Source organism: Bicyclus anynana, chromosome 1 (assembly GCF_947172395.1).
Source record: "Bicyclus anynana chromosome 1, ilBicAnyn1.1, whole genome shotgun sequence".
Classification (NCBI taxonomy): domain Eukaryota; kingdom Metazoa; phylum Arthropoda; class Insecta; order Lepidoptera; family Nymphalidae; genus Bicyclus; species Bicyclus anynana.
In genome coordinates, this window is record NC_069083.1 from 9,390,481 (window position 1) to 9,512,376 (window position 121,896).

A 121,896-nucleotide genomic window follows, 5' to 3' on the forward strand; every position below is an offset into this window, starting at 1 on the left:
GCTAATTTATAAAGATTAAAAAAAATGTAACGCTACCGTTTTGTAATTGTTCTGGAATATAAATATTTTTGTCGTTCATTAAAAGAAAACATTTAGCATCATACATACATATATTATAAATGCTACATACTTATATTATAAATATAAATGCTAAATTACGTTTATTTGTTTTAAATTAGATAAACCGAGATATTAAGTACATCCTAGAAATGAAACAGCTTTTTTTTAAAGTTTCCGCTCAGAACTTTAAAAAAAAGCTGATATCAAGCGGGTTGCAGGGAGCCGCTGGATGCTGGCGGCTCGAGATCGTTGTGCTTGGAGGTCCATGCAAGAGGCCTATGTCCGGCAGTGGACGTCTATCGGCTGATAAGGTATCATATTTATTATTAATTATAGTAAAAATTTAATTTATGAAAGTACTTGAGACTTCAAAACTTTATAAAAGTACATAGTTTGTTTTCAAAAACTTGGAATAAACATTTAATTAAATACCATTTCAAGAATTCACTTGAATGCACATCTATGTTGAGCTATCATATTTATTTAAATTAATTGTAAAATTAATTTAAAGTTCCTGAAGAGCATATGGATTTCATGCGAAACTCTAAAAATAGAAAGTTTATAGCATCTTGAAGTTGCTACGAGTTGTTGTTACATTAATGTAAGTTGTTTATGGAAGTAAAAGCTTTTATAAGGTTGCACTAGCATGCGCTGAGAGGAAAATTATATAGAAAATAACATAATTTATACGATGATAAAATATTTATTCGGATAGCGAGCCAAGAAATGTAGCCAATGTAACTGAACAACGTATTTAAGAGCGAGTGAGGGTCTTAATCGGAATCTATCGGTCAGCTTAAAGTAATTCTGTGCTCCCTAAGGAGCTTAACCAGTATTTACAATGGCCGGGTCAGTGTGCAAACGTTATTGTCCATTTTTGTAAATTGCAATTTTTCCTGTCTACTGTAAACATGAGTTATGAGTAGACAAACAATACCTAAATATCAAAAATCTAGAGCCGTGATAGCCCAGTGGATAATGATGATGTCCTCGGCCTTCGTATTGGAGGGCGTAGGTTCGAATCTAGTTGGGGGCATGCACCCCCAAATTTCAGTTGTGTGCATTTTAAGAAATTAAGTTTCACGTGTCTCAAACGGTGAAGGAAAAACATTGTGAGGAAACCTGCATACCTAAGAATTTTCTTAGTTTTCTTCTTCTAGTGTGTGAAGTCTGCCAATACGCATCGGGACTCGTACTCAACAGTAAGCCGAAATAGGATAAATGGCCGCGTGGTGTCTGCTAATTAGTAATAAAATAGATAGGAATTTTATCCTACCTATTTATTATATCTTCTATTTTATGAATGTGTTATTAGTATGTAAAGTACATGTAGTTTATTTATTATTGCACTATCCGTATTCTTTAACTTGAATGTTAGAATGCGGGTTGTCTGGAGGAGATATCGTTTTTAGTGATAAGACTGCCTTGGAGCGTATTTCTTGATTAACATTGTAGTTTTGTTACGACAATAAAGATATATTTAAGATATATTTATCTATTTATCTATTTACATTTACTTCATTTATAATACAGCATGAGTTAAGAAATCATTATATTACAAGTACCTACAGTATATTAAATTATATATTTAAGTACATTACAAGAACTCGTGCCTACAATATTTTCAAGTAGGTGGTAGTCCATTAGCTAAGCCTGTGACGTCGGCTCGTACTGTAAGCGGATCAGAGAATTGGTTTATGTATCGGATAAGGTGCGAAAATGAAATAAGTACAAGTTCATACGAAACTTAATGGATCTTATTTACGATGTAGTATCAGATCGATTTGTTAAGAACAAAGCAGGACATTTTTTATAATAAGTTATGTATTACCATTATTGTAGTATACAATAAATAAAAAAATACTAACTTAATAAAATATAAGGTATTTTAGAATACATCTCGTAAAATGAATATTTTACGAGAACAACGGCCTATAACATATTGAAATTAGACAGCTACACAAGATATAATGCACAAATATGTGTACAAACACAATTAGTGCATTATCTATTCCTATTCTCCATGCCCTCAATCTCTTAGCCGCTAAGAGAATAAGGTAAGTGATGATACAATCTAAGATGGAAGCGGGCTAACTTGTTAGGAGGAGGATGAAAATGTACACCCCTATCGGTTTCTACACGACATCGTACCGGAACGCTAAATCGCTTGGCGGTACGTCTTTGTCGGTAGGGTGGTAACTAGCCACGGCCGAAGCCTCCCACCAGCCAGACCTAGACCAATTAAGAAAACCTCAATCGGCCCAGCCGGGGATCGAACCCAGGACCTCCGTCTTGTAAATCCACCGCGCATACCACTGCGCCACTTAGGCCGTCTAAAACTCTGAATCTATCACAATACCTTCTACCTTCATACTTACTTTGCTATATGAGCTACGGAGGAGTATATACTGATACAACCGAATCCCTAACTCCAGAGAGTTATTGAGTTTTTTTTCTGCCATAACCTGGGACTCAAATCCTGGACCTACTTATCACTAGCCGAACTTACTAAGCACCGGATCCACGAGCCAGCTTAATATGGTTATGCTTCTTTCTACATCTGAGTACTAAGTAATATATTTTTGATTTCTTTTTATTATTTATTATTATTGTTAAGTTCCGTTTGTCAAAGTACTTTTTTTAATATTTTAAGAATCCTAAAAGAATTATCGAAGTCTACCCTTGTGTCATCCTTCATCAAGATTAATGACCTTTCCTTATGAAGGCAACAAGCTCTGAAATTATTTTTATATCTTTATACCTATCTTCTTTCTTAAATAAGTGCAGTTGAAATTATGGAAAAATAATAATGGTTTTAACGATACTGGCATATGAATTAATACTCGTACGAATATAATAAAAAAATCTACCCTTAAAATTCGTTTAGCCATTTAGATAGTAGTAACTAACTCCAACAACATTAATAGCTAGCTTTGTCACGAGGTTACCACTCCCGCAAAACTATTGATTGAATAATTGCCTTCTGTTATAAAGCCTCAATTACCTAGGGTTTTTCACAGTATCTGCCTCCATATTATGAATATTAAATTTGGAAAAATATTATGTAATAGCTTTTTAATATGCACAGACAACGATTTTATACTATTAGATGTTACGTGCCTACAAAATCACTGCAATAAGTGATCCGACAACATAAAAACATTATACATATAGTTATGTATAAATAGTTTTTACACTTTCTAAACACAACTCGACATTGTAGACTATTTACGTATTTGTTGTTGTTTAAATTTGGTTAACATGCGACTAAATGAAAGTAAGACAATTAGCCACCTTTATTCGCCTCAGTTTCGACGCGCTAATGACATATCTAATAGTTTAAAATCTTTGTGCGTAGGTATTAATTAGATACTATAAGTGAAGTAATTCACTTTACAAAATAGAGTTGAAGCATGACACGCAACCTGGTCTGATTAATTCGCCAGTCACCGAAGTCCACACTGCACGTATATAGGCTGAGAGCTTGCGATAGCCAGACATATTTCATTTTAAGATGGCTTAAATTCCGCCAGCCTTTGTTCTTATCAAAGGTAACTACGGTAGTCGATTATGGAGTTTGGATTTGGTAGCTATGAAAGGTAGTAAGTTGCAAGTCTGGCCTATTCATCAGTTTGGTTTTTATTAAAATAAACACATATACTCGTACATATGTATAATGTCAACGTTAGTGAATTAGCCTGCAGATCCTCAATTGTGTATAAACGTATTTTTTTATGTTTTCTACAGGATATCATGAGAAATCATGTCTCCAGTTGACAGACCGTTAGCTTCGTCGCAACCTTTCGTTAGATATTTTTAAAGTTTTCTTTAAAAAAATTATCGGTATTTTTCAAAGGGTTGCCGCGAAGCTCAATAACTAGCGACTGGGGACATGAATCCCTGCGACTCGCTTGATGTCGTAAGTCCATCTGGTGGGGAGTTCACCAATACGGCGCTTTCTAGTAAGGGTTGCCATTCCAGCACTTTGGTACCCCAACGTCCATCGGTTTTTCAAACTATGTGCCCCGCCTATTACCACTTCAGCTTCGCGACTCCTTGAGCTATGTCGGTGACTTTGATTCTTCTACGGATCTCCTCTTTCTCATAATATGCCGAAATTATATAATACTTGAAACTGTCTTCCAAGGCCACCACTGTCAACTTCATAATTAGCTGATGTAGCCGAACCGTACCGTAGTATAGGCTTACAAACATTCATTCAGCCATCCTAAAATGAAGTAGATCTGACGATAGCAGGCTCTCGGTCCAATACGCAATGCTTACAAAAACGGTGTCATTTGTTAAAGGGTTCCTAAAACGATGTCATTAAGGTTTACTTCGGCTTGCTCAGTCCCTGAGGGAGTTGATTATACAAGCTTTTATATTAAATTAACTTTGCAGTGCTACCTATTGCTGTAACAATAAATATAATGGTTATGACTTCGTATACAACATTTGAATGTAATTAAAAATGTTATTATACAAGAATAATGAATGAAATTTGAGATACCAACATGTAGATACCTTACTATACTAATATTATGAACGCGAAAGTTTGTACGGGTGTTTGTTTGTATGTTTGTTACTCTTTAACTACAACTGAAGCGACGTGGCTGAAATTTAGGATGGAAATAGTTTTTACTCTGGATTAACACATAGGCTACTTTTTATCCCGGAAAAATCCATGGTTCCCGCGGGATTTGTGAAAAACTGGATTCCACGCGGACGATGTCGCGAGCGTCCGCTATTTGTAGAATATTTTATAGTGTAAAGGTTTAAATACATATAATTATAATTTTTACGGCCTCCGTGGCGCAGTGGTATGCGCGGTGGATTTACAAGACAGAGGTCCTGGGTTCGATCCCCAACTGGGCCAATTGAGGTTTTGTTAATTGGTCCATGTCTGGCTGGTGGGAGGATTCGGCTAGTTACCGACAAATACCGTCAAGCGATTTAGCGTTCCAGTACGATTTCGTGTAGAAACCGAAAGGACTGCGGATTTCATCCTATTCCTAACAAGTTAGCCCGCTTCCATCTTAGATTGCATCATCACTTACCAACAGGTGAGATTGTAGTCAAGGGCTAATTTGTAGAAAACAAAAATATACTATTACACCCTAAAGTTTAATCAACAATTATTCAATCTGTATGTTATCTTGAGTGAAAGTGCTAAGGAAATTGTAAAAAATCGAATGTAAATATAAGCAATCCGGAAATACGAAATCGCCTACAATACGTCGATATTATTCAATGTACCGCAGCCTCAGGTTATTTGTTGACTGGAAAAAATTTATTACCTTTACCCTAACGGGTGTATCACGTTCCACAAACAATTTATCTATCAATCGATATTTTGAACGAATTGCACGAACTCAAATAGAATAATCAAAGATAACTTACATTTATTTACGGACTTTACAAAACAACATTTTTATGTTGAAAATTGATTTTGATGATTGAGGGATCCCTCAACAACACTCCATATTAAATGACACGAAGAAATGACGTCATCGCTTTAAGAGATCGTTAGATTGGTATGGACGTTCATACAAAGTTACAAATATCTTTGTTATTTGTGTGTTTATATTTATACTTCAAATAATGAAATATGTGACATGGAATGTAAGGAAGCTAAAAATGTATGAATTTTCATCTATCTACGATAAAATATTTTTAATTGATTTTGAAATTTTATAATCGTATTTATTTTGTAAACATCAAGGAAATATTTATTTTTTATTGATTAATAAATATTAACCTTATTATAAGAGCCGTGATAACCCAGTGGATATGACTTCTGCCGGTTGATTTCGGAGAGTGTGGGTTAGAATCCGGTCCGGGCCATGCATCTCCAACTTTTCAGTTGTGTGCATTTTAAGAAATTAAATATCACGTGTCTCAAACGGTGAAGGAAAAACATCAGAGAATTTTCTTAATTCTCTGCGTGTGTGAAGTTTGTCAATCCGCATCTCTCGTTCTGATAAGATTGAATGACTCAAGCTCAGCAGTGAGCCGAATATGGGTTGATAATGATGATGAACCTTATTTACCCTAATGTCTCATAAAAATTAATGGCAAATATTCAAACAAACCATTCAATATTGTCATGTTTGTAAACAAACTACAATGGCTAAAATTTCTAAAAATATCTGAGGTGCGATGGTGTCTAGTGATACAATGGGTGTGACCCACCGATAAGGGTTGTGAGGCTCTGTTTACGTCATTGTGTAAAAGTTAAACAAAGTAAAAAGACCTTTTTAGACCTTTGCTTCCCTCATTGTGTTAAGAATCCTTTGTTTAAACTGAAATGAATAAGAGAGGGTGGTTTAACATCGGTAGATACTTCAAGTAGATATAGGGTTGCGTTTAAATTTTGATTTTCAGAAATAGGTAACATTATTGGTATTTTAATACAGCTTCAGAATAATCTTCTCGTAATTAATGTCGTTTTACTGTTGAATATTAATGACTATAATATAGGTATATTCTGAAGTACTAAACCTATTTTACAATACTTAAACGTTCTAACCAAAAATTCCTTTTATGTCATAATGATTCGATCACAAATTTTATGAACATAATAAAGTTGGAATTCTGAACTTCTGAAGCACGGTGTTTCAGAAGTCCAGAAGCCACAATTATGCTCCAAATAAGGCTGGACCAATTTTTCTCATAAAAAGCACATCTGTTAAAACAAAAATACCTATCAAGGAAAATCATTTTCTCATATTTATATACGAATTTTTCTCATTGCATACAAGTCAAGAGCTGTGATAGCCCAGTGGATATGACCTCTACCTCCGATTCCGGAGGGTGTGGGTTCGAATCCGGTCCGGGGCATGCACCTCCAACTTTTCAGTTGAGTGCATTTTAAGAAATTAAATATCACGTGTCTCAATCGGTGAAGAAAAACATCGTGAGGAAACCTGCATACCAGAGAATTATCTTAATTCTCTGCGTGTGTGAAGTCTGCCAATCCGCATTGGACCAGCGTGGTGGACTATTGGCCTAACCCCTCTCATTCTGAGAGGAGACTCGAGCTCAGCAGTGAGCCGAATATGGGTTGATGACGAATACAAGTCAATGTTCTGCATACGACAAATTCCTCGTATATGAACGGGGTCTTCCAGTCTATAATAAATCTAAATAAGGTAAAAAAGGCACTAAAAAGGTTCTCATGCGAAAAATCCCTGCGACGAAAACAGTAAAGACACCAGTTTCCTTCCCCATAAAAACCACATATAACCACAAAACGAAGTCTGTCCAGGCAGCTATATAAAATTAGACATCACATGAAAAGTTAACGAAAATGCTGGAATCTAATAAAGTTAAGTGGGTTTCAGCCACTAGAAAACAATCTCACAAAGGACGCTCGTAGTACGGCTGCCGGTCACGTGACTCGTGCAACTTGAGAACTCAGACGAACCCTGCGTGCCTTCACTGCACTCGCCCCCGTCTCGTTACTTCGTTACTCTTTATGTCTGCGTTGTATTCGCTTGTTAGGGTAAATGCTATTGAAATAACAATATTTAAAAAAAAAACGTTCGATTTGCTACGAATAGAAAAACATTTATTGTTCAAAATCTGGAGGAAACAAAACTGACGCCTCTTATTATGTTGTTACTTTTTAAGAGTGAAGTTCAACATAGCTCAACGAGTTGCGAAGCTGAAGTGGCAATGGGCGGGGCACATAGTTCAAAAGAGCCGATGGACGTTGGGGTCCCAGGGTCAAGCGAGTCGCAGGGATTCGCTGGATGCAGGTGGCTCAGTATCGTGATGTTTGGAAGTCCCTACAAAAGGCCTATGTCCTGCAGTGCACGTCCATCGGCTGATATGATGAAGAGTGAAGATCTTGGTGAACAATTTTCCCCAAATTGTTTTAAGCAAGCAGACAAGTAGCTGCAACGTTACGTAAAAATATATCAATATTTTTTTTTGCCCGTGGATATGAATGGATGTGAATTTTGCGCCAAAAACTTTACAACGAATCTGTGAGTATGTCTGCTCGAAATATTTTATTTGAATTCCATTGACTAGTCGAAAATTCAATTTAAAAAATGAATGTAATGTTAGACTGAGGGAAAACGGACTTGATGGCCTTTTCAGTGATAGGCCATAACGGACAGACAGAATCTGAATGATTTTTACACCACTCGAAGAATATCAATCGAACACGAGTGTTTTTACTCAAGAAGGCGTGTAGATGAATCTAATCACATCAGACAAAACATACATACAGCCGAACGTAGAACCTCCTCCTTTTTGGAAGTCGGTTAAAAATAGAAGAAAGAAAGCAATAAGTAAGAAATACGTCTCTTACAGGCTTTCCCTGATGACAGAAACTTTAGAAAAAGAAAGACGGACGGTGCGATATCTTTATCTTAAAATAAAAAAAATAAATATCTAAAAATACTAAAAATATATAAAAATATATGTGCTCAAATACAAAAAGAAAATACATATAATACTAAATATATTATATCATAAAGGCAATATTTCAATTTAATAATAAAATCAATACCTATATCTCATATCTCAGGAAGAACTAAGCGGTATCGTTTGTCAATCGAATAAAAATCGATTGTGTTGGCTAAGCAATATTGAATTGGGTATCAGTCTCAGGCCGGACAACTCAACTAGGAGAGTAATGGATCTATTAATGTTCCGGCCTCTCCATATCTCAGACATCATCTCTCTGTTGAATTTCTCATCCAATGATGGAATAAGTATTTGCACCTAGTACTTTCTACATAAGTATTATTATGCGTATTGTAATGATAATAATGAATCTCAGTAAAAAAATCGATAAAATAAATCGTGGATCAGTAAATTCAAATTCGTTTATTTAAAGTAAACTTAGTTTACAATAAATTTTTAAACGTAAAGTTCGACTATTGATACTCTAACACCGGTTTAAAAAGCCGGTATAATGATTTAATCGCATTTCTGACGCGAGAATCTTAATTAGATATGTATAATATTGGTATAACGCAAAATGTGCACAACAAAAACAGTAAAAGGACTAATACGTTAAAAGTTTTGAGACTAAGCTTATAAATGAGGCAAAATCTCTCATGGGGAGAAGCTGCCATAGACGGCTTTGAAATAACTTTCAATAAGCTAGCAACGCGTGGCTGGTCGCGATCGTCGAGCTTATTTATAAAGCCTTATTCAATATTCTTAAATCCAAAATTCTAATATCAAGAGTGCTTTAAGATGTTTGTATAAATATAATTTACTTTAAATCAAAAATACCTGCTTCGAGAATTTTATTTGTACCTAACTAGGTATAATTTTATCCCATGCTTTGCAGAATAAGCCGTGGCTTTAAGGAATGAATGTGTTTTATACAGTGTGAGTTTATAACCCCAAAGTTTTATATTTGCTTTAGTTATATTATGTAGCATGTTAATACTTATTTTGGCTTTATTTAGGTTTACATTTGTTCAGATTTTGTCGGTACGTGGTGCATTACCGTGATGTTACCTGTATAAAGGTGCCAACTAAAAAAAGTGGCCCATCGATTCTCTTTCTACGGTCGCTAACGTTTCGAAAACTAGAAAGATGTATGGGAATGGCATTTGCTATCGACAGATTACGTGATCAAGATCATTTTGTCTCTGTGTTCTGATCTGGAGGGCATGTTCAATGGCACACGAAATCATTGTAATCCACAGTTGATAACATAACTTTGGTAAATAGTTATAACTTAGTTGGTATCATATTTTTTATTTAATAATACAAAATTTCGGAGGATATATTTAGACATTTTCCCTTGAGCACATAAAATGCGGCCAAGAATTCCCTCAACACCTCGTAACGTCAATTATGTACGTGAGTCTCGATAATTTATTCTGATATAATAAACTCTGAAGTTCACTGGGACAGGTAAGAGATACTTGTAGTTGGGTAAGGTTTGTTAGGGTCTTGTGTGTTATAGTGTTTCATTATTAGACTAGCAGATGCCGCATTTGTTTCTGTTCCCATCGGAATACAAAGATAATATATAGCTTTCCTCTATAAATAGGCTATCTAACACATGATGATATCAGTACAGTACAGTACAGTAACAGTAGTGTACATGTTGATATCAGCTATTTCAGTAATAAAAACACAGGCTATGCTTATTTTAAGGCTAGATACTATGCTTATTATGGATGTGTGTATTGTCCAAATATATTAATTTATCATCAGAATAAATAAGTAGCACTTAAGATGATCGTTTGAGCAAGTACATAAAATTAACCCTCATGCACATTTAAGTTACGTAACGTAATACGTCTCGAGTTAACGATTTGTCACTGATTACAATGGCTCCGGTCCAAATTCCCAACACGTAACTTTCATTCAAGGCGAAGACTTCAACGGAATAGCAAAATAAAATACTTTAACACTACCATAATAAATAATACTTAGAAGTTCGTAAAAAGAGGCTCAATTCTTAAGTAGGGAATCGGGCGAAGGGTGGGAATTGGGAGCTATTTTTATGGCGAAAGGGTGTGAGCAATTTTTAGGGAGCGTTTATAAAAAACTGAATATTTGTTGTACGTCACCTCACTTTTACATTTCCTATTCATATACTAGTTGTGCTTCGCGGTTTCATCGTGTTGATCCCGTTCCAATATGAATATACGAATAATAATAACCTATACTAATAAAGAATTTCGATGGCTCAATACAGAAGCAAGCTTCTCTCCTTATAGGAGAGAGGTTATGGAGAATTTTATTTTTTAAATTTATTATCATAACTTAAAACTAGCCTTACAGGTACAACCTAATTCTCTAGATTAGCACTTTATTTAACAAAACTTATGTAACTAAATATATACATTTAATGATTAATACTACTTGCTATAACAAATAAACCACTCAGCAATCCTTGTGAGTTCACTCCGAGTAAAAGAGAATATGTCGATTTTTGAGAATATCCCACAACGCTGCTAAAATGCGGGTTGGTTGGCTTAGGAGGATAATGTTAAAACTCTTTTACGATCACTATCAGATGTTAATGATGAATGATGAATGATGATGAATGAACACCTGGAAGCGACGGCTTAACGTTCTCTCCAAGGCAGGACGGCGTAACAATTTTTACTGATAGTTTTTAGAAGAAATAAAAGCTCAGTATTTTATAGCACGACCCAGGGCTTTGTAATCGTAAGCCACATAGGCTAACCACTGAATGAACGAGGCAGTCCCAAAACAAAAAAAAACCCAATTACGAAAAACATATTTCTGAAATAATTTGTTTGGTAGACATAATAAACCCCCTGTCTGCGTAGATTAACCCGGAGACTATGTGAATCATATGATTTTGTAAGCCGTATCTCGACCGGAGGGCAGATAAATCTCAGTAGAGGGAGCGAGGGTTGGAACGCCTCGCATCGTAGCAAAGGGTGAGCGAATAATTAGTGTTGTTGTATTGTACCCTTAATCCTTTTTTCTTGTATTTAGAAGCTTTCAAAAGTTCGACTAACATTCTTAATGGACAACGTTGTTTGCCACTACAATTTCGAAAAGCCCCTACTAGGTAACTACGAGTTTAAGTAAGTATTAGTATGGATGATTGTTGATTTTTTATGATGTTACAGATATCATATCGTTTATTAAACTTTCTACTTCATGAAAATTTGATTAATTTAGCTATACCTACTAATAATGAAATTGTCGAATTCTGAAATTCTTTACATTGAAGACATGTATTTTGAAATTCTTTGTTGGAGGGCATAATAATATAATCGATACTGAAGCCAAAACCGAACCTCATGCTAAAACTACTTAATGGTTTAGATAAATACGATAAGGTTAGATATACGATACTTTTTGTCGCGAAAATAAAATCAGAAGGGGTTGAAATAGGGGTGGAAAGTTTATATCGATTTTTACGTGAAGTCGCGGGCGTCTGCTAGTTAATAATACTTACTATAGTTAGTTTTAGCGGACTCAGAGGAGATTACAAAAATAATAAAACTAATGTCGAACAAAGGTTATGATTCACTACATTTATCAGGATAACTTAATTAACAAATCAATCTGTAACCAAAATAAGACCCTAGAATGGCAGAGAATGACCTTGAGTGAAGTAACGCACTTGTGAACGTTGTGTGTAGGGTTAAAGGCGCCTTTGACTGTTAACAAACACTCCCCTTTTCCACTCAAGTCACTTTTCAACTCAAGTCATTCGTAAATTCGTTATGAATCATCACTGGTTTCAAATATTTATAATCATTTTATACTTTTTAAATAAAAAATATGAATTGTACTGAGGTCGGTATCAAATAAAATCTTGTTTGCAGATCCCGGAAATTAAATGGAAAAGTTTGCCCGATAAATTGTTGTCATATTTTTAAATCTGTAGGTAACATATATGTCTGCAGTGTAAACTATAGAAGTTATGTGAAAACATGATCTCGTGTAAAGATACATCAAAACTAAGTACTTAACTATTTTCCCGTATAAATGAACCCTTTACACTTACATGGCAAGGTGTGGTAATGGTTAGGGTGTCACGCAAGGGCAGGAATGGCGTTTATTATCACGTACCCATTGAAACAGGAGCGACTACTTGTGTCAAGATGAATGCAATCCTGGATAAATACATTAATAACAAACAGGGAAATTGTTGTGGTTTCTCTCTTGGTTTCCATTTCAAATGTGCTTAAGGTGCTAAGTATCTCGTGCTCCTGGGTTCGAGTCCTGGGGCTGTGAAAAACTGAGATTTATGTTTTCGTAGGAATTCTTAGTAAAATTTCAATTTCTCGGCCTGGAAGTTGGGAAGTTAGTCGGTGGGGAAGTTGGTCGGTCTCGGTCACTATCATAAACATCTGATGATTAGAATCGTTAAAACATCAACATTGTCTCCCTAAGCCCAGTGGCGTGCACAAGGATTTTAAATAGAATATGCAGTAATTTACAAATCGTACAAAATAGAGAATTCCATACTCAATCTAGGTTCATAATGAGCCCTTAGGGTATGCAATCCATTTTTGCATCTATGAAGTGCACGCCACTGCTTAAGCCAGCCAATCTGCATTGGAGTAGCGTGGTGGGTTTAAGCTTCATATCCTTGCTTCTGTGATGATGGAGGCCTGGCCATGAAGTGGCGTTAAAATAGGCTGAGGATGAAAAATGATGACTCATCACTTAGGTTTGTTCTTCTACAGCTACTCGTTAGATGCTTTATTAAGCCTGTTTGACTAATATTATAAGGAATATTCACTTGTATATAATATAAAACGTGGTAGATACAATAAAGAATTATTGTATAACTAGCGGACGCCCGCGACTTCGTCCGCGTGAAATTCAGTTTTTCACAAATCCTTCGGGAACCATGGATTTTTCCGGGATAAAAAGTAGCCTATGTGTTAATCCTGAGTAAAATCCATTTCCTTTCCAAATTTTAGCTAAATCGGTTCAGTAGTTGCGCTGTTAGAGTAACAAACATCCAAACATCCATAACAACTTTCGCGTTTATAATATTATTATGATGGTAGGTACAATTAAGAATTACTGTATAATTCTACATAGGTACAAAGGATTTCTATAAGAATTTCAATTTAAATGTAACTTTGATGTTCTGTCATGATTTTCATAATTTTTTACCCGGAAAATTGAGAAGTCGTCAGAATTATCGAAAGCCTGAATCCACGCGAATAAAATTGTTAGTAGTGTAAAATTCATATAAACGTTTATTGTCGGGTTTTGTCTACTTTGATTTTTTTTATATTTTTTCTAGTTGTGAAGTAATACGCACCTTCGCTATACTGGCGTAGATCAAAGTCGAGATATATATCATTAACCATACAAAACACATTTTAATTGGTCGTGTTATTCTGAAATTGTGAAATTCATAACACGTTGCCGTATTGTTGTTTCCGCGTGCAAAGTCAAACAACATTTCTCCTGCAACACCGCTAATCAACCGCTTGTTAAAGGCATAAACATAAATTACGTAGTATGTCTACGTATTCGGGTTTAATTACGTTAACAAAAGGTTGTTCCTACAAGGTATAATCATCATTCAACCCATATTCGGCTCTCTCCTGAGCTCGAGTCTACTCTCAGAATGAGAGAGGTTAGGCCAATAGCCCACCACGCCGGTCAAATGTGGATTGGCAGAAATCACACACGCAGATAATTAAGAAAATTCTCTGTTATGCTATTTATCTTCACGATGTTATTTCTTCATCGTTTGAGACATGTAATATTTAATTTTCTTAAAATGCACACATCACATCGAGGGTTCCAAACGCCGTTAGCCGTGTGTATGAGAAAAGAATCTTTTGAGCGTATCCTCGAATCCGGTCCGGGGCATGCACCTCAAACTTTTAAGTTTTGTGAAGAAGATTAAGAAATTAAATATCACGTGTCTCAAACGGTAAAGGAAAACATCGTAAGGAAAACTACATACCAGAGAATTTTCTTAATTCTCTGCGTGTGTGAAGCCTGCCAATCCGCATTGGGCCAGCGTGGTGTACTATTGGCCTAACCCCTCTCATTCTGAGACTAGGCTCGAGCTCAGCAGTGAGCCGAATATGGGTTAATAACGAAAAGTTTGTAAGTTTGTGAGGTTGTAGGAAGTGATCTCTGGATGTGCTGAACCGGTGATTTTGAAATAATTTTAGTTATACACATTCTTTGTAAATATCATGGGCTATATTTTATCAAACGCGAGTCTAGAATAAAAGATAAGTTGAAGTTAATATAGCCTCAATAGCTCAACGGTAAGAGCGGTCGGACTCATCACCGAGGGGTGGTAGTTCCGATCCCCGCCCCGTAGGTCTATTGTCGTACCCACTCCTATCACAGTCTTTCTCGACTAATTGGAGGGGAATGGGAATATTGGTCATGATTTAAAAAAAAAGATATGGAAAACATTCTTTTTTAAAAATTAATTATGATTTAGAAGAAAAAAAACAGTCTCAGTTTGCTACGTTTCAAACCGGATTGTGAAAATTATTTCAAACAATAGAAAGTTGGTAAAGCAGGCCAAAAAATAGATACCTATTGTTAAATTAAAATTGACAGTAAAGTATTTTATGAGGGACACAAAGGGCCGTTGGATAATTGGATTAAAATTTTAGCACTCGTTGCGGCTGTGAATATTGATTTTTGATTTGCCTCTCAATTCGAGAGCGCCTCTTATTTAAAAGTAAAACGTTTGTAAAAATATATTATATTTCTCAGTTCACTCGACCCGATTTAAGTTAACAAATTGTAGTAGTATACACCTATGATTCAGCCTATGACACAGTTTTTTAAAGATATTAGGAACTTTTTTAAATATCACCATAGCAACCTTAACACCACTCCTGCACGACCCGAGGTCGGCATTTTCATTCTGTATTTCTGTGTCCAAGCCTAGACACGCTTATACAAATAATCGTAGAAATATTAGAATTTATATAATATAAATAAATTTAATTTTTGGTAGTCATGCCAAAAGGCAAACGTAAACATAAACGTGATGATAAATATGAAGAAATTAATATAAAAAAATACGGAAAATCGAGGCAAGACTTCCAGGTAAGTTCGTCTGATACTTAATTATTTGTGATTTAAGAGAAAATAAGTTCAAGGTATTAATATTAATTATACGCTCTATACTAGTTGACGTGGCAATGGGCGGGGCACATAGTTCGAAGAGCCGGACGTTGGGATCCCAAAGTGCTGGAATGGCGACCCGCACTAGTAAGTGCAATGTTGGTCGACCCCCCACCAGGTGGGCTGACGACATCAAGCGAGTCGCAGGGATTCGGTGGATGCAGGTGGCTCAGTATCGTGATGTTTGGAAGTCCCTACAAAAGGCCTATGTCCTGCAGTGGACGTCCATCGGCTGATATGATGATGATGACGATACGCTCTTATTAGTCAAGTCCATTCAGGGTATACCGAAATTGAGTCAGTTTATGTAAACTCGGGTTTTGTTCTGAAAAACATTATTTTCCGAAGAGTGTAGCTCGGTCCTTGATGTGTGATAAAAATTCTCAAAGTACTAGTAGTAGTACTCAGAAATGACGAGATCATATTATAAGCTTCAGAGTAATAGACGTAGCTGAACGAGCTATATAGAGAGGTGGAGAGATAACAAAAACGTGCATTGAATATAAAAGTTCGATGTAAGTTTAGACATAAAGTAGTTCTTTTTTATTAAAAGGCATTCCAAAAACTGAGGATAGCAAAATCGGAGAATACAGTTTGGTGTTGCAACTACTTATTTGTTATCTACATTTTTTTATTTTTTTTTATTCTTTTTATTTTATATCTACATGCAGCTAAAGAACTAAGAGCCGTGATAGCTCAATGGATATGACCTCTGCCTCCAATTCCGGAGGGTGTGGGTTCGAATCCAATCCGGGGCATGCATCTCCAACTTTTCAGCATTTTAAGAAATTAAAATATCACGCGTCTCAAACGGTGAAGGAAAAACATCGTGAGGAAACCTGCATACCAGAGAATTTTCATAATAGCCTACCTGTGTGAAGTCTGCCAATCTGCATTGAGCCAGCGTGGTGGACTATTGGCCTAACTCCTCTCATTCTGAGAGAAAGAAAGAAAGAAAGAAAGAAAATATATTTTATTACTCCATTATGCCACACATCACAATTATTTAAGAATAATACCCTGCGATATGTGGCATAACCTAGAAAAAGGTCCTAGCTCAGCATATTGCTGTATGCTCCCCATAAATAAAGAACATACAGCGCTGATTTTCAGCTAGGACCCAGTTCTAAGTGCCACCACGAAAACAGGCAACATAAACCTATATTAAAAGCAAAACCAAATTAAAACTTATAACTAGTTTAAAAAATATAAAAAAAGAACAAAAAGAAAAATTATATAACATTAAATTACCTACAGTATTAAAACCAACAATCAAATTTATTCCCAAGTTTAAATTCACCTACTATACTATTATTATTATTATATTTACTTACTATAACTACATAATAAATAATAAAGAAAAAGAATATTTATATAGAAATGTAATATGAATGAATAATTACTAAATTTGTACATTATTAAATATAATATTGATTACACATATAAGTTACACATAGTATAATATATAAATATTTGCTATAAGAAAGAAAACTCCGCCACATGATGCTGGAATTCCATCTGTTTGTCGAGGAGAAATCGGTTCAATAATTTTTTAAATTTAAATTTAGACTTGAATTTTTTTATTGGTGGGGGAATATTATTCCAGCATTTAGTAGCGGAGTATGTAAATGACCCTCTAAACGCGGCAGTACGGTGAGAGAGGAGAGTTTAGCTGAGCAGTGAGCCGAATATGGGTTGATAATGATGACGCAGCTAAAGAATCTAAGCATGCATTATTTAGCTTGAGAATTCTGAAGCTATTGTGCAACGGCGGGTTCTGTTTTGAGGTCGTGTTAATTCCTCCGTTCCACGGTCCACGACAAAATGTTCGCCTTATTTTGTCAAAAGAATATTACCAGTGTCTTCGACCACAAATAAAATTGAAATACGGAGTGCGGCCTTTTCATCCAATTTAACGAGAATTTTAGTTATGCTGGGAATGGAATCTTTTAAAGATTGAACCTAACAATAATATACCTCTATTTTTAATTAAATAAATGAAAGTAAAAATTAAAAAGACCCCTCTAATTAGAGTCCGACTCCGAAGGCAAAAATGGCCGGTAAGCTATTGATGCTTCGAATTTAAAAGGAATCTAGAAAATGGGGTTAAGCCTAAAAATAGAAATATTTTTATATATTTTTTATACAAAAATCCTCATTAAATTTTCTTAGTTTAAGCATTATTTATTTCATTATTTTGTTGTATTTATATACTAATATCATAAAGCTGAAGATTTGTTTGTTTGTTTGATTGATCGCTAATCTCAGGAACTACTGGTCCGATTTGAAAAAAATCTTTCAGTGTTAGACAGCCCATCTAGCGAGGAAGGCTATATATTTTCCCCGTATTCATACGGGAACGGGAACCACGCGGGTGAAACCGCGCGGCGTCAGCTAGTTTCAATATAACCCTACAACAATATAGGCATAAAGTTTCTCCATTCCCACAATACTGAATTAATATAGTTGTAGTCAAGGCGGTACGGTGTTAGAGGCAGCGGTAGGTATCCGTCCCTCTATTCGCTCACGTTTTGAATGTCATTGTCAGGGTGCTAATTGCTCACGATTGTGCCAGACGCAATACCTCACACATTTGCATTCACAATGAAGCTGTTCTATATAAAACCTCTTTATTAACTGAAACCTTCAAAGTACATCAAAGTCAGACAATTGAAATAACTTTAAAGTTGTTGATCGTATATGTGTCTACGTGATTTAGGTAGGTATTTATGTTGGTATGTGTCAAGAATTTAAAATACGTATCATTATCATCATTATCAGCCGATGGACGTCCACAGCAGGACATAAGCCTCTTGTATGGCCAATACGCCCTCCGGAATCGGAGGCAGTGGTATTATCCACTGGGCTATCACGGCTCCCAAAGCTGCTAGGTGTCATAAATTAGCATGGTGGTAGTACTTCCCAACAAGAGTTCTATCACAAGAATCTCTACTAATCTAGTGTAGGTTAACTATGGTGAATCAGTCAGTTATATTTCTACAACAATATACCTAAAGAAGTTGGGGTCCCAAAGTGCTGGAATGGCGACCCCGCACTAGTAAGCGCAGTGTTGGCCGACCCCCCACCAGGTGGACTGACGACATCAAGCGAGTCGCAGGGATTCGCTGGATGCAGGTGGCTCAGTATCGTGATGTTTGGAAGTCCTTACAAAAGGCCTATGTCCTGCAGTGGACGTCCATCGGCTGATATGATGATGATGATGATGATACCTAAAGATGTTATAGTTCACGGCGTCTTGCAATTCTGTAAAATGGTTAAGGAGCAACGAGGGTTTTGAACTTCCAGAGAACATTCCGCAAAGTACGAGTATATGCTGATAAGCATGCAACGTTGCGTCTGTGCCTCAGGCTAAGTGAATATCCATTATACACACACATATATATTATTATAGCCTATAGAACTGTACAGTTCTATAGGTACAGATCTGAAGGGGTACCTTTACAGTTCTATAGGCTATAATAACACCTAATATAGATCCTATTGCAGTATTGCCAATGGGTTGGAAAATTGGTGGCACGTTAATCCGTCGGTTCCGAAGATTATCATTAATATCTGTTATTGATGATCGTTAAAGAATTTTAACTATTATCACCCTAAGTCTGCCAACATTGGATCAACATGGTGGAGATCTAAGCCTCATATCCCTTCCAGTAAGAAGGGAGGCATGGTCTTCTAATGAACAATTAAAAAGGCCGATAATGTTGATTCAAAAATTTTTCCGATAGTCGTTTCAGTATATTGTCTATTAGTTTAAAGCTTCGACAAACACTTTTAGAATCTTTCACTTGTGTGGAGAAACAAGTAGACAGGTGAATAAGGCATTAAAAAGCCTCACAACATAGTGTTTTGTATTTTATAAGCATTGTTACAAATAAACGTGTATGTAAATAAATAAATGATAGAAATAGATTCTGTAGCAAACGATCGTAAGCAGGAAAGGTAGACGCCGGTCTAATAGGGTTGGCCACACTCTGCAGCTTCGAATTATTAATTCCACCCAGTTGACTCCGAATGTCGAGTTGCCTGAACTCGAAAGCATAACTTCTCGTATTCACATTACTTTAAATTCTCCCAACCCTTAGCCACGCTCGCTACGTCACGTAGTATCATTTACAGTGTACATTTATTTCTTGTTTAAGTTAAACGTTTTGCCTTTTCACTTGAGGGGAATTGCACTTCAAACACTAACTTGTTAAAAAAAATTCGCGTAGGTACATATTTGCACCGTTTAAAGATAAGTAAACACTTTATTAAGTAAAAGCACAATTTTAATAAACAGGAACGTAAATTTTCCTTCAATTGATGTAACAGTATGCAAGTAACATTTGTAACCAACTGTTAGTTTAAAGACATACACTCGAATTGAGAAACTCCTTCTTTTCTGAAATCGGTTAATGAGATTCTTACCTCTGCGATTAATGATTTTATACTATTAGAAATGTTACGTGCTTACAAAATCACTACAAAAAGTGAAAGTGAAAGAATTTTGTGTTATATTTACGTATATACCTATATAAATTTTCCACTTCCTGAATAACTCGGCAATGAAAACTGTTTTATATCTATAGTACTTAAAAAAAAAACTTATAGTAGTATATAGTACTTAAAAAAAAAAAGTCTTATTATTAACTGTTAATGACTATTATTAACGATACTTTGGCTAGGAGTATTTGAGGCAATCTAATCGCATTTATCTTTGACGTACTAACACTTTTCATCCAATAAACAGATAGGTGAAGGTCGTTTCTACTCGTAATACTTATCTTAGACTATTAGGAAGGTGGATAATAAATACCTATCGAAGTGCAGAACATTTTCATTGGAAATAGTACTTGTAGATACACTCGCTTGATCGTGTTTTTGAAGACCGGAGTATGAATGTATTATCCCGCGTGAATGCGCATCGTTTCCGCTAGATATTACATTTGCTTTGATAAGGTGTATTGATGAGTCGTTCAAAGAGAACTCCATTTCTGTTTTATTATTACCAGGCAAATTGCTTCTAACAGAGGAAACGCTGCAGCAAATATGATTTAGCGACGAGCTGTATCAAAGGCTAATTGCTCTTCGCTAGGAATGTTATCTTATATGAGCATTTACAATCATGTATGAGTTGTAATAACCTAAGATGTCTGTATTTTTAACCGACTTCCAAAAAGGAGGAGGTTCTACGTTCGGCTGTATGTATGTTTTTTTTTTTAATTAATAATTAAAAGGCTTCAGAATGCTATTTATCTTCTAGTAGCTCCTTTTCGGAATAAAATTACATAAGTTATTAAACTATAGTAGATACCTAGTCATAATCTATCTACTGTTTACTTTAGACATAAGTTACCATTATGTCGTCTACTTCGCTAAATAGTAATAAGTAGTTTATGTAGTACTAGCGGACGCCCGCGACTTCGACCGCGTGAAAGTTGATGTAAGCTTTCAACTACCTAACCTACCTTACCCTACCCTAAGCCTAACCTACTCTACCCTAAGCCTACCTTACCCTACCCTACCTCTACCCTATCAAATAAGGCTGCACACGCGACGGAAGCTTAAAAAAATGGAGTAACTTCTCCCGTTTTACCAACATTTCCCTTCACTGGTCCGCTAGTATTGATTGTAGCGTGATGAAAAGTATACTATAACCTGCCCAGGAGTATGAAGAATAACTGTGCCAAGTTTCGTTAAAATCGTCGAGTATTTTTGTTTCTATAACGAACATACTGACAGACAGACAGACAAACATAAATTTTACTGATTGCATTTTTGGCATCACTATCTAACATCTTGGTTTTCGGAAGAGACTTTCGGAGAATGACGGCCTCCGTGGCGCAGTGGTATGCGCGGTGGATTTACAAGACGGAGGTCCTGGGTTCGATCCCCGGCTGGGCAGATTGAGATTTTCTTAATTTGTCTAGGTCTGGCTGGTGGGAGGCTTCGGCGTGGCTAGTTACCACCCTACCGGCAAAAACGTACCGCCAAGCGATTTAGCGTTCCGGTACGATGCCGTGTAGAAACCGAAAGGGGTGTGGATTTTCATCCTCCTCCTAACAAGTTAGCCCGCTTCCATCTTAGACTGCATCATCACTTACCATCAGGTGAGATTGTAGTCAAGGGCTAACTTGCAAATAAATAAATAAAAATAATAAGAGATTCATTACAATACAATACATTCGTGGAGCAGTTTAATTGAAGATGTTGCTGAATTTTGACGACTTTTTTTTGGTGAAGTATACTTAACTTAGGTAATTCAAAATTAGTTTACTTTCGTTTAATGGCGAACTTTAGCCATAGCTTTAGATACTAGGTTACGTAGGTTGCTGAAATCTTACCTTTACTTTTCTTCTGTAATAAACATTGTTTTGTTGTAGAATAAAATCATAAAATAAGAAACATCGAAACATTAATATTTACGATGTTAACTATTAACTATATCTTCATATTATGATAAAGCTATAGGTATGTTTAATAAAAAGAAATACCTGAAAGGGCTGAAATAATACGTAGGAGGTATCTACCTAAAGTTCAAATGGAATTTTTAGAAATCTCTCTAAAGACTGGAAAAACTGAATGAATATTCGACGAATTTTTGGTATTCCAGCTTTTATTAACGTTGGAGTAAGGCTATAGATAAAAAAATAGATGTCTGATATTTCATTAGAAATGGGACCGGCGTTTTTTTGGTAATAGATAAACATAAAGGAAAAGTTTGTAGAATTAAATTGCTTTTCCAAGGAGTACTTTTTTTTTATTAAGTCGTGCCTAGATAGATGTCATAGAATAAAATATTTAGAATCTTGTAGGCAGGTAGTCAAACGTAAAAATTAGAAATAGTACAAAAAGCTCTTTTACAACCTTTTATTAAGCTTAATATTCTATTTTTGTCAATATGTACATACCTAATCAGTCTTGCAAATTAGATTACACTTAAATTAGGTTCTTCCTCTAAACTTATTAATTTGAAAATTGGCATTCTTTTTCAGTTCTCAAAAACAGTTTTCTATAAATTATAGAAATAATTGTAGGCTCAGTCAGTGTATGATACATTTTGATTTAACTATAATTGTTAAAATATATTTCTGCGTCTATTGAAATAAATTAATAAACTATGGAATCGATGAAGTACCTTATCTTACAAAAATTTCTAAACGTGCCTAGTGTGAGAACATAAAACTCAGAGATAGAACTACGAGTATCTACTATTACTAGTAAAATTATATTTTATTGCTTATGAATAAAATTTTAAACACCACTGAATAAAAACGTTTTCATTTCACCGCCTTGTTTATGAACACAGTTTCAATATGGCTGACCATAAACCGATATACGGGATCAAAATGTAATTTCACTTTCCCATTTAGTACGTAGGTACGTTGCTTTGTTTCGTCGCTCTCTGATTTTACGCCTTTCAATTAACGTGTAATCATACACGCCCGGCAACCCTTTCATTGGACACTAGTAATGAGTTTTCACCCTTCGTCGGACGTTGGACATCGGCAGACAAGCTCGCACCTTATTTGGTCGTTTTGCCGGCACCGACAAACTGGGCACGAGCGACGTTTATTCAGTAAAGGTGGTTTTATTCCCCGGCATTATGCATGTAGCAGGCATGCAATTTGCATGTTGCTAATGGGTAGCGTTGCGAGCGAGTTGCAAAAACGCATTCTATCTGTGCAATATCCGAATTAATATCGACGTTATAGCTGTCGTTTAGTTTGTGCATTGAAATATAGTAAGAATATTATATGGGAAGTCAGAATATGACATTTCATTAGTCAAGAATTTGCATCAATTTAATGCCGATCGTCTATCAAGTGTCTATAGCATGGCATATTCTTTCGTAACACTCCCGATAGTCCGCGAGGGCGTGCAGCAATGAATGAAAACCCCACGACTGATGCACTTCACTTCCACGATTTCACACGCGCGCAGTCTTTCCCCGTCGCCCGCTAATCATGGGAGTGTCGTCAACTAACTTGCCGACCGTCTTTATGAAGTGCTTGTATTGAATACCGAGCACGTAAGGAATTCCATGATCAACACATAAAATATAGAGCGTCGCGAGGGGCTCAACAGCACCAAATAGCTTTTCATCTTACTAACTATCTTACTATAATAATCTTACTAAGCAAGCACAAAATGATTGGGAAATTGTAGTTTAAATAAATAATAAAGACATGAAAAGCGCAATGTTGGTCGACCAGGTGTACTGACGGCATCAAGCGAGTCGCAGGGAATTCCCTGGTCGACCAACAGGAAATCGCTGAATGCAGGCGGCTCAGGATCTTGGTGTGTAAGTTCATTCAAAAGCCCTAAGTCCTGCAGTGGACGTCCGTCGGCTATTTTAATGATGATAACTTAAGAGTAGGTACGAAAGATATAGGTTAGATCAGTTTACATAAAAAAACTCTAGGACGTATTTATCCGTGTGAAGTATCCACCACTCTATAAACCGCACCTAAGCAAAGCGAAAGTTTCCCCTAGCTCTACCAGCCCATCCTCATTAGTGAAAACGGCGCACCCTCGGATTCGATATCTGAGACAGAGTAACTTAATTATTACCGAAGCTACGGCCTTTGTTGGGTACCCGATAATCACTTTAGATATTAGAACATTTAATGCGTTTGATAAATTATTATAGATACTTAGTTAAGTACGCGTTGACACAATCTTGTATTTTTGTCTAATCTATATAAAGCTGAAGAAGATTCTTTAAATTTGATGGCACTAATCTCAGGAGCCGTGGGTTCGAATTGAAAAATTCCTTTCTTGTTATATAGTATTTGCGTTGTTGCAACGACTTGCGGTACAGATGGCTTCAGTGTGCTCGTGGCGTTCGAGCCGTCCACATCTCTTGTTGTGTAATTTTTTATGGGTTACTTCGGATAGCCAGGGAGAGTGACTTGTGTGGAAAAGGCGAGTGTTAGATATCTGTCAAAGGCGCCTTTAACATACACACATCGTTCACAAGTGCGTGACTTCACTCAAGGTCATTCTCTGCCATTCTAGGGTCTCATTTTGGTTACAGTTTGATTTGTTAATTAAGTTGTCCTGACAAATGTTGTGAATCATAACCTTAGTTCGACATTAGTTTTCTTATTTTTGTAATCTTTTTTGAGTCTGCTGAAAAGACAATTAAATAACTGATGAGGGTATTGGTAACCCCACAGTTGTAAATTGAAAGCAGGCAACATTTACGTTTTCGATTCTGTTGTGATATATTCTCTTAAAGTACGATTTTTCAATTAACTAATACCTAAGGGAAGTAGTAAATTTAATAAAAAAAATAATTATTTAATACTATATCCGACCGCAATTTTCCTTGGCAATGTGGGATTGAAGCCCAGAACACCTTTGGCCTTGATTCTAGAGGTAAAAGAGCTTAGATTAAAACTTTGATCAATAAAACATTTTATTCAAAAAAATGTTTGGTTTGGTTTGGTTAAACGTCCGATTTCGTATTTTTTATAACTACCGTTAGGCCTTCGTTTATTTTTATATTGAGAAATTGTTGCCTGCGGTCTTCTACCTATAAAAATATTCCCGTTTTTTGGTTACTAGACCTATTTACTTTATTTTATTGATCAAACGCAAATATTATCGTGATGCATGATGCATATGAGTATGTGGCCCGGCTATGTACCTACTTTCCTTATTAGATTGGAAGCTTAAACCCATCATGCTGCGATAATGTGGACTCTCAGTTTTAGGGCGATAATGTTCAACTATCACAATCAGACATTACCATCGATTTAACGTGCTCCCAGAGGTAAAGAGTGAGCGGTGGATGTTACACCCAACTCAATAGACGCTTTGAGAATTTATTGGAAATATTTATCACACGCACGCACGTTATCAACCCATAATCAGCTCACTGCTGAGCTCAAGTTTCCTCTTAAAACGAGAGGGGTTAGGCCAATAGTCCACGTCGGCCCAATGCGGATTGGCAAACGTCACACATGCAGAGAATTAGGAAAATTTTCTGGTATGCAGGTTTCCTCAAAACGTTTTCCTTCACCGTTTGAAACACGTGATATATTTCTTAAAATGCACACAACTGAAAAAATTGGAGGTGCATGCCCCGGACCGTATTCGAACCCACACCCTCCAGAATCGGAGGCAGATATCATACCTACTGAGCTATCACAGCTCTAGTCGAAGTCGCACATGGAAGTAAACATGGTGTAAGTATTTTATATTCCTAGAATTGACGTAAAAGATCTGAACCTGATTTTCTTGTAGTACCTACCTATCTCTCTCATTTTATGTAAAACTCGTACATCATTAGGTACATTCTAAATTGCTATGAAACTTTCCCAGATAGTGCAGGTATCAAAATGTAGGTACCTAAACTTAAAAGCTTAATCTTATACTCTGGTCACTTGGATCAGGAAAAGGTTGTTAATATGTAGGCTTTTCTAGCTAAGTAAAAATCGGCAATATGCATAATAATTCTGTCATGGTTAGGTTCGCTTACTTAAAACTTATAATCTTCAAGCCAAGAGTTATTTGAATGTCTCTCGCAATTTAAAAAGCTGTCAAACACTTTTTATGAAACAAATTTCGCACCCCATTCTTATCCCCAGGGACGGGAAAATCCCTTCAAATTCTCGACAGTTGCGAAAGGAGAATTAAATTAAGAACAGTTTTCAATATTATTATTTTTTTATTATGAACAAGAAGAATAATTCTGAAAAAATACATGTGTTGCAAATAGTTTTAAATAATCGGGTTATTGTAGAGTATGGAAAAATGCATTCATCAGTCTTTTCAATGTATAAATTGACCGACTTTCATATTTCTTTCTCTTATGATATACGTATATGTTAAAAATAGTGTATACAATTTTCTGAAAAACATCCCCTTCAGTTCAGGGTGATTACAAAGCAATCGTTATCTTACTAAGTTACGTTGACTACGCGATGTGAACAATTTCAGATTGGCCGATTTCAATAGAATAGGAATGATGACAGTTTTTTAAGTTGTATATAAATTAGGATTATGCTAATAATAAAGCAATTTTGTAAAAGTAACAGGATATCTGCAATCATTACTTTCGGCGCTACAGGGATTTAAAGGGTCATATTATTTGTAACGTTGCCACGGATCCCTGAAAAACGCCACATACAAAATGGCACGAATTAATGACGTCGTTAATCATAATGATCGTTAGATTCGTATAGACGTTCAAACAAAATTACAAATATCTATATGATGTTTGTGCGTTTATGTTTATACTTCATGGTATTGAAAAATGACACATATTAAATGTGCAGCTACAAAATTTTTATAATCTTATTTATTTTGGAAACATCCACACAACCTTTGTTTTTTAACTTATTAATTAGTTAATATTGACCTTATTTAGCCGAATGTCACATATAAATCAATATATTCTAATCTAGTCATCATCCCCATTGATACAGTGCGTGGCATAGGTAAGTTATACCTACCTACTACAGTCAGTTGCAATTTCATATTAAGAGCATCTCACCGCTCTATTACTGCTATGTCCACTGGAATATGTACAACTAGTTACGACTGATCAGCTATCCAATAAAGTCATGATTAAGATAACTTCGATCGTCTTTTTCTCTGAAGGCTTCGGAGGACCGCAAATGGGTTGGAGTCCAGCCCGAGGGCTAGTGGGTTGTGTAAGGACCAAAGTCCTTCTGACGGTATCTAATCTTGAAATTCATACGTTTATTTCAAACAATCTTAGTTTATAAGTACTTTTAAAACATCAAGTTTGTTTGACTCTACCACTGGTTCAGAAGGCAGGTTTTGATAAGAGCATTGGCTAAGGGAGGTAGGTACTAAAGGGCCAATGGGTGTATGGTCTGTGAAATTGGTTTTGATGCCCAATGACCATGGTTGGAATCCAAGTTCAGGTACTTATAATGTTAAGTTATCTATGATGTGGGTACGTGGGAAATAGCGGTGACCTAATCTTCGCCGACAAAGACGTCGTGAATTAGGCATGAAATTTCGATAAATTCACTCGAAATGAGTCTCTACGTATTTCTTGTGAAATACAGCGCAACTACCAATAATATGTTTTAATAAAGATTATTGGAAATTAATCTGCCAATCAAAAATCGCAATCACACGCAGTCTTATGGTAAGCGTCCACAGATCCATCGTACGTATCGGACGCATCGCATTGTAGTATTATTTGTATAGAAAGTCAAAGTCATACAAGTGCGCATCGTACGGATTTTATCAACCGTAAAATTAAAAATCCGTTACTTGCGATGCGTCCAATACATACGTTGCAGGTGTGTGGACGCCTACGTTTAGGACGAATTTAATTTAAACAATTAAATATTATATATTTTATTTCACGAGAATATTAATTATGTCATGTACAATGAGTATTTTGACGTTGTTTAAAACCTAAACTACATAACAATTTTATATACATAATACACACTAACTTAAGATATTACAATACGATACATTAATAGTTAAGGAAAATATATCAGCTAGTAATACCCGTCATCAAGTAAGATAAATAAATCCATAATATGAAGATATTGTATTACACAGTTCCTGCTGCTTATTGAAATTCGATACTTGGTAACGCACACCATCACCAACTGAGTTTAATGTACTGATAGCCTGCTACAGTCAGACATACCACATTTTATAAAAGCTGATACTTTGTTATAGCCTATGCTCCTAGTATAGGTTAAGTAGCCGAAGGGTCTTTGACTCATATCAAATTTAATATAAACAGTATTAATTTCACATAGTACATGGAATAAGAGTCCGAAAGATATTCGATATTAATTAATAAAACTTAAGGATTTCATAAAAAACTTAATCTAAAAATCATGTTTTTTTCAAATTTTCCAAAAGCCAAAAACGCTGTCGTCTATTTTGTGCCACCTTAATGTTACTTGATGTACTAAATGTCAATTTAAAAAAGTGTCAAGTAGCCTATTACGGAGTTTGGGCTGTGGGCTACTCGTAAATGTCTGGCGACTGGGGACATGAATTTATGATAGACGGTAGAAATTATCAAAAAAATACGTTTTATGATTTTCTAACTGTTCAAGTATATTAATAAAAAATGTCATTCTATACTTGGCAATTTTTTCAAGTATAGCAATAAAAAATTACGAATTTAATTATTACGAAATAAACGTATTTTTTGATCTGGAGTCTGGACCCTTAAAACCTAAAACTTAACCCTTAAACTACCTTCCAAAGGCAATAATACATACCAGGTAGGATCAAGTTGACAAACTTTCAACCTTTATTAAACGAGGTATATCTGACTCTCGCAGGCTCGTCCTATAAATATTACCTTTTTCATAACAACTTCAATAACGTTAAATTAAAAAGATCTCCGCAAACAGAGATCATCCGAAACAAAGCGATGTTTACACAGCCGTTATTTTGTAAACAAAAAATACAATTTTTATAACAAAAGATTAGTCGAAGCTATTCAGAGAAAGAGAAATTACTTCGCATTTCTTTTAAAAAGTTTAATGTCTGGATGTAAGCTCGCGGCTTCATCGCCTATTCGAAAAACATTTGATAAAAGAAAAACACAAAGCTCATATAATATTTATGACGGTAATTTGGTGACCTTAATGGCTCTCTCTTTTGATAACGAATACTTAGCTATTGTTTTTTTTTGTACAAAATGTGTTTGGAACGTTTATAAGACAGACAGTTTACTTAACATAGCAATTATAAACCGATTATTTACATAATATACAATTTTTATTAACTGTTATTAGCAGTAGGACATTATGTATATTGTGAATACAGTTTGTGAGTTTGACAATAAAATTACGATCTTTACCTACGTAAAAGTAATAATGTAAACTTTTCACATGTGTTTTACTTTTAGTAAGCGGTGTCGTGTAAAGAGATAGTAACTTTATTAAGGCGGTTAACGTCGAGAGCAATTTGCTGGAAGAATAGCTTGTATTATAGCTCGGTGCTCATCTCGGCGGGCCCCGGAGGTTTGTCGTTACTAGACGCGTGAAACATTGAATCCGCGCTACTGGAAGGGGCTGCCACTGAATTCAATTGCTCTGTAACCTGTGCGAGAAACAACACATAAAACATATGTAAAACTGAAAATAATTTAACATGACATTTATTAACAACACAATAAATTAATTACACAGATTAACACAATAGACAAATCAATAAACGGTTAGTCAAAATGTTAGATGTTAATTATCCTTAACCACGGCTACCATAGAATTCGTAATAGCGAGACAATAGAAGTCGTGTCCACGCGTGATCTTGTCGCCTCACATATCGCAGGTGACAATATACACTTCAATTCAAAAGACGCGTAATTCATGGAATCGACTTTCAATTACATTGCGTATTACTTACGATATCATCTGGAATGCGCCATTATTATATAAAGAAATGTATATCGCACACTGCGTTATAGTCAACTATGCTTAGTTACATAACAAAGCGGAAACACTGTGTTGTGTTCCTTGCTAGAACCGTCGGCGACACTAGTCTTTAAAATTACGAGTGTAACACGCCACTTCTATTGCCTTGTTATTAAGTCTTCTATTGCCACTATCCAATAAAACCCATGCACATTGCACATACAAAAAGTAAACAAATACAAACGAAAACGGTGCCTCCGCGAGCAACCGGGAGGGGTAACAAACCAGCGTGCAGCTATGCATTCGGCTATATGTTGCGACATAAATTGCTGAAACCTCCGTGCGACTTTTACTTACTGCGTGCTTTCTATGAGAGGTTTTAGAATAATGTCGAGGGTGTTGTCGTGTCGCGCGTGCGATGGGTGCAGTCGCGCGTGCGTTCGCGCCACGTTCGAGTTGTAGTCGCGCGACTCCCGCGTCGGTCGCGCGTATCGCCGCGCCAGCGACCCGCTCTCGCCGACCATTATGTTGTTGTTGCTAGCATGTCTCTGTGTGTCCCAATCACATACGCTCGTCAAACTACCAGTGCACACCTTGATATACTATAAACCATAGATTATAATTATGCAATATAAGAAAACCCAAAGAAACAAGGGTAAAAATTAAGCAAAATTCTATAGTGATGATCTCTGTTGTGTCTGAGTTGAACAGTTTATGCCATAAGTTACAAGTGAGAGGGGAAAAAGGGAAGATATACATTTCAATGAAATCATTTAAGAATTTGTTTTAATTTAGGATATATCTATCTCAAATTTTGAAAAAAATAGGAAAGGTACTGTATGATGGTACAGCATAAACTAGAAGCCCTTTTTCTAAGCATAGATACGAGTATATGCACAAGATAATATATCACAAGATGCGAGACGCACACCACAGATATTCGCACTACTCGTATGTCAATACAAAAATTCGACAGTTTTTCATACAAAAAAAATTAGAATAATTGCAATATCAATGACATAGCCTGCTTCAAATACCTACCCAAAAATGTCGACCAATTCTTCAGCTATGATAAAAGTACCACAGTTCTGAATCTAATAAAATAACGGGCTGTGTAGTTTTGTTGCTTTTCGCTTAATAATATGATGGTACACTATATTTTTATATAAGTCGTAGTCGCATTGGAAAACAAAATCATTGACCTACATCGTTAGCTCATAATTAAGAAATGATATCGATCGCAGTCGAATTTTTGTAATGAGATACTTAAAATACGGCCCGCCATAATATGTAGGCGATTTTATAAGATCAATCAATATATTTATTATATTTTATATGTAGGCATAAGTGTAGTCAGTTTATTAGAGAAACTAGCCTACAAAAGATGAGATTACAGTATATATTTAAAATGTAAAATGTACCACATTTCGAATACAAATTTTATTTCCTTCACTTCAGGTACGGCAAGGCTGAATGCAAAGGAGGTATATTCAATATAGCCTGTACATGTTAATCTTTAGCGTCCCAGAAACTGGAGCTGCAGATTATTTCAACAGCCCTTGTAAATAATGGTACAGATTTTACTGTATGTTTTATGTAAATAAAATGTAATACTTTCTATAGCGGAGAGATTAACTTCTTTTATATTTTGACAGCACTAGCTTTAACTCTCTCAGAATACTTAGTAGGGTCTGTCAGACCCACCCACGTGAACGCAACCGTCTACAGTAGCATGAACTATGAACCGGTGTATGGCTTCGAACGTGACTTTGCATCTAAAGAAAATGTTAATGAGGAGATGGTTTTTTTTATATTAAACTACTTGTAAATTGCCTAGCCTTTTTTAAAGTTTAATTAAAAATTTCAATGAGTTTAGCTATATATATAAATAAATATTATTTATATATTTTTAAATTGTTTTTATAATATTTAAAGAAAAGTTATCACATTGAAAATTCGGGTCTGACAGACCCACCAGATATAACACGGAACTTAGTTTCAGGCATGAAATAGTAAACATTACAATTCACATTTCAATACAAATTATCTTGTACATTATATATCTATCGACTAATATCGAGTACCTAGTTATGATACCGATGATTGACAAAATAAGGTTCTGATTAACTGGTTTTTCTTTTTAATTTAATTTAGTTTCTTTATTTTCGTTTGGACCTTTAAATTACAAGGGCCGTTGGATCGCGGAAGTATGTTAGGAAGCAAAGCGCAGACTCACGAAAAGGGAAAAGCCAGAGTCCGCGGGACCCGGGTAGTAGCAGCGCGGCGCGAGGTCGCGCGGGCGGCGCGCGGTGGCGCTGTCGCTGGCCACTGACAACAGCGAGCGCTGCGAGCCCGACGGCACGACCCGGCGGCCGGGTGCCGCGGGGGGCCGCCGCGTCAGCGCCGCCGGGCCGCCCGCGCCGTACCCCGCGACCCCGCCCGCCCGCCACTGCCTACTCACTGGCACTTGCGAACCGCCTGCGCCGCACTTTGCGCTGTCACTCGACCTGGATAATTTTCAGTCAAGTTCAGACACAGTCAAACGTCGAACCGATTACTTTTTAATATTTAGCAAAATTAAGGTTGATTTACATGGTATTAAAAAGAAAGTACTTTGCTTAGACCATGTGGAAAGATTGACTACCTACATTATATAAAGCTGATGAGTAAGGTACCATTTACAAAATGTGGAAGAAATATAAAAGAAAATAATACATAATGTAATGGTCTGGGCTTTGCTACAAAAGTACTATTCTCGGAGTAAGTATGCGTGATCTAACTAGAAATAACAAGATCTGTAGCAGATCTAAAGATACGATACGAAGAGATCAGCATTTTCTAAAGTCCGTACAGAAGGTTTATGTCCAAGCTGCTGATCAAATGATGATGATGAGATGCTCAATAAAATATTAAGTATTTTACCTCTCGGAAGAATAGGCGTAATCCTGATCAGCACCCAGCCCAGAGTCTGTATGCTCATGCGACACTCGCGCGCTGCCCGAGATCAGTTCGCCACTCGAACTGTTACTGTTACTGTTTGTCACGGGACTGTACGGGTTGTTGTTGTGTAACGCCGGTGTCACTGTGCTTTTATATCCGTTGTTCATGAGGAAATCGTCGCCTGTTCTCCCGACGGTTTCGTCGAAGCTTGGGTAAACCCGCCTAAAAGACGATCACAAAATGTATAAGTGATAAAAGCTTGTTAATAATAATTATAGCTTGACCAGAAATATAAATGAATTGGGGGACGCAGCTAGTATTTTTTGTAGTAGACACAAAAGGCAACAGACAACAGATTAGCGTATTGTTGTAAGTCTAAGTATATACGATTTAGTTAACTCTTAAGTCATAATACAACACTGAACCATTTTTCACCGATATATTTTTAGCTAACTGGCTACTTATTGCAACAACTTGAAGCTATAATTTCGTGCTAAAAATACTTTTATTCTTTCTTCTAATTCATCATTATGACACAAACTATCGAATTACCTTGTCTCGTACACGCATAATTTGTTATCTTTTTTGAGTAAAGCATTTATTTAGGATGGGTGGATGATTCTATCGGTCTATTCTTCTCTGTCCATGTTTTAGTCATATGTGTAATAAAAGCAATTAGTTATAGCAAGGTTCTAAGTTTTTCTGGTCAGGCTTATTATCAATGACTTCGATATTTATGAATTTCACACATACAGAATTTTACATATTAAATGGTATTCAAAAACATGATTGTTTATTTTCCCCATACCTGCCATGTTTCTCATTGGTCCGATGCGTACTCAGAATGCTTGAGTTCGATCTGAGAGAACCTTGATTGTGGTTGTCGTGATCACTTTTGTGCGATGAGGTACTCTTCTCTCGTCTAGAAAGTGATCCGTGATCGTTTCTAAGGAACATAATTGGTCATAAAAAACAGTGTAATATTGTACAAATGTGCTTATTCTAAAACTAAATATCAATAACATGCTTATATTGTGATACTTTATTTCGATTTGATTCGATTCACTTTTAATGCTTAATTTAAGTCGACTGTAAATCATCTTCAGACGTTGAATCGATAATATTTGATTGCACAGTCAGTCACAATTTTTGTATTCTATAACAATGAATATACTCTTATCATACTGATCTACCTACACTATACAAATAGATTTTAGCAGAAACTCACACCAATAGGTACATAAAAGACATGACGCAAAGTAAGCACTAGCGTAAACTGGTCAATCTAAAGAAAACAATTTTACAAAAACAACAATTTTAGCTTACACTTAATCAAAAAATAACGTCTTTTATGTTAAGTAAATAACCAAATAACAAATTAAACTTTCATGTCACGTACTGTCTATGTTTTGATGACGTCCTGAGCTTGGTATGCCGCGCGTGGCTGGTCTGAACAACGGTGTACGGTATTTCTTTGAGCTGCTCCTCGGTCATTCCTGTAGTGTCGACTAAAGAGAATTCGAGGTGTTGCTTCAATTCACTCGGCAGCCATTTTTTTTCATTCGGCGAACGTGACCGTGACCTGGATAATAACAGTTGTACAAACTTTTGACATACAATTTTTACTAAAAAATGTGTGACTATAGTAAAACTGCCTAAAAATCAAGAATAAATTTAGTAGAATTTTTTGTAGTTAATTAGTTCTTTTTCCCCCCTTGGGATATATAAAAATTACACGGCGCGCTTGGTGGGTCTGTCAGACCCTTAAACAAAATCGCATATAATTCACTGTTAAAAAGGCAATTATGACGGTTTTCATTATTTTAATTCTTGTTTTAAAATGATGTAATAACAATACTGAGCTTAACTGTTTTAGCAAAATTTGTTAAATAGTTGAAAAACCTCGAATAATAATCGGTAATCAAAATTAAGGATCCGTGGAACATTTTTACAATTATTGATTACTATCAAGTCAGTTTCAGTTTTCCGTGATTACACTTAGGTTTAAATCTACAATATAAAACTTTCACGAATAGAGATAGAGAATTAGTTATTTTGTAGTGAAGGAAAAACTTTTGTACTGATGAATTTGAAGAAAAGAAAAAATAGCAAGTTTATACCGATGCTTTTTATGTCTCCGGGGTCTATGGGACGATCGATGCGTTCCAGTCTCCGGCTCCATTTGCGAACGTCGGACATTCGCTACCTGCATTACAGAATCATGTCTTTACAAAAGAAAAATAAACTCCTCGCCGTAGTCTACAGGAGTTGGAACAAGAAAGACATTATATTTATTTTATTCAATGGAAGCACTTACTTGCACGCCTCCGCCAACCGACGTTTGCCTTAATACCTCCTTCCATTGTGACTCGGAGTCGACTAGCTCGTACTCCCTGAAATATTCAAGTCATTAGCGGAAGATATTAATACCATAGACGATATCAATTAAGTTTTAGTTACACTTCAATAAATGACCAAACTTTTGATACGTCTGCAAAAGTTAAATTGCGTTTCTTTCATTTGCAATTCAGGTTATGTATTTGACTAAATTGTAATGTGAAATTTCCGATATTTCGACGTCAAGGTTTAAAAAAAAATACAGTTACATAACAATTTACAGCATGCAATTTTAAAGAGAAAGCTGTTTCTAGATTTGTTTTCACATTTCTGTATGCTCAGCTCAGCTCAAGAATCAATAAATAAAATAATACAGTCAGTAATAATATCTACTAAAATTACTCCACTCGTATATTTTTGTATGAAATGTATTTGACACCAAAGTGAGTCAAATTCAAAAACACTCTTATTTAAGACAAATAAATCTTAAAAATGCAAAAAGAGTGAATATAAAATAAATTGATTTTTGAAAATAAATGTCGATTTTTTGCTCATTCCATACAATACTACATTTTATTTAAGCGTACTATATTTTTCGGAAAAAAAACCCCAACACGTCGGCTTGTCGAAAAAGTGTTCTTTATATAAATAAAGCAGTATATTTATATTGTGAAGGCTAACTTAGTGTCGGGTTGTGAGTCGTCCTTTTCCGAGCCCGACTCGTGCTTGTGTCGGGAGCGGTGTCGCCGATGTCTTCGTCCGGAGCGGCCTGAACCGCGGGACAGTTCGCTCTCTGCGTCCGACTGCTGCCTACGGGAGCGATGCCTGTGCCTGACAACCAGAAAGAATAAACTTAGATTGTATTAAATAAATCCTATGCTATCCGTTTCAGGGACACTATTTTTTTTTCTAACCTAACTAAACTAACAGGTATGTACAAAACGATGCCTATCTTTACAAAGAAAAAAAGTGTGGTTATACGTTGTTTTACTTGCTGTTTAATGATTGCGGGCTCCGAGTGCTGACGACGAATGCCGATGATCGAGCTTATATCACACAGTTAAGAAATGAAAATTATTAAACTATATTTATATTAAAATAAAAAAATATCTGACATTCAATCAAAATCTATGAAAACATTTCTAGGGTAACCATTTCAGGGCGACAATTCATTTTCATACAGAACTAAACTAAAATGTATGGATAGGCCTTCTAAAGCGTGTCTCTATCACTCTCCTATGGGAAAATCTCTGTGAAAATTTTCTAGTGTAAGTAATAATTTTAATGCCACAATTAATTTTCAAACGTAACTAAACTAAAACGTAGGAATGTGCGAAGGCCTATCCATACGTTTTGCTTTAGAAGTAAAACGATGCATGTGACTACTGTCTATAGATAAGCCAGAGCAAACAAAACTTTGAACATTTTAGAGGGTATAAATTCCAGTACCAAAATTAATTTCTAAGCTTTCTAGAGTGTAGTAATATAGATGTTGCTATAAAACAGTACAAATCCTTTTCTTAAGTAGATTGTATATATCCATTAAAACTTTTATACACAAAAATATCTAATTGAAATAGGGCAGGTATCTGATGAAAGCCTTGGAATTTTTGAAGAAATTATTAAATATTAAGCTTTTAAATCGCTCTAATTTATCTTCAGTTATCGCTATAACCATTGGTTGCTATTGGTTTTATTGTTTAAAATAGTTATTATTTGACCACTATGATCAGAGCCTAATTTATTTGCCGCCATGACCAGCCCTTCTGGAGAATACACTTGACAATAAATAATTATTAATATTAAGTACTGATAGCTGTGAGTTTGTGAGTCAGTGTTCCGTAATACATAAGATGTGTATATGTTTGCTTGGAGTTTCTCTGCGTGGTCGAATCAGGAATGAGGAGATCCGCAGACGAACCAAAGTCACTGACATAGCTCAGCGAGTCGCGAAGCTGAAGTGGCAATGGGCGGGCCACTTGGTTCGAAGAGCCGATGGACGTTGGGGTCCCAAGGTGCTGGAATGGCGACCCCGCACCGGAAAGCGCAGTGTTGGGCGACCCCCCACTAGGTGGACCGAGGATATCAAGCGGGTTGCAGGGAGCCGCTGGATGCTGGCGGCTCGAGATCGTTGTGCTTGGAGGTCCATGCAAGAGGCCTATGTCCAGCAGTGGACGTCTATCGGCTGATAAGGTAAGGTAAGGTACATTTGATTTCTTACTTGCGATTTGACCGTGAATCGTTGGAGCTCTGCGAGTCCACAGAGGCGGACCGGTGTCGGGGCACTGGCGGAGGCCTATTGGCGGTAGGCGACGCAGAGTAAAGGCCTCGCCGCGTGGGCGCCGAGCGGGTCGAGCGAGGAGATCCTCCGGGGCCGATCGGCGGCTCGCATGGACCTTCTCCGCTTATCCTGTGAGAAATTATACTACTAATATTATAAACGCGAAAGTTTGTATGGATGTTTGGATTGAAGCTACTAAAGCGATTTAGCTGAAATTGGGAATGGAAATAGATTTTACTCTGGGTTGACACATAGGCTACTTTTTATCTCGAAAGAATCCATGGTTTCCCGAGATTTGCGAAAACTGATGATTTTGATGATATGAATGTTTGTTACTCTTTCACGCCTCGACTACTGAACCGAATTAGCTGAAGTTTGGTATTAAGATATATTATAGCCTGGATTAACACATAGGCTACTTTTTATACTGGAAAAATCCATGGTTCCCGAGGGATTTGTGAAAACTAAATTCCACGCGGACGAAGTCGCGGGCGTCCGCTATAAAAAACGCTTAGCTTGTTATTTAATGTTTTTTTATACGTCCAACCGTTTTTAAAACGGTTGGGCGTATAAAAAAATTATTAAATAAAAAAAAAAGAGGGCAGAGGGCCCACAGTGCTTATTTGACTGGGGTAGCATTCGACTTGTGGGTTGCAATTGAGATGCATTTGAATATCTCTGTGGAGAACGAACGACCTTACAGTACCTACAAGTAATGTTTTTTTATTACATAAAAACATATATTAACACTGACTCTTACAACATACACGCTCCCTGAAATATAACACATAGCTGTCGTCATCAACCCATATTCGGCTCACTGCTGAGCTCGAGTCTCCTCTCATATTGAGAGGGGTTAGGCCAATAGTCCACCACGCTGGCCCAATGCGGATTGGCAGACTTCACACACGCAGAGAATTTAGATAATTCTCTGGTATGCAGGTTTCCTCACGATGTTTTCCTTCACCGTTTGAGACACGTGATATTTAATTTCTTAAAATGCACACAACTGGAAAATTGGAGGTGCATGCCCCGGACCGGATTCGAACCCACACCCTCCGGAATCGGAGGCAGAGGTCATATCCACTGGGCTATCACGGCTCTTATCACATAGCTGTACGACCTTATATTCCCAAATTCAACAACTATATCATTTAAACATTACAAAAAGTAAATATTGTTCTTACAATTTAATAAAACAAAAAGTTAAATATTGCTACAATGTTGTTGGCGAAATTTTGCGGTTTTCCGCAATGAAATAAAAATTCATTGCACAAATAAACATGAATGGGACTTTACAGGCGTGATAAAAAGCAACCCCCTACTTACGAATTAGGTCGGTGTACTGAGGTAGGTTGTTTCATTTCTGGAGGGCAGTCTTTTATTCTCAAGTCTTCTAACTTTGGCACTGTAAAAATAAAACAATGTTAACGTATTCAAAAAATACAAAAGTTCACCTAAAAACTTTGATAAAGATCAAAACTGTTAACTTATTCGAAAAAAGAAATAAAATTTCGCCTTATATACAAACTTAGATAAAAATAAATAGACTAAAGAAAATACAAGTACGTCACAACCTTTTTTTTTCCTTATATACCTACAAACTTAAATAAAATATAAACTTTAACAAAAATACAAGAACAACACAACTTTTTCTTCAAAATTAAATTATCATGTAAAGTAGAAACCATTTGTCTATTCATTAAATATGATTTATTTATTAAAAAATAATAAAAAGTATACGCCTGTCCCGATAAATAAACCTGCACATAGGTTATTTTTTATCCACATATTCCCAAAGGAACAGGATCTGTGCGAGACAAACTCAAACACTCAGTACATAATAACTCCGAGAAATTTTTAAAGAAAAAGTCCCGGTTTCTCCTTCTGATAAGTATCTAATTTATGAGTTTTATCATTAGTTTTGTCTTTAAATTAGGATATTACAAGTATAAAGAGGTACCTAAAGTTAGTGAGGTTATAGGGTGTTTTCTGTGGATCTACTAAATCGATTTTGAAAAATCTTTTATCAGTAGAAAGCCTGTGTCATAGCTATACTTGGCCCTTGTATTTCCACGGGAACTTTAACTACGCGTGTTACTAATTTGAGATAAGCTAAGAAAGTGACAAAACATGGTTAAAAGACACTTACCAGAAGGTGGTGAAACCGGCCATTAATACGATAAATTCAGTGGACACAAAGCTATCGATGACAAGAACCCATTATTTTTATAATAATAATGGAGGATACATCAAAGTAAGGTGTCGAGTGAAAAATAATGAAAAGTACCGTCATGTAGCGAAGTGTAGGCGTGCTGGCGCGCGAGCCGGCGCGAGGGCGTGCGGGTGAAGGCGGGCGGGGGACGGGGGCGCGCGCCCCGCCCGCTATAGGGAACACGTTGGATTTATTGTATTTGTATGCGCGTTATCAACTGAGTCGTCTGACCACAACATGGCTAAGTTGAAGGTTAACTTAGACCTTACATAGGACTTTAGGATTTGGAGCTCAGAGCATCGATAAAAATCGTTAGATGGGCCCCTCCATACTAAAGAACACACAATTTTATGTCATTACCCAAAGACGTGCACGCTCATCTTATCTTAGTACGTAACAAGCGCATGCTGTGAGTGGACGTGGACTTAAAAAAATATTTACCTACTGTTGTTTTTTATTTTAATCCTTTAATTATGCCATCGTGTTCATTTTGGAAGTGTAAAGACACAAGCCACAACATGAATAAAGAGAAATGTGTTACGAGTGTTGACGTACTCAATGTGCGAAACCAATGACAATTCCGCGACGCGTTGAGGCCCATCTAACGATCTACGATCGATGGCTTAGAGCACATGTGCGTTATCGACTGACTCGTTGGACCATAATATAAAGCTAATTTTAGGGCCTACTATAAATAAAATCAGGTCTCCCTTCATAAAGGAGAAAGGATTTGAAGCTTAGAGCCGCAGTGCTACAATACGTAGGTACTGACGGGCAGGGTGGGATAATAAATTAAACAAATTATGGTCACACGACGGTTGATAACGCGTTAATAATATAGACGTTCTACTTCGTTGGTACACTAGTTAACTTATGTGGCTTCGAAGCACGAGGTCCAGGGTTCGAATCCAGGGTCGGGCTATGATCTCCTAATTTGTGATTTGATCACGCAGAGATACTCCAAGCATATCTTGCTCTATCGCCCACCGAATGCCTCTGAGTCTTCCAATAAGCCCATAGTTAGCGACCAAGTCCCGAATTTTGTAGGTCATCACTGACAACGGTATGACTCTTGTCTTTATTATTATCGTGGAGCTTAACAAACAGCCCAGCATGAAAACGGAATTGTTGAATAAATTTTGGAAAACTCTTAGTAGTTTACTTATTTAATTTACATACGATAAGTTTGTATTTTTATCAATCCTTATAATGCATTCATATTTTATGGAAAGTTATTATCGCTATAAAAATACGTTCTGTAAATATAAATTAAGGATGCTCCTTAAATGATGTAATTTTTATTTACATACGATATGAATGTACCTGTTTCTCAGTCTTGAACCCAACGCAAATATATCAGCCGAAGCCGGCGAGGTTTGCTGCAAGCGGAAGAAGGTGTGGTGGTCGGAGCAACAACGCCACAAGTGCCGGCACGCCGCCCTCGTCGGCGACTCGAACCCGTACGTCGAAGTGTCATTCTGAAAGAAATCATCATCTTGTGCCATCCTCGAACCGAAGTTTGGCGGCTTATATGCAAAAATCTTTTACATTTTACACCGTCTAATTTGTGTCTTTGGCGACCAGTTGATGACCAGTTGACCAATTGACCAATCCATATCTTCTCATATATCAGGGTCGGCAACAAGAGGCTCACAAACCGCATGCGGCTCTTTGGATATTTTTAGATTTTTATAAGCAAGAAAGATGGAAACGGAAATTCTGTAAATTGTAATTTTGGCTCTACGAACTCGAAAGGTTGCCGATGACTGCCGACTTAGACGATGACTTAGAAGATTATTCTTATAAGTGAAAACTGCGATTCTAGAAAATGTCCACGGACGTCAAGTTATATTCGCACAATGGTATATATCAGACCAGCAAGAGCTTGTCCTCTAAATTTTGACACAAATATTTGTAGAGTTTTGGTACTGAAACTATCGTGAGTATTATCCTTAATTAAGAAATATAATGCACTTGACTATTTATTGTCGGCTTATAACTATGTAAAATTTTCCTCTTTTCTAATTAAAATAAAACTCTTTAATTTTCCTTTCTGAATTTTTCTCGAATTCTTGTAGTCTGCTAATTACTTTCAAAGTCTACCAATCATATACAAGGGGTCAAATAAAGATCTTCTAAACACGGCGTTTTAAATACAGTTGTAGTTTATGTCAGCCCAGTCTTGGATTTATAAAACGCGGTCATAGCTTGGCGAAGTCTGGCGAAAACAAATATGAAGAGCTAAACCACAAAACTGTAATTCTCTGGCTCTCACTCACTTAATTCAATTCGTAGACAGTTCAAAACTTTGCGTCTGCTAGAGTTTTCACTAATTAAAGTTACATTTCGTTGTTCATTTTAGCACCACTTGTGAGAATTTCATAAAACCCTACCAGGGACTTAACGTTTCCGCCAGAATACGCCCAACTAAAAGCCAAACCAATGAATAGAAAACTGATATATACCTATTGCAGATCTATTTCGAAAGCTTTGAAATCACTGGGCTTCGTAAACGAGCTCCTCTCTTACTGTTTTCAATTTGGAACTTTCTTGTATTGATATTTTATTAAGATAATACTACAAAATGAAGTAGAGAATACTTTTTTGCTATTCTTTTACATTCAATTATTATAAACAACACAGTAAATTATTAGTAAAGTTAGGTTATCTGCCTACTTACAAAGAAAATTAAAGAATTAATCTGATAAATAAATAACATTTAATAAAAATTGCAATTAAGTGCCACCAAATCAATTCAAAATATGGAAATATTGCAATCTATTCTTTCAAATTATAATTCTTTTACATATTATATGAAAATAAATGGACGATATATGATTATAAATAAAAAATTAGGTGAGTCTCAACTCATTGGCTTCAGGCTCGCGTGTACAATAATAAGAAAAGCAATTTTCCGACGTCTCCTTTGATCAGTGTTCATTTTGCATGAAGAATGTATTTTAAGGCAATTTCGGGACCCCTCCCCTATTTTTAAGATACTTCAAAGGCGCCCGCGTATAGCGGTATCTCCGGGCTGCGAGCGGTGGCAAGTGCTATCAGCGCGCGCCAAGAGACCGGCAAATATGACGGCTCAGTTATACCAGGCTTATCTGTAATTGCTGTCTACGAATGTCTTTTAAGAAAGCGAAGCAAGACGGACTCCATCTCGCACAACTATTCAGAGAATTCCTTATCTGCTAGAGCGATCCTCACCGGCGAACGGGGTCAAGCGTTTCACGCTTTAAACTTTCCACGAAAAGGAATATTTTGAAAATCTCTCTGGCGTAGTTGGTGTTGTTTCAATAAAATGTTTCTCGATTACGGGTAGTATTACCATTGATTATTTATGTTAGTATGGAGGACAGGTATCAATGTCAGTATAAATAAGAGGGTATTTGACGACTAGAGTTCAGTTGTTTGTTAGGCAGCGTGGACACTGTCACACTGCCAATCGCGTTAGTAATTTTGTGCAATAATGTTTGTGTTGTATTGATAATGTTTTGTGTTATAATCAAAAATTGATTAGTGTGGACATGGAGATTATGTTGGGCAGGGAAGGCGAATGTTTATGCATTCTAAAGGGATCCCTTAAACCTACTCCCAAGGTCACAAGTCCTGGGTCCTGCTCGAGGTGTTTCCTCTACCACAAAATAATGGTACAAACACTGTTGCTGCTACTACATTGTCCAATTTCCGTGGCTAGTTAGCACTACACCGGTAAGTACCGCCAAGCGATTTAGCGTTCCGGTACCGCGTAGAAACCGTCACAGGTATGGGTAAAATAAAACTTGTATCTCGTCCAAGCACGCATACTTCCAATTCAGACTGAATCGTCGATCGCAGTTAAGGTTCACAAACTTGTCATTTAAAAAAAAAAACTCTACTTACGTTTTTGTCAGCAACACGAATCATAAAATATCTCCCTTTGTAATAGAGTTTCGATACGCGCGGCCAGTAATAGGTAGCGACAGTATGTTTTCCACGTAGAAGCAACAGGCCACTTGGCGCTAGCCCCAGGAAATATTCCACGCTGTCTTCGCCCTGCATTAAATAAATCGCTTCTGTTTATTTCACAGTACACTGAAGTGTTCATTGTAAACACGGGAACATTATTAAACACTTACCAAGACCGGATGGAGATCGACTCCGTACATGTCGAGCCATTTTACTTTGTCCAAGTAGCTGAGTTCCGCTTGCGCTGGTGATATACCTCTGTAACAAACAGAATCAGTTCAAATCGCTTTTCTTAATCATCATCATCATGACAACCCACATTTGGCTTACTGTTGAGAAGTCTACTCTCAGAATGAGAAAGGTTAGGATAATAATCAATCGCGCTGGCCTAATGCGGATTGGCAGACTTCACAGTCGTAGGGAATTAAGAAAAAATTGGGATATGTAGGTTACACACACGAAGAGATTTAAGAACATTCTCGGATATGCAGGTTTCACATGTAGAGAATCTAGAACATTCTTGGATATGCAGGTTTCACACACGTAGATAATTAAGAACATTGTCTTTACAATAATTTTGTATTGATTTTATTTATAAAAAATTAAGTATGTAATTTTATTTGTCAAAAGATAGATATAAGAATTAATTAAACCGTAAGGAGTGGGGTCATTTAAATTAGAGCACTGCAGTATTTCCGGGCATGTACTGAAATACTACATCATAGAGCATAGGACTACAAACCCACCACTTTGTATTTATACGTGTTGATGGGTTTTTAAACTGTACAGCCTTTATTAAAAAAGACGAACGGGGAATAATGTCAAAGCGGCGGTCGGCTGCGAGTGGGGAAGGCTCACTCGGCGCTAAGAAGGGAGGTACACATCATTTGCATGTAATTGAAGGCTTTGTGACGAGCCACCGGCGCCGGCCACAGACTGCATCTTTGCATAGTTAAAAATTCATTCAATTAGGCGAGAAATGTGGCATTCGGGGCGTTCGGGCAAAGCAAAACTAGCTGAAACAAAAAATCGACGGTTTTATAAATAAAACCGAAGATTTTTAAGCTACGTATATGAATTTAAGCGGATATATTTATTTGGACGGATACTGATTAATTAATTATTTATTATTTACAAACACTGCCTACAAATGTCGCGGTAAACAAGCGTATAAGTACTTCTTTACCACTATTATTAATATTCTACTACTACTGTATTTTTCATAATAATCAGCCAACTTAGCAGCCTCTACAGGGCTAGATCTCTTTTCTTGTAGAAATGGAGCTTAGACCCACCACACTATAGTGTTGGTAACATAGCGTGCTAATGTTTTTGATTTTGTCACGATCACTATCGGTTGTTAATGATTGACCAGCGGGCTTATTCACTATACAAAATTGAGATTCTATGTAAAAATGTCCTCCGGTGCTTACTGGTGGATACACAGTAGGTTAATGACATTTTATTTGAATAGGTTGATAACAAAGACCAAAATAGTGAATAGGCCACCAGGACTGGTGGTCAAACATGCAGTTCTCAGAAGTACAGAAATCAAAATTTTAACTGAAAAAATCCACCTGGATGGGGTCCCATGAACTTAGGATCTCAAAGTCTGGAGCTATATATGCTAACCATTAACGAGGCAATCACTGTAATCAAACATTCTTATTTCTAATTAAGACACTGTATGTTTGTAATAAAATATCACATAACATCGCCGGAAGTTTACCGTACAACTACCTATGTGCAAAGAAAGGAAGCTCAAAGAATATTCTGAAGGAAACAAGTCTCACGTAAGCGTTCTGTGAATATCAGCCGCCCTCGCTTCCAGTTCCGGCGTCTGGTGCGCCAGCAGCCTGAACTCCGACACGTAGCTCGGCATGTGACGCCGAGGATCGTAATCACCGAGCTCCGCTGAGGCATGAAACAAACAATGTAATATAAATATCAAAGAGATAAGTTTACTTAGTACCCCGCTTTGTGACCGCTCGTTCAGGAATACTGGCATGCTTATTTACGCCAAGCAATATCGCTGTGTTTCTCTATCTGTCAAAATATAGATCCGTCTCTTGTTCCTTGCGATGATTAGCGCAGGGAATTTTAAAGGCTTTTAAATATCAAAGAGATAAGTTTTTTGACCTCGTTTTTTGACCGCTCGTCCAGGAATACTAGCTTGTTTATTTAGTAGGTAGCCCGTTTTGGGACCGCTCGTCCAGGAATACTAGCAAGTTTACTTAGTCCATACCCTGCTTTGTGACCGCTCGTCCAGGAATACTAGCATGCTTATTTACCTCGAGCAATATTGCTGTTCGTACGAGATCCGTTATTAGAAATATATACCTACCCTCATAATTTAATCAATTGTGATTAGAAATAAATGATAGATAATATTGTTATAAGTTAAAAAAAATATTGTTTTGTCACTATTTAACTAGGAAACCTGCAATAGTGCAATAGGCAATGAGTCAAGGTGAAATAAATGATGAAATAAATGGATCAATTATTTCTAATCACGATTGAATAAAAGGTGAGAGCATATATTTCTAATAACGGATCTTAGACCATGTGTTTCTCTATCTGCATGTTAAAATATAGACCCGTCTCTTGTGCTTTGAGACTATTAGCGCAGGGAATTTTTGTGCTTTTTTGTAATTTCCGATCTAGTGTTAAATGAAAATTGGCTACCCTGGAAATAATATTAATTGTTTGCTCCGCGGCAACATGCAAATATTGCGAGGTTCCTGTGTGTGACTATTTATGTTTTAGTTTTATGAGGTGTTTTGTTATAGGTTTTGCTACATCAAACCAGATCAATTGTTCTTGTAAAAAGGAAGCACTTATATAAGCGTTTATATAGATATGCAATTATGTAGACTTAAAGCGTTACATCATCGAAAAACATGAAAAACCGCTAACTTGTTAAGGCATTTATTTAAAAACATTTTTCAACAATAGTAGAGTGAGTTTTCCTCGACGTAGATAGGTAGGTTTAGGTAGTTAGGACAAACTTTGATGATCTTCTGATTGCAATAAAATATGTATCATAATATTCTTTCTGCTCACTTAAATATTAATAAGATACTTTCAACTTATATCATGAAAATAGCAAATATTTTCTCTTACTCGTACAATATCCTGTTATAAAACAGCATAAACATTTCTCAGATACGTGTAATATGTATTCAGCAGTCTTATTATAATTCCGACCCCGTCTTTAACAAATCGTAATTAATTTGGTTAAGGCGGGCGAATACGTGTCCTAAATAAATACGCAGAACGATATGTAAACGCAACTTGTAATAGAGAACTTAATGGGTAAACAAAGCCCTTTATTCTATGTAAATGTTCATAAGTTTGTTTATTATATTTGCTCGATTTGGAAGATACATCTTTACTAGTCTCTGCATAATGGTAGTAGATAAGAAGATATATGTGTATTTCTTATTCTAATCTTTATATTTTAATTTTTTACAAGTTAGCCCTTGAATACAATCTCATCTGATGGTAAGAGATGATGCAGTCTAAGACAGACATCATACTTGAACGCTAAATCGCTTGGCGGTACGTCTTTGTTGGTAGGGTGGTAACCAGCCCCGTCCTAAGCCTTCCACTAGCCAGACCTGTCCGTTGTCTGTCCCATGTCCCTGTCTGTCCCATGTCCCGTGTCCGTTGATGTATCTTGGACACGTACAAAGCGTTTTGGTTCTTCGTTCTTGATCCGCACTGCGAAGTTATGAAATGCCCTTCCATCTTCCGTTTTCCCTACCACCTACAAGATCGGTATATTCAAGTTTCACTCTTGACTAAAAGGCATCTTTTAGGCAATAGCGTTCCACCATAGGCTGCATCGTCGCTTACTGTTAAGCATGATTGCAGCCAAGCGCTCGACTATATGTATAATAATAAAAAAAAAACCTGGATAAATATAGGTAACATTCCGTAAATCAGTGAACCTACGAAGCAGTTAAAACACTTGCAAGTAGAAAAGACCAGCAATAAGTTTTGAGTAAATAATTAAGACGACGCCATGACGCTTTCTAATTACTATGTTAGGATAAATAGAATAGTAAACCAATTATCTAAGAAAATAAGCAAAGAGAAAATAAACAGAACCTCCATGTTCGGAGCGGAAAAAACTTGGAGCAGTGAGCGAAACTGACACTCGTTTCCTGTCGTATATCTTTTTTGCCCTCAGAAATCGCAACATCTGGCGCGCTAGTGGAAAACAACGCATGTATTTGTATATTATTTGTATGACTCGCTGTAATATTTTCCTCATTATAAGAAAAACAAGTCACAGTTCTATCAACGTTGACTATAGCATTAAGAATATACCTACTAAACAAAACAAGTTAACTTGTTAAATTCTTCTTAGGTCTTTACTTATAATGCCAAATACTCCGAGCTGTCTCATTGGTCCTGTAAGCTGGTTCGGCTACGGATAATCAGATCCCAGGTTCGAATTCCGGGTCAGGCCAATATAAAAAATACGTTATTGGGATTTTTCTTACAAGAAAGGAAATCATTCTGGGAGGAGTCTCGTGTGCAGTAGTGAGCCGAATATGGGTTGATAATAATAAATGATGATGATTCACCGTAAGCCAGTCAACTCGTATTGGAGCAGAGTAATAATTTAAAACTCCGTGCAATGTTAAATGATGATGTAGTTAGGTAAATAAATTTTCTACTTGACTGTTTTAGTTTATTTCTTTGTATTTTAATTAATTATTGCTCATTAATTTGTTTATATACATAGTAGGAAGAAATTCGGACCGCCGTAGACATAAATAAAGTCTTTATTTAACTTGTCTCTGAACAGCTGGCAGCTTCAAAAGAACATTCAAATTAACACAAAAATATGGCCTATGCAGCCAAATTAATCAAGTAGGTAGTTTTAAAGCTCAAATACTTTACTAATAACTATTTATTAAAAATCATTCTGTTGTTTATATTTTTTCAAGCTATGAGCGAAAACAAAAAAGATCTAGAAAAGTAGCACTTAAAATATAACTTGCAGATATTATTACACGAAAAAAAGTTGAGTAATGTGCGGTTGGAACATCAAAGCGCTTCATCAGATGGTTCCCATCAAAATATCCATCAACAGGGCGGTTTGTATTCTGCTTTCAGTCACTATTTAGGTGTGAAGGATGTGCGCAAGTACACATGGACAGGCGTATAGTATAAAACGAAAGCCTGCAAATGCCAGACCTACCTCATTTTGTCAGCTTTTTTTACATGGGGAAATCCTCCAATGACGTGCATCAGTCGTGGGTTTTTTATTCATCGTTACACGCCCCCCGGCCCGCGCGCAACATCGGGAGTGTAACGAACGAAGTTGCCAAGCTATTGATGACTGAGCCATGAGAACGTTTCGTAAACTACCGCAACCCGGCCAGCTCGTTTTATCTGCTTATATGTAAGTAGGGTAGCATTTTTTTGGCAAATTATGAAGTTTGTGTCTGTTAAAGTTTTAGAAGATCCAAACCGTCCGTCCAACTATAAACGAACGTAATATTTTTATATTGTCTTCTTTTATGGGATAGCATGAAAATACGAGGATCATGAGAAATCATGACTCTAGCTGCCTTACCTTTAACTTAGTGACAAGCTTTCGATACGGACCATTGAAATACTCACTCAAATTATTAATACAATACTTGCCACAACATCTGGCAGAGAGAAGCACCAGCAAATCTACACTTAAAGAAAAACATAAAGTTTCTAATACAAACATGTTACTACTCCATAAAAGAGTTCTTTGTTGATACTTCAAAAAAATAGTTGTAATTGTATTTCTTTTAAACTTAATGTCATTTAATTTTAACTTATATAATTTTAATTTTATTAATCAAACATTTTTATACCTATTAATGGTGAAACATTGTTACCTAATACAGAAGAACATCTTTGTATAATTATGTTTCTTGCAAATAAATGATTCTGGTTCAAAAACACAATTAAACAGATATTGGTGTTTTTCGAGAAATTGCCACAAAACTAAGTGGACATGATTTCTTATATTGAACCGGGGAAAATATAAAAAATACCCATTGTACTTCGACGGTTGAAGATCTGGAACTTACAAAATCACCACAGTCCGAATTTCATAAATGTCTACCGTATTTACCTATAGAAGGAGCATGGACTGAAAAAGTTTCAGCCTTTATTTAATGAGGTATGTCTGGCTATTGCAAGCTCTTAGTCCACAAGTACACATGGACAGGCGTATAGATCATGATGCATGGAAGCGTAAATCGAGTACTGTCAGCGTGTTGACATGGCGAGCCCAATGTAAACTCTCTTCCCAAATATATGTTTACGCGCATTAAATCTTGGGTTCCTGGTACTGTTGTATTTGTGTTTGTATTACAAACATGTTAACTAATGTGACGAATCATTGCATTAGCACATGTTCATAGGTGATGTATGGCATTGTAGACGGGCGGCATGGCTTTTGTGTATGGGTACCAAATTCAAATGAAAATTACTTTCGTATTAGTAATTAGCAGGTAGGTAAGTACTTTTAGAGCGACATTATATTTCTATTAAAGAAATTTCTAAACTCAAAGCCAAACAACATCACCTATTAATTAACCCTCGACGCAGAAAGAGGAATGCTATAAGTTTAACGTGTCAGTCTCTGTCTGTGGATCCATAGCTCCCGAACGGATGGAGCGATTTAAATTTGTTTTTTTTTTGTATAAAAGGTGACTTATGTGCGAGTGTTCTTAGACATGTTTGATGAAATTCGGTTGAGCCGTTTAAAAGTTCTGGGGGAGTGTGTGTAAAAGTGGGGAAGAATGACCGAATGTCTGCAAATACTCGAGTGGGGTCTCAAATGAGAGCGCACTGAAAGTGAATATTGATGACATGATCTAAAGTGTGATTAATAATTTCATGACCTTCCGGGGTTTTCCAAAATATTCAATTTATATTTTATTACAATCAACAATTTTGCTCAATATTATGTATTGGAAGACGTTGATTATATTAAAAGAAACTAGAAAAGAGAGATTGTTATTCGTTACTTCGTAATAGAAAATTGGCTGGCTGAGGTTTCGGCTGTGGCTAGTTACCACGGTACGATGTCGTGTAGAAACCGACAGGGGTGTGAATTTACATCCTCCTCCTAACAAGCTAGCCCGCTTCCATCCAAGACTGCATCATCACTTACCAACAGGTGAGATTGTAGTCGAGGGCTAACTTGTAAAGAATAAAAAAAAAAGATGGGTATATTCAAGTCTCACTCTCACAAAAAAAATCAATGAGTTTCGTACAATTATAAGCTACATTAACGATACAAAATAATGTAGCACAATACCATACTTGTGTACCGAAATAGAAAAATAATAGAGGATATCCGTTAGAAGGGGGACATTTTTCTAAGCGTTTTCTACCACGCTCAACAAAACCGGTACTTCAGTATAATCTCGTTCATGGTGGCCTGCTCTTATTTAGCTAACCGTCTGGGTGATTGCCCATCGCGTTGATTAATGCGAGGAGTTTTCCTTGAGCCAACTTGTTGCGAGGGACGGCCCATTGTCTACGCTCACGATACTTCCAAACAGAAAACGACTTTACTTAGACCCGTCCAGAATAGATAGCCTTAAGCAGTGACAAATAGTGTATCGTTGCTTACCCTCCGAAACAACTTTTTTATGATAAAACTTTTCGGAAAATAAGATTGTCGAAAAGTAATCGAGCGTCCTTTTTGTTTGAAGTATACAAGTAAAATCTGGCAATTTTAATATGTACTTACAATTGAAATGTTGTATCGTATAATATATAAAGCTGAAGAGTTTTTTGTTTGTTTGTTTGAACACGCTAATCTCTAGAAACTTGTCTCTCTGGTCCGATTAGAAAAATTTTTCACTGTTAGATGGCCCATTTGCCGAGGAAGGCTATATTATATTATTCCCGTATTTCTACGGGAACGGAACCACGCGGGTGAAACCGCGCGGCGTTAGCTAGTGTCGTATATTGATGAAAACGGACACAAACGGAAGATTCTAATATGATATGAATAGTGATAAGATCATAGATTTTATCTCAAAGATAATATTATGGAAACTTAATTGGGATTATTTTATTAAGTTGTCAGAACAATAGTCTTGATTCAGAATTCGGACATGGAAATGTGGACATGGTGGTGGTAGTGTGACAGTGCAAAAGTCGCCTTTTGCTTAATAAAACTATTATTATTATTATTTATTTATTTTAATATATTATAGCCAAATTAAAGCTATTTAAATAAATGTAAATAAAATGAAACTTGCCAAATATTCTGATTGACTGACTATTTTAACATTATATCTACCGATATTAATTAGAAACAATTGCCTATGTTTTCAAGCTTTGAGTTACAAATTATTTAGGACGTTTGTTATGGTATTATAATACGAGCTTCGATCATATTTAGTTAAGCCAGCATGAAAGGCCAAATATTTTCTATTATCCACAGCATAGGCGGACGACTTTCCCAGAAAAACATGAACCTAACCGACGTAATAACAATTCTATTGTTCCCGTGTACCATAATGTTACTCTTTCCGCAGCGTAATGAAAATATTTACGCAGGATATTGACTACGCCTATGGTCTAAGATCCGGCATTGGAAATTATACCCTCATCTGTAATTTATTATTGATAAGAAATAAATGATAAATAATATTTACAATGACACATTGTAATTAAAAATTGCAGCCTGACACATTTTTCATACAAAATCTCGGAAACCATGAACTAGATCAAAGGCTACTTATTACAGTTAAATTAAGCGTAAAATAAGCTTCCATTTGACGTACTAGGCTCATAAATAACTGATGAGGGGTTTATGTAACATTACTCTACCTACTGATTATATCGGGAACCCCACAGCTGCAATGTGAGGCAGGCAATCTTTTTTTAACTAGCGTTTTTTTTAAAATTATTTAATTAATAAACGCGGGAAGTTGATTAAATTGATTTAATAAAAAAAATATTTAATGCTGCAATATAAATATTCGCAATGTGTCAATGTGAATATTTTCTATCCCAAATAAATAACAGATGAGGTATATATCTCTTACGCCGGATCTTGTACTATTATGGGTTTCATTTGTCCGATGCGTGCAGTAATTTCGTACGTAGCCCGTTCCACCGTTGATATGTGTCCCCCGAGCTTCGGGGGCCTGATGTAGGCGAGATTAGATGCAAACGATGCCTCGCCGCTGATGGCTCATTTACCTCTTGAATAACGCATTGATATTATACACCGTGCCCTCATAAAATACATCTACTGAGCGCTAGGTAAATCGGTGTAGCATTTTGTAAAATGTTACGCATTTTTTCTTTTTAAGTATTATTTGTGAAAATGTTTACACTCGTTAAACGGAGAGAAAAAAAAAGTAGAAATGTGATTGATTTTTTTTAACAAATGTACAAAAAATATTTTTTTTTTAATGAAAATATTTTTTTTTAATAGAAAATTGTAAAAAATATTTTTAGCACCAAATATAATTTGCGTCTCTTTAAAATCTGAAGTTAATGAGCAGGTTTTAATATAATTTGGTTAATATCAACATAATATAACAAGACATGAAAAATGGATATGAGAAAAAGGAGAAAAGCATATATGAGGAAAATATATTATGTTCTAAATTAATAAATAAATATGGATGAGATTATTCGATAGAAATTGTAATTAGCCGTCGAAGTGGATGTTCAAAGGTGAGGAAGACATTAATTTCCTCGAGGAGCGTAAAAATAAAAATACGCAGCGAAAGATAACGACTTAATGAATATGCTTAAATCTTTCGTATAATATTTCCATTATAAATAAAGGCACAAAAAGCGAAGACTTCCATGTTTGTAAATTAAATTTTCACTTTGAAGTTATCGTTGTAAGAAAAGACCGATAGAAAGATATATTATATTTTTAGATAGGCTAGATTAGATACATTAAAGAGATTATGAAGGACGATTATGAGAATACGGGGATAGAATATAGCCTATTATACTCACAAAAAACGTGGATTTCTAGTAGTAAAAGAATTTTCAAAATCAGTACAGTAAATCCAGAGATTAGCCCCTACAATACCACAAACTTTACCTCTTTATATTTACGCGAATTTCACCGCGGCTAGTTGCCTCAACTGGTGACAGAAGGGCTGGCTCATTATTTGCGCAAAGGATCAGCCTGGCTGTCCAGCGCGGAAATGCAGCTTCTTAGCACAATTCCACGTGGGCATGATTTGTATAGTTATTAGGATAAGTTAGCTTAAGTTCCATAGTGTATTCTTTCTCAATAAAAAAAAAACGCACAAATAATAAAAAAAAATTGCGAGATCTTGTTATATTTGCTTTCTGTTGTAGCCTTGCGTTTTTTATAACGAGCAACGGCAATGGAAGTAGATTTAACAATGATTGCTCCGGCGGCGCGGCCGGAATTGAGCCAGACTCAATAGTCCACTGGACAATACGGCCAATTTAGAGCATTGAAAAAGATGTGCCTTATATTACCGCCATGTTTTGCATATTTTATGAATGTTTCTTTTAAAAGCGCCAACAATTAATAATTAAATAAAGGCGTGAGAAGAATATTAATAGAACCAGAACTTTGAAAAAATGTCATCTTCGACTTTGGTGTAAGAAGTCTTTGCACTTTTTTAGTCATCATCATCATATCAGCCGTTAGACGTCCTCTGCTTGAAATAGGCCTTTTGTTGACTTCCAAACATCACAATTCTGAGCCACCTGCATCCAACGAATATCTGCGTCTAGTTGATCTCACTTGATGTGTGTTGACCAACACTGCGATCTCTATTAAATTTTTCACTTTGAAGTTCTAGTGTCTAGTGCGGGGTCGCCATTCCAGCTCCATGGGTATTTTTAGTATAGAGAATAAACTTTACAATTGAATATATTACTAAATCAATGAGTCAACATCATTGAGCAAATTTTCATGTACTGTCATGCATGTCATACAGCTGAATTATTCACAGTATCTACCTACTACCAAGGAATGATATGCTTAAAATTTGCACGAAAATTGGTGCAATTATGGTTGGAAAACACGTAATTAACAGTAAATTCAATTTGATGTCTACGAAAACAACATAATACATAACAGAGTTAAAGCCGTGTTTTGTAATAGATAAATATGAATAATACTCACGATAGTTTAAATGCTGAAAAATATAGTAGTATCCGGAGGGCCAGGGTTCGAATCCGGTCCGGGAAATGCACCTCCAATTTTTCAGTTGTGTGCATTTTATGAAATTTTATGAAGTCACGTGTCTCAATCGGTGAAGGAAAACATCGTGAGCAAACCTGCACACCAGAGAATTTCTTAATTCTCTGCGTGTGTGAAGTCTGCCAATCCGCCAGCGTTGACTATTGTCCTAACCAATCTCTTTCTGAAAGGAGACTCGGGCTCAGCAGTGAGCCAAATATGGGTTGATAATGAAATATCTTCTACAATATTATATTGTATAGTTGAATTATGGTTAAATAACCTAGTGTTACTTCGTGGCGGGCAGTAAGGAATGAAAATTGCTCTAACAATTGCAGTGGTTCCTCAGGCAGAGGGAGTGAACAAATCAATGGACCGCAGGACAATGCGGTCATTCACTGTATTGAATGGGTTGAAAAACAGCTTTATAAAGCATCATTTTACACGTTTTCCATTTTACAGTCACCTTTTTTTACTACTTCCATAAAACCATATTTGAGTTTTTTATGATTACAATAAAATATTACAAGTACAAAAAATAACCTTTAAAACCTAAACCTTTTATGTTTTTTTTATTTATTTTCTAGTTAAAGTAACATTAAGTATGTTGGTTTTTATTTGTATAAGTAGGTACTTCTATAAATAATACACAGTAATAAACTGTACTATAATTATTTTTAAATATATCTATGATCTCATCCTCTCAGTATTATTTTGTATATTTATTTATTTATATATAAAACACGGCTAAAACTAGTTGATTATTATTCATTCACGATAGTTTAAATTATAAAAATATGGCTCCTCTATACCAAATCTCATATTGTATTTTTCCTCCTCCTCACACAAATTTTATTTTTCAACACAATGACTATGTTACCTTCTTGTAAATAGTCCAATAACAATATTATAAAAATTGGATAAACGATTTAACTTTAAAAATGTAAAAAGTCAGATAAAGCAATATATCAGCATGCATATTCCGCATTTATAACATTTTGTAGTAAGAATTATAAGTAAGCTAGCCGACGCCCGCGACTTTGTCCGCGTGGAATTTGATGTAAACTTTCAACCCCTATTTCACCGCTTTAGAATTTTAAAAATTCTTGAATTACATTATATTATGATTTATGAAAAAAAAATTAAAAGTGTAACTCTAAAAAAGGAGGAATTTTCATACAAACTTTTAACCCCTATTTCACCCCTTTCTATTTTTATTTTAGGGTCAAAAAGTACCTTATGTTTTGCTCCAAGGTCGCCGTTTAGCCGTGACAAGTAACAGATAGAGGACCGACTTATTTTCGCAGTATACTTAGATACAATCTTACAGTTGTTAGTGGTCTAACAAAGCTTTAGTATTTCCAATTAACTAATGTGCTTCATGCGTATGAAATTGAGGGTATCTAATGTTAGTTGTATGTGGCATCTGGTAATTTTCGGGCAGTGCCTTTGGCAATGAGTCAACGTACCCAGCCTCGGGCGGCTCTGGCTCTGTTACGTTTGTATTGCGTGCTCTAGAACAATTATGACACGGAATGTTGAGCAGATTGTTGCCTACATGTACACCTACACTATTTTTTATTTTCATTGTATTATAAAACACAAAAGAGCTTAACAACGAAGTGGCTCTGTGCGCAGGACTTAATGGAGCTTGCATTAATATAGTTGTACATTGCCAGTGCTTTTAACTGACTGCGTTCCAGTGCCTATTTAAAAATACAACAATGGGTTAAACGGACATTTTGAACTTAGATTGGAGGATAACATAAGTGCGAGAAAAAAGAAAAAAATAGGTTCCTTATTACGTTTTATTGTTTTGTAAATTGATGCTTCAATTATATTGTTTATGATACTCAATTACTCACTATATATAAAATAGTTTGTGTGTAAATGTGCATGAAAGTGTGTGTGTGTAAGTGTGTATGTTTGCGCTGCGGCTACTGAAGCGATTTGGGTGAAATTTGAAATAAAAATAGATTTTACTCAGTACTAACGCATAGGCTACTTCATCCCGGAAAAATCCAAAGTTCCTGCGGGATTTGTGAAAAACTGAATTCCACGCGGACGAAGTCGCCGGCGTACACTAGTAATAAAAATCTATATACGAATATTACACTTACCTAACTACTTATTTGTTCTATCTACGGACTTATAATGTTTAATTATGTCATAGTTTAGTAATTATGTCATAGTCGCGACTTCGTCCGCGTGGAATTTAATTTTTCACAAATCCCGAACCATAGATTTTTTTTCGGGAAAAAAAGTAGCCTTTGTTTTTGTAACCAGGCTATAATATATCTCAATACCAAATTTCAGCTAATTCGGTTCAGTAGTCGAGGCGTGAAAGAGTAACAAACATTCATATCATCAAAATCATCAGTTTTTGCAAATCTCGGAAAGCCATGGATTTTTTTGTGATTAAAAGTAGCCTTGTGTGTTGTGTGTTGTGTTAATCCAGTCTATTTCCATTCCGAATTTCAGTAGTAGCGGCGTTAAAGAGTAACTAACGTCCAAACATCCATACAAACGTTCGCGTTTATAATATTAGTAGGATCCGTTCTTAACCCACTACGATTTATTTAAGAAAGAACATTGGCCACGGCTAAAAAATAGAATTATTTGCGCTTATTTTGGTGCGTATAAAATTTTATCATCGCCATTTAGCGAAGCTTTTCAGACTTTGTACTTCCGCATGTTGGTAGAGCAATGACGTGAACAACGTTTTAAATGGCCCGATGTCAAAAAGGAGGAACATTTATTGCGGTCCCGAGTGAAGTGCCGCCAAATAAAAGTTGCAGAGTCAAACCCACAGTGGCGGGACGAAACGGTTTTCAGTTTGATTTGTCAAACAGTCCGTCCGGAAACATTCGAAGTTTATGAATTGCCGCTTGCAAACAAACTCCAAGTGCGCAAAAAGGTCCGCTAGCTAAACAACGTGTTCCTATAGCTGTTTTATTCATTCAGTTAAAACCAGGCTGGTTTGTTTCCAAAATATTATACCAGGTAGACTCAGAACTATGGAGCGTATATCGCCATGGAGGTTTTAATATTATCACGTCGGGGTCACCAATATCGCCATGGAGGTTTGGTATTATTATATAGATATGAAGAGGACGATGTTGATTAGTAGGTATATTTATTATTTCACTGATTGTAACAATTGTAAAAGGATATAAAATAAAAGTACTATCAAATAGATGATGTGATGTGGAATGGAGAAACGGTAAAGATGTAATGAATGGGCGAAACAATATATACACGCATGCGCGTTCGGGGGAATTCTAAATATGAAATGAATCTGGAATGTGAATGTAGATGGCCTAACCTAAAGTGGGCGAACGAAAGAGTTCGTTCGCCACACGTAGACTCGACATGCTGGCATTTTTAGTCTCTCATTTATTTATATATCCTTTTTTTTAATTTTTTACCAATGTTACTAAAAAGTACGTTATAATGAGAATAATTGTACTAATAAGGCTTTACAGTTCGTTACACTCTTGAAAGTTTGCCGCGATTCACGATAATAGTACGTACCTAATATGAACGTCATACAAGCGACAGTCACGTGCTTTACGTGCTCTCCGAAGCAAAGGGGGCTACACTATCGGCTTCCCAGCTTTACACTGTTATTTTAATATATACATAAAATTAAACCCAGGGCTCAACGTAATATGTACGAGTAATAAAGCCGAACCGGTACCCAACGAGACAACGAGCGAGTTCGACAAAGAAAAGTAGCATCGCTTATTATGTGCTCTTTACGCCTTAAAAAAAATTAAAGGCGTTTATATTTTTAATTTACAATGAAATTTATTTAATATTAATTAAACCTCATCCTCCTAGTTAGAATGACATACATCATCATCATCATCATATCAGCCGATGGACGTCCACTGCAGGACATAGGCCTTTTGTAGGGACTTCCAAACATCACGATACTGAGCCGCCTGCATCCAGCGAATCCCTGCGACTCGCTTGATGTCGTCAGTCCACCTGGTGGGGGGTCGGCCAACACTGCGCTTACTAGTGCGGGGTCGCCATTCCAGCACTTTGGGACCCCAACGTCCATCGGCTCTTCGAACTATGTGCCCCGCCCATTGCCACTTCAGCTTCGCAACTCGTTGAGCTATGTCGGTGACTTTGGTTCTTCTGCGGATCTCCTCATTTCTGATTCGATCACGCAGAGATACTCCTAACATAGCTCGTTCCATCGCCCTCTGTGTGACTCTAAGCCTTCTTATGAGGCCCATAGTTAGCGACCAAGTCTCGGAACCATAGGTCATCACTGGCAACACGCACTGTTCGAAGACTTTTGTCTTCAGGCACTGAGGAATTTCGGACGAAAAGATGTCGCGAAGCTTCCCGAATGCAGCCCAGCCGAGTTGGATTCGACGGTTCACCTCTTTCTCGAAATTGGACCTACCTAACTGGATCATATGTCCTAGGTATATGTATTCGTCTACAATTTCGAGTGCAGCGTTCTCAACTATAACTGGGTGGAGCGATACATGAGCATTACACATTATTTTTGTTTTGCCCATGTTCATTTTCAGGCCCACCTGTTGAGAAACGCTGCTGAGGTCATTGAGCATGGTACTAAGGTCATCCAGAGTCTGTGCCATGATGACTACATCATCCGCGAACCGCAGTTGAGTGATGTACTCGCCATTGATGTTGATGCCAAGTCCGCTCCAGTCCAGAAGCTTAAAGACGTCTTCCAGTGCGGCGGTAAATAGCTTCGGAGAGATCACATCTCCCTGACGCACTCCTCGCTGCAACTGGATTGGCCTCGTAGTCTGATCCTGAATACGGACTGACACAGTGGCGTTTTCGTACAAGCACTTCAACGCTTGGATATACCTGTAATCAATTCGGCATCTCTGCAATGACCTTAGCACAGCCCAGGTTTCCACCGAATCGAAGGCTTTCTCATAGTCCACAAACGCTAAGCAAAGTGGCTGGTTATACTCGTGAGTCTTCTGTATAACCTGCCGCAGCGTATGGATGTGGTCTATGGTACTAAAGCCTTTTCGGAAACCGGCTTGTTCGGGAGGCTGGAAGTCGTCAAACCTATTAGCGAGACGATTCGTAATGACTCTCGAGAACAATTTGTAAACATGGCTTAGCAGCGAGATGGGTCTGTAATTCTTCAGCAAGGTGTTGTCACCTTTTTTGAAGAACAGAACCACCACGCTCCTATGCCACGCCTCAGGCGTCGTGCCCTCGTGAATGACGGAATTGAACAATCGCTGAAGGACTTTAAGTATCGGTTTTCCACCCGCTTTCAGGAGTTCTGCTGTGATTCCGTCCTCACCTGGCGCCTTATTGTTCTTCAGGTGTTTGAGAGCCACACTAATCTCGTATAGGCTGACGTCCGGGATATCTTCGGTATAGTGTCGGGTCAACTTGGCTCTGGGGTCTTTAGCCAAATTGGCAACAGGCTGCTGAGTAGTCGTGTATAGCTGTCCATAGAACTTCTCGACCTCACTTAATAACTCGGGCTTGGAAGAAATTAGATTACCGTGTTCGGTCTTCAAACGCGTCAGCTGCCTCTGTCCAATAGACAGATCTCTGGCGAAAACTTTCGAGCCTCGATTATTTTCAATCGCATTTTTAATACGCTCGGTATTGAAATTTCGCAAGTCGCTGGTTTGCGACTTAGAGATCTGTCTACTGATTTGTCGGTATTTTGACGCATCTGCTGAAGACTGTAATCTCATTTCTTGCCTCTCTTCCATGAGTTTAAGTGTTTGGTCCGAGAACTTTTTGGTTCTTTTCGCACGGTGGGTCTTATAGAACTTAGACCCAACGGAATGGACAGTTTCCACGAACCTGTTGTTCAGATCGTCCACAGTTTCGCAATTTGCTAGGCAATCAAAGCGGTTCTGCAGTTCTAGTTGAAAGGACTCGGGGTTTTGAATATGGGCACGAGTAGGTCGGAGCGTAGACTTCACCAGTCGATACCGTTCCAGCTGAATGTTGATATTCAACGTGCCTCTAACCATTCGGTGATCGCTACCGGTTTTCACCCTATGGATCACAGAAACATCGTTGAATATTTGCCGTCTGGTAGACAAGATGAAGTCGATCTCGTTTTTCGTGGAACCATCGGGGCTCATCCAGGTCCATTTCCTGTGTGGTGGCTTCTTGAAGAAGGAGTTCATCATAAAGAGGCCCTCCTTCTCCATGAAGTCAGCCAACATTTGGCCCCTATCGTTCCGTTGCCCATATCCAAATCGTCCCACTTTCAACTCTGAACCGCTACGTTCGCCCAGCTTTGCGTTAAAATCCCCCATCACAACATTGTAATAAGAGTTTGAGGCATGTATGGCTTTAGAAATATCCTCATACAATACCTCTACCTCCTCGTCGGGATGTGTCGAGGTCGGTGCGTAAACCTGTATAACCTTCAACGAATACCGTTTGGTAATTCGGAGGACCAGGAACGCTACCCTGCTCGACACACTCTCGACTTTTACAACATTGTTCACGAGGGACTTGTGAACGATAAATCCGACACCACCCTGGGACTGTTGGTCGCCCTCCCGGTAGTAGAGCATGTTGCCGGATTCAAGGATTATCGAGCCCTCCCCCTCTCTTCGGACTTCAGACAATCCTATGATATCCCAGTGCAACTTGCTCATAACTTCTTCCAGCTCGATGACCTTTTCGTCGGACCTCAAAGTGCGTGCGTTGTATGTTGCCAGGTCTAGTCGTCGGGGTTGGCAGCGGTCCGCTGCCAACCCCGAATGACATACACAACAACATATTATTCACATTAATGTACCAGTAGATAGAAACTAATAATTTAGATACTTACGAAGCGTTTATCATCCAAATAACCATTTCCAAACAATTCATGAAGGTACTCGTATAGTCAATAAGCTATAGCTTTAATGATAAGGTCAGTATTTTGTATCTATCCAATTCTCATTAGCTATTATGCTGAGTAGGATTATGATCAGTCGGTTGTTAGCAGACCTATTAACTGAATACACATCAGCTCAGGTCCTGTAGTCAAATGGCACGTTGATTCTCTTTCTACAAACGCTAACGCTTCGAAAATTAAAAAATGTATGGGAATGACATTTACTATTGACAGGTCACGCGATCAAGTTGTCGATCGGTTCTGTCATTCCCATACATTATGATAGTTTTCGAAGCGTTAGCGTTTGTAGAAAGAGAATCGACGTGCCACTTGGCTAAGACCTCACGATAGGCGGTTACGCTTATCTAGTTATATCTATGTTAAACATATCCAGTAAGCTACTCCGCTGTCACAGCTGTTATAGGAAAATGGGCACTAAAAGCTGTGGTAAGCACTGAATACAGATACCTATCGTCTTGTCGATATAAAATAATGACTTGTATAGTACACTAGCCGCCGCCCGCGATTTCGTCCGCGTGAAACTCGATGTAAACTTTCAGCTACCCCTATCCTACCCCTACCCTACCCCTACCCCTACCCTACTCCTACCTACCCCTACCCTACTTTTCTGGTCGATTTTTTACACCTTGTGACCGAAAAACCCAAATATCTTACGGAACCCTATTTTTTTCCAAAATAAAATTTAGCCTATGTTACTTGTGGATAATGTAGCTTTCGAATGGTGAAAGAATTTTTAAAATCGGTCCAGTAGTTTTTGAGCCTATTCATTACAATCAAACAAACAAACAAACATACAAAGAAAGTTTTCCTCTTTATAATATTAGTATAGATAAATAAATCCGTTAGGGATTCAGTTCTACGTATCCCATAAAAACACTATCCTAAGTTCCAAGGAGACATAATTTATTCTTCAAAACCATTAATTCTGCTTATCCTTAAAAAAATCGGGTGCACAGACAGGCTTAATATAAAGTATTTGTTACTATTTTTCCCTATTGTTTGCATCTAATTATTCCGATTTTCATTTAAACACGTTTCGTCGGTTTTATGTAACTTATTATCAAACTTACAAGGTGTTATATTTTTGTATAGTATTACTAATTTATTAGTAGGATGATTTCAGAACAGTTAGTTAGTTCATCTTTTAAATAAGTAAATGTTAAAACGTCAAGTTAGTACCTAGAAACTAAGTAGGTGATATTTTTTTTATTAAAACTCAAAGTAACAATTTAACAAGTAAGTAAGCAAGAAACGATATTTTTCAATTAAACAGCGTACAACTAACGTTTAACTTCATAAAATCTTCATGAGTTTTCTAATGGTTTTCCTCGGAAGGCACTTCTTTTTCTACTTCCGAAGTGCTCTTTCGTGTAGTAAGTAACTTTTCAAACTTCGTTGTAAGTTAAAGTTGATGTAAGATTTTTCTATCCATTTAGTTATCTTAATAACTCTGAAGGCTAGCTGGATTTATAGGTTACTAGTAACCGCCCGCGACTTCGACCGCGAGGAAAGCACCGATAAGCTTTCACTTCCTTTTTCTTTAAAAAAATATATTTCGTCGATGTGTCGATAAATAAATTGAATTTATTATTTAGTCTCGTTAGTCCTTTTGCCTAAAATGGGTCAATATTGCTTCTAGTAGATTTTGTTGATGGTAATTTACGTGCCTGAAGTTTTTCTTACACAACAATTTGTCCATAATTTGAATAATTTAAAAAAAGAGTACAGATCTATTTTTAATATTAGTTAATAGTAGAGAATATAATTAATAACATTAAATAATCATAAATAAATCCCGACCTCTAATTTAAAAACCCAAAACATTTGTTTACGTGAATTAAAAAATATCTACACATCAAATTAAGGTCAGGCATTTTGAAGCCAGTAACTAAAATTAAAACCTATTTCCTAACGGGAAAAAATTACGAAGTTAAAATAGCTTCCACAAGCTACTCCCGCGAGGCATGAAAAAACACAGCAAAATGAAAAAAAAAAAAAAAAAAAAACAGAGCAAAACTTACACTGTAGGACGTACGCCGCGAGCTCTGCAGCTAGGTCAAAGTTGACGGGCAGCCGACCCCGCAGGACATCTTGTTTTAATTGCAGAAATAACTGGTACCTGTGTAAATCAAAATTATGGTTAGTTGCATACAAAATATTCGCGGAGTCCATTTCGAAATTGATTGTAATAAACGATGTTTTGAATGGAATTTAATAAATGCAACATGTGCCTACTATCATCGATATAAGCGTTAGATGGGCCCCTCCTTACTAACTAAAGAACGCACAATTTTATGTCATTATCCAAAGACGTGCACGCACATCTTATCTTAGTACGTAACAAGCGCATGCTGTGAATGGACGTGGATTTAAAAAAATATTTACAGTTTTTTTTTTTATTTTAACCCCCTTAATTATGTCTTCGTGTTCACTTTGGAAGTGTAAAAACACAAGCCACAACATGAATAAAAAGAACTGTGTTACGAGTGATGACGTACTCAATGTGCGAAACCAATGACAATTCCGCGACGCTTTGAGGCCCATCTAACGATCTACGATCGATGCCTACTATGCGGAGTTTTTTGTGAAAAGTAAATAATTAACTTATTTTGCTATTATTGGCAAGAACTGACGTATCCAAGCAACGGCGCCCAGTCATAATTTTATTCGCAAAGGGTATAATGTAAAGTCCACACCTGAGGATGCCCGTTCTCGGAGTGACTTGTACTATTTGCAAGGATTTTTGCTCTGATTGCAGTTACCGCTAAAATTTGTCGGTATTTTGAGAGTGCTCAAAATATTCAATTTATACCTAGATGTTTTAAATTTTGGATCTGGCTACAATTAAACATTTTATCCACTAATCAAACGTGTATCATATTAGTCATTAAAAAACATAAAGTTTAAAACTATAACCCGATTACGTAAAAAGGGGTCTAAAAAGAACGAAGCAAGAAGATATTTCCGATCGAAGCATAGGAACATAAATGGTCACGGTAGAGCCGTAGTCGCACATGCTCGGTATATAATGGGTGCGACCATGACTCTACCGTGACCATTGTGTAGTTGTTCTTCACAATTACATAATGCGTTATCAACCCATATTCGGCTCACTGCTGAGCTCGAGTCTCCTCTCAGAATGACAGAGGCCAACCACCACGCTGACCCAATGCGGATTGGCAAACTACATACACACAGAGAATAAAGAAAATTCTCTGGTATGCAGGTTTCCTCGCGATGTTTACCATCTCCGTTTGAGACATGTGATACTTAATTTCTTAAAAAGCACACAACTGAAAAGTTGGAGATGCATGCCCCGGACCGGATTCGAACCCACACCCTCCGGAATCGGAGGCAGAGGTCGTATCCACTGGGCTATCACGGCTCAATTACTTAATGCCTGTGTATTACATGTATTACATAAGGCTTATTTAAGTTATCTCAACCAAGTGCGGCGAAGTTAACCGTTGTGAAGCATAGCCCTTAAAAGGAAATTAAATATTAAAAGACCATCACAGCAAAGATTTTAAAAGATATTATTATCTACAAGTATTAAACTGCGGGTCTTTACCTAAAGGGAAAGACGGAGTTGTCCCGTCATAAGAAACGGGCGTCCTAGGGGGCCTTGTCAACACCGTAATAACGAAATTTTAATAAAACACGCCGGCATTTCAAATAGCTACGCTACAGAGACGCAATAGGGGTACATTTTATAAAAAATTCTTACAGAATTACTTCAATTTACACCGTTGTTCTAATTTTTCTAAAAGAAAAATGTTTGCTCTTTTAAATAAATCTCAAGTCCTGCCACTCGTGGCTACAGTTTTTTATTGCGAAGCGTTATTATAAATCTAAAGAAGGGTTAAGGCTTTACATAAAAATATAAAATGTTAGAACCTTCATGAGCCTTATCTCACATATTTCTGTTATATTATTATTGCTTTTATCACATTATTTTTCGTGTTCAAGTAGAGGGAAAGAAAGAAACTTTATTGGTAACCTATATAAATACTTGCTGCACGGTTTCGCCTGAGCAGATTATTTATGAGGTAAGAATAAAAACCATGTAAACCAATGCTACTCTCTATAGGTACTATATCTCTGTGCCAAATTTCATCCAAATCCGTTTAGTCGTTACGTCGTACTGGAAGTCCATTTTCGATCGATATCTCAATAACGATGAACGATAGGTAATTTTTTCAAAGTGGTGGAAAATGCACATAGGAAATCATCGTTGAGAATTGTCATATTAAAAACTCAGCTTTCTAATTTGCATTTTCTAATGTAAATGCATAACAACTGTACCTACTATTAGTTAAAAGTTATTTTAAATATTTAATTTACATGTAATTCAAGTATATTTTCAAACATAACCAAAATATAGATCTCTCTCTCCAGTCGGTCCCTCATGACTGAGGATCGTGACCACCATGGCGAGTCATCTTTTGGTATACAATGCTCCTCCATCGGGTACGGTCGCTGGTCATTTGGACGGCACTGTAAAAGGTGCGGGCTCCTGTTTCCTTGAGAAGACCCGACCGTCGGGTTGGATCATAGGGTTGGGGAGTAAGGGGTGAACGGTACTTATATCTTATCCGACCCAAATGCCAACCTCACCTGCACGCGTCAATGGTTCGTATGAATAGTTGACGACGATGCCCAACATCGTGGTGCCCCCTGCTAGATAACAGACGTTGCTCTGGCGACCGACCAATGGCGGGATACACATACTCCCAGTGGAACAACCAACTGGAAGAGGCCTCATAAGCCTTGGGTTTAAATACACCCAAAAAGCATGGTGCAGAAGGCAAGGGGAAACCACTGCACTATTTTCCCAAGAAAATCACCAATGGAAAAATATAGATAAACATCACTAATTTATGTTGTAAGAAATGAAGTATCTAATTATTTTTAATGAAAGTATGTACTACTTTTTATTCACACCCCATGTTATTAAGTGTTGTAACGCGATAGCTATGGCCCTCATTCACCGCTAGGCCTGTTTACGAGCCCACCAGGTTCGTAGAGTGTACTACGTAAGTACTAGAGTTCCTTTGTTCCTTTTACACTTTTACTCCCCCTTTATGGGCATTAAATTTTAACACCGTTATAAAAATGAGTAAAATGTTATTACGCTATTATGGTTCTATAAAATATTATACATTTATTATGTTTTTTTTTTTATTTTCGGTCACATAATACCTACCAGTAGAGCCGCGATAGCCTAGAGGATATGACCTCTGCCTCCGATTTCGGAGTGTGTTTGTTCAAATCCGTGCCGGGACATGCATCTTTAACTTTTCAGTTGTGTACATTTTATAAAATTAAATATCACGTGTCAAGCGGTGAAGGAAAAACATTGTGAGGGAACCTGCCAGAGAATTTTCTTAATTCTCTGCGTGTATGAAGTCTGCATTGGGCCAGCGTAGTGGACTATTGGCCTAAACCTTAATGGTCTAAGGCCTAAACCCTTTCGTTCTGAGAGGAGACTCAAGCTGAGCAGAATATGGGTTGATAATAATGATGATGATGATGAATACCTACTAGTATAAAAATTTAAGAATAAATTATATGTTGGGTGTTATGAAAAAATTCGTAAACGGAATTAATTGATAGTAAAAAGACAAAAGCATCCGATGCAATCATTATATAAGGAGTATCCCCTCTTTAGTACAGACTTTACATTTTATTATTTGTCGAGAGGATAAGGGACATTTTAATTAAAGGAAAAACTTCCTCTACCTGTCCTATCTTGGAGTATTTACTTTCCCAATAAATGTAAAGGAATAAAGACATACAATTGTATGGGTACCTACTTTAACAATGTCTGTGACTTTAATAAGGATCTGTAACTTAAAAAATTGGCTCCGTGCCGTCAAAAGGGGAAAATCCTTTGTGATGGAACAGGATTGTGCCCAAGTTTTCCGAGACGTTTCTTTCAGCTAAAGAAGTCTGAGTCTCTTGGGTCAGATAATCTTATCTGACATCATTATACTGCGACACTTTATTAGTATTTCGTTCCCTGTAGATGCAATTAAACAATATTAATTAATTTGCGAGACACGTTTTGTACGTCGTTTATATTTCTTACGCTGTCTGCGCCAGACTGAATATTACGTATGCGAGTCAAAACAAATACCTACTCGTGAATAGTTAGCATGAGAACAATTTTGGGATCTGTAGGTACCTACTAACTGCTGACGCAGCACTCACGGTCCGTATACGTGAGCACAGATGGTTTTTATTGTTATCTTACTGACGTACTTTTCGCGGAAACATATTTTTACATAATTCTATTAGAATATAAGAATAGTTATTTTTTTAGGAACGATATTTTCGGAAACAAAAGGAAATAAAGGAATGGGGTTGGAACAATTTTGTTATCTCAGTTCTCAGTGAGGTGGCGAGGCCATTTTTTTTTCGAAAATTATCCTATTTGCTTTTAAAAGTTATATTTGGGTAGGTACCTAAACTCTACTGCTATCTATCGAAATTTAAAACCTATAGTATTTATATATTACTTATGTATTATAATAGGAGGTGGACCGAGGATATCAAGTGGGTTGCAGGGAACTGCTGGATACTAGCGGCTCGAGACCGTATTGTTTGGAGGTCCATGCAAGAGGCCTATGTCCAGCAGTGGACGTCCATCGGCTGTTAATGATGATGATGATTTCTTATAACTGGGATGTTCTTGGTTTAAGCTCTAGCTTTTTCAAGGGTGATGAAAAAATGTATCACCAAGCGATTTAGCGTTTCGGTACGACACCAATTACCAATTTTTCTTCCTAAATAAGATTATCATTTAAGACTGCATCAGCACTTGCTCGTAACATTAGGCAGAATTGCATTTAACCATTTGCCGAATAAAAAGGTTGTGGTACAAACACAATTTACTACACCAAACTTTATGGGTTGCGAGTTTAACGTACAGGTTTATCCAATAAAACGAAAAACCGCACCACTTATATTTTACAAACAGCATTTCAAACAGCTCTTTGAGGTTACAAAATTTATTATAGCACAAACACGTCTAAGTAAAGATCTATTAATACGAGTCTTAAACGTGCTTTGATGTTTCACAAAGTTTTCAGTGATCACATTTCAGAGTTTATGCGTAATATAAATACAAATTAATAAAGTATTAATTTTCTTCTACATACATTTTTGCGAACAATTTAACTAGAATGTAAAATTTTCAACATTTAACAAACTAGTAGAAATCTTTAATTAATATTAATTGATTATGAAACACGACTAAAACTCACGTGATATAAGGTCGGAGTATGCCCGTCTAGTTTCGAACCCATACGGGGCCCATAGTCATGAGCTGGTTCTTGCAACGTGGCACGATCCAAAGATCATTTCATAATCAAATAAAATGAATAACACTCAGTATAGTTTAAATTCTGAAAAAGCTTTAATTAAGTTAAAATAAAGTATTGAACTTTTTTCACATACATTTTTGCATTAGGTATTTGAGTAAATTGTCGATGAAATTTCCATATTGTGTTATTTCCCATTGAACAAACTAATAGAAAGCTTTTACCTAAATTGTGTTTAAAATGGATTTTTTATGATGTTTTTTTAATTCGAATTATTTTTTAGCTATCGCTTTTGACCTAATTGTCTAACAAAAACTCCTAGCGTATTTAAACATTCGCGAATAATAAAATTATTCAAGAGTACTCGATTAATTTATTCCTACTTTATTCTTTCCTTTAGTTGATCAATATTTACTTTACATGACACTAATTGGCACCGCCTTCAAACCGATCAGAAGGTAGCACATAGGTGCGATGTTATTTTTTGCTTTTTCGTTTATTGGGTAGGTTATTTTTTGTGTTAGAATCGGTTGAATTTTTTTATTATGTATTTTTTAAATTAATATGTTGGTAGTATGAAAATACGCACCTAGTTATCTCTTCCAGTAACTTGCAAGGATCTGAAGCGTAGAACTTGACTCCGAAGTAGAAGGTATGAGAGTCCGAGCCGCGTAGTTGACGCCGCAGACGCTTGCCAGCGTCGAGCCAGTGCTAGAGAAAATTAAACCAAAATGTTATTAACTTAAGGCTCTATTTTAACCCTTACTATAGTCTTGGGTTAAATTTATGAACGAGTGTAAAAAACACGGCGTGTGCGTCAGCGCCTCCCGGTCCTAGGTACCATCCGAAAATACCCCAAAGCATGTTGAGAAGAAAGGACGTTATTCGCTCTCTATAACAAAGGTGAGTATTGGTGTCTGAGCAAGTCCGTGGGTAATAATAAGTAATAGTCTACGACTAATAGTCGCATAACTTTTTAAAGTTTTGTTGACTATCAATTTTACAGTATTTTTTTCAGTACAGTATATTATTAAACTGATTATAGTAAAAAAATATATTTAGGCATAATATGCTCTGACCTACATTGTAAGTAACCACTACAAGGAAACAAACCGCAACACAGCGTTTTGGGATGTTATACATCAGGGCACCATAAATATAAGAATATTCCATTTGCCCCGACCTGTAATAAATCAGGTCCCCTGTCCTCACTTACCGTTTGGTTGTCTTGGTCCACGTACCGGAGACCGAAGTATGCCGTCTCTAGCAGATCGAGATGTCTAAACACCACGTCGAGCAACGCTTGTCCGGTGCTGTTATCCTGGTAACAAGGAACTTATGTTAATTTAATTCGTCGCGTCTAGACTGAACATTTTGTTTTGATATTTTGGATAAATTATGCATAGTCTTTTAATAACAATTAGTTCCATAAACACTCGTTCGCAATGAGAGTTTTTAGATAAGCTTTAGGGATATTAAGGGAAATGGGGATATTTTGTAATTTGTGAATATATTTCATCGGTCTTTTTAATTTCAGACGTGTAAGTTATGGCAAATAGAAGTAGGTACCTACCTAACCTCATTGATGTAGAATAAGGTCTCGCTATGCTAATCTAAACTATCCCTAAAAACTATCTATCTTTAATCTCTCGGTGAGTTGCGCCGTTGAAAATTAGTTAATGAAAATAAAACAAAATGTATTTAGGTAATGTATTTCTTGACTACCTGTGCTAGTACACACAGGTTTTTGAAAATAAAGAAACATATATTAGCTTTATGAGCTTTACATATTTTTTGTGAGTACCTAACTCTCGAAATAAACTTATAAACGGTAAACGGTAGCTGCTTTCTCAAAACTTTGCATTAGAATGTGTACAAACTAAAATAAATCTACTTACAAATGGTATGCTAAAGGAGATCATTCATTTTGGGCCCTTTTTGAAAGTGCCGGCCAACGAAAAAAAATAACACGAATCGTTAGAACTAGTCATTTGGAGTAATAGTTAATATGGCATGAAAGTTGTAGGAGGGCTCTGAACCAAGTTATACAGGTTCGACTATTCGTTATTTCCATACATTTTGTCAATTTTCAAAAGTGCCCGCCAAGAAAAAAAACTGATACGTATCGTTAGAACTATCCATTTGTAGCAATAGTTACTACGTCTCAAATGTTGTAGGACTGCACTGAACCAAGTTATACAGGTTCGATGACTCGTCACTTCTATACATTTTACTGAGTTTTGTAAGTGCCCGCAAACAAAATAAATCATACGTATCGTTATAATTAGCCATTTGCAGCAATAGTTACTATGGCTTAAACATTGTAGTATAGCTTTGGATCGAGTTATACAGTTTCGATGATTCGTCCAATCCATTTATTTCATTGATTTTTTAAAGTACCATTTAACAAAAATATGGTACTTATGGTTAAAACTGCTCATTTGGAGTAATAGTTAGTATGGTACAAATGTTGCAAGATTGTTCTGAACCAAGTTATACAGGTTCGATGTCTCGTCACTTCAATGTATTTGATGGAGTTTTTTAAGTTACAAAGTAAATGCTATTTATCGTTATAACTAGCCATTTTCAGTAATAGTTACTATGGCATAAACGTTGTAGTATAGATCCGAATCAAGTTAAACTGTTTAGATGATTCGTCAAATCCATATATTTTACTGATTTTTTAAAGTACCGTTCACCTAAAATATGGTACCTAACGTTAAAACTAGTCATTAGGAGCAATAGTTGCACACGCTTCAGAAAAATTCTAGTACTGAAATAAGTTATATAACTCTCATTCATTGATTTCCGAAAAAGTTGGAAAACATAAAAGTAATAATAAAATATAGAAATAATGATTCTAAGCATTTGCACTAATTCAACATTATGGTGCAAATGTAACTAAAAATTGTGTTATTGTGCATTGAGAGAAATAAAAACGTTTTATTAAGTTCTTCAAGTAATGGTAATTTCGGTTTACATGCTTGAATAACATAACAAATACACGCACAACGGCGAATTACATGGCTAATTGCAGAAACGGTCCAGAAGGAAGAACATAACAAATAATGATGACACAGCTCTTCCACTATGATGACATTTATTTCAAATTATTAGTTAAGTATTTATCATTATTACCTATTTATTGTTCCCCATTACATTCAGATATCAACAAAAACATAAGTGACGAATCATCGAACGCAAATAAATTGGATCAGAGCAATCATACAATGTTTCTGTCATACCTACCAACTAACTGTATTGCTTAAATCGATAAAATGCATAGAAATTAAGAATGGCTCTGAGCAGGCCTACAACGTTTGTTGTACTATACTATCTATTACTCCCCGTTCCTATTACAACCAGTTCTAATGATACGTACCATTTTAATGGTTAGCACTTAAAAATCAAGAAAATATATGGATATTACAAATAGTCACACCTTTATAACTTAGATCAGAGCATTTATACAACGTGTCTGCCATACTAACTGACAAAGTATGTCTAAATGATCAGTTAAAATGATACCTGTAAGAATTTTATTGGCAGGCACCTTTAAAAATCAATAAAATGTATGGAGATGACATGCCATTTAACCTGTATAACTTGGTTTAGAGCAATCCTACAACATTCTTTTTATACTAACTATTGCCACAAATGACCAGTTAAAACGATACGTATCATTAATATTGTCGGTAGGCACTTACAAAACTCAATAAAATGCATATAAGTGACGAGACATCGAACCTTTATAACTTGGTTCAGACCAAACCTACAGCACTTGTGACATACTAAATATTACTCCAAATGGGCAGTTCTGACGATAAGTGCATATTTTTGTAAAACGGCACTTTAAAAATCAATAAAACATATGGATTTGACGAATCATCGAAACTGCATAATTGGACACAGAGCTATACTAAAATGTTTATGCCATTATAACTTTAACTATTGCTGCAAATGGCTAGTTACAACGATACGTATTATTTATATTGTAGGTGGGCACTTACAAAACTCAAAAAATATGTATAGAAGTGACGAGTCATTGAACCTGTATAACTTGATTCAGAGCAATCTTACAACATTTGTGCCATACTAACTATTGTTCCAAATGAGCAGTTCTAACGATACGTATCAGTTTTTTTTCTTAGCGGGCACTTTTGAAAATTTACAAAATGTATGGAAATAACGAATCGTCGAACCTGTATAACTTCGTTCAGAGCCACCTGACAACTTTTATGCCATATTAACTATTGCTCCAAATAGCTAATTCTAACGAGTCATGCCATTTTTTTTTGTTGGCCGGCACTTTCAAAAAGAGCCCAAAAATGTATGGAGCGTGAATGATCTCCTTTAATTGAACGAAGAATTATTTTACTGCAAGCAACAAAGTAACTAGACGTACTATGTAATAGAAAATGTATAAAGGTACGCATTCAAAGTAATTAAAATATTTTATGCGTGGATACTAAAAAAGCGGTAAGTATGCTGAATTTAAGAGTTACATAGTATTTTAAAACTATGTAGTAGTAACCCCTAGCACACGCATTGCAATTACAGCATTTAACCAAAGGCTTTTCTTTATATTTTTTACCGCAATGCTTACTGCAGTTTCAGTTTTAATGGTAGGTATAGAATTACTGCTAGAACACCTGGAAACCGGGTTTAAGGCCTAAAATCTTACCTATAAATCTAGAAAATAAACTACAAAAAGTTTTAGGTTACGAAGTAAACGCGTACGGAGATATAGGTATCAGTTATTGAGAGTTTTTGTGATTTCTGCAGATATCGTTGCATAGAATGCATTTGAAATAAATCAGAAAGAAGTTTATCTGGGTATCGAAATATAACTACTTATTTAGTGATACCGAACCGATATTTACAGTGCCTTTCAGTCTACAGATCTTTATTAATTAGTCATCATATTATTTAATTTTACTCTGATTAATTAAACATTTTTTTAGATACGATCACTTACTCAGTTCTAAATTATCTGTATCAGTGATACGCTAATATCTATTTATTAATTACACACACAAATAATTTTTATATAAGCATACTCGCAGTATAAGAAGTAGAAAGTCAGACTGAATCAAATTCAAATCGATCCCACGGCACAAACTATCTCCAATTAGCATGTCTCGACCGGGCTTTCAACAATTAGGCTGATTCGCACGCAATAGGACCAGTAAGACCAGTAGTCGATGATGAGGCATTGGCACCGTAATGAGGGATCGCATCCACTCTCACGCTTCTGCGGGAATGCTTAATCGCGTGGGCATTTTGCTTTTAAAATAGTCATCATTTAAGGAAATTGGTGCGTGCGTATTGCCTTCGGGGATTTATTTCTCGTCAGGATTTTATAATGGCGTATGGGCTTTGAAGTCGTGATAGCCCAGTGTATATGACCTCTGCCTCCGATTCCGGAGGGTATGGGTTCGAATCCGGTCCGGGGCATGCACCTCCAACTTTTCAGTTGTGTGCATTTTAAGAAATTAAATATCACGTGTTTCAAATGGTGAAGGAAAACATCGTGAGGAAACCTGCATACCAGAGAATTTTCTCAATTCTCTGCGTGTGTGAAGTCTGCCAATCCACATTGGGCCAGCTTGGTGGACTCTTGGCCTAACCCCTCTCATTCTGAGAGGAGACTCGAGCTCAGCAGTAAGCCGAATATGGGTTGATGATGATGATGATGATCATGGACTTTAATTTATACAGTAGGACAGTGTAAGATTAAGATGGATCGCTGTGTTTTTAAAGATTTCACCTTAATAATACCTAAAGTTTTGATTTGTATTCGGCAAATAAACAAATAAAATGATTTTATAACGATGGACAAACACTAATTATTATTTGTAGTACAAGGCTATACAGGTTCACCTGATGATAAGTGATTATCGACGTCGCTGGACATTTACTAAATTAGACTGCTAATACCTTGCCAAATTTTTAAGGATTTGCTTATTTTAAATATTGATTCCCTTGAATATTAAGTATTATTTTACTTACGAATTAGCTGAAATTGGGAATGGAGATAGTTTATAACCTGGATAGATATTAATATAATAACACATAGGCTACTTTTTAGTCAAGAAAAGTTAAGTTACGTTTTCACATACTTATTTTTCATGAATAACACCGCGGGGCGCAGCTAGTAATGAAATAAATATAATATGTCATCATGTTAACGTCAACTGTAGGTAATTAATTATTATTATAATCAATCGTTCCCTGCACAAACCATTGTCAACTAGTAAAACATATTAAATAACGAAAACTCATTACTGTTAATCCAACGCAATCATGGTGATTTAGGAAAACTAATTGCAATTTGGCGGCAATTCACGTACGTATTAATATTTTATACTATCACCGCAACTATTTACATTAGCATTTCGAAATCATCAACATCTAAACGCTGAATGTGTTTGCATTAACGAAAACATTTATAGCTACGAGTAGAGTTCGCTGTGGAGTGTGGGTATTTTGTGGGAAAATCGCGAAACAGTTCGCCGAGTTGAATAATAAATGATTTAATAACAGTGCCCGTTTGCTCCCAGCAGAGTGTGTTCAGCTCAAAAAATAACAAATGATTTGAAAGGCTGACAGCAATCGCAGTAGGTACGCAAGTGTACACGCAACGCGCCGCCGGGCATCCTCCCGTCTGCATCCACGGCAAACGGCTCACCGATGCCAGTATTTAATTTTCAATCTTTTTGTGCCTTATTGCACGTTAATTAAGCCCTTGGGGCTGGAGTTCATTATTTTTAGTGTGACTACGCGCGTTCAACTAAAAATAAATAGTACTTACCCACCTTATTTATAAGTTGAGTTAGCTACGCCGCTTCGCATAATTAATCTTTATGAATGGGCTTAATGCTTCTATTTGATATTAGCAATAATGGAGCTAGAGCTTTTTGTTCTAACTTAATTACGAGTACATTTAAATCTTAAACGTTAACTTTGAAAACCTTTCCTTGAGAACTCCACAAAAGACAATGGACACTTTGCCGTCAAAAACGTTTAAAAGTTTCATTGTTTGAATACCCCTGTTCAAAGTGCAAATAGCAGGCAACAAGGAAGAAAGAGATGATTGAGCACAAGGTGCATCAGTTTTGTGGCACTTGAACAAATAGTTCCTGCAATGATCTAACGATTCTTCTTAAATAAGTTACTGGAAAATTCTTCTTTTGTAATTAGGGATTAGTAGGTATGTGTCTGACTTTTCTTTTTCTTAATATTTAAGTAGATATTGCTGTACAAAATAAATATACATTCGTACAAACTTTATTAAGATTAAAATAACAAAGCGAAGTTTAAACATTGTTAAACGATAAAATGAGCGAACTTTGAAAAAAGACAAAACAATCTATACAAATATTATAAAGCTGAAAAGTTTGTTTGTTTGCTTAAACGTGCTAATCTCAGGAACTTCTGGTGTGATTTGAAAAATTCTTTCAGTGTTAGAGAGCTCATTTAACAAGGAAGGTTATTATCAATGTATTCATACGAAAACGAAAACCACGCGGGCATCAGCTACTAAGAAAATAAAATAATCATTAATGATTTGTGATACAGTAAAAGGACAGACACAAAAGTTCATTCGTTATACTTTACAGGTTATATAGTATTATTAAACAGCACAGAACATTATAATTTCAATAAATAATTTCATAAATTCAGCACCACTCTGAAATTCTGTTAAAAGCTGATGCATTGCCGAATATTTATTATGTTGTCGGTTATCGTGAAATAATATAATTTCACTCGATAAAAGCCCCATAAATAACGAATCAAAAATCTCACAAATGATGGACCACTCAAATAAATTGGTTCGCAAACATTGATAAGGTTGGTTTAATCACGCAATTTGTTATTCGCAGTAATTCCCGCTCTCAGGCGTAGAATGGTATAGTCGGAACAAATAAATCTTTATATATTAGTAATAGTCCGGGATCTGGGGAGCATTTTTACAATTGATTGCACACCACACTAGATTACAAAAAAATTGTAATTTTTTTAAGGGCAATTACATACGTTTTTATAATAAACTACCACATGAAATCACGGGAATATCTCTCAAAAAGTTCAAAGTGTTTTTTAAACGCAAGCTTTTAGGAAAGTCTTATTATAGTGTTATTGATTATATAAATGATAAAAAACTTGGTGTTAAAGTGTATTGTACGTCTGTGTGCTTAGTTTTAAAAAAGTTTGTAAAATGGTGGTAAACAATAAAAATAAACCTTGGCTGAGTTTGTTTTGAGCTCTTCTGGGACCACGGTGTTTTGGAACCATTGTAACTTTAATTTTAAGTTTTCGACTACTATTACCACAATTAGATTAAATTAAATTATGACATAATCCTGACCTTTTAAAAGTGCTTGTAAATGAAGCCTAATTTAAATAAATGAATTTTTGAATTTTGAAAAATTTTTGATTATTGAGTTAATTTTCCGAGTTAATAGTCTCAACTGTCATTCTTCTCAACTTTTATATTTATGAAAAATCTTGATTGTGGTAGCTGTAGTGGTAGGAACAAGATAGGTAACGTAACACGTAATTTGTAGGACATTGTGGCTGTTAAGATATATAACTTCACTAGTAGACGCAGCGCGGTTTCACCCGCGTGGTTTCCGTTTCCGAAGGAATACGGGGATAAAATATAGCCTATAGCCTTCCTAGATAAATGGGCTATCTAACATTTAAAGATTTTTTTTAAATCAGACCAGTAGTTCCTGAGATTAGCGAGTTCAAACAAACAAACTCTTCAGCTTTATAATATTAGTATAGATTAACTTAGCAATAGTAACAATTTTTGGTGAATTCCTTATAACTTGATAGTAATCACTTGTACAAATACTCCCCGGATCCAGGACTATAATGTGGAAGGAGAAAAGTTGTCACCGAATCCGTTTGAGACAAATGTCCCTTTGTAGATGGGGAAACTGTAAGGAAAGGACGGCGATTTATCTAAAATAACCATACAATTTAGCGACAACGTCGAACTGTCGTCGCTCCCACTTTGCGCAAATTGAACGATTCTGGTTCCATATATCTAACGAATTTGCTTGACGAGCAAGTTTATCTTCTTAAGTCAAACAAAAGTATATCTCCAAGTTTTAGGTTTGTTTACGGTTATATGACTTATGGAAGTGGAGTTGAATAATATCAGAAGCGCTTGAGGCTTCTATACTAGACTTTGCGAGTTTGGAGAATTCAAGATTAAACATAGAATTTATTATACACAAAGTAAGGATCGGCACCGTGAATAATGATAATTTATTGCAGGTTTTATATTATCAAAATTGATGTTACAATTTTTTTTAATACCTATATACTTGTGTCTTTATTGATCTATAATTTAATTTTAACTGCCATTGGTATTGAGGCTAGGTTGTTAAACTACAAATGATGTTCAGGGTTCGACTCCCGTGACATCATCATGGTGTACGTCCGTGAAAAGCTTTCCTGTTTTAAACACTTTTTTGAGATGCTAATTATCTCTCCTGTCTGATTAACATAACAGTTATTGGGATTCATGTATCAAGTACTCAAAAATTCAGTCGGGAGGTCATTATTATAGCCATCATATTTTTTGTTCGTAGGTGAGTACTTGTATACGCTATTCTTGTACCAGGTGAGTGTATTGCTGCTGTCGTGCTGTTAGTAAATTTTATTATAATATTCGCTAAATGGCGACCTCCACGACGTTAGTCCCAGTTTTGGGCACCGGGTCAAAAATGTTATTGGCACTATACTAATTTTATGATAAAGCTATTGTTATCAATGCTTGTCTTCATTTCGTGTCCTACACAATAAAGCGTACAATGCGATTGGAAGACGCGGCATGCGTAGCGCGAGCTAAAGGCGAAGTCCTACAGCAACGACCCGCCGCAAGTAACCCGCGAACCACTCTCACATTCACCACGCGGCGACAATGCCAGCCAAATAGAATTTAATATTCATAGAGTCGACGTACGATTCAGTGAATTCATCGCCCGCACCTTGGACCCGAGCCCCGCATATAAAAGACCTTCCTCGAGCCCCTGGGTGTACTTCAAATAATTCGTCTCGGAATGGCTGCACTTCAAAAGTGCGGGAATGGAAACGGAGAAAAAATCCACGCGTTGTTTCATCATAGTACCTACCTACCTACGGCGAAATTGAAAATACCGTCAGAGTCCGTCGGGACGACCGGGCAGGCTCGACTTCGGAATAAGCTTTCCATTTTCTGATATAAAACGTATTAAACAATTTATCGGAATGTGATATAACCAGTTAGCTTTGTTTATTTTTATTTCCAGCACCTTCCGGCAGTATTTTTAATTGATTTATTATTTTTTAATGAAATATAAGTGAATAAAGTGAGTCAGGTGTTTAATTTTGTCGCAGATTTATTTGAGCACTGACTATCTTTATCTTAATATTTAAATGCGAAAGGTCACATCACGATATCTCGAAAATCGCTTGACATAAACTAAGTTGAAATTTGGCAGGGAGGTAGTTCATAGGTAGTAGACGTCCACTAAGAACAGATTTTGCGAGAGGGCCGGATGAAGGAGGTTTGAGGTCGGACGAAGTCAAGGGCGTCCGCTAGCTAATATTATAAAACGGAAAGTTTGTTTGTTAGAACGCGCTCTTTGAAAGCTTAGTTTAGTAAAACATTTTTTTTGTATAGATAGCCAGACTCATGGGAAGTTACATAGGCTTTAAAAGGGGAGGAGGTAAGGGAAACTTTTTATGAAAGTCAGTTCTGTCTTCGTATGCTAGTTAACGATATTTTTTTGTGTCTTCAGTGTATTCTGTGAAATTTTCTTTATTACTTTCAATATAGAGGTTTGTACCTGTATCTCATGCAGAAGTTCTCTCTCATCGAGCAGAACCACGCGACAGGCTAGAGTGCGCGGCGTCGGGCACAGACAGTCCATCATTTTGCCGCTTTCTTGACTCCTGCAAACAAAAACCAAATGTTACTATAATTATAAATGTTTAGGTATTAAAAAGAATTAAGTTAAGGTAGTTTTACATTCAACTTTAAATTTCTTCAGCTGTCGGTCCCTGTCAATAACATTAACATAATATGATTCTGATTCTAGCCTGGCACAGCAGTAGGCCATTAAAGATAGGCTGATAATGATGACGATGGCCCATTGGTCTGTGATCAGGTACTCCAAGGCTAGATTGATTACCTCCGTGGCGCAGTGGATTTGCAAGACGGAGATCCTGGGTTTGATCCTCGGCTGGGGTATTGAGGTTTTCGTTCTCTAAGTCTGGCTGATAAGAGTCTTCAGCCAAGAGATTTAGCGTTCCAGTACGATGTCGTATAGAAACCAAGAGGGGTGTGGATTTTCATCCTACCCCTTACAAGTTAGCCTGCTTCCATCTTAGATTGCATCATCATTTTCCATTAGGTGAGATTGTAGTCAAGGGCTAAAATGTAAAGAATAAAAAAACCTTGGCTTAACTGAATCTCCTCATTCCTCTAAAAACAACTATTATGTACAACTATCGGCTACTTGAGTAATGTTGTTACCCATTTAGGATCAAATCTTTAAAATAAATAAATCTATTATGATTAAAACCTCGTTTATTATGTTACGCCCCTTCCAAATTGGAGTGTGTGTATTTCTCATAAAATACATCCAAATTCCAGGTATTTCAAAACATAGACGCAACATCGGTATTCTCCTCATAAAGGCAGAAGTTGTTTGAGGGCAATTACAGAGTTATTTGCAGCCAGACTCAATAGTAGAATCACCAAAGGGTTAGTCGTAACCAAATATATCCTCGTTAAAAGTTAGTCCGGCCCGAGCGAGTTCTACGTTCTGTTTTAACAATTTTATTTTAATTAGTAATCAGTGCTGCCATCAGCCGAATTATGAACTTTCCTAATATTTTCAAAGGTTTGAAATCAAATGTACCCTCATATTTAAAGACCATTATTCTATAGGTATATATTACACATTTTCAGAATCCAATGCTATGATTTTACAGTCCAAAACTAAGAGACAATCTTTCTATTATCTATTGTACCTAGTATACAAATATTCAAACTGTAGAATGCAGTCATAGACAAAGAGTCTATATGCAGTCCATACCAAAGAGATAATAGAATACAAATATGGCTGCCGGATTGTCAAATACTGTTTGTGTCAGCGTATAAAAGACGGACACCGAATGAGTCAGTCATAGTAAACCAGCGGGCAAAACATTACCTCTAAATATTATATAATTTAAGTTAGGGTGTTTTAAGCTTTACACGACTACCCTACATAACATACATAAAGGTACTCTGGTGAGGTTTCACTCTCAATTTGACTCAGTTAAAAAAATCATTTAGCATTTTTTTAGTTTCATAACTTTAATTTTTACACTTAGGATTTTTACCCTAAAGGGAGGTTTAATTTTTGAGCCCAAGCGAAGTGAACCCCACACAAAACAACAGATATAAACTTAAAAGTCACTAAAAACTCTACTGTCAAATAAATAAAAAGTGAGCACTTTTGAAACTCTTCTTAAACTCTATTAGAGCTCTTTTGATGGATCATTAAAACGGAACTATAATTAATTTATTCTTAATTTTTAATTTGATTGAATTTGAATTTATTATTTTTAATTTTTAATTTGTTTGATTTTGAATTTATTATTTTTAATTTATTTTGTTTGCTTAATATTCATTTTGTAATTTAAGATTTATTGTCGTAATTATTATTCCTGATTGTTTGAGAAACGAATTGGGAAACTGTAATGTTTCTCTGGGCACATGTCATGTATATAAATAAATAAATAAATAAATAAAAGCAATGCAGGTTTGTTGAATTTTTCATTATTTCATTTTATTACTGTTTAGTTCTAAACAAAAAGAAAATAGCACAGCAAAAGTCTTCACCCATGCTGTGTAAACATTATGTAAAACTTATTAAGTTATTGAATTATGTTGATCCTTTTTCACAAATAACATCATGAAAACGACTCTAGTTTCACACCTTTCAACATTTAGTGCATTTTATTTAGTGCATCAATTACTCCAAAAATCATTTTTAAAAATGCAACGTCCCTTTTGAAATTAGATTTGGTGGTATTTGTGCGCGCTACCGTCATGTAGCGAGATATTGACGGACGTTGATTGTTCGGTTCGAATTTTTATTCCGAAGTTCAAATCAACTTTTTCTCTTAATTAATGCTTACACACGAGACTTTTGGGATTGCAATTTTATTTGAACCGATTTCTTTCTAATAGTAATTACGCTTGCTAGTTTTTGGAATTCAGGATGTGATTAAAGTAAGTTAAAATATGTCCTTTTACATATAGGCATTTAATGGTGAATATAATGTTGGCAAAGTTAATTCGTTAACAATTGAAAACACTAAAAACTAAAGCAGATTTTATATGCTTAACATAATTGAATTTGGTTATTCTTAGCGCAATGATTTACGAATTATTTTGCTAAGACTGTAACCGCCGACGAACCAAAGTCACTGACATATCTCAGCGAGTCGCAAAGCTGAAGTGGCAATGGGTAGGCCACGTAGTTTTTAAGAGCCAATGGAAGTTGGGGTCCCAAGGTGCTGAAATGGCGACCCCGCACCGGAGAGCGCAGTGTTGGTTGACCCCCATACGTGGACCGAGGATATCAAGCGGGTTGCAGGGAGCCGCTGAGTGCTGGCGGCTCGAAACCGTTGTGCTTGGAGATCCATGCAAGAGGCCTATGTCCAGCAGTGGATGTCTATCGGCTAAGATAAGGTAAGGTATACATTATAAACTATCTAGATTAATACTCTAATTAACCATAGCAGCATTTTACGTTAGCAGCACACAAATATTCATTTACCACCATAGTATTTAATGTGGTAAGCTATTTATGGTGGTAAATTGTGTTTCACTTGAAATATAAAAATGTTTATTTTTTATCACGCAGAACAAACGACAAAGATGGGAACACGAACAATTAGCTCAAACGATCACAATAGAGATTAGTCTCGCGCCTACCCCGCCATGCGTGGAAAACATTTCCCCTCACTATTGTCTAATCGGAAAACAAAAACTTTGCTACTCTACGCCGCTTTTGAAGCTTATCGAACATATCTACTCGTACAACAATTTCTATACAGTTTCGGAATATTGATTTTTTTAAATGTCTGCTTTTGAATTTTCCACTATATTTTGGACCGAGAGCTAGCCAGGCATTTTAGTAAATAATATACTTTATACTTGGACGATTGAGGGTTGAAGGTTGACCCTTGAAACCTGCTACATTCCAGAGACACCCAGTCAAAACTCCACTGCCTACCATACTTACAACAGCTTTTGCTTTAGTGTTTTATATATTTTGTGGACCTATATAATATGCTGCCGACCGAAATTTCTTTATTTTCGGCTATGGTCAATCTCATTGTGAGATTAGCCAACTCAGGAGATATTACAATTATCAGGAGATATTAATTGTGCACAAGTGTGTTCTCAAGCACAGGTGCACTCTTTTTTCCCTTACCCTCAAAGTCCGATGGGACGGCAGACCGACACCACCGATGAAAGATCAGGCACAGGACCGACGACTTTAAGTGTTCTCCGATGAACCAACCCAACCAACCTAATTAATCCAATCAACCAAATTAAGAATTTTCTTGTAAGAAAAATCCCAATAAGTTATTTTTTTTGTTGGCCTGACTCAGGATTTGAAACCTGCAGCTATTGTCCGTAACTGAACCAGCTAATCAAGGGATAACTGATGCAGTTACTTACCTATAGGTATAGTAAGACCAAAGCCTCATGAACTTTCAGCCTTCCTAAATCGAGGTATGTCTGGCAATCGCAAGCTCTCAGTCTACGAGTATTTTGTTAACCAAATAGGTGCTAGAACAATACACTAGTCTTAAATAGGTACAACATATAAGGTTGTATGGAACACATATTAACGTTCGCAGCCGTATATTTATAACTAAAAGATGGGATAAAAATAAATAATTTATATATTAGTACAACAAAAAGTATTTATTTCCCAAAGAAACCAGCATAACGATCAAGTAATCCATACGATCCCGACACAGATTAGTCTTCCTTCCACGCGTGTATGAAACATTTACCCGTCAGTGCCTGATCGAGGAAAAAGATTTACGATTGACATCCTAGCTTTATGTCCCATGGAAAGCTCAATGGACATGTTTATTCGAGGTGAATGTTCAATATATTTACTTAATATTTATACGATTATATCTGTAGATTCGAGTAGATATATTTACTGAATATATCCAACTACTTTATCCTAATATACTAAATAATTAAGATATTATTTATAATGAAGAAAACTTTCCATTACTCTGCAGGTCTGCATAAGTCTGCAATGGGGATGGTGACTAGGTTTGAATATATTGATTTTTATGATACATTCGGGTAAGGTCAATGTTAACTCATTTATACATAAAAAGCAAAGATTGGCTGGATATTTGCAAAATAAATAAGATTATAAAATTTCAAAATTTATTAAAAATCTTTATTATTAGATGAAAATTCATACAGTTTTAGCTTCCTTACATTAAATGTGTACATTTTTTAATATTTGAACTATAAACATAAACGCACAAATAACAAATATATTAGTAATTTTGTTTCAACGCCCATACAAATCTAACTATGATTAATTGCCTACGACGTCATAAGTTCGTACCATTTTGTATGGGGCGTTTTTCAGGGATCCGTGTCAGCGCCAGAATCTGACCCTTTAAATTCCTATAGCTCCGAAAGTAATAATCGCAGATACCCTGTTACTTTTACAAAATTGCTTTACTATTAGCATACTCTTAATTTATATACAATTTAAAAAACTGTCATCATCCCTATCACTACAAAAAACTATACTATTTAGTGGATTAGCGATAGGACGCACCTGTCTTATCCTAATAGAGACTGATTTCAAACATATGTCTGTCGACGGAAGTTTGATAATAATCAACGTAGCATAAAAAATAACTGTAGTGCATCAAACTCTGCAATTAATGGTAAGAATCTCAACAATGATTACAGTCCCCGCTATTTTCCCACCACAGCATGATCGGAAAATAAAAAGACGTGCAATAATCATTAGGCTCTCCATTCCTGGTTTACGCTGCAGGTACGAATTCGCGCACTTGTGTGACTAATCACACGATGCTGTTACTTGCCAATTTGCCGTCTACTTGCAAAGAAAGTAAGCATTTTAGCGATGATAAACATTTTAAACATCTTACCTTTATTTGGATGTTATGCAACACAGGTAGATATTGCAGGAGACCCTGTCTGAGCTTCTTCTTCGAGCTCATATAGGCCGATATACTTTTCCTCCATTTGTTAGAAAACCTCCTTTATGATAATAATAAATATATTGAGCGGTAGGATGAAATTACGTAAAAGAAAGTTTTATTTAAAGTAGGTAACTACGCATGAACGCAATTAAAATATTTTATTTTTCTTTACCCAATAACAACTCAAAATGATGCGATCTAAAATAATACATTATGATATAAGTGCGGTAAGTTGAAAATTACAGCCGAGGGGGTATTGCAGCTCGAGCCTTGGCGAGAGCTATAGTAAGGAATCAGAGGCTGTAATTATCAGAGCGCACGTATGTCATACGTACATAACACATTTGCGAGAAAACACACTTTTAACACACTTTCTGAAAACTAATTTGCATCTTTGACTGTTTTCCATAAGATGACATTTTGATATTGAAATTGGTGAAATAAGCGATATTTTACGAGCAAATGTGTTATAAAAAAAAATGTAGCAGTCGAATGTCATGTCACTTGGTCATAAACTTGCGAGTGTGTTGTGAATATTGCAGATCTAACGTGATAGAGATGTGATTTTGCTGTGATTTTCCCTTTCTTTGTTCGGAGCATGCTCGTGGGAAATTAAAGTAAAGGAAACAATGCACCAAAAACATAGACGAGTCACGATTGTACCGTTTGAAATTTATCAGTTACGTTCCCACATGCTACACTTCCCATGAGTATCGTAGAAGCACTTAAGCAAATATGAACTCGGTCAAGAAACTAGTTAAAGAATCAATGAATGTTTTAGCTAATTATAAATCGCCAAATTGAGATCGGAAATGTTTGTCTACAAATTAAATTGAGAATGAAAGTGCCGTTTGTTAAACACCTTTCACTCTTCCAACCGCTCTTCTAACTTGTCAGTTTTTTTACCTTATTTATTCCAATAAGGGAACATTTAATTGCAATTAAAAACAGAACATTTGCATACATTATAGACGTCTCCTGATTAGTCTTTGGAGCCAGAGTATCATGGACATCAAGAGCTGCAGCAACGAGCTAGCTTGGCAAGTTCGTTGATGACACTCCCATGATATGCGGGCGACGGGGGAATGGCCTACGTGGGTGTGAAGTCGTACGCGCGTGCCAGAGGGCAGGACTACGCGGCTATAAAGCCGAGCGCGCGGGGCATCGCTACCCCCTCACAGCCCGCGCGGACCATCGGGAGTGCTACGAACGAATTTGCCAAATTTGTAGTTTGTGCAAAAAATGGTTTGGTTTACTGTTTACGGGGCGAATAATGAACGTCAAGGTTCATTTTTAGAAGGTCAACGACTCACATTTATAGTTTTTGCATAAAATGGCCAAGTTTATGGATGTTTTATTACCTATTAATACCTAACCCTCTGGCCCGATGAGATTCACTAACAAGCTCGCCTGCACATCTGGCGTATCCTTTATACTCCTAGCTTTGAGAAAGATCTCAAATTGCTTCCACTTCGTTTCCTCACGATGTTTTCCTTCACCGCTTGAGACGCGTGGTATTTAATTTCAAAAAATGCACATTACTAAAAAGTTGGAGGTGCATGCCCCGGACCGGATTTGAAACCTACGCCCTCCGAATAGAAGGCAGAAGTCATATCCACTGGGCTACCACGGCTTTTCAAGTTACAACGTTGAATAACGGTTATAGACATCCACAATAAATCTATTCAAATTAGATGTACCGCTCGGTTATTGCCATGATTTTTTTTGGGATAAGAGTAGTGTATGTGTTAATCCAGGGCATTAACTATCTTCGTTTTAAATTTCAGCCTAATCGATTTAGTAGTTACGGCGTTAACGAGTAACAAACATCCATACATCCATACAAACTTTAGGGTTTATAATATTAGTAGGATTAAAACAATTTATAATAATTATAATTTTACAATGAAGAGCATGTTTGTACATGCAGTTAAATTTGCTCTCCCTTTAGATTTGGTTTCTATTCGCTTAATGTAGCTTTTATTAAAAATTTATTAATGTTACGCAAACAATTATTAATTATTATTGATGATTTTCTCCTTTTTCATATTATTCAGATATTAAAATAATTACTAAGTAAATTACACGCCTATAAGTAGTTATATCCTACAGTACAATAGTATATCTGTAACTTTGTTTTTTTAATAATATAGGATATAACTAATAGAACAGACAGTTTCACTATGAAACTAAAAAATATAACGGTATACCTTATTTTTAGTACGTAGCTTACGTTTATTTATATGGTAAAACGGTGGGTAGGTACGCTATTTTTAATGCGCCTTTTTACGAACGCAATAGAGATGACATGCTTTAGTATCTTTCGAGATAATATAAGCTTATTTGCCACAAAGAGACATCATCCTTTTATAACCTCGCTATTTTGAGACATACTTATTCAAAAGCTTTGTTGTTTTCTGGCTCATAAATTCATAATATGTTATTTTTACTTCCGTTGTGAAACAAGGATACTTTATTGTGTGTTTCTGTGTCGCGGTCATTTTGTTTAGATATATTGCTATAAAACTGAATGGACCACAACATAAAGCAACTTGTTATACCGTAAACGAGAGTTAAAATTTCGTTTTGCTATATATTTTTTTACAGAAACGTCTTCTGTAGCTTACTTACTTATTTGTACTATTATTTTGAGAATTTACTCAGAATTTTTATTAATTTTGCGGGAGATTTTGGTCTCTCATTCTATCTATCATTAGCCAAACTCTAACATTGATTGGTAGTAAAATATTGGTTTAGTAAGATCATGTTTTGACGGCCTCCGTGGCGCAGTGGTATGCGCGGTGGATTTACAAGACGGAGGTCCTGGGTTCTATCCCCAGCTGGACCGATTAAGGTTTTCTTAATTGGTCCAGGTCTGGCTCGTGGAAGGCTACCACCCTACCGACAAAGACATACCGCCCGTGTAGAAACCCAAAGGGGCGTGGACTTTCATCCTTCTCCTATCAAGTTAGCCCGTTTTCATCTTAAGTTGCATCGTCACTTACCATTAGGTGAGATTGTAATCAAGGGCTAACTTGTAAAGAATAAAAATAAATGTTACAATAAAACATAGTAGTTGGTTGGAACAAAAAGCAAAGGTAGCGAATATACGCTTATATTCATAGAAAAAAACGAAAGGCAATGAACTATGCTAAGTGGAATTATAATAATATTATTTAGGTTAATTAATTCTAAAACCGGTAGGATTCCAATTCCTCTCTCTGACATATTCAATAAGTATATCAAAAACATTTTATTTATTTACTTTTGTCGTTATGTAAATATAACTATTTAGGGTTCCGAACGTACGTAGTACAAAAACGAAACCCTTATAATATCACTCGCGCACATTTTAATGTCTGTCTGTTTTCTCCGAATTTACTGGACCAATTCAGTTGAAATTTGGTACACATATCAATTCTTATGACCCAAATACAGGGATATGTCGTGAATAGGTAAAATTTTAATACGGGGGGCATTAATGGTCCCCCATATTAAGATGGAAAGTTGAAAAAAAAAAGATTTACAAAATTCCTGTGATCAATCATCAAATCATCTTCAACTTCATCAAAGGTCTTGTTGTGAGGATTTAAAAAAACATTTTTTTATATGATTTATGAACAAAACTGTAGGTTTTAAAAATTAAAGGATTTCTATACAAAGTTTCATCCTCTATTTCACCCCTTCTATTTTTATTTTAGGGTCAAAAAGTACCCTATATTTTGCTCCAAGGTCTCATTTACTAAAATTTATCTTGATCGGTTCAGCCGTTTAGCCGTGAACAGGTAACAGACAGACAGACAGACTTACTTTCGCATCTATAATATTAAGTATAGATACAAGTCTGGTAAAATTAAATAGTACAGTTTTCCACATGGACAAAGTGTTTAATATTCTTCCTTACAGATTCCGCGAATATAGTAAATCTCGGTCACTCAGTAACATCTGTTGTTATTCGGTTACTATACAGGTTCTGGATTTCTGATGACAATCGTTCCATCCAGTAAAACTGGGTTAGGTAATGAGAGAAAAGTAACGGTTGTGATAATTTGGCCATATCAGTTGACATGGTACACACATGGTCAGTCCAGTGCCATTTAAAGCGGCCCAAAGAAACTACAGCTGTTCGAAATTTTGTAAGCACTCAGGAATTCAATACCGGTAAATTTAAAGGCTGGTGCCATACTAATGCTTCGAACATTATTTTGCCAACAGTACACATCGTCTTTTTAAATAAAGAAATAAGAAATATTTACAATTTTACTACTCATAGATTTCAATCATATCTATACTAATATAATAAATCTGAACAGTTTGTTAGTTTTGTTTGTTTCAACGCTCAAATCTCAGGAACTACTGGCCCAATTTCAAAAATTATTTCAGTGTTAGATAGCCCATTTATCGAGGAATGCTATGTATACCTATAGAAACAGGAACCACGCATGTGAAACCGCGCGGCGTCAGTAAGTTATCAATAGAGCACTAGTAGTCACCAATGCGCTGGACTGACAAAGTAAAAACCGCTCTCCATGGTTCGCTCCAGAACTCGTACTTCCCAGGTACTTTTTTTCACATTCATAGCCCACCATACAACCTCACGAGGTACCTAAAGTAGTACCTACCTAATATACTCTTTCTCGTCAACAAATACCATATTGAGGAGTTTCTTTTGCGCTTGGTCCGTCAATTACATTTAATAAAAAAATAGCAGATAAATAAAAACTACAAAGTATCGTACAGGGAACAATTCTCGATTCGTTTAAAATTTGTTTACGAAGTTGTGTTCAGTGGTAATTGAAATTGCTCCCACAAGTGAAGTTATCTTGAGAACTACCAGCCCAAAAACATTGAAAGTAAAACATTGTGATAAATAGCCCACTTATTGATAATATTTTTATGGGATACAAATATACAGATAAAAGCCGTACATACTCGTAGTTTATAAATAAAATCACGGACACTGACGTAGTATCTAAATTGGAAACACAGAGAATGGTACCTTTGGTCTAAGATCCGGCATTAAAAATGTACCTTCGTCTGTTATTTATTACTTATAAGAAATAAACGATAGATAATATAACACATTACAAATAGGTTGGCTAGTCAAACCCATCAGGTGAGATTGTAGTCAAGAGCTAACTTGTAAAAAAAAAAACATTTTTCATACAAAATCTAGGAAACCATGAAGTAGATCAAAATAAACTTAGAACGGTTAAATTAAGCAAATTAAGCTTTCATTTGACGTATTAGACGATTAAATAGCTGCTGAGAGTATAAAAATAACATTACTCAAATGTTTACTCGTATATTTAGCACCCCACAGTTGCAGTGTGAAACCAGAACACGTAAAGTTTTCAATTCTGTTGGGTATATATATTATTTTAACTAGTGGACATTTTTTTTAATTCACCAATAAGGAAAGTTGATTAAATAAATTAAATAAATAAATAATCATTTAATACTATCAGGCCGCAATTTTAATGTGAATATAGAAAATATTATGCGTAGATTATTAATCTTTAATGCGTAGAATTTTCAAAAATCTTAATATTTGACGATGGATCAATACACCTAATATGATTGATACTTAAAATATAACCACCCTTATGTACTTAATTCGATTATCTTTTATATCAATATTGGTTCATATATTTCAAATTAAAGTTCTTTTGAAAAAAAGGATTCTTATTTAAACAATAAAATCTGTTATAAGTGTAGCTACGTTTACAGTAAAAGAAATTTTCCACGGAACTCGGAGAGATAAAATTAAGAATCGAGATCAGATTCCAATTTGGTGGCTAACGTTCTTGTAAAATTAAATAATGTAGGTAACTTATTGAATTAGAGTTTTATTCGGAGCCAGCAACAAGGGAACGAGATTAGCGTCAATCGTGTTCGTATCGAAAGGAATTACACGCAAATTTAACCTGGGGAATACGAAACAAAGTTACTGAACCATCTTGAAAATAAAATAATTTCAACGCATTTATAACAGAAGAATAAAGCAGAAGAATAATGCCTGCCTGATCAGTGATAAATTCTACTTATGTCAATTGCTCAGGGTCATCGGAATCTATACTAATCTATACTAATATTATAAAGAGGTAAAGTTTGTAAGTTTGTCACATTCTTTAAATGGGGTAATCTTCGGAACTACTGGTCCGATTTTAAAAAATTCTTTCACCAGTAGAATGCTACATTATCGGGGAGTGCTATAGGCTATATTTTATACAGATATTATATATATTAGCTGAGTTATCACAGATTTTGTCATACAGGTCGGACCGAAAATCCTCTTAAACAGACTTATTCGCATGCGCTGCCTTAACTATTGTGTAAAATTTAAATTAATGTAAAGAGACTTTATGTATCTTTAAAAGTTCTACAAAAAAGTCCGCAACACCATATATCTATCTAAATAAAAAAATAAAAATTATTTATTGATCACACAGTAACAAATTTCTAATACAATAAAAGAGTAGATCCCTGGCTCCCAAACTAGCTGTAACTGTATCTTGGGAGCCAGTGGATTCCCATTAGTGTTACTTTTTGATAATCTGTTACTTAATTAAGATAATCAGTAGTAGGCAAAACAAGAAAGGTGTATTCGTAAAACAAGATCAAACACAAATAAATAAATTTTTGTGTGGTTGTGTGTTTGTGTGTGTGTGTGTGTGTATGTGTGTGTTTGTGTGGGTGCGTGTGTGTGTGTGTGTGTGTGGGTGTGTATGCGAGTGTGTGTTTAATTAAGTATGAACGCGCTTGCTAAGAAAAGTATCCTCATGTGTTCGAGTTTAAAGAATATGTTGAACGATTAGATTTTCGACATAGTTGTAATCGCAATCAATTAACCAGTTAAATATGTACGTCTTAAAAGCATGATTACCTAATTTTCTGATACTGAGTTTATTTTTTTGTAATAAGTTATAAATACGTGGAGCAATATATAGGTATTGTTTACGAGCAAAACAGCTTGCAACTAATGGTCTAGGGCATGTATTTCTTCTAGAAGAAGTTATAGGGATTAAAGGAACCAATTCACGATGATACAAACGTAGGCTTTGACATACAAATGTCTTTCTAACACTCAGAACTTTAGCTTGTTTATATAGATCAGAAGTTGGATGGCGAAACGGCAAGGATAAACATACTTTAAGAACGGCACGTTGGGATCTCTCGATTTGTAACATATATGTTTTCGACATAGCACCCCAAACAAGAATACAGTAATTCAGTAAACAATGACATAATGCTTTATAAGTTAATAGAATGGTGTTTTTGTCTGCAACATCTCTTAAGCTTTTAAATACATAAATTAATCGACGAACACGTTTAGATAGCACACCTGCATGGACATCCCATTTCAAATTGCTATCTATATTGACACCAAGATATTTAATATTTTCTACTCTGCACAATAGCTTGCAACAACAAGAACTACCCAGCGTATTATTTGATGATCTGTTGCATGGGTATCCATGGATAGTTATATTAAAGTTAGTACTGGGAGACGTGACTTGCGTTTTACTGAAACAAATGAATTTCGTTTTATCAACATTTAATGTTAACAAGCTATCTTCAAGCCATTTAGTTAATATCGAGAGATTCACCTCTGCAGTTCGCTTAATTTCATCCCAGGACTTACCACTAACCAGTAGCACGGTATCATCAGCAAACATGAATATTTCTGACCCTGGAAATTTCATGTCACTGAGTTCATTCACATATATCAAAAATAAAATCGGACCAAGAGTGCTACCCTGTGGAACACCATATTTACAACAACTAGTAGAACTGGAAAATTGATCAACCCTTACATATTGCTGCCGATCAGTTAGGTAGTCTTGAAACCAGTCAAAAGCAACACCTCGAATTCCGACGTTTTGTAGACGAGCCAGCAGAATAGGAATAGAAACGGTATCGAAAGCCTTTTGCAGGTCAATAAATACCCCCATGCATTTCTTACTACTATCCAAATCTGCCAAAATTTTAGTGGTAAGTTTAAGCACAGCATCCTCGGTAGACTTGCCGTTCCTAAATCCAAATTGATTGCACGAAATTAATTTATTAGATTCCAGATAATAATTAAGTCGCTTACTTACGATCTTTTCTACAACTTTAGACAAGACCGGCAGCAAAGAAATAGGTCTGAAGTTTGTTGGTAGAGATTTATCACCTGATTTATGTACTGGTGTAATTATTGCCTTTTTAAATCGTACGGGGAAAGAACCTGTTTCAAAACTTAAGTTGCATAAACAGGAGATAGGATAGGCAACAGCATCTCGGAAGTACTTTAATATATTGGTCTGAATATTATCCCATCCAGCAGCACTACCTGGTTTCAGTGAGGAAATAACTACCGACACTTCATGGGGATCCGTGGGAAGCAAGACCATCGAGTGCAAAGGTGCTGTGTCCTTTATAGCTTTCATTGATAAGCTACAGTTTGATTCTTTAATTAGTGACAATGTTTTATCTGCTAAGTTTTGGCCAACTGATGTGAAGAAATCATTGACAATGTTAAGCGATTTTACAGGTGTAACGTCAATTGTTAATAATTCTTTAGGTAAAGTTCTTTTACTATCTAAATTGCAGACGTCTTTAATAACCTTCCATGTTTTTTTCGGATTACCCCGGCTATTATCAAATAGCATATATTAGCTATATATTAGCAGATATAGTATCTTTTGTGTTTTAAAAAATATTAATTTTATGTACTTTGGTTTACGTCATTATTTATACAACTAAACTTTAATCCTTATTAAAATAAATAACAATCACAAGGATATTATGGAGATTTGCCCTTTACAGTATGTTAATTAGAGGTAGGGTAGGGGTAGGGTAGAGGTACGGGTAGGATAGGGAAGTGGTAGGGTAGGGGTAGGATAGGCGTGTCTCCAAGTTACAAATTATATGAGTAATTGTAGAGGTCCTAATTTGACCAATATCTATAATTAACTCTCATCTAACAGTAATCGTTATTAATCACAATTATTACAGCATAAAGTCCTTAATATCTATATATGTCGCCATATAGTTCGATTAGTTAGCTAATTGAATGTCGGCATCTAATTAAATTACTAACCCGACTTCCCGTTGACTCCGTAAAATTGTGAATACCGATGGATTATAATCTATCTTGCGAGATTGTAAACTGTCAAAAGATTGTGAATCGCTAAATACTCCTAAGAACCAGGACTGGAGTGGCTCAGAAGCCGATGGTTAGGTTAGGTTATTTTTACGATCTTCCTTACAATCTATCGAATAACAACACATTAAATTGTAAGCAGTATGTTGCGGTTCACAATGTTTCTACAGTTTACAATCTCGCGAGATGGATTATAATCTAACGGTATTTACAAATTTACGGAGACAACATTGATGATTGATTGATACATTTATTTTATTATCATTGGTATATCAGTTTTATATACATTGTTGGTTGTAATACAATATTATATGGCATTTATTTATAGTGTCATTAAAGTACAGGCGAAGGTGCTAGCGGACGCTCCCACATGCCGTCACGTACACGCTCACGAATACTAATGCCTTCTGCCGAACGCTAAACAAAAATTATCTTTGTACTCACTTAGCGAAGAACTGGTCAACAGTAGTAGGGGTATGCAAATTCTCCTAGCGGCGTCTAACTAGTTCCGTGGTCTGTGATCTTTTGTAGAAAGTTTCTTAAGTGGTTATCATAGTCGGTTGAAACTGTACCTCAGGCGGGACATTCTCTGGCAAAATTTGAGGTAGTTTAGATAGTACTTAAATAAGATAAGATATTATAATTTGCTCGAATGTAGTTTATAAATAACTGGCAGATATTGCACGGCTTCACCCGCCTACTTCCCGTTTCCGTGGGAATACGGGGATAAAATATAGCCTTAAATACTCACAAATAACGTGGCGTAATAAAAGAATTTTTAAAATCGATTAAGTACATTACAGCTTTTTGTATTTGAACTTTAAATTTACCAAAAATAATCAATGTACAAAAACAGACTTACTGTTCTGTGGTAGAAAAGGGAAAAGAGTCCCTATATATTATTACTAGCAATAGCCCCCGACTTTGTCCGCACTTTGACCTTCTTAATCCGGCCCTATCGCAAAATACATTTTAGCGGATACCTACTAATTATAAGCTGCTTGTCCTGCCAAATTTCATCTTTGTATGTCAAACGGTTTCTTGATGAATGATCTTTCGCATATCTATATATTAAGATACTCTTTAGGAAGGAGGTACAACAACAATACTTATGTCTAAAATTAATAATCAGATTATCGTACGATTATGTGAAGGTAAAGTAAGTACAGTAAACGTTGAATTTGTATGCCGTCAATCATACACCATTACAAAACAAATGCGTTTATGAATGTCAATACTCATCGTTATGTCGTAATACTATAGTACCTGTACCGTAAGCTATTCAGTACAGTTTTACTCAACAATCACTAACTTTTTCCCTTGCCATGCCATGAAGGAAAACACCGTGAGGAAACCTGCATACCAGAGAATTTTCTTAATTCTCTGCGTGTGTGAAGTCTGCCAATCCGCAATGGGCCAGCGTGGACTATTGGCCTCACCCCTCTCATTCTGAGAGGAGATTCAAGCTCAGCAGTGAGCCGAATATGGGTTGATAATGATGAAGGGTTTTAGGAAATTTGCAAATAACTACTAAACCAGCTTAATGGGTATTTCTAGCAAAATTAACTCTTTATTGGTCTTCCGACATGTTATTATTGATACATTCGTCTATGCACAATTATAACTACCTAATGGAGAAATTGTATAGGCTTGAATAATAACAATTGAAGTCTAGAAATCACAAGCTAGCACGAATACTAATTAAAAGGAAACCATTTAATTTGATGTAAAATAATCGAGGTTCGACGTTATTATAATTTTGAATTACTAAATTGAACTAAATGGATAGGTTCCATTAATTCAAATGGGCGAGCTTGAATTGTATACGGTAATAAGTCGCACGCAACGAGATTTTACTACACAGAACCAATTAGAAGGGTTGGGAATCATTTCGCGTCTATTAAATTTACTTACTAATTATTCAAATAGATATACCACGCAGTTTCTTCAGCGTAGATTCTTTTCTTTTGAGTGATATACATACACTAATATTATAAATGCGATAGTTTGTGTGTGTGTAAGTGTGTATGTATGTTTGTTTCTCCTTTACGCTGCGGCTACTGAAGCGATGTTGCTAAAATTTAGAATGGAAATAGATTTTATTCTGGATTAACATATAGGCTACTATTCATTTTTTTTTATTTTTTTTTTATTATTCTTTACAAGTTAGCCCTTGACTACAATCTCACCTGATGGTAAGTGATGATGCAGTCTAAGATGGAAGCGGGCTAACTTGTTTGGAGGAGGATGAAAATCCACATCCTTTCGGTTTCTACACGGCATCGTACCGGAACGCTAAATCGCTTGGCGGTACGTCTTTGCCGGTAGGGTGGTAACCACGGCCGAAGCCTCCCACCAGCCAGACCTGGACAAACTAAGAAAATCTCAATCTGCCCAGCCGGGGATCGAACCCAGGACCTCCGTCTTGTATATCCATCGCGCATACCACTGCGCCACGGAGGCCGTCAAATTCATCCCGAAAAAATCCATGGTACCCGCGGGATTTGTGAAAAACTGAATTCACGCGGACGAAGTCACTAGCGTCCGCTAGTTTCTAATAAATTGTTTTACTGACTTTGCCTTGTTTTGTCTGTATGTAGGTATACGGTACTCGTAGTAGTTCTGTTTCGATTGCATCTTGTTATTTTTCTTAGTAAAAAAACTACAATGTGCAGTGGTTATTGAAACCTTGACGTTTCTGTAAACGTATATTTTTCAATAATATCGCTACAACTAAAACATAAGCAGTTGGTTTTCTAACTTTTCATCTCTAAACTTGCACACATCATAATATCATGTACCTATGAATAACTGCGATAGCGTTTAACGTAGGTAGGTGCATATTTAAAAAAAAAAATAAAAGCTCTTTACAAAAAACACCATGACGATTGAACTATTATAACGAGAAACTATTTCATTTGAATAGTTTGTAACATTTTATTGATTTGATACACCGGACGGATGCCGGACAAGTCCTTTCCGCTTCATTTATTCACACGCGTACAACTTTCACTATAACTTTTTTAATCAATATCATTATGTTATGCCTAAGTACTCGGTACACATCTATCGATACTTACCAAAAGAACATGCATGTGTCAGAAACGGGTTAAATCAGAAGCGGATTTAAAGGGCAATACACTATTATTGAATGAAAGTCTGTCAGGTCTAACAATTCCCACCAAGAATAACATTCCCACCAACAAATCCTTGAATTGCAGATAATAACCTCGAGTGAAGTTCCGGACTTGTAACCGAAGGATGTAGGGTTAAAGACGTCTTTTAAAACTAGTTAACACTCCCTTTCTCCGCTCAAGTCATTCTCCCCGCCTAAATGCCTATACCCAATTAATCCACGAAGTATTATTGAGTCAAAAATGTGGAAGGATCGAATGTTACGACAAGAATGAGCTAAGCCAGCCGAGCGGTTTACCACTACTCCCCACCTAACTTACGGAACATTTCGTACTAACTCGGCTCATGACGACACGAGCCGACCTATCGAATGACTCACTCGCGTCGACACATGCATACATAGCCAGGCTTCTAAAAGTAAGTAGGTATATACCAATGAACCTAAAATATTTTAGTGCTGCACAAAAAGCAGCATTCCTTTACAAATGATACCTAGTGTCAAATAAAAGTAAGCAATGTAGACCTTGAAATAAAGTTAACAGGTGACTTGGATACGAGTGCTCGGTTGGAAAAGAGCCAAAAAGCAGGGATAGCGAATTGCTTGCAAATGATATAACGTTGGCGACATATGTGTGTACTCCGCACAAGGTAAAACTGAGGAAAGCGCCAAAGAATTTTAAGAAAGAAATACGTTTATGAACATCGGGTCGGAAAAGAGGAATTTCAAATGAGTCAAACATAATGTATCCCTGTGTGATCTTGACCGTTTCAAGGAAGAGAACCTTTTTTGTTTTCGAAATTAGTGGGTACATTTATTATTAAGAGTAATTTCTTGAGTCTAAAATTACCGCAGGTAGCTCGCGGCGATGTTCCTCACAACAATCAGTAGAAGCGGAGATCAAACGGCCCACGTTAAGGCTTACCTTCTCTGTTGCTACCACGCCCACTATTTAAAATTTTTCGACTCGCCTGGGAATTAACTAGTTCGTTGTTTTATTTATCTTATAATGTGGTGCTCTACAAAATGTATATCAGTTGAATTATTTTACTTTGTTGGACTAAAGCGAGTTTGTAACCCTCGTAACTTTAACTTTAAGTTTTCGACCTTACTTTAACAACATGACCTGACGTTTCAAAACGAAAGTTACTTTCTATTTTGATTATTAATTTTTTTTAATTAAATTTAATAATAAAACCATTAAAAACTTTCATAACAGTAGATGAAAAGACCCAAAGTTGCATTATTTTACTACCCTAGTTTTGAATCTAGTGTAACCCCGACTAAATCCAAATTGTAATTGTTATGTCGTTTCATGTTATACACGATTAAATCATTTATGTCTGTAATTACATCGATGAACTACAAACAATTCCGTTTAAATTTAATTTTTAATACCTGTGCTATAATGATGTATGACAAGATGGTATCTTTGCTAATATAGATAAAACTAAAGATTACCACAGTGATAACTCGCTAAGGATACATTTATTTAAGTGGCTCTGACAATGTAAGCTTACAAGCCCACTTTTTTCTATTTTTTAAAGCGCCGAAGCAAAAAGACTGGTGTTATGAGTTTGACGTGTTTGTCTGTCTGTCTCTTTTCGAACTATATGCTCTGCAGATTGCTACTTCAGCTTCGCGACTCGCTATGTCAGTGACAGATAGGTACACAAAAGCATGTACCAAATTATAGCACCACAGCTCCCAAACGGATGAAGCGATTTCAGATTAGTTTGTTTTGTATGGAAGGTGACTTATGTGCGAGTGTTCTTAGATATTTTTGATGAACCCTTTAAAAGTTCTGGGGGTTGAAAGTGGGGAAGAATAACCGAATGTCTGCAAATATACTCGAGTGTAGTCTCAAATGAAAGCTCACTGAACGAGAATTTTTTTTTTTTTATTCTTTACAAGTTAGCCCTTGACTACAATCTCACCTGATGGTAAGTGATGATGCAGTCTAAGATGGAAGCGGGCTAACTTGTTAGGAGGAGGATGAAAATCCACACCCCTTTCGGTTTCGGTCGCTTGGCGGTACGTCTTTTCCGGTAGGGTAGTAACTAGCCACGGCCGAAGCCTCCCACCAGCCAGACCTGGACAAATTAAGAAAATCTCAATCTGCCCAGTCGGGGATCGAACCCAGGACCTCCGTCTTGTGAATCCACCGCGCATACCACTGCGCCACGGAGGCCGTCAATTGAATATTGACGACTTGAACGAGAGTGTAATATTAATAATAGCATGACCTTCAGGTGTTTTTCAAAATTCTCAATTTTATTTTAAGTATTCCTCTAGAAACAAGAAAATCAAATCATCATTACCTTATTATTACTTCTATTTTAATCGGTTAAAAGGAAGTTCAATATTTACAAAAGGTAAGATTATAGGTATAGAGAGCATACTCTGTGGTTACTTAGTAACAGCGTATATGGTAGGAAGCGTGCGATTCTTCGCATTTTGTGAGGTATTAATATGAGCGTTAATTAAAAAGTTGCAGTTAAATAAGGATGCTCAGCTTAGTTCGCGATCGTCGGGGTGAATATAAATGGGATTTTAATAACGAACGAACCGAATTTTACTGTATAAAATTACGACACAAATACGTGGTAACTGTAAAATAGAAATAGGACGATAACAGAATTAATTCGTTCTGAAATCTAGTAAGACTAAGATCTACTTAACATAATGACATGCAAGAAGTGTTTTAAAACTTTGATTAAAAATAAAAATTACTATTACAGGCTTACTCGATGTGTACTGTTTGCCAGCAAACAAATTAGAAATGAAGGTAGAAAAGGCATATCATTTCAAAACTTATTTAATTTAAATTTTGTATTGTTTGTTTATAAAATGTTGTTCAAAATATATATATAAGCTTGTTATAAAATGTATTTTCATTAAATTAAGAACAAGTTAAATAAAATTCTTATTAAGAGCTGTACAATGATTTATACTCTAAATTAAAATTTTTTTATATTGTTTATCTCATTTATATAAACAGTACACATTGAGTAGAGCTGTAGTATAGATAATTAATAATAATATTAATACTGCTTTTAGTTATACATAAATACAAAAGTGTGTTTATTTGTTGTCGAAACCGCGGGGAGTCTGCTAGTAAAAATTAATTAATCATCAGTTAACCCATATTCGGCTCACTGTCACGAGTCTCCTCTCAGAATGAGAGGGGTTAGGCTAATAGCACCCAATGCAGATTGGCGGACTTCACACGTAAATTGTGAAACTCTCAAGTATGCAGGTTTCCTCACAACGTTTTTCCTTCACCATTTGAGGCACGTGATATTTAATTTTATAATGAAAAGTTGGAATTGCAGGTCTCGGACAGTATTCAAACATATACGCGCTCCCAATCAAAGACACAGGTTATATCCACTAGGCTAGTGATAGTCAATGTTTTTTTTTTATTCTTTGCAAGTAAGCCCTTGACTACAATCTCACCTGATGGTAAGTGATGATGTCTAAGATGGAAGCGGGCTAACTTGTTAGGAGGAGGATGAACGAAAATGATGAATCCACACCCCTTTCGGTTTCTACACGACATCGTACCGGAACGCTAAATCGCTTGCCGGTACGTCTTTGCCGGTAGGGTGGTAACTAGCCACGGCCGAAGCCTCCCACCAGCCAGACCTGGACAAATTAAGAAAATCTCAATCTGCCCAGCCAGGGATCGAACCCAGGACCTCCGTCTTGTAAATCCACCGAGCATACCACTGCGCTACGGAGGCCGTCAAATGTGTAGATTATAGTATACTCGTATGTAGTCATGGTGTAAATTTGTTATACTGTAATAGATAGAGATATTTAATTACTACCCCCCTGCGTGCTCGTAACACGACTACCTATTCATTAATTGATAGAAACAATTAATGTCGTAGTTAACCGAGATTATAGAGGGCGCGATTTATGTACCCAAATTGTTCAATAATGTAATCCTAGCTAGGTACTTAATGTTATTAACGCAAATGTGATTTTGTTTGTTTGTTATGCATTTACGCCTGATTCACCAAAACATTGTCAGTCATCACTCATTATACATTGTCAGTCAGTTGAGGTTTGACATCAAAGCTGACCTATCGATAGCGTTATCGACTGTAGAAAGAGGATCGTTATGTAACACGGCTAGAACAACCGTAGCTTGCTTCTGAAGTCACTGTGATCCAAACTCCATGGTGGCTAACATCTTTAATAAAGAGCAAAGTCTGAAAAACTTTCAGCTTTTATAAAATTACAAAGATCTAGCTACCACTATAAGATTAGTTTTGACTAGCAAATTTTGACAGGTCTGTTTTTTTACTTTCGTATGTTTTATTTTACAATACAAGTTCATCAAGTGATACTAGAATAAAATACTCATTTCGTCTGCTTAGTTCGTGACATAGCGGTATAAAAAAATAATTAAATTACTGTTTCGTGGAATGAAACAATGTTCCGTCGTGCCTCTGTCAAATAACTCGACAATGAGGAAGTGGCTGATTTAGCAATGCGAAAAGGCAAAAACAAATAAGGAGACAAGGTCAGATGTTAGTACATAATATTGCAAAAACGTAATCCCTCCTTCTAGCATGAACTGATTTCATCATTATCAACCCATATTCGGCTCACTGCTGAGCTCGAGTCTCCTCTCAGAATGAGAGCGGTTAGGCCAATAGTCCATCACGCTGGCCCAATGCGGATTGGCAGACTTCACAAACAGAGAATTAAGAAAATTCAGGTTTCCTCACGATGTTTTCCTTCACCGTCCTTCACTGAAAAGTTGAAGGTGCATGCCCCGGACCGGATTCGAACCCACACCCCTCCGGAATCGGAGGCAGAGGCTCTCTATCCATCCACTGGGCTACCACGGATTTAGATGACAATAATAATAATTAAATCGGCAAATCGTCAGCGTTAGATGACGTTGCGATGGACCTCCTTAGGTAAGTAGGTATGCCTTTTGATTTAATAAAAAAGTAACAATTTTTTCTAGATAATTTGTTTTTAAAAAGATTACTGACCAATGATATTTAGTTTTCCCTCGAAATATTTGAATAGCGGTCTATGATTCAAACTTAGACCTCTCGAATTTGATTTCGGCTTCTAATCCTAGGAGAAACGCATAAAAATCAAAATTAAATATATTTATCACAGATCAGAATCTGAATATAAATTAACCAATAATTTTGCCGCAAAATTTTGTATACCACAATTCACCATAAATTCATTTAAATAATTGTAAGCCAACGTTCGTAAGCAACCACGTCATTCAATCAAATCTGTGTTTTTTTTTAATTATGACTAATATTCCAATTTCCCTCCAATTATTTGGAAAAGACTGTTAAGAGGGGGTACGACAATAGTCCAGCGGTCGGAGATCGAACCACCACCTCTCGGAGTTCGACCCCTTTACCACTGACCTATTGAGGCAACAAAGATCTGTTAATAGGAATATGAAGAAAAGTTAAAATCTGTTCCAGGATGTAAATGTTAAAGCAAGTACATAATAACTCACGTGTGGGGAGATGTGATGTAATCACGATTAACATATTCAAGGCGTCTCCCCACCTGTGAGTGAGCAACTAACGAAGACCCCTCAAAACTTCGCTCAGTACTTCACTCGCTTTGTGAAATAACAGCATCAGACGCGACTTAATGAAACGATCGTCGCAAATTCATCTAAACTTTCGCAACAATGAACAAAAGCAACTGGCGTCATTTCGCAGAATACGCATTGCAGTCCAAGAGTTGTTACTACTTTCTTGGTTGTCTTTCTATTATCTTTATTCCTTATTTCACACTTTATTGCGGTAAGAGTTTTATTAATATATTTTTTTCTTAATTCTTAATAACGTTGACAATACAACAAACATTCAATAAGATTTTGATGGATGTTACTGAGCCACGGTACTTGGAGTTCCCATTGACGTCGATACATACATACTATATCGATATAATTTCTATGACGATATATTTGTTTTATAATAAATAATGATTCTAATATTACGTCGTATATATTTTTATAATCATATTTGAAGCGATACTTTAGTATGCTGTTTTTTACGTATGGGTACACATAAGGCATGAAACTTGCTAAGTATCTATAATATTCAATACCTTATTATATCTTATATATTTATTGCCTCTACCATTAACTCATGTAGTCCTTACGTCAGTAATTCACCTATATTATTATTAAATGTATAATTTTCAATCAACAACAGGAGCATATGTTTGTATAACGTTACTTACTCGTAATATTTAAGTCACCAGCTCCTATAAAAAAAATATAACAATGATACCCAGTTTCCGATTATAGTACCCATGAGTCGCTCAACCCCATTACAAGAGATCAAATTAAATAACAACAAAACTTTGGGAATTCTCGCCAAGTGTAGTGTACCGTGAACTCTGTGAAGCGAATTAGGCGATATTAGTTCGATTCCTATTGGGAGTTTCTGACCGCAAACTGTAGAGACGGATCTCAATTGAGACCGAAATATTAACTGGTGCCTTGACTGCCGTTGCCCGCAAGATTGACGGGATTGGCGTCATTTGAAAGAGATATTGAAATAGGTAGTTATTTATGTCGAAGCTGCGTTATAAATTGCTCAAGTAAGCTCAAGTATTTACGTTCGTATGAAACGGATGTAAATGCACTTCTTTAATTTGCACAGCAAAAATTTGGGAATGCCGGCGTTTGTGTTTCCTGACACTTTTTTTTTATTATTCTTTACAAGTTAGCCCTTGACTACAATCTCACCTGATGGTAAGTGATGATGCAGTCTAAGATGGAAGCGGGCTAACTTGTTAGGAGGAGGATGAAAATCCACACCCCTTTCGGTTTCTACACGGCATCGTACCGCCTACCGGAACGCTAAAGCGCTTGGCGGTACTTCTTAGCCGGTAGGGTGGTAACTAGCCACGGCCGAAGAATCCCACCAGCCAGATTAAGAAAATCTCAATCTGCCCAGCCGGGGATCGAACCCAGGACCTCCGTCTTGTATATCCACATATATATATATATATATATATATATATATATATATATATATATATATATATATATATATATATATATATAATACCAGGTATTTCTTATAAGAGAGGGGATATGGACTTTAGACCTAACATTCTGCTCCTCTTCCAACTCGAAATTTATTTATTTCAAGTACCTTTGCTTAGTCTACAAGCACTTTTGAAACGTCAGCTTATGTTGTTATGAAGTGAAGTGGATAACACAAAATTAAGTTATGAGGGTTCCAAACGCGCTTTAGTCCGAAAAGAGCCAACAAACTCAACCAATACGGGCGTTATAATACAGGTAAAAAACCACTGAAAAGGTACACTTTAATATGTTTTAAAACATCTGATTCCAAATGAAATTTGCAATTTTCAGTTTATCTTTAAACCTCATTCTCCTTTCAGATACAACAATGAGGGAGACGTAACAGTAGTCCGTTCTGTTCTGGCGATTATTATTGGAACGGGAGCGCTTTGACGGCGGCGATTCAATCTGGAAATCGGAAATGGGCACCGCGCAACAAAGGCTTCATTGTGGGACCGCGACGCGCCTCCTGCCTGCGATATCATTATGTAGCATGTAGATTACTTACCGCAGGACACAGGAAACATTATGCCGTCCACGTGGGAAATACTTTTTGTACAATAATTGACGGAACAAAAACCCGCCTAGAACAGGGCAACACATCGCTAGGCACACTAACTATAGCAACACTATCGACATAGGCTTCTTGTACGGACTTCAAACACAATGTTCTCGATCCGCTAACATCCAGCGATTCCCTGCAATCCACTTGATATCCTCGATCCAGCTAGTGAGAGGTCGACCAACACTGCGAGTCACTATTTCAGAACCTTGGGAACCCAACGTCCATCGGCTCTTTGAACTATAATGCTCGCCCAGCCCATTACCACTTCAGCTTCGCGACTTGCTGTTCTATGTCAGTGTCAGATAGGTACACAAAAGCAATAGGCTAGTTGACACTTTTTTTAAATAGTTCGTTATCGTTGACCAAAAAGAATCTTTTTTTTTTGAGACGTGATTGAAAATATTAGTTTTTAAATATGTTTTTGACAATACGAGCCAAAACGCCTGTTGGCCACGACAGTCTGTATTTCAAATGTTTCATGACGTCAGTACAATAAACCCCATACAAATGGTTTGACAAAAATATTAGTTAACAATTAAGTTTTAAAAGAAATCCTTATTAATTGATAATTACTAAAATATAATAAGTACATATAGCGATAATGATCTATGAACTTTATTGTGACGAAAAAATATAATATTATAAGTAATACCTGAGCAAATATTCCTTGTCAAACATTAATAAATGTATTTTCTATCGGAGAGATAACAGGCATTTCTCTCGTAATAAAACACCGCTACATCATTATATTTTTCATCCTTTATTCAGGAGGTTCGTAAATTCTACAAACGCGATGTAACTAAAGGCGCCTTTAATCTATTTAGAATTTTTCCAAATAAAATTCTTGTTGATTCGACCGTCACGAATATAACGAACTCTTAAAATATCTTAGTGGGAAGGACAAAAGAAGCAAGAAGCATTTGAAGTGGGCGGTCCTCTGAGTGAGCCACGATTTACGAACCCTCATTGAGAGGAAGAGGCCACTTGACCCCGACCAACTTGTGGCCGCGTCTCATAAATAATGACCGCCTAGCTTTTAATAAAGATTTTGGTAAAATAAACACCATAAATAGAGTACGTACCTACCTACCATGACAGAAATTAAAGAGATGAAAATATTGATTAAGACAGGACCACATTATAACATTCATCATCACATCTTTGCCGGATTCGGCAACTGCGACTGAAATCTCTGTCAAGTCGCACAAGTGCTTCATTTGCCCTCATATGACTTACTAGCGGACTCCCATGACATCGTCCGCGTGCAATGTACTTTCAACCCCTATTTCACCACTTTACGGGTTGAATTTTAAAAATTCTTGGATCACATTATATTTCGTATTTTTTTATGATTTTTGAACAAACTTTTAAATATGTAGCTTTAAAAATAAAGGAATTTCTATACAATCTTTCAAGCCCTATTTCACCCCCTTTTTATTTTAGAGTCAAAAAGTACCATTTGTTTTGCTCCAAGGTCCCATTTACCATTATACCAAAATTCGTTTTGATCGATTCAGCTATTTAGCCGTGAAAAGGTAACAGACAAACAGACTTACTTTCGCATTTATAAGCTATTTATAAGCTATACTAGTATTATAAAGCTGAAAAGTTTGTTTGTTTGTTTGATTGATTTAACGCGCTAATCTCAGGAACTACTGGTCCGATTTGAAAAATTCTTTCAGTGTTAGATAGCCCATTTATCGAGAAATGCTATAGGCTATATATTATCGCCGTATTCTTACGGGAACGGGATCCACGCGGGTGAAACCGCGCGGCGTCAGCTAGTATTAGTATAAATTATCAACAGAGCCAGTCAGTTACGCAGGATATATTATTATAGTGTTTAAGTGCTCGCGTAAACACAGGTGCACTCCCTCGACCACACTCTCCAGAGTCCAATGGAGTAGAAAACTGCGACAATCGGAAGAAAGTGGATACCAATAAAACATTATTAACAAGTTCGCTGCGGTACGAGGTCAATTGACCGCGCACACCCACCTTCTTCAAGAGTTACGAGGTCGATGGACCTCGTACCGCACAACAAAGTTCTAGTATGAGGTCAAAAAACCTCGTACCGCACCAGAGGAAAGTACAGAAAAATCTGTGCCGCGGCGAACGTGTTAATATAATAGCGGACGCCCGTACGCGTAAAATTCTCTTTGTCATGGTTAAATCTCGCGGGAACCGTGTATTTTTTTTAGGTATAAAGAGATAAATAAAAATACGTTGCTCCATAACCTTCTCTATCTTCCCTTTAAAATCGGTTCAGCCGTTCCAGAGCTCGGACAAACAGAAAAACAGACAAAATGTTTAAAAACAGCCTGATTTTGTTTTAGAATCATGTAAACAGTTATAAACACTTAAAAATCATAGTTATTTTGAAATCACAGACAGACATTTCTATTTTATATGTATGTATATTATAAAACAAAGAATAACATTGACAATGACCTAAAAAGGATTTACTTGAAATATCTAGACAAAACAATTTAAGTTGCGCAAATCAATTTTCAAACAGTTACTTACCACCTACCCTGCTTCTTTATTGCCTTTTCAAGATTGATTTATCAAGTTTTGTTACTTTCTTCTCCCTGGGCAATAAAAACAGAAGTCGTAAAGTAAAATCGTGTTTATTAACTTTTCTAATTGGATTTTAGAAAAAAGGAATTTACTTAATAGGAATGATAAAATTTACAGAACAAGTAAAAAGTTTATTAGATCGGTTAGGGTAAGTAAATAAATACTAATACAATTTTCATATTTGAATACTTTAAACTTTTTTAAACTTAGACTTTTAGCCCTTGGGTATACCATCCATTTTATAACAGTAAGTACCTATTTTCATATTAACTTATTTGCTGGTATAGAAGGCAGGTTCTCCCTGGAAGAGCCAGCAAGTAATCTAGCGCCAGCCACACACGATCAAGTTAAGGACGCTTCTGTTATGCACACTTTGATAGATATATCGATACCATATATATCATACCCATAACCACATTAGGATATTTTTTTTACTGCCCACATCCCGAAGCATCCTGCAAACTTGACGGAAAACGATAGTAAGTGGCTTTGCTAAAGACCCAAAAGCATCCAAACATTTTTTTTATTGGATAATTTATTTATTTTTTATTATATCCCGCGGGAGCTATGAATTTTCCCGGGATATAAAATAGTCTACGTCCTGCCCCAAGGTCTAGTTTATCTCAATACCTTAATCCAAATCGGTACAGTGGTTGAGCAGTGAAAAGGTGACATACAGACAGACGGTCAGACAGACTTACTTTCGCATATATAATATTAGTACGGATAGTATTACATTCGAAACACTGTATGTTTGATATTGATTTACAATACTTATAGATGCGGTACGGTATTTTAACCAATACAAAGGAAACAAGTAAAACATGGAAAACCTTTATGTTCTTTTATCACGGGCAGATCGAACCCTAAGAAAAACAGCATTTTACCCAAAGGACATCGTCAGCAGAAAATGACGACATTTGTATTTGGCGGAGACACGTGTTACGACGAGATCTCGTGCCAAACTGGCGGAGCCACTTACTAACTTTACGACAGCCATTGCAGTTTACAAGTTCCTTGAATTACAAACAAAAAGCGTCTTTTGTACATGTGTACATCTGTACTTATAATAAATCTGTAGAGAGGTCAATTCTGTACATGAAATATATTTCGAAAATAACTATCAGGAGGTGATTAGTGATCGATACTTATACCAACAATGCAATCAGTAAAATTTTTGTCTGTATGTTCGTTATAGAAACAAAAACTAATCAACGGATTTTAACGAAACTTAATACAATTATTCTTCATACTCCTAGGCAGGTTATAGTATACTTTTCATCACGCTACGATCAACAGGAGCAGAACAGTGAAGGGAAATGTTAGGAAAACGGGAGAAGTTACTCCATTTTTTAAGCTTCCGTCGCGTGTGCAGCCTTAATGGGCAGGGTAGGGGTAGGGTAGGGTAGGGTAGGGATAGTTGAAAGTTTACATCGACTTTCACGCGGACGAAGTCGCGGGCGTCCGCTAGTCTACAATAAAAATATAGAGGAGAGATTTGTGTTTTGTATAATGTAACGAATAAACTCAAAACTACTGGACCGATTGGAAAAAATCTTTCACCAATAGAAACCTAAATTATCATGGCACATGGCAGTGGCTATTTTATTCCCGCATTCTCACGCGAACGGGAACTAGTAGGGCGTCAGCTAATAATATTATAAAGAGGTAATTGCGAGGTTGTAGGGTCTCTCTGGCTCTACAGAACCTATTAAAAAAATTTTTTTTTTAACCGACTTCCAAAAAGGAGGAGGTTCTACGTTCGGCTGTATGTATGTTTTTTTTTTTTTTTTGTATGTCCATAATTCCATCAATTATGGACCGATTTTGAAAATTCTTTTTTTACTAATAGAAAGACACGATATTTGTGAGTGTCATAGGCTATAGGTACTCTAAATAAGAAAACTATAAGATATAGACTGCTATCATTTAGGTATGTCTATATAAGTTTTCTATGTACTCGTAATAAATTATAGTATCTAGTCCATACAACCTAGTTGTTCTTGATATGTCCATCGGCTGATAATGATGATGATAATGACCTAGTCCATAGGCGACGCCCTTGTATAGTACCATGGAGCTCACAGATAGAACTACGAGTTCTTGACAGAGTCGGAAAATGGTCATACAAACTCTGACTTAACATCTAGTTTGGTCGTATTAGACTTGGTGAACCCGCTGATGCTAAGCATAGCATCGGACATACTCGTAATAGATTTTTGATTTTAAAGTACATTTTTGCAAAGATGAAATAGTTCTTAATTAGACATACCTACCTATATTTTTAGGTTTTTAACTAGCTGTATACCTACAACAGCATTGCGTGATAATTGAATTTAGAACACTTTTTGTCAACTGGTGTGAATGCAAAAAAGTACCTATTATGTAGGTAATGGCTACAAAAAAATTATGCCAATGACTATTTTAAAGGCCTTAGTTTCTTATTGGATAATACGATTATAAAAATACTTGGTATTTACTTAGCTAAGTATGTAGGCTACATAAGTAAGCTACTTATTAAGATTACTTATGTAGTAAGTATATAAATATTGACGTGTAAGCAGTTAATATTAAAAAAAGAGTTAAAGATACCTAGTAACATTTAACAGTTGCATAACTAAATAACATGTTATACGAGTAACGTTGGACTCTTAGAATTAGGATCACGGAATTTGAATGACACTTGAATAAATTCTCAGCTACCTACCTACTTAGTTATTCGTAATGGGTTCTTGTACAAAGGTTGTCGGCCACCAACAGGGTGTATCTAATATCCGAGCTTTTTCTATCAAACGTCCTGAATTTTCATTTTGAATCACAGGAACTACCTACCTACTTACTTGTAATCTAGGACACTAGTAAACTGTGTATGTAGACTACTTTGATCATTAGATAATTATCAACTCGTTGCCTGTATAAATAAGCTTTCTAAGCAAAAAGCTCAATTTAACTTAGAAATCACTCAATCACTCAATCACTCAATCACGATAGTTTTTTTTTAATTTAAACTTATTTACATTAACAGACTATTTTTACAGTCCTCCCAACTTGTGCGAGACGTGATATGGAGCTTAGACCCACCACGTTTCTCCAATACGGGTTGATGGGCAGGGTGATAAATGATAATATTAAAGTTATTTTTAACGATTCAGATATGATAATGATAATGATTAGGATCGACGTGCTCTTCTGAGCAAGGGGGTATAATTCCAACTTCCCATACCACCAGACCTCCGAGCTGAGTTTTTTTTGAAAAATTGTTAAAGAAAATAAGCTCAGCATTTCAGAGCCCAACCCAGAACTCGAACCCAGGACGTCGTCATCTAAATTTACGTAGGCAACCACTAGACCAATGAAGCAATGTACTTTTAATAAAATTATTATTAAATGTTTACAATCTGTTATGCTCATGTCGGGGATAAGTAAATAGTATCTGCTATTAACTATTTACCAAATCACAAAATATAGGAGAAAAATAATTAATTAATTATCTTGATATTATGCATATCATAAAAAAAATCACGGATAGTCTTCTCTACTCCAGTGAATTTCTATACTCATTGTCTATGATCACCAACACCAGTGACCAGTGACAGACTGGCTAATTCCCGGACAATGCGTGCAATTGTGGTTAAATTGGCACTATTAAGTACTATTGTCAAGGTGAGGTAATGTAATGTGGTTACTGGTTGCTATTGGATGAGCGGTGACATCGGCCACGGCTCCGGGCGTTCAACTCAGCCGTGCCTATTCACTACCTTGAATATCAGTGCTTGTTTTACCACACTAACTACTTCCGCTCTACTGCACGCGTAAATTGCCCCACAATCACACAAATAACACCATACAAAAAACTTTACGTGAACTTTGGCTACTTACTAGTACGTCTTAAATCCGAAACTCAATTCAACACTCTCTTCACGGGCCTTGCGAACATAGTTTATGACAATTTCGCATACGAATCGTACTTGTTAATGGAGGTGCCGGTATGTTCTTTACGCACTTTCACAACACTTTTCAAGTTGGCATCTTAACGGGAACTTATACTTTAGCCGGAATTATAGGCAGTCATAGTCAATTTCGGGTGTACAACAAGTGTTATAAACAAAAGAAATGGACACGCGAACGCGAGTTACTTTGCAGGGGCGTCATGCCACCTGCCACCGCGACGAACAAGTATGCACTGCCGGGCCGCCGGGCGCCGGCCGGCGGCTGTGGTCTCACCAAGCTCCCGCGCTCACAAACTGGGGCCCACATACCCATTACCCAATCCAAACTCTCACAAAAATGTTTATCTAAAAGGATACTATTCATTGCGGACCATATACAAACCTATTTACCTGCCCCTAACATGCCCAGCAATGTATACGCCTATAATTGTCTACATACGGAAACCCGAAATAATAAATAGCATAAGTATAAAAAGCTAGCAACTAAGGAAAGCTCGCTTTGCAAGCTCAGAGTTCGTTGAGCGCCATCTACTTTAAGCTCGGAAACTGTAGTGTTGCTCACGCCATCTAGACGAACCGATCTACACTATGTTACAAGCAGCCAATCGTAGAAAAGCTAACCAAAAGTTGTCTCTTTTCCGACACAATGCTTATATTTTTAAACAGATGGCAGAAGTATGTTTTTTATACAACATAGTTAAATGTTGGTGAAATAATATAATATGGTTTATTATTTAAACAAGGTCTATGTATTGCCGTTACTGTAATGTTGCAGTTAACTTCATTTAATATAAAAATACCTACCTACCTATTTTTACTTTGCATTTTCTTCTTAAGCCTTTTTCAAATAAAGAACTCAGAAAAACTAAAACTTTACATCGACTTTTCCATCACGCGTATATGAAATCCTTGTCTTTCTCTGCTCTCTTCTTCTTCAACCAATCAAAATCTTTGATTTTTTATTGGTTTGCTGCATTTTAGAATTTTAATGCATGAAGTAGAATGCATTTTATTCAATTTATTAAGGTTGTAAAGAAAGTTCGTAGAGACTTCATAATTTCTTGTGTTTCACAACGTTAAGTAACCGATTCGATAGAAGTTTTACTGCTCTACAAAACGGTGTTATTTGATTTTTTTGACAGCATTGTTGACAACTGCTTTTCTTCGCTTTCATTGAGGTCTACAAGTTGCCGAAGCCGCTCACGACATATGCAAAGTGTATGGAGATGGTCTTAGGCTTGTCTACAACACAAAAATGTTTTGCGAAAATCACAAATGACGACTTTTACCTCGAAAACACTCTTCTAAGCGGACGACCTTCGCAATTCAACGAGGATAGACTCAAGGCACTTTTGAAAGAAGTTGGTCGCTAAAAAGCCCGTGACTTATCTACCCGAAAAAATGGACTGCAGAGTAATGACGATTTCCAACCACCCTCAATCGATTGTGTACCCAAAATCTCGAAGCTTTGGTGCCTCACGAGCTTACTGAAATAAACAAAAAAAATCGCATTCAAATTGTGGCTCAACATCTCACTTGCCCCCGAGAAAATGTGGACATAAATGGCGCTTATTGTAACGAATCATCACTAGTGATTGGAAATGGTGTGTATAGGTACGTCAGTATGAAGCATAGAAAGAAGTGGATAATATATTCACGAGATATGCCAAAGTCCAGAGTCAAGTAAGATATGCATCCAAAAGAGGGAATGACCTCCGTTTGGTGGGACTGGGAAGGTGTTGTGCACTGGGAAATGCTCGAAAAAAAAGCCACGGTCAAGAGCTATGAGCTAAGAGCTCTACCTCATTATTATCAACCCATATTCGCATTGCTGAGCTCGAATCTCCTCTCAGAATGAGAAGGGTTAGGCCAAGAGTCCACCACGCTGGCCCAATGCGGATTGGCAGACTTCACACACGCAAAGAATTAAGAAAATTTTATGGTATGCACGTGATATTTAATTTCTTAAAATGCACACAACTGAAAAGTTGGAGGTGCATGCCCTGGACCGGATCCGAACCCACACCCTCCGGAATCGGAGGCAGAGGTCTACTGGGCTGAAAATATCTGATCGTCCATTCTGCTCCACCACAACGCCAGGCCGCATATTGCACAAGTCGTCAAAATCGCACTACGTGAAAATATTTTCGATTATGCTAGCTATTATACCAAGACCGGTAAAGACTTTATTCGCATAGAATTAATTTGTCAAACTACTGTTTCGCTACATCCATTCTCAATGCATTATTTTCCATTACATTGTTCTAACTTCCCAACTAATCGACCAGTAAAAACAGCATGAAAATCGGTTTAGTAATTCCAGACTTTATTAGAGTTTAATCCAACTCGACGGGTTAGCGTTCGGGAAACTCGGCGGCATTTTCTCGACGACGTGGCTGTAAGATGCAGGAAGCTTCTGAAAATTCGTCAAACCATCATTGATTTTGATATATGCTTTTTGGAAGATCCAACAAACATCCTGTCCAATCCTTGGTATCATCATTAACTACCTATATTCGGCTCACTGCTGAGCACGAGTCTCCTCTCAAAATGAGAGACTAATATTCCATCACACTGGTGCGGACTGGCAGACTTCACACACGTAGAGAATTAAGGAAATTCTCAGGTATGCTCACGATCTTTTTCCTTTACCACTTGAGACAAGTGATATTTAATTTCATAAAATGGACCTTAGCCCAATCTGCTTGGAATGTGACATTTGAGTGAGCCGTGATGACGTATATGTCCCTATATGTACTTTCGATTTGGAGGATGTAGGTTTGAATCCGGTCTGGGGTATATACCACGAACTTTTGAACTGTGTGCATTTTAGTACATTAAATATCACGGATCACAAACGGTGAAGGAAAAACATTGAGAGTTAACCTGAGAATTTTCTTAATTCTCACCTGAATGAAGTCTGCCAATCCGCATTAGGCTAGCGTTAGTCTAAGCCCTCTTATTCTGAAACTCGTTCTCAACAGTGAGTCTAATATAAGTTATTAATGATTAATGATGTTGTGACATTTTACATTACCTTACAACTGCAGGCATCGCAGAGGTCTGCATCCATACGTAGTCGATGTCATTTGGACACGTACAAAGCGTTTCGGTTCTTCGTTCCTGATCCGCACTGCGAAGTTATGGAATACCCTTCCAGCTTCCGTTTTTCCCACCACCTACAATATAGGTATATTCAAGTCAAAAGTTAATGGACATCTTCTAGGCAAGCGTGTTCCACCACAGGCTGCATCATCGCTTACTGTCAAGCATGATTGCAGCCAAGCACTCGCCTATATAATGTAAAAAAAATACCATAAGTTATCGGAAGTCAAGGATTTTTCAATAGATTTTTATTTTTATAGGAAGATATTACATAGTATGTGGCTATTAGTCATTTGAAATTGATATTCAGGAGAGACTACGCCAGACCGCTGTGCGGGCGGTATGAGTCATGGAGTGTGAACAAACGTGACAAAAATTTAGCATTAAGGGCGGCTCTTTATTGCATTTATAAATATTTAAATTAAGGGCGTCCAAGTATCTAATATTCTAGATAGTCTCCCGATTAAAGCAGCCTCTCGCCAAGAGAACACTAGCTTAGTAGTTTATATTCAAGCCAGGCGGCTCGTACTTGCATAGCTAAACAGGCACTGAGGTGGGATTTTAAAAATGTATCAAAAATATGATCTGTTTATCGAAAATAATGTAGCTTATTTATAATAATAGTCATAAAAATATAGAAACAAACAGATGGATAAGGAACATAATATAATTAAACGATAAAAGTTAAAATGTTCAGAGAAAATTATGATTAGAAATACAATTTTTCCCTATCCGAGGCTTGAATTTTCAAGCAAAGGCTCGTCGTCCAGGATGAGGAATCTCCTCACAATGTACGCTGTCTCAAAGTGTACCGTATTCTGTATCGACTATTGATCTAACAGCTTAAAGCAAAAGAAGTCTTAATCATAATTACCTAAAACATATCGTAATTTTTATAATATTCATTGATTATTAAACATGGGTAAACTCACGTGATACAACGTCGGAGTACGCTCGACTAGTTTGTGAGTTTGGATCATGCCGCGTTGCAAGAACCAGCTCATGATTAAGGACCCCGTATGGATTCGAAACTAGTCGGGCATACTCCGACGTTGTATCACGTGAGTTTTAGCCGTGTTTCATAATCAATTAATATGTTTTTTTTTAATATATCTAAACTATATGAGTAGCAATCATTATTGTAACATTTAATTTTAAGTAAACTAGATATCAAGTATGAATATCAGAGAATATAGGAAGTAATATGAGGATAATATAATCGTAACCCTGCACCAACAGTGCGTAATGGGACAACAATCTAACTTTCAAGATTTGATCGTATTTGTTATAGCTAAAGTTTGGCACGGAAAAGTCACTAAGAGAACACAAAGTAATCGTACAGTATTAGGTACATATATGGGCCAAAGTTATTATATTTCTTCTTTGCCTTTGCTTTTCCAATAAAGAAAAATTTGTTTTTACCAGACAATGGAAGGATTTTCTTCATTCTAGTCTTCCAAAATATGTTGTTTTAAATTGTTCACCAAAATTTTCTAATATCACTTTTCGTCATAAGTTAGATTCAGGTGTACCTAAGTTATTGTGTATTTTATACTTAACTAGCGCCCGCGACTTCGTCCGCGTAGAATTTAGTACTTTACAAATCCCGCGGGAACCACGGATTTTTACGGGATGAAAAGTAGCCTATGTGTTAATCCAGAGTAAAATCTCTATTAATTTCAAATTTTAGCCAAATGACTACGGTGGAAAGTAATGATGAGGTTTAGGTTTGAGGTAGACCTTGCCTAGAAAATGCCTTTCACTCTTTTCTTCAAATTACACAAATTATGTACCAGGGGACTGAGGGAAGGACATTCTACTTTACATAAAAACTGTTTGAATTAGAATATGTCGATTTGATGTGATAGGCACCGACTGAGTCAATAACAAAAAGATGTTATTAAACACCATGAATGAAAATCCAATGAAATTCTATACTCTTTTCTGTAAATTATTCAGAATTTTGTAGTCATTAATTTACAAAATTGTAACAAACAAAATAAACAAACACTATATTTTTATAAAATATAGCTTGATTAATTAGTAATAGTATGTTTAAAAATCAATAGGAATTTAATGACTTGTTCATGTATACCTACATGTAAATTGTGGGTATAATTTTATCATACATTCTGCATAACAGTGCAAAATGAGCCGTTGTCTTCTTCACAAGGTTTTGCGTGGTGAGCATATTACGTCACCTCAATAAGATGTGACGGAAGTGAAAACATATAAACGCAAGGAAAATATTTGGCATTGATTATTGTAAATAATTGTACCAGAAAAAATAGAGAAACCGAAACAGTTTATTAGAGAAACAGAAGCTTTCATATACCTACCTACTACCTACCTACCTTTCGACGGCCTCCGTGGCGCATTGGTAAGCGCGGTGGATTTACAAGATGGAGGTCCTGGGTTCGATCCCTGGCTGGGCAGATTGAGATTTTCTTAATTGGTCCAGCTCTGGCTGGTGGGAGGTTTCGGCCGTGGCTAATTAGCACCCTACTGGCAAAGACGTACCGCCAAGCGATTTAGCGTTCCGGTACGATGCCGTGTATAAACCCAAAGGGGTGTGGATTTTCATCTTCCTCCTAACAAGTTAGCCCGCTTCCATTTAAGACTACATCATCACTTACCAGCAGGTGAGATTGTAGTCAAGGGCTAACTTGTAAAATAATAAAAAAAAAACCATAATGCACATTAGAGCAATGTGCATTGACACATACTAGTTTATTGCTAAGACAAATGAGCCTATTAAAAGAGGTTTAGCTAAGAAGTACCTAAGGGCGCCATTCGATTCTACAAAATTCTACTATCTGAGTAGCTCGATGGTACACGTACATTGTTACCGAATAAACAAAAGTATACCAAAGAGTCTTATAGAACGTCAGAAAGTGACTCTTTAGCTTTCAAAATGTTAATTATCACACAAACTAACCGGGCAAGCATTATGAGGACAGAATAAGGCTTTTTTCGTGTGCAATAGTATTTGTGTACCTGCATTAGGTATGTACTACTTATAAAAGTTGTACTACGAACATATAATAATTATTATAATAAAATAATGTATTGCACCTTCCCGCTCTTTCTTCGCAAGTTCTCTTGTCAGGGGTTGCCTGGTAGAGATTACTTATAGTAATAAGGCCGCCTTTGCATGCTAAGTTTAATTTATGTTTTTAATGTTTCAATTTATAGTTGTATTTTTGTGTGCAATAAAGTATTTCTTCTTCTTCTTCTATAATATGCATTATTATTTTGTTTAACACTATTATAAAATAATAGAAATTTATTTAAGGGTTTACATTCACTCTTCTTTGCCTAAAAATCTACACATACTACAATCAATCAAAACTGAGTACGTGACAATGTTGTTTGTTGCTATTGCTACAGATAAGCATTAGGATACATAAACCGCAATGACAGAATGCCCTGTTTACGTAACACAGTCGTGAAACGCAAGTGTTGAGAACAATGGCTGGTCAATGTCCTTTCTGGTCCAGAAATTATTGTTGCCCTACTTACATCTTAAATGTCTCTTAGAGCCACTTTTGAAATCAAATTAATGTTGGCCTCACACGAAGACTTTTTATTGGCATAAGTATTTTTTTCCTGTGCTATCATTAACTAACCTTCAACATTAGGTCAACATCTTGTTTCTTGCTTCCATAGATCCAAAGTCTGAAGTATAATACACAATAGATAATACTATATAAGTATACTACTGTCTATCAGTGTTGGTCGACCCCCCCACCAGGTGGACTGACGACGACGACGACGACGAGTCGCAGGGATTCGCAGGGATGGCTCAGTATCGTGATGTTTGGAAGTCCCTACAAGAGGCCTATGTTCTGCAGTGGACGTCCATCGGCTGATATGATGATGATGATGATGATACTACTAACTACGAAATACTGCTTTTCTGTTTTCATAAAATAGAATTAGAATTTATTGAAACACTGGCTGACTTTTTGGACGTCGTACCACCTAAATTGTAGAGGTGGCTGTTCTTTTACGATTTTTCTATTTACTTATTATTATTTTTAAATCCTTGTATTATAGGAAAAAACGTTCGACACAAGTTTATTATAAGATATATAAGATCCTCGTATACCAGCGGACGCTTGCGTCTCCGTTTACGAAAAATTCTGTTTTTCACAAATACCGAAGGAACCGTAAATTTTCCGCAATAAAGCTTACGTTCTGCTCGAAAGTCCCATTTATCACTACACTAAAATTCATATATATCGGTTCTACGGATCATTAATACATATTTTAAAGCCATGGTAGTAGACATTTTTGACTTCTAGAGGGTCACAGAGTCCGAGTATATTTTTCGAAAAGAGTTTTTAATAGCTCCTATGCTCCTAAAATAACCAATGCATGTATTTCGCGAAAATCACTGTAACTTCATGAGTCCTAGGTTCAATCCTCAGAATATAGGACAAAACTGTTCAATAATCTGAGGTTGAATGTCGTCTAAGCTTGGTTGGAAAGAATATAAAAAGTTAGTCATTATCAATAAACGTGGTTACTGTTCTACATCTTTTAATCGAATGGCTTTTTAGTGCTTCTTTAGTCTTAAAGTTTTATATTTTTCTTTAAGACCAAATTAGGTTCTTGCCGAAACTTCACCAATACCAACAAAAACTTTGAAATTGCAGCGAAAAGTTTTTCATTCGGCAATAGTTTTCACCGTTTTCTATGCCAAGATTGCGTAGATCTATTTGACTTTATCTCCCACATAATGCATAAATGGAATTGGAATCCGTAGAGGACAAATATTTACGAAAACTTTTTATTTAAGTACACATAGTACATAACATCTTTTGTTTTAATAAAGTAATGAAAAGAATGGACTGGCCAAGTGCGTTTAATGGTTTTACACATTCCCATTAAAGTCTACTTTAGCGAAATAAGAATTAACTGAAAAGTAAAATAATGTAGTGGAGGCAAATAGGAATTTTATTACATTTTTATTTTACGGTTTCCGTGGCGCAGTGGTATGCGCGCTGGATTTAACCGAAAGGGGTGTGGAGTTTCATCCTCCTCTTCAAGTTAGGCCGCTTTCAACTTAGATTCATCACTTACCAGATGAGAATGTAGTCAAGGCCTAAATTGTAAATAATAATAAAACAAAATATTAGTAAACTTGCTAAATTTATTATTTATAACATTTATATAAAAACTTACGATATTTTCTATGTATTCATCAGAAGCCTTCCTGGTCATACGTTTCATTCAAGCGAATTACTACAAACATATTGATTAATTAATGACAAATGAGGAAAAGATAATAATAATAATAATATAAAATGAAAATAATTCAACAATAGATTCATTAATGCGTAATGACGTAATATTATGAATAATTATTGTTGTTGATTCATCCCATCGTAGGTAGGTATCATTTTGTACCAATGAAGTATTAAAATCTTAATTAAGATTAATTAATATTTGTAACTGATATGCAATGGAAAATATTTAAAAAATCGTATCTACAAAATATATTCATTTTATTTTTAACTAAGTATGCTTTTATGAAACCACGATGCAAGAGAAACTATGGACACCACCATATTGGCCTTGGCTGCTATGCCGAGTGCCTCACTTTATCCCACTCCGCGGCCGGCTCTGTAATGTGACATGCGACTTATAATCAACCAACAGCCTGTATTCGTCCACTGCTGGACATAGGCCTTTCCGAGAGCGCGCCACCACACACGATCCTCCGCCTTCCTCATCCAGCCTCTTCCCACTACCTTCTTGATGTCGCCTGACCATCAAGCTTATAATAGACTTCTACTTATATTAGATTGATTAAAAAATTTCAAGCGACGGAGTACTTTCCTACATTTACAACTCAAAACTTTAATAGGCATCTTTAAGCCTTGCGTATTGCATTCACGTTTGCGTTTTAAGTTTTGTACTAAGTCTTGTCAATCACAAAACAGTAGTGCTATTCTGTAACTCTACCATGTCAGTAAAGAATTCATCTTTATCTCTTTCTCTATGTAGAATAGTGTAAGAAAGAGACAGATCTATTTGAATTCAAAACTCAAACGGTCGAGTTCTAAAAATATCGTCATAGTATAGTGCTTACAACAACAACAACATGAATCTTATGTTATTACTCGTACATTTTATTCAAAACTTTGTATAGCCGATATTCTTCTTGCGTAACTGTCGAAGCGAATCCAGACTGGGTTCGCTAGTATTTCAATATGCGTTAATTGTGATCTTTGAAGGCAAACGTTAAAGCGAGGCTTTACCTAATAACACTCGTAACCCTAAATTCTAATTAAAAATTTGAAATCCAAACTAAACAGGGGCAGTAGCTACAATATCCTTTTTAATCTGTCACATCAAAGAGAAATCGCAGACAGTCTGCGGGCGAAATGAACAAGTGCAATTACAGTAAATTGTTTCAAGAGTTCTTAATTGCGTTGGTATTTCAATGCTCCTTAGGGCTGGAAAATTTAATTATGTCTGAGGGCTTTGAAGTTTAAATACGTTTAGACGTTCAACAAAAAATTGTATCTGCGTCACCTTTTAAATAATTCCTATACTTAAACGCGAAGGTCACTTAATGCGGCAACCAATGGCTTCTTACAATTAGCAAAACGTCACTAATTAAATTTTATTGTTCTTGCTACAAGTTTAAATTGAACATACGTGGATGTTGTCTCTATTATTAGATGTTGATTGCACGTATTCATATTCGATAAAGCTTTAAGCTTATCAAACAAGATAGTTGCGGTCATGATTGCGTTTAAGCTTGCATTAAGCGTCACCAATCACCAGACGTACTGCCATTGATATAAAATTCAAT

The 121,896-nt window shown here is 36.2% G+C and overlaps 1 protein-coding gene across 3 annotated transcripts; it reads right to left on the reverse strand.

Annotated features, from left to right (window-relative positions):
• Nucleotides 1-27,995: 27,995 nt before the first annotated feature.
• Nucleotides 27,996-112,232, reverse strand: LOC112046897 (band 4.1-like protein 4). Of its 3 annotated transcripts, none has more exons than XM_024083738.2 (21): nucleotides 111,892-112,232; nucleotides 80,051-80,156; nucleotides 70,420-70,524; nucleotides 69,793-69,914; nucleotides 63,900-63,997; nucleotides 45,568-45,688; nucleotides 43,945-44,032; nucleotides 43,709-43,861; nucleotides 41,144-41,298; nucleotides 39,896-39,990; nucleotides 38,935-39,013; nucleotides 37,546-37,734; nucleotides 36,006-36,155; nucleotides 35,305-35,380; nucleotides 35,108-35,193; nucleotides 34,387-34,569; nucleotides 33,796-33,933; nucleotides 32,970-33,209; nucleotides 32,284-32,554; nucleotides 30,405-30,595; nucleotides 27,996-29,733 (listed from the first exon to the last, which is right to left on the reverse strand). In XM_024083738.2, exons 2-21 carry the CDS (start codon nucleotides 80,135-80,137, stop codon nucleotides 29,718-29,720), a joined length of 2,643 nt encoding a protein of 880 aa, XP_023939506.2. In that variant the 5' UTR covers nucleotides 80,138-80,156; nucleotides 111,892-112,232; the 3' UTR covers nucleotides 27,996-29,717. The 3 variants fall into 3 exon arrangements, with proteins under 3 accessions (XP_023939506.2, XP_052744223.1, XP_052744267.1); XM_052888263.1 differs by having other exon boundaries at nucleotides 32,509-32,554; nucleotides 37,546-37,749; nucleotides 111,892-112,231; XM_052888307.1 differs by lacking the exon at nucleotides 30,405-30,595 and having other exon boundaries at nucleotides 32,509-32,554; nucleotides 37,546-37,749; nucleotides 111,892-112,230.
• Between the last annotated feature and the right edge of the window lie 9,664 nt (nucleotides 112,233-121,896).

Excerpts from the sequence above, each read along its gene's own strand:
- LOC112046897 (XM_024083738.2), bottom strand. The coding sequence starts at position 80,137 with ATGATGGACTGTCTGTGCCCGACGCCGCGCACTCTAGCCTGTCGCGTG. Across the intron at positions 44,033-45,567 it reads GATATTCACAGAACGCTTAC|AGGTATATCACCAGCGCAAG; the intron begins GTGAGACTTGTT and ends TGTTTGTTACAG. Across the intron at positions 36,156-37,545 it reads GATTCACGGTCAAATCGCAA|GCACAGGCATCGCTCCCGTA; the intron begins GTAAGAAATCAA and ends TCTGGTTGTCAG.